Here is a 144,179-nt window from a genome sequence, read left to right on the forward strand (position 1 = left end):
TCTTTCATTTTACATTTATTTAAAATAGAATCTTACATTTGAAGACTCCATTAAGGGGTAAAATTGAAATACCTATTGGCATGATTTAACATTCATTAATCTCATAGATCAAAATAGTTTGAAGAACTTTGGCAGACCTCACTGGGGAGAATGTAAAATGGGATAGTTGCCCAGCTCACCTCTGGAGAAAAGGTTTAGCCTAAACATGATGTGAGAGGATGAGCGAGTCCCACAAAGATCACAGCAGGCCTGGCTGCAGTCTTATTACATGGCCAGCCGACTTGTCTGGGACCTAGGGAACTACCCATTAAATCAGATCAGGTCAGCAGTTATGAAGAGGAAAAGCTTACAGAGGAAAATACCTCAAGTATTGAGCATAGGGCAGTAGATGCTGGGAATCAAAATAATGTCAGGGGATTTATTAACAACAGCTGATGCTTATCATGGGGCTTCCCTTAGAGCTCAGGCAGTAAAGAACCTGCCTGCAATGTGGGAGACACGGGTTCAAGCCTTGGGTTGAGGAGATCCCTTGGAGAAGGAAATGGTAACCCACTTCAGTATTCTTGCCTGGAGAATCCCATGGACAGAGGAGCCTTGTGAGCTACAGTCCATGGGGTTACAAAGAGTCTAACAGGACTGAGAGACGAACACTTTCATTTCTTTTCAAAGCTTATCACACACTTTCATGATTTCAGGTACTGTTAGGATTTAAATATGCTAACTCACCTATTCCTTTCCACAACCCTATGAAGTAAGTATTAATTTTATCCTCATGTAATGGATGAGAACCTCATCAGTGTTAACAGTATAGCAATGACCCTTCTTGTGCGTGTCTCACGGTGATTCATGTGAGAGCCTCTCTAGGGTCCCTAGCTAGGACTGGAGCTGCCAGATCAGAGGGAATGCTTACCTTCTCCTCACTGGATAAGACCAAATTGCTCTCCAAAGATACGGCACCACTTTACCCTCCTAGTTACACGTGAAATCTTCCAGCTTCTTCATATGGTCAAGCTTTCAAACTTCTGACATTTTGAGGACTGTGAGATTGTATCTTATTTAGCTTTAAATTTCTCTGATTGTTCATGCTTTATCATATTTTCAAATGTTTATTGGCTATTCTGGTTTCCTTTCCCAGGAATTTGCTCTTTCTATTATTTTCTCATTTTTTTCACTATACTTTTATATTGATTACATATGAGTATACGCTCTGGCTACTGATTTTCTGCTGACTATATGTAGTACAAATATCCTTTCCAAGACTTTCTCTCTCACTTCCTTCATTTCTCCTTCCCTCTTACTCTTTTTCTCATAGTGTTTTTGATGTATTATATATTAGTTTTACATTTTAATATAGTCAGTTTATCAATCTTTTCTTAATGGCTTATTCATCCCATCCTGAAGGCCTAACAATATTTTCCTCATCTTCAGCATGTCCTAAATTCCCAGATATTCTCTGCTTTTCGGTCTTCTTTCTGATCTATTTTTCTTAAATCCTTGAGTCAATATCACACTGTCTCAGTTACTTTATAGTAAGCCAAGAGATCAGTAGGGTGATTCTCCATACCTTATTATTCTTTCTTCAGTATTGTATTTCTTTATCTTGAATCTTACTATTTTTCTTCAATATTATATTTAGTATTCTCAGGTCTTTGCTCACTCTTACACATTTGATAGAAAGTTTTGTAACTTCAATAAACTGACCTTTTGTGAGTTTGGATGTAACTAAATAATTTAATAGATTAATTTGGGGGTGTAGACTTCCATTTATTTAGATCTTCTTCAATGTTTTCGAACAGTACTTTATCATTTATTCATGACATCTTTTGCTAGATCTATCTGTGATCTCTTATTGCTGTTATAAATAAAAACTAAAAAATTTCATTTTCTAGCTGTTAATGGTGTATGGGACTATGATTGATTGTCTGTTACATTGACCATGCATCTAGCAACACTACTAAAGTCTCTGATTGATTGTAGTTATTTGGCTGTTAGTTCTTTTGTAGAAATAGCACTTTTGCTTTACCTTTCATACATGTGTGAAAGTCGCTCAGCTGTGTCTGACTCTTTGCGACCCCATGGCCTGCATAGTCTATGGAATTCTCTAGGCCCAGAATACTGGAGTGGGTAGCCTTTCTCTTCTCAAGGGGATCTTCCCAACCCAGGGATCGAACCCAGGTCTCCCGCACCACAGGCAGATTCTTTACCAGCTGAGTCACCAGGGAAACCCCTCATATGTGTGTATATAATAACAAAAACTACATATTTATAACATATATAGATATCATGATATAAACATCTACATTATCTATGTATTTATATATATATATATGCATATGTACCTATCATCTATTATACATCTTCTTATTCTTGTCTTATGGACCTAGCTAGATCTTCCAATAAAATATTATATAGCATTGTTGATAGGGAGCATACTTCCAATGTTTTGCTCTTTAGGGTCCTCTTTCTTTTAGGTAAATAGGAAATTTCCTCCTATTTTTGGATAGGCTAGGTTAGGCTGTAATAACAAATAACTTTAACATCTCAGTGGCTTTCAAAGAAAAGCTCACATCTGCCTCACAGTTTTTCTCCGTTGTAGGTCAGCTGTGGCTCCGCTCTCATCTCTTTGTGCCAGGTTCAATGATATGGAGCTGTTTCTGTTTGTAACGTTACCAGTTACATGGTGAACAGTGTTTTGGCTCCTGAAGTTTCTGCCTGGAAGGGGCAGGACACATCTCTTATGCTTATATTTCTTTGACCAAAGTATGTCTAATGGTCATGCCTGATTTAAACAGGCTGGGAATATACAATCCTCCTTTAGGGGGTGGGTATAAAGAGAGAGGCTGAAAGTATTTTAAACACTAGTGTAATTGCCCACAGTGGGTAGAGTCGACCACTTAATACCTATGCCTATTTAAGTTCTATAAAGACTTCTACCCACAATTTAAAATTCATGGAGTTATTTTATTCTCCCCTTTCTCTTTTTCTAAACACAAGAAAAAATTTATGAATAAACAAGTAAACTTTCCCAAGTCTAAAAAATCTTGTTTAAATAATCAACATCTTTCCTCACTTAGTTAAAAGCTTTTGGGGTGAGAATCTTTATCCTTTGAAGATAACTTGTTGGCATTCTTCTTTGTCTTGGGTCTGGTGATAGATACAGGAGAGCTAAAAAAAAAATACATAGTTTTTTTTCTGGATATAAAACCCATAACCCTGAAAATACTGTCTTTCATGATTGACATTGTCATAGGGAAGGGCATTTGGAATCCATAATGGTTTGAGATTGATTGTATTTTAGGAAATAATATATATATTTAAACTTTTAATTTTGTATTGGTGTATAGCTAATTAACAAACAGTGTTGTGATAGTTTCAGGTGAACAGCAAAGTGACTCAGCCATACATATACATGTATGCATTTTCTCCTAAACTGCCCTCCCATCCAGGCTGCCATATAACATTGAACAGAGTTCTATGTGCTATATAGTAGGTCCTTATTGGCTATCCATTTTAAATATAGCAGTGTGTACACGCCCATCAGAAATTCCTTAGCTATCCCTTCCCACCATCCTCCCCCTGCAACCATAATCTCATTCTTGAAGTCTGTGAGTCTGTTTCTGTTTCATAAGTAAGATCATTTGTATCATTTCTTTTTAGATTCCACATATAAGGCATGTCATATGATATTTCTCCTTCTCTGTCTGACTTACTTTACTCAATACCACACTCTCTAGGTCCATCCATGTTGCTGCAAATGGCATTGTTTCATTCTTTTTTATGCCTGAGTAATATTCCATTGAATATATATATACCACATCTTCTTCATCCATTTCTCTGTTGATGGACATTGGGTTGCTTCCCTGGCTTGGCTATTGTAAACAGTCTGCAATGAACATTAGGGTGCACATTTCTTTTCAGATTGTGGTTTTCTCTGGATATGTGCCCAGGAGTGGGATTGCAGGGTCATAGGGTAGCTCTGTTTCTAGCTTCTTAAGGAACCTCCATCCTGTTCTCCATAGTGGCTGTACCAATTTACATTCCCACCAACAGTGCAGGAGGTTTCCCTTCTCTCCACACCCTCTCCAGCACTTGTTATTTGTAGATTTTTTGATGATGGCCATTCTCACCGGTGTGAGGTGATATCTCATTGTAGTTTTGATTTGATTTCTCTAATAACTAGCAATGTTGAACATTCAAATTGAAGAAGTTAAATTGTCACTGTTTGCAGGTGACATGATACTATGCATAGAAGATCCTAAAGATGCTATCAGAAAGCTACTAGAACTCATCAGTGAATTTGGTAAAGTTGCAGGTTACAAAATTAATACATAGAAACAAACAACTCACTCAAAAATGGGCAGAAAACCTAAATAAGAGATAACATATTTTTTAAAAGATAGGAAAATCAAAAGGGAAATATTAGACTCATTTGTCAAATATCATAGGTCATCACTATTAAATATGAATTATTGTAGTGATGGGAGTGTGTGTGTGTGTGTGTGTGTGTGTGTGTGTGTGTGTAAAGAAGAAAGTTGAGAAGAAATTGTAATAGCTGCCAGGCAATCTTATATAAAAATCTGGATGCAAGTTTTCTTCTAGGTCAGACTTAAGAAGAGTTCAGTCTGCTTCCATGGTATTCCTGGGCATGATGTTCTTAAATTCCCTAAGATTTTGTAAAGAAGGTATATGTCTGTTGTCTTTGTGCAACCTAGGACTCTAAGGTACTCTGACTGAGAGAGAACCTCAGAACGCTTGCATCTCAAAGACTGAGATCAGTTTTTCACTCTCCTCTTTCTCATCTGTTTTACTTTTTCCTTCTTTTAAGTGAGTAATCCAGGACCAAATCATTTAGTTGTATGTATCAGATTTCTAAAACTGTACACTTGTTTTGAGCACTTACCTTAAAAGTTTTACTATTTTTATAAATACTTAAAATATTTTACGTATAAATATAAAAACTTTAATTGTCAAACATCATTATGTGAAAACTACAAAAGTAACTTAAGACATAGTCAGAATGCTTGACCCAGACTCTGGATAAGCATCATTCTAGTTACAGGACTTAGGTAAATAGTGTAACCTCTCTGTATAAAACTTTTAAGGTAAGTGCTCAAAACAAGTGTACAGTTTTAGAAATCCAATACATACAACTAAATGATTTGGTCCTGGATTACTTACTTAAAAGAAGGAAAAAGCAAAACAGATGAGAAAGAAGGGAGTGAAAAACTGATCTCAGTCTTTGAGATGCAAGCATTCTGAGGTTCCCTGAGTAGTTTTTCACTGGGGTTTTCTTGTTGTCTGTATTCTCTTCAAGGCAGGTCAACCTCTTTCAACACAAGAATGAGGAAGTAGGTGGCAAAGAGTAAAAGGTCTATTTTTGGAACAGCTAGCAAAAGTTTGTAATTTCTTAGCTAAGCATAGAAGTTCTTCCATTGCTGCCTGTCTCTTCGATGTTACCATCTTTTCTCATGCCAAGCTAGTGTACCTATCACTTTCACAAATAAACCTCACTGTTTCATGCTCTCAAGACTTATTACACACTGTTTTCTCTGCTTTGAATGCTCCTCTTTATCCTGTCTTATGAGTCCTTAATCTTCAGTTTAACAGCTCAAACCTCCTTTATGAGCCATGTTTGCTAGTTTCTTTTGTACTGTAAGTGTTGCCTAGTATATTCATCTATTGTGTCATGGACTCATCTGTTTGTCTGTTTGTTGAAAAGAATAGGTAAAATCCTAGCATAACATTTGGCATATAAATTGTATCCAATAAATGTTGGTCATTATTATAGGGATTATTGTTCATCTATCTTCTGAGCTTCTTGAAGATAGCAACTATACATGGTTTATTTTTCCATTACTAATAATATCTAAAGAGTCTGCTACATGGTAGGTGCTCAAAAATATTTGTTAAATTAATTAACTAGAAAATGTTTAGGAATAAAAACTTCTGCTTTACTTCACTGACCCATTTATTTATTTGAATTCTCACTTTTATACTTAAAATTTCAAATTGAAAAAGAAATTTTGAAGATTCATATTTTGCTTCTAGATTCATACACTAATGATTTTCACAGTCTGAAGCAGAGAAAATATATCTCCTTTTTGGTTAAAATGAACAGCATTTCCGTAGCAAGATGATTTCTGATGCCATAAAGTCTTTACAAAGGCTTTTTTTTTTTTCAAAATGATAGTAGTTTTCTATTGCTGTTCAACAGTTTACCACAAACTTAGTGGCTTAAAACAACAGTCATATATTATTTTATTACACAACTTATTGTTATATAAGTCAAAAAACCAGGGGGGCTCAGCTGATTTCTCTAGTCTTACAAGGTTGAAATTAAAGGGGCAACTACCATAGGTTTTTATATGGTGGTTTTGTTGGGGAGATGATCTGTTTCCAGGCTTATTCAGATGTTAACAGTGAGGGCTGCTGACTGGAGGTGGTTCTCAGCTTCTAGAGGTTATCTGCCTGCCTTGGATCATGCCCATTTCATCTTCAAAATGAACAAAGGCATGTTGAATCATTCTCCTGACTTTCTCCTTGGTGTGAGTGCTAAGTCGTTTCAGTCTTGTCTGACTCTTTGCTACCTTATGGATTGTAGCCCATCAGGCTCCTCTGTCCCTGGGATTCTCCAGGCAAGGATACTGGAGTGGGTTGTCATGCTCTCCTCCAGGGGATCTTCCCAACCCAGGAATCAAACCTGTGTCTCTTATGTCTCCTGTGTTGGCAGGCAAGTTTTTTACCACTAGCGCCACCTGGGAAGCCCTCTACTTGGCCACCAGCTAGACAGTCTTTCTTTTATGATTAGATTAGATTACATTACTTTAGGGCTTTGTGTAATCTATTTTTTAAAAGTGCATTTAAACTTATTATTTTTTCTCTTTATTACTTTCAGCCTTTGAGTCATAGTTAGGCTTTCTTAACTGCAGATTATAAAGGAATTTCTTTTTGATAATGCTCTGGTTTTATTTTTTACTGATACATTTAGATCTTGGGTCCATTTAGCATTTATTCTCATCTCCCTATTTTAAGGTCAACCATGCTATACAACATGATGTAATCATGGGAGTGTTATAATATCATATTCATTGGTCCTGGTGATTAGGACAGTACATCTTGAATGACCATAGTTTTATCTACTCCAGTCTACTGGTCCCCACAAAGATTCACGTCCATTTTGCATGTAAGATACATTCATTTCATTTCAAGATTCCCGAAAGTCTCATTCCAGCACGACATCATCTCAAAATTCAAAATCTCATTATTTAAAGCATCTGAATCAGTGCAGATGAGGCTCCTGGGTGCAGTTCTTATCATCTGTTTATCTGTGATACTAAATAAACATCTCCTTCTCCAGGGGATTTTCACAACCCAGGGATTGAACACGGGTTTCCCACATTGCAGGCAGATTCTTTACATTTGAACCACCAAGGAAGCCCAAATAAACATCTAATCTGCTTGAAACATAAAATGGTGGGGCATCAAGAAGACGATAGCTACAGATGTTATGGCTCAAAATTGGAGGTAGGGAAGGAAAATAAAAGGGAGTTTTTAGTCCAAAGAAGTTTTGAAATCCATACGGGCAGACTCCTTTACGTTTCAAATCCTAGGAAGAAATCTCTGTGGCTCTCAGCTCTCCCCACTGAGCTCTCAGGTCTCTCTCTGGGCTCTTGGCTCATTCCTGTCAATGGAATTTCAGGGGGTCCAATAACCTCCTTTCATTTTGTAATTTTTTTTTTTGGTCTGTGCTAGCAGTATTTCTGTTGACATAGATTTCTCAAGAATCTTGTGGGTCTTTCTTGGCACAGGGATTTATCCTGTGGACAAATCTCAAGTTCACAACACATTTTGAGGTAATCTCTTCTCCATCTTTGGCTTCTGTTGAAATGGTTGATGGATAGTACCCTTAAGCTTTCTGAAAACCCCCCATTTTAAGAAAATCTATGAAGCAAATCCTTACTCTGTTGTGACTTAATATTCTGACCTTTTTGATATTTCCAAGATTTGAGCAAAGGGGTGCCCAGCCACACAAGATTTTTTCTATGTTACACTTTCAGAAGCAATTTATTAATTTTAGCAGTTTTTTTGTCACAGGATAGGTTGAGGATTTCTCAGATCAAGTCCTAGTTCCTTTTTGTTTACTGTTCTTTCTTCAATTTGTCTCTCTCTTCTCACTTTTTTCTATAAACAGAAAGTAAAAATCCAGGCAGCATCTCCAACACTTTGCTTGGAAACCTAGGCATATAAATAACTAAGTTTATTATTTAGAGATTTTGCTTTCCAGGGACTTTCCTGGTGGTCCAGTGGCTAGGACTGTGTGCTCCCAATTCAGGAGACCCAGGTTCATCCCCTAGTCAAGGAGCTAGACCCCACATGCTGCAACTAAGACCCAGTGCAGCCAAATAAATTAAAAAAAAAAAAAAAAAAAAGAAAGTTTGCCTTCCACATAAATTCAGGGCAAAATTCTGTTTATATTTCTGGCACAGTATGATAATGATCCTCTTTCTGTAGTTCTTAATAATCTGTTTCATGCTTCATTCTGAACCCTCCCCAGTCATGTATTGACATTTAGGGTTCAACTAACAGTTTGTTCATGGCAACCCAGGCTTCCTCTGTAGTGCTCCTTAAGATTCACTTCAAACTCCTCTTGGCCTCCACTCATTGCCTAATCCCAGAGCCACTGTCATTTTCTGTGTATTTGTTCTGGGAGCACCCCATACCAAAGTCTATATTAGCTTTCTATTACTTTGTAACAAATTACCACATATAAAACAGTTTAGAGCAACACAAATTTATTAGCTTATGCTGCTAAGTCGCTTCAGTCGTGTCCGACTCTGTGCGACCCCATAGATGACAGCCCAACAGGCTCCGCTGTCCCTGGGATTCTCCAGGCAAGAACACTGGAGTGGCTTGCCATTTCCTTCTCCAATGCATGAAAGTGAAAAGTGAAAGTGAAGCCGCTCAGTCGTCTCCGACTCCTAGCGACCCCATGGACTGTAGCCTACCAGGCTCCTCCATCCATGGGATTTTCCAGCCAAGGGTACTGGAGTGGGGTGCCATTGCCTTCTCCCAAGTCTATAAGAAAGCCAACATGCTGAATTTTCTTCATAGGGTCTCCAAAGGCTGAAGTCAAGATGTTGTCTTGATGGGCTGTATTTGGGGGATCTGCAGAAAAATCTGCTTCCAACTTATTCCTGTTGTCGGCAGAATCAGTTCCTTGAAGCTGTAGGACTGAGGTTTATGTTTCCTTGCTGGTTGCTAGCTGTGGGTAGCTCTCTGCTCCTAAACTCTGCTTGCATTCCTTCTCATATGTCCCTATCCATCTTCAAACTAGCAATGGTGTATTAAATATTTCTTAGGCTTTGAGTCTATCTGACTACTTTTTCTGCCTTTCTCTTCTGCTTATAAAAGGCTCATGCAATTACATCATCTTTCTCAACCAAACAGTTTTTGAATATTCAGATCAACTGACTTGAGACTTTAATTACATATTCAAAATTCCTCCAGAACAGTACCTAGTTTGGTATTTTATTGAATACAGAGGAGCTGAGAACTTTGGGTTGGCATTTTTAGACCTCTTCCAGATATAACCATTACTAGAGAATTGATTTAAATAAATCAATTTAAAATCAAGATACGTGACTCTTTTTTGTGTGTTATCTGTATTCAACACTATTTTATACTTCTACAACTCTTTTAATAATGATAAGCATGTCCATACTAGTCTTTGGACATGTATTAACACTTTTAATTAAAGAAAAGTTGCTACCTTATTAATAGGTTTCCCTAAATTTGACTCATAATGTCTTCAGTGATTTCAAAGTTTTGGCCTAATTGTAGATTTCTGTGGTCCTCTAGTGTCTATGTGTTTAAGACAACACAGACAATCAGATTTTTAAATCAGACCAACAAATTAAGTATATTACCTGATATTAAGCTTTACTAATAATTTCAGATACCCTTAATCTGTGTGCCAGAGTCTATCATTTGAGGCTTTCAAGATTAGTTTGGATAATCTTTCTTTCACAGGCAAAGAAAGAGAATGGATTGATCATTTACTTCTTACATTACATAAAAATTTAAGGGGTAAAATACCATTGGGGTACTTTCTTGTAAAGAAAAAGATTTCTCCCAGATTTATTTTTCATTGTATTATGAACTTGGTGTTACTGTGGACCAGAAAGTAATTCATTCACATGCACTCATAGCTGTACTATACACACTCCACATGCTATACTCTCCTCACTCTCACACATCCACACACCCACCACACACACATATTTCTCAAACATATTGATGTTAGTAGAGAATCATGAAGCCAAGGAGAAGGCTCAGTAGAAGCAGTATGTAAGGAAGACTCATTTTAGGGAAAGAGTGAAAAATATAGACATGATATGTCCTACCCAAGAGTCATTTTCTTTTTCATACTCAGAGAATTCAGATAGTTTGGGCAGGGCAGCAGTATATTCAATTCAAAACACAATCCTCATAGCCTTTGAAGATAACAATAGTCACACAACTCAATTGTAGCCACTGATTTGAAAGTGGAAGTGAGACTTCTGGGAAAGTTCTTTACAAAGGAACCAGATTTACTGGGTATATGTCTTTTTTGCCCTTCTTCTTCCTAAATGTACTGTGGATGAGTTCTAAATGTGGAGCATGTATCTTATGACCACAAAGCTATCACGAGGGAAGGATGCAGAGGAATGCAAAGACTTGAGAGCTGACATCCTTGAACTGTTGAACTATCACCATCAACTTATCTCTGAACATCTCAGGACGTGAGTGAAACACAACACATGATTTGCTTACACCAGCTTTTCGGGTGGGGTTCGTATTACTGTTGTTTAGACACTAAATCATGTCTGGCTCCTTTTGACCCCATGGACTGTAGGCTGCCAGGCTCCTCTGTCTATGGGATTTCCCAGGCAAGAATACTGGAGTGGGTTGCCATTTCTTTCTCCAGGGGATCTTTCGGACCCAAAGACTAAACCCACATCTTCTGGATTGGCAGGAGGATTATTTACCACTGAACCACCTGGGAAGCCTGGGGTTTGTATTCCTTGGGAGCAATTTTTAACTGACATAGTAGCTCAGAGTAGTGACTAGAGAAGTTGTTCATAGCAGTGGAGGAGGAAGGTACAAGTATCCTTTGATTTGTCAAGGTATTTGATTTATCTCTTTCATGATATTTGCATGCAGCTGTTGTATAATTGAAAAATCTAATCTCCTGTCCTGGCCTAAAAACTCATAAAGGGATATTTACTCTTTGTCTCTACCACATGTTAATTTAGTTAAGTTCATCCAAAAATATTTATTGAATGACATCAATAAGGGTAATCATGCCTCCAATTTAGACTCTTGCAACTTGATATGTAAAGAATATTTTTATTATTGGAAGAGAATAGGGGATAAAAATAATCTCTGATATAGAAAAAATAGGAAAATCTTATAACAAATCCTAATGTGAATTTGCAGAGAGTATTCCAGAAAACTAACAGCCATCATTCTCATCATCATCACCAAAGAGTGTAGTCAGGTAAGAGAAGCCATAACCAAGGAAAACGTAAAAGATTGGAATGGACTTGTATGAAATATGTCAAAAATCTTGAATGAAATATTCATGACACTCAAACTAAGGAGTCCTTTTAAGTTATATTCTGGGTTATACCCACTTGATCTGTGTTGTGTGATTTTCACAGATGACTATAAGAAGAGAAAATTCTTATTTTTATTTTGTGCTGAGAAGCACAATTTTCAAACTGAAAAAACACAGCAAGAATTTTCCTTTTTGGTTGCTTTTTTTCTACTTCTAACATTTATCAGAGAGACCTATAATTAAAAATGGTTAGATTTATAAAAGAGTTCCTATAAATTGTTGTCTCCAGATTGAGAGAAATTTTATTATAACTTTAGTGACTAAAATACACATTTGGATATCACTCATTGTTAGTTGATTATTTTATTCTTACAACAAATGTATTGAGAGCCTACCTGAGAATATAGCAATAAACAGCAAGATCTGTTTTTCCATTCCCTGAAATTAACATCTTCTGGGGAAGACAGTTACCAAAGGGATAATTGTTATGTGGTGTGAGTCTCAGGATGGAGAAGTATGGACGTGACAGAAATTTTGAGCAGGGAAGAACTTATCTGAGCCTTGATATTATAAAATGGTTGGAAAGACAGAAAAAGCACCAGGGAATGTTTCATTTAAATCTGGTGGAATACCCGTGCCTTCAAAAAGTGTCTGTTGGTTTTAAACACTGTTATCAAGATTCTAAAATTTCCCTACTTGGCAAATTTTTATATTCCATGTTGTAAGCTAAAACACTAAAAATTTAAAAAGATTTAAGATACTTTCATCCAGTATTCATGGACTCATGAAATTATCAGGATTAAATACCATGTTTTAAGCCAGATGAATGGTAATTATAGGGAATATATTTTTGTGTTTCTTTAATTTCTCTTTCTTTCCTAAGCTATCCCTTTTATAAAAATAAAGAAAAAACAAACAAAAAAAGCCAGACAAAGCCAATCCAATTTCATGTAAAATAATTTATTGTGATGTTTTACTTGCTGTTCAGTTCAGTTCAGTTCAGTCACTCAGTCTTGTCTGACTCTTTGCGACCCCATGGACTACAGCATGCCAGGCTTCCCTGTCCATCACCAACTCCAGAGCTTGCTCAAACTCATGTCCATTGAGTCAGTGATGCCATACAACCATCACATTCTCTGTCATCCTCTTCTCCTCCTGCCTTTAACCTTTCCCAGGATCAGGGTCTTTTTCCCTTGCTGTGGAACACTGTAAATATAACTACTTTCAAATTTCAGAAGGGCTTATTACTTCATTTTGTAGAAATCTCAAATGACCATATTGCTGTTAATTTAATAAAGTCAGAATGTTGTATATGAGTTTTTTCCATTTCAAAATTAAAAATCCTTTATATGCAAAATGTACTTCATCAATAATGTTTTCCTCACATGTCACTCCTGTGGTTAGCATTAACTTATGCTTCATAGTGCACTCAATATCTTGAGCCACAGTCAGGTTAGTTGTGAAATGGTTAATTTCCAGAGAAAGGTGGACTTTTAAAACAAATTCCAGGCATATATATTATTAATCTGAAGAGAAGCATTTGCTTAGGATGCTTCAAACAACTCTGGAAGGGGTGGGAGAGGATGGAGGAGGAAGGAAGAAGGGAAAGGAAGGAAAAGACAGGTGAAAGAACAATTTTTATTGATCAGTACTGATTATGGAGTTTTATTGAATGGCCCAAATGATGTGAAAATAGTCTAGGCCAACGTTTCTCAAAATTTGGTGTTTGTACAGTTCATTTGGGACCTTTTAAAGATGTAGATACTGATTTAGTAGTACAGAGGTGATACCTGAGATGGTGTATTTAAAACATAATTTTAGACCAGACCACATGTCTAATCTGTGGATTAGCCAGGGTCTAGATCTGTGGTTCTGAGCATGGCCTCACATGAGAAACATCTGGCAAAATAGAGAAATTCTAGTGCTCAGGTCACACTCCTGAACCATCAAGTTAGAATCTTTAGTAATGAGACCCAGGTTTCAGTGTTTTTATAAAATCTCCTGATGGATACACCAATGTACAGCCAGGCTTGACAAACCACTGGTCAGAAGATTATTGTCCCTCATCATTGGCAAGAGCTAGTGGATTCACTCCAGAGGTACTTTAGAATCACTCATAAACTGAAAGTCAAATTACTCCAGTACAACAGACTGCAGCTGAGAAAATAAAATGTGCACCGCACTATTTAAATAAAAACCCAGCACACATAGGATATGTTTGGCCACATAGACCCTCAGAAATGTTATTGTTTCTGTCCTTGCACAATTTTTGCTGTTGAGTTTCTGCATATAAGCACGTCTTGGGAATAGTGGTTGAAATAAGAAAAATAAGCCATTTAGTTTCTCCCTGCATGAAACTGGAGTGTTTGAAAGGCTGATTTCTTCACATCAACTTATCTGATCTCAGGAATGGCAGGATTTCAGGGAATGGATCTTTGAGTGTTGGTTGTAACTTATCCTAGTCCATTTCCTACCATATGCATTTCTTCCCAATGTAGTCCTTCTGATAACTAGAATTACCCCTATTTCCCACATATGCAGAAAAATATCAATCCTAATTTTTAATGTATCAGTGATTCTTAGAATTGCATCAGCTAATGCTCTTAACTGAAAACAACTGAAAAGGAGTCTGGGTGAATTAAACAGAAAAGGAGTTCATTTAAAAGGACAATGAGAAGCTCACAGGGCTATTGGAGATTTGAAGAATAAGACTCAAGGCTAAATGGCCAGGAACAATGCCCAAACCACACTGTGGAATTGTCTGAAGGGAAACTGCTGCTGCTGCTGCTGCTGCTGCTGCTGCTGCTAGATGTTACAATTTTTCCTGCTGCCATTTTGCACCAGGAACATACTACACTCACTTTGTGGCTGAGAGCTGGACACACTGCCACTTCCACTCTCACTATAAAGTCTTGCTTTGTTTTTCCTCGCATTGCTCACTAAAGTTTCCTACTGGAATGTCGGATTGAGTTTTGGGACTGCTTCCAACTGCATGGGTATTTTCTATCAATACCTTGGTACGGCAGGAGTTAAAAAGTGGAAACTTCCTCACACAGAGGAAGGATGTTCAAAACGTGCTGGGGCGTGCAGAAACACTGCTGTCTATCATCCTTTCTGGTGTCCTTTTGTTATTCAAGTCAGTCGAGTCAGCATCAATTCTATTGCGCTTCAATAAGTATTTATTCAGTTCTATTGCATACTCAATATGTAAACAAGACAGAAATAAATTGGTGTAGAAGTGCTTACAGTTTGTTAGGAAAAGTTTTATTTGGATTATTTTAATATAATGTAAGCTGTAATAGATTGATGTATATTCAGAAGAGGAGAACTTAGTGCCACAAAGTGAGTGCAAAGTGAGAGAAAATAAAATACCATTTCAAAGCTCATTTGCCTTAACAGGTATAGTGAAATAGCTAACATAGTATTGTATTATATTTGTGATTTTCTGTAACATTCTTCTGAAATGTTACATCAGCTCTTCAAGGGCAAATATCTTTTAAATATACTCTTTACAGTTTCTACCACATAACTAGATGCATAGTAAGTATCCAGTTATTTTTTATTGATTTGAATTATTATGGGAAATGCATAGTCTGAGAACTCCAAAACATATACAACCATATGATGTAAATAATATTATGGAAGAAAGTACTATTTTTAAAATCAATTTTCTGCTGGACCATCAGAATTACAAGTAATAGCTGATGGATTGGTAACTTAAATTTTTAAGCCTGTTAGAGTTTTTAGGAGATCAGCCCTTTCTAGCTCAAGCTATAGCTGAGACAAAATTCATGTGAAAATAGATTTTTAAAAAACTGGCATTAATAGTTGATATGAATCATGATATGATATTGCCCTGCACTAGTTATTGTTGTTGTTATTGTTGTTATTATTCCATACTTAAAGGAAACTTCTCCAGTACTAGGTTTGAGTGTGTGACCTATTCATGATTTGGAGGATGGAAATGTGTCAGAAGTTTCTTGTACACTCTTGAGATGCCCATACATTAGAAAGATGCTTCCATAACTGAGTAGGCAAAATCACAATGCTCAGGAGAAAAACCAAAATATACCATTGTCAGATTATACTAAAATATATTCAACTATTCCTCTATTCCAGGTGGCTTCTAATGTTTTTAAAATTAAAAATAATGTTGCAACCTCCATGCACACATGATAATATATTATGGCTTTTTTTTTTTTTTAACAGAAGTGGTATTACTGGATATGGCAGATTCTATTATTGTTAACATTTATTAAACATCCCCCTTCCCATCACCAGAAGGGAATCACACAGCATTAAGACTGCTGTGTGACTTAGTACCTCCCTATGGTGTTATCAAAATTATAGATATAGTTGTTCATAATATTTACTTATCATTTTAATGTCTTTAGGATCTGTGGTAATGTCATTGATTTCACTTATATTAGTTATTTGCATTTTGACCTCTGATTCTGTTAATTGTTTTATCTCTTGACAATGTACTTTTTTTTCAATGTGGTTTTTTTTTCCTTGCTTCTACTAAAAAGCAAATTGTGATGCTTAGTAATATCCTGGTACTCAGATATATGGTCAAACACTATTCTGGATGTTTCCGTTAGAGTGTTTTGGGATGAGATTGACATTTAAATCAGTGGCCTTTGGATGGAGCAGATTGCCCTTCATAATGTGGATGCACCTCATTCAATCAGTTGTAAGTCTCAATGGAACTGACCTCCGTTGAGTAAGAGGGACTCCTGCTAGTTGACCACCTTTAGACTTACACTGTAGTGTCAGCTTATTTCTGAGTCTTCAGCCTGACAGTCTTCAGACTTAAACTTCACCATCAGCTCTTCCTTGTCTCTAGCCTGCTGGCTCACCCTTCAGATTTTGGACATGCCTGTCTCCATAATCACATAAGCCAATTACTTAAAACAAATCTCTGTCTACAAACATACGCACAACATCCTACTGGTTCTATTTCTCTGGAGTAACTGACATGTCTTTTAATTCTGAATCAAACCCCAGCCACTGTATGGAGAAGAACTATAGAGGCTGACAGAAATAATATTTATGCTTCAGGCTGCTGTATAGCACAGGGAACTCAGCTTGATGATCTGTGACGACCTAGAGGGGTCGGATAGAGGTAGATGGGAGGGAGGCTCAAGAAGGAGGGGAAATATGTATACATGTAGCTGCTTCACACTGTTGTACAGCAGAAGCTACCACAACATTGTAAAGCAGTTATACCCCAGTGAAAAAGAAATTAATCAGAAAAGGAAACAATATTCATGCTTTGGAATGGCAAGGCTTTTTTTCTGTCAGTTCATTGCTGTGGAAGTTTAGTCAAATATAATTAGTACCCAAGACACATATTAATCACATTAACAAAGATCAAACACAAAGAACAAATATTAAAAGCAGCAAGCGAAAAAAAACAAATAACACACAAGGGGATCCCCATAAGGATAACAGCTGATCTTTCAATAGAAACTCTTCAGGCTAGAAGGGAATGGCAGGACATACTTAAAGTAATGAAAGAGAATAATCTACAACCCAGATTACTGTACCCAGCAAGGATCTCATTCAGATATGAAGGAGAATTCAAAAGCTTTACAGACAAGCAAGAGCTGAGGGAAATCAGCACCACCAAACCAGCTCTCCAACAAATGCTAAAGGATCTTCTCTAAACAGGAAACAAATATAATTAGTAGTTGAGCTGCACTTAGTGTTTTTTGTTGTTATTGTTCTCATGACACATTGGGCTACAAATTTCTCCAGTGGTGGCCTAACAAGGCAACCAACTGAACTGAATTTCAAAGTATGGTAAGTCCCTCTGAACAGAAATTGAACTCTGTGTGCTTACTACAGAGGCTGGGGTAGCAGATGGTTTATCTCTATGTTCTTTCCTTAATCCTGATATTTAAACAGTACTTGATATTCTTGTCCAGGCTCAGTCTTAGGTAGAGCTATATGCCTGGACCTTAGGAGTAAAGCCTTCTCAGCATTCCTGGTCTCCCTTCCCGTGACAGAAAAAACTATGTATTATGTCTTTGGAGAGGCTTGGGCAGGATAGAATTTTCTTCCTCTTTCCCAAAAGAACCGTGGAGAAGGAAATGGCAACTCACTCCAAAAGTATTCTTGCCTGGAGAATTCTATGGACAGAGGAGCCTGGAGGGCCACAGTCCATGGGGTTGCAAAGAGTTGGACACAACTGAGCAACTAACACTTTTCCATCAGAAGCAGACCTCTGCTTTCTATCAGCTTAGGACTGTGGGCTAGAAGATTTCCGTGCTTTTTCACAGAGACAGATAGCTTTTGCTTTTTCGCTTCTTCAGGGAAGCTATCAATTTTTCTTTGATTTTTTGAGATGGAAGATAAGAATTCCTTCTATTGCTCAGAAGCAGTTATCTAGGCCGAGGCTGTGGTGGCAACAATATATGATGCCTCTGGCCCGTATATTTTGCTTCAGGCAGAGAAAAGCAGCAGCATTGCTTTGTGCCTGTGCCTCCTTGGGGGCTGATCACCATCCACATGATGTCCCCTTTGAGGGGAATGGTTCTCCCTGGTATCCTGTCCTACACAGAATCTTTCTTAAGCGTACCTAGCAGAGATCCATGGAAAAGAGTGTGTGAGCGAGTGTGAACAACCTTTCTTTTTGATTATTTAGGTTATTCTCAACTATTACAAGCCCACACTTGGCCCTTAGGAATTTCTTAGTGTTCTTGCCTATTTTATTTTTGGGGCAGCCACTTCTTTCTCCTGTGCTCTGCCATAGAGTTCGTGGATTCAGTCTCTTTTCAGAGGAACTCGTAACATTTTGAAATTCAGTTCAGTTGGTTGCCATGTTGTTAGATGTCTTAAAGGGTTCAAGTTTTATTTTTTATTAATTTTATTTATTTATTTTTTGAAAAGTTTTATTTTATTTATTCCTTTTTTTTAGATTATCTGTATTGTTCTTATTGTCAGAGTGGGAATGATGTTCAATTGCAGGCTTCTACACTCTAAGAATTTTTTCTTTAAACAGTATATTGTCTTTAAAGAAATTAAAAAAAAGAAAAATTTGTCTTCTGTGTTTACTTGCATATTTACCATTTTCAGTTCTTGTGCTTTCTTTCTGTTGGAATTTCTCAGTTCAGTTCAGTTCAGGTGCTCAGTAGTGTCTGATTCTTTGCGACCCCATGGACTGCAGCTTGCCAGGCCTCCCTGTCCATCACCAACTCCCAGAGTTTACTCAAGCTCATTTCCATTGAGTCGGTGATACCATCCAAACATCTCATCCTCTGTGCTCCCTTCTCCTCCCACCCACCTTCAATCTTTCCCAGCATCAGGGTCTTTTCCAATGAATCAGTTCTTCACACTGAGTGGCCAAAGTATTGGGAGTTTCAGCTTCAGCATCAGTCCTTCCAATGAATATTCAGGACTGATTTCCTATAGGATGGACTGGTTGGATTTCCTTGCAGTCCAAGGGACTCTCAAGAGTCTTCTCCAACACCACAGTTCAAAATCATCAACCCTTTGGCGCTCAGCTTTCTTTATAGTTCAACTCTCACATTCATACATGACTACTGGAAAAATCATAGCTTTGACTAGATGAACCTTTGTTGGCAAAGTAATGTCTCTGCTTTTTAATATGCTGTCTAGGTTGGTCATAGATTTTCTTCCAAGGAGTAAGCGTCTTTTAATTTCATTCCTACAGTCACCACCTGCAGTGATGTTGGGGCCCCCCAAAATAAAGTCTCTTACTGTTTCCACTGTTTCCCATCTATTTGCCATGAAGTTATGGGACCAGATGCCATGATCTTAGTTTTCTGAATATTTAGCTTTAAGCCAGGTTTTTCACTCTCCTCTCTCACTTTCATCAAGAGGTTCTTTAGCTCTTCTTCGCTTTCTGCCGTAAGAGTGGTATCATCTGCATATCTGAGGTTATTGATAATTATCCTGGCAATCTTGATTCCAGCTTGTGTTTCATCCAATCCAGCATTTCTCATGATGTACTCTGCATATAAGTTAAATACGCAGGGTGACAATATACAGCCTTGACATACTCCTTTCCCGATTTGGAACCAGTCTGTTGTTCCATGTCCAGTTATAACTGTTGCTTCTTGACCTGCATACAAATTTCTTAGGAGGCAGGTCAGGTAGTCTGGTATTCTCATCTCTTTAAAAATTTTCCAGCTTGTTTTGATTCACACTGTCAAAGGTTTTGGCATAGTCAGTAAAGCAGGAGTAGATGTTTTTCTGGAACTCTTTAGCTTTTTTGATGATCCAGCGGATGTTGGTAATTTGATCTCTGGTTTCTCTGATTTTCTAAATCCTGCTTGAACATCTGGAATTTCATGGTTCACGTACTGTTGAAACCTGGCTTGGAGAATTTTGAGCATTACTTTACTAGCATGTGAGATGAATGCAATTGTGTGGTAGCTTGAGGATTCTTTGGCATTGCCTTTCTTTGGGATTGGAATGAAAACAGACCTTTACCAGTCCTGTGGCCACTGCCGAGTTTTCCAGATTTGCTGGCATATTGAGTGCAGCACTTTCAAAGGATCATCTTTTAGGATTTGAAATAGCTCAACTGGAATTCCATCACCTCCACTAGCTTTGTTTGTAGTGATGCTTCCTAAGGCCCACTTGACTTCTCATTCAAGGATGTCTAGCTCTAGGTGAGTGATCACACCATCATGATTGTCTGGGTCATGGAGATCTTTTTTCTATAGTTCTTCTGTGTATTCTTGCCATCCCTTCTTAATATCTTCTGCTTCTGTTAGGTCCATACCATTTCTGTCCTTTATTGAGCCCATCTTTGCATGAAATGTTCCCTTGGTATGTCTAATTTTCTTGAAGAGATCTCTACTCTTTCCCCTTCCATTGTTTCCTGTATTTGTTTGCATTGATCACTGAGGAAGGCTTTCTTATCTCTCCTTGCTATTCTTTGGAACTCTGCATTCAAATGGGTATATTGTTCTTTTTCTCCTTTGCCTTTTGCCTTTCTATTTTCATAGCTATTTGTAAGGCCTCTTCAGACAACCATTTTGCCTTTTTGCATTTCTTTTTCTTGGAGATAGTCTTGATCACTGCCTCCTGTACAATGTCACAAACCTCCGTCCATAGTTCTTCAGGCACTCTGTCTATCAGATCTAATCCCTTGAATCTATTTGTCACTTCCACTGTATAATCATAAGGAATTTGATTTAGGTCATACCTGAAAGGTCTAGTGGTTTTCCCTACTTTCTTCAATTTAAGTCTGAATTTGGCAATAAGGCGTTCATGATCTGAGCCACGGTCAGCTCCTGGTCTTGTTTCTGCTGACTATATAGAGCTTCTCCATCTTTGGCTGCAAAGAATATAATCAATCTGATTTTGGTATTGACCATATGGTGATGTCCATGTGTAGAGTCTTCTCTTGTGTTGTTGGAAGAGGGTGTTTGCTATTACAAATGTGTTTTCTTGGGAAAACTCTATTAGCCTTTTCCCTGCTTCCTTCTGTACTCCAAGGCCAAACTTGCCTGTTACTCTAGGTATTTCTTGACTTCCTACTTTTGCATTCCAGTCCCCTATAATGAAAAGGACATTTTTGGGGGGTGTTAGTTATAGAAGGTCTTGTAGGTGTTCATAGGACTGTTCAACTTCAGTTTCTTCAGCATTACTGGTCGGGGCATAGACTTGGATTATTGTGATATTGAATGGTTTGCCTTGGAAATGAACAGAAATCATTCTGTCTTTTTTGAGATTGCACTGAAGTACCGCATTTTGGACTCTTTTGTTGACTATGAGGGCCACTCCATTTCTTCTAAGGGATTCTTGCTCACAGTAGTACATATAATGATCATCTGAGTTAAATTCACCCATTTCAGTCCATTTTAGTTCGCTGATTCCTAAAACGTCAATGTTAATTCTTGCCATCTCCTGTTTGACCACTTCCAATTTGCCTTGATTCATAGACCTAACATTCCAGGTTCCTATGCAATATTGCTCTTTACATCATTGGACTTTACTTCCATCACCAGTCACATCCACAACTGGGTATTGTTTTTGCTTTGGCTCCTTCTCTTCATGCTTTCTGGAGTTCTCCACTGATCTCCAGTAGCATACTGGGGATCTATTGATCTGGGGAGTTCATCTTTCTGTGTCCTTTTCCAATTTTCATAGTGTTTTGGGGTTCTCAAGGCAAGAATATGGAAGTAGTTTGCCATTCCTTTCTCCAGTGGACCACATTTTGTCAGAATTCTCCACCACGACCCATCCATCTTTGGTGGCCCTACAGGGCATGGCTCATAGTCATTGAGTTAGACAAGACTGTGGCCCATGTGATCAGATTGGTTAGCTTTCTGTGATTGTGGTTTTCGGTCTGTCTGCCCTCTGATGGAGAAGGATAAGAGGCTTATGGAAGCTTCCTGATGGGAGAGACTGACTGAGGGGGAAACTGGATCTTATTCTGATGGATGGGGCCATGCTCAGTAAATCTTTAATCCCATTTTCTGTTGAAGGGCAGGGCTGTGTTCCCTCCCTGTCATTTGACCTGAGGTCAAAGTATGGTGGAGGTAATGAAGATAATGGGGACCCCCTTCAAAAGGTCCCATGCACACACTGCTACACTCAGTGCCCCCAACTCTGTAGCAGGCCACTGCTGACCCATGCATTTTTCTACCTATCATCATTTCTGTTCAGTCTGAGGATCTTCTTTGAGCATTTCTTAGATCTTCCAGCAGCAAATTTTATAGAGATTTCATGTATATGAAGATGACTTTATTTTGTAAAAGATAATTTTACCAGATACAGAATTCTATATTGACAACTCTTTCTTTGTTTTTGTTTTTTTTTCATTTCAGACCATTAAAGCTATTGCTCCTTTGTCTTCTGGCTTCAATTCTTTTTACTTTCAACTTGTAGTCATCTGTTATTCTCATTGATGTTTCTCAGTATAAAATGTTTTTTCCCTTTGGTTTCTTTTAAAGTTCTTTTTGTCTTCACCTGCAGCAGTTTGAATTATCATGTAAGGATATGTTCCTTTTCTCCTCTTACCATGTAGAGTGGTTTTCTTTTTATTTATTTTGCTTATTGAGTCTGTGGCTTCCTTTATTCTTAACTTGAAAAATTGCCCATTGCTTCTTCAACTATTATTTTTCCTTTTTCTTCCTCCCTCTCATCTCCCTCTGGGACTCCAGTGGTGCTTATACAGATTCATATTATCTTGTAGATGATAAAAGATGATGCTGTGAAAGTGCTGCACTCTATATGCCAACAAATTTGGAAAAGTCAGCAGTGGTCACAGAGCTGGAAAAGGTAAGTTTTCATTCAAATCCCAAAGAAAGGAAATGCCAAAGAATTTTCAAACTACTGCACAATTGTGTTCTTCTCACACACCAGCAAAGTAATGCTCAAAATTCTCCAAGCCAGGCTTCAATAGTACATGAACCGTGAACTTCCAGATGTTCAAGCTGGATTTAGAAAAGGCAGAGGAACTAGAGATCAGATTGCCAACATCTGTTGAATCATCAAAAAAGCAAGAGAGTTCCAAAAAAACAACTACTTCTGCTTTATTGACTAGGCCAAAGCCTTTGACTGTGTGGATCACAACAACCTGTGGAAAATTCTTAAAGAGATGGGAATATCGGGCCACCTTATCTACCTCCTGAGAAAGCTGCATGCTGGTCAGGAAGCAGCAGTTAGAACTGGACAGGGAACAACAGACTTTTTCCAAATCGGGAAAGGAGTACATCAAGGGTGTATATTGTCACCCTGCTTGTTTAACTTATATGCAGAGTACATCATGTGAAATGTCAGGCTGGATGTAGCACAAGCTGGAATCAAGTTTGCCGGGAGAAATATCAATAATCTCAGATATTCAGATGACACCACCCTTATGGTAGAAAGTGAAGAAGAACTAAAGAGCCTCTTGATGAAAGTGGAAAAGCAGAGTGGAAAAGTTGGCTTAAAGCTCAACATTCAGAAAACTAAGATCATGGCATCTGGTCCCATCACTTCATGGCAAATAGATGGGGAAACAATGGAAACAGTGGCAGACTTTATTTTTTGGGGCTCCAAAATCATTGCAGATGGTGACTGCAGCCATGAAATTAAAAGATGCTTGCTCTTTGAATGAAAAGTTATGACCAAACTAGACAGCAAATTAAAAAGCAGAGACATTACTTGCCAAGAAAGGTCCATCTAGTCAAAGCTATGGTTTTTCCAATAGTCATGTACACATGTGAGAATTGGACTGTAAGGAAAGCTGAGTGCCGAAGAATTGATGCTTTTGAACTGTGGTGTTGAAGAAGAGTCTTGAGAGTCCCTTGGACTGCAAGGAGATCCAACCAGTCCATCCTAAAGAAATCAGTCCTGAATATTCATTGGAAGCTCCAATAGTTTGGCCACCTAATGGGAAGAACTGATTCATTGGAAAAGACCCTGATGCTGGGAAAGATTGAAGGCAGGAGGAGAAGGAAACGACAGAGGATGAGATGGTTGGATGGCATCACCGACTTGATGGATATGAATTTAAGTAAGTTCCAGGAGTTGGTGATGGACAGGGAAGCCTGGTGTGCTGCAGGCCATGGGATCTTAAAGAGTAGTACACGAGTGAGCAACTGAACTGAACTGAACTAATTATCTTATTGTTTATCAATTTAGCATTTATTTTTACCATTTTCCTCTGTATTATAATTCTGTCTTCACATTCACTGTTCATTTCTTTTTCAGAGTCCAATCTGCTATTAAACCTATAAATTTTATAATTTGTATATTATATTTTCCAGTTCTATAATTTCCATCTAGTTACTAGTTCCATCTAGTAGTTAGAATTTAAAAATCTCTCTTGATATTCCTCATCACTTGTCATTATATCCATCTTCTACAGTTTCCTTAGTATATTTATATTATATAGTTCTTATATACTATATCTACATCTTGGTTGTTTGTGGCTATACTTCTATTGATGCCTTCTTTGGGTTATGGGTCAATTTTTGTCTGCCTCTTTGCATGTCTAACATTAAACATTATTGATTATACACTGTGGACAATTGATTCTGTTCTCTTGCTCTTCAGTTCAGTTCAGTCACTCAGTCGTGTCCGACTCTTTGTGACCCCATGAATCGCAGCACTCCAGGCCTCCCTGTCCATCAACAACTCCCGGAGTTTATCCAAACCCATGTCCATCGAGATGGTGATGCCATCCAACCATCTCATCCTCTGTCACCCCTTTCTCCTCCTGCCCCCAATCCTTCCCAGCATTAGGGTCTTTTCCAATGAGTCAACTCTTCGCATGAGGTAGCCAAAGTATTGGAGTTTCAGCTTCAACATCAGTCCTTCCAATGAACACCCAGGACTGATCTCCTTTAGGATGGACTGGTTGGATCTCCTTGCAGTTCAAGGGACTCTCAAGAGTCTTCTCCAACACCACGGTTCAAAAGCATCAATTCTTCGGCGCTCAGCTTTCTTCACCATCCAACTCTCACATCCATACGTGACCACTGGAAAAACCATAGCCTTCACTAGATGGACCTTTGTTGGTAAAGTAATGTCTCTGCTTTTAAATATTAGGAGTGTCAAATTTCAAGCACTTAAATCATTGGCAGGTCACAGTAGTCCTGGAGAGGATTTGTTTAAGCTCCATTAGGATGGCTTGTTTTCATTTTACCTTTAATTCAAGAATGTAGTGCTTAGTCTTGCGATATAGTCATAATTTGTAAGGCTAACACTTGTTGATTCTTGATGGAAAGTGAATCCTATTTAATTTGGTTGAACTTGAACTCAAACCTTGTCTTTCCAGAAACAGTCAACTACTGATACCTTCACTAAGCAGTTTTTAGACTTTCAACAATATCCTTGAAATCTCAACTTACATTCTAAAATTTAGAACTCATTCAAAGATTTAGCAGATATTTATATACAGGTTAGGGCTAACCCCTCTGGAACTCCCTCATGTCTACAATTTCTCTTTTCAATTTTCATCTGCTTGATCAACCTTCCCCTTTGACCTATCACTCTCACTTTGCAGCAAAATAAGGCTGTCACTTTCTGCTTGAGCTTTATCATTTATGCACAGTACAAACTGGGAAGTGTCTTTCAGAGAAACTCCAGGGAGATATGGATTTCTCTTTTTTTTGCCTCTCTTCTAAAAAGAGTCTTCATCCTCTCTCCAATTTCTGCTTGCTTTGTAGGATTGACATATTTGAAGCAAGATTTTGAGCAAAGACAGCAGTTTTTATGTAACTGCAAAACACAATTTCTTTCCAAATATGTAAAATAAGGACACAGCATTGAACTAAGAGGTTTTCTTCTATATGTAGCATGCTATGAAACCAATTTAAAAAAAAAAATGAAACCAATTTTTTTTTAACTTTTTACATCAAAGCTTCTGTGAGCAAGGAATTTTACTAAGCCTGATTTTTCACGCTTAAAATCCTCTTTTACTTAATTTTTGACACTATGCATGTGCATGTGTGCTAAGTTGCTTCAATTGTGTCCAACCCTTTGCAACCCTGTGAACTGTAGCTTGCCAAGCCTCTTTGTTCATGGGATTCTCCAGGTAAGAATCTTGGAGTGGGTTGCCATACCTTCTTCCAGGGAATCTTCTGCATAGTGTACATTATAAGAATACTAATAGATAATCAGTTTTTGGGCATGTACTGCTTCAAGCACCTTGATGAGTACTTAAAAGTCTATAACTTCCTTTAAATTTCTTAACTACCTTGTGAATCAGGGATTATTATTTCTATTGTACATATGAGAAACTAAGGTTTAATGAGTGCAATACATTGTCCAGGGTCATAAAAATGTATTAGAACTAGAATGCAAATCCAGGTCCACATGATTCCAAAGGATTCTAAAGCCCTTACCAGTGACCATTCAGGATGTTTGATAAATTGAATGTTTTGGTTAGGATTTTATTACACAATTTCTTGTAGAATGAAGATATTTTTCAAACTTTAGAGAATTGTTTTTACCTTGGAATTTACAAAATTAAAGAAAAATAATGTTAACTATAATGAAATACTGTATTTTATTGGTTTAGTCAGAATATCTCACCTTACTTGTAGTTTCATTGTACAATTTTTATTACAATTTTTTTTTCAGTGTCAAGGTTTAAAAGGTAAAACTATTGATATTAAGTGCAGAGTAGTACAGGAAATGGAGTATCATTTGCTTGGTATCTGCCCAGATGATGACTGCTCAGCTGGAAGCAATTCATATTACAAGGTGTCTTTTTCTTTTAATAGCTATCTTTACTTCACTAAATGAGAGCAAGAGCCACATTTTACTTGCCTTACTAAATGATATGTTGCAACAAAATTATTTACAACGGGCAGCAAAATCCTCTATTTTCAGTAGAGAAAGTACTATAAAGTTTTCATGTAACTTCCAGAAGCAAAGGCTTCCCTGATATCTCAGTTGGTAAAGAATCTGCCTGCAATACAGGAGACCTGAGTTCCATCCTTGGGTTGGGAAGATCCCCTGGAGAAGGGAAAGGCTACCCACTCTGGTATTCTGGCCTAGAGAATTCCATGGACTGTATAGTCCATGGGGTCTCAAAGAGTTGGACACTACTGAGCGGCTTTCACTTTCACTTCACTTTCCAGAAGCAATATTTAATGAGAAGTCCAGAGGACCCTTGCAGGAGGAGATATCATTGAAGTAGTCATGCTTCTCATTGTTTTCTCAATGTTCCTGTGTTGGGAACCTAAATTACTGCTTCAACTAGCTACACTTTTTTTTTTCTTCAGTATTTATCAAGGAATAAAATAATTCTCCTTACTGATACAAATTTTACTGTTAATATTTACCAAGGACCCATTCTTTGTGCTGTTGTTTAGATGCTAAGGCGTGTTCAACTCTCTGCAACCCCATAGACTGCAGCATGCTGGGCTTCCCTGTTCTTCACCATCTCCTGGAGCTTGTTCAAACTCATATCCATTCAGTCGGTGATGCCATCCAACCATCTTATCCTCTGTCACCCCTTCTCCTCCTGCCCTCTACCTTTCCCAGCATCAGGGTCTCTTCCAATGGGTCAGCTCTTTACTTCAGGTGGCCAAAGTATAGGAGCTTCAGCTTCAGCATCAGTCCTTCTAATGAATATTCAGGGATGATCTCCTTTAGGATTGACTAATTTGATCTTCTTGCAGTCTAAGAGACACAAGTGTCTTCTCCAGCACCACAATTGGGAAGTATCAGTTTTTCAGTGCTCAGCCTTCTTTATGGTCCAACTGTTATAACTGTACATGACTGCTGGAAAAACCATAGCTTTGACTATATGGATCTTTGTTGGCAAAGTGATGTCTCAGCTTTTTAATATGCTGTCTAGGTTTCCCATAGTTTTCCTTCCAAGGAGCAAGTGTCTTTTAATTTCATGGCTGCAGTCACTGTCCATAGTGATTTTGGAACCTAAGAAAATAAAGTCTGTCACTGTTTCCACTTTTCCCCATCTATTTTCCGTAAAGTGATGGGATCAGATGCCATGGTCTTAGTTTTTTTAATGTTCAGTTTTAAGCCAGCTTCTCATTCTCCTCTTTCACCCTCATCAAGAGATTTTTTAGTTCCTCTTTACTTTCTGCCACTAGATTGGTATCATCTGTATATCTGAGATTATTGATATTGCTCTCGGCAAACTTGATTCCAGCTTGTAGTTCATTCAGCCCAGCATTTCGCATGATGTACTTTGTGTTAAATAAGCAGGGTGACGAGATATAGCTTTGACATATTCCTTTCCCAATTTTGAACCAGTCTATTGTTCCATGTTCATTTTAACTGTAGCTTCTTGACCTGCATACAGGTTTCTCAGGATACAGGTAAGGTGGTCTGTACTCCCATCTCTTTACCAAGGATCCATTCTTAATTCAGCACTAATTTTGTTGATGCCTCAAGTACTTATGATGTTTGCTCACTAGAATGCCTATTGCTTCATTCCACCAGCGCTGTGCTTAATCACTCAGTCGTGTCCAACTCTTTGTTGACCCTATGGACTGTAGCCTATCAGGTTCCTCTATCTGTGGGATTCCTCAGGCACGAATACTGAAGTGGATTGCCATGCCCTCCTCCAAGGGACCTTCCTGACCCAGGGATTGAACCTGGGTCTCCTGCATTTAGGCGGATTCTTTAACAACTGAGCCACCTGGGAGGCCCACCAGTAGGAATAATCAAAATGCTTTAAAATTGATAAAAATATAGCACGCCTGAGAATAAGATCAACAATTGTAGACAGTTAACAAAATGTTAAAATTTTTTGAGTTCCTAGTTCAGCCATGAATCAATTATGACATTTGGTAGGAGATATAAAGATAAAAGAAAATCACCATGAATTTAAATAGGATTAGGAAGTCAGCTTTTAAAACTTAATAATGGTGGCAATTTTCAAAAGGGCCTGCTTAGATTGTTCCATTGGAAGTTCTACTAAACAGAATAGACACAATCAGATCCTTGTGAACAGTTTTTATTTATTTTCACATACTCAATCTATAATTTAATTTTGGCTACTAAGTATTGGCTAACACTTTCTTACGTATTTTAATAGATTTCTCAAAATTGTCTTCCTATCTTGGGAGCTTTACAACCACATTGTCATTTGTAATTTAAGCAAATATGCACTGTTGGCTTATTAAAACTACATTAAAGGGACATTCAACAACAAGATCCATTCTTAATCCCTAGAAGTTAGCATGTTGTATTTTTGCTTTTTCTTCCTTGTTATAATTTACATGTATACACATATTTCAAAATAATTATATATGACTCTAACAGATATGAGTCTTTTTACAAACCTAGTTTGTTATTGTTAATTTTCTGTGAAACATCTGCACTTGCATTTTGAATTTTCATTCATTTCTGCTGTTGCAGTGGGTTGGGGCTGGTAAGTTAGGTAAATTTCCATCCCTTCTAGGGTTTCCTCCAGCTCTCTGGTTTATGCCAGAGTTTCGGGGTCTTCTCCTGGTGTGCACGTGTGTATGGCATCAGTAACTATTTTTATCATTGTTCTAGTAATGACATGTGTTCCCAGAAGTATGACTTTTTCAGTTCTGGAAGCTTTCTGCTGCTTCATTGCTACACTTGGAGCATGGGGATCATTTGAAGGACTATGCATCTACCTGGATGTACCACAAAGCTATTTGTTCCTTAGGTCTTATTTCTTCTTGGAACTGTTAGAAAGCAGGAAACATTCTCTCCTCTTAGCAACCCCTAACTTCTATTTCTTGCCTTTGCTTCCCTTTGTTGACTGGTGGGTAAGAATATAGGAGGGAAGCTGAGCAATGGGATGGAAGATTTAGTGATAGCAGTGGGCAACTGAGTGTCGAGTGGTAGTTAATGATTTCCATCTTTCTCCTTTTTTAAGTCACCTGCATTCTAAGTAGATCTACTATGACAGATACACCTTGAATCAGCCCTCTGGTTAAATAAGAAGTGGGCAAGTTGGAGGTGGGATGCTGTTCCTAGGCAACGAGTGATGAAAGAGAGAAAGATAAAGATATCGAAGAGGACAAGAAGCTTCCAATTAATAGAATAGCAAGGGAAGACAAGAATTTGTAGGACAGTTTTAGTGTTCAGTCAAATGCATGTGATTCAGTGATTTCCTGCATATCTAAATATGCACACATATGTACTCAATAGAAACCTATTAGAATGTAAATTCCAATGTGCTATAGACAGTCTTTGAAATATATCTGCGTAAGACCTGATAAATGGTGGCTGAGAGAGATCTCACCAAAAATCTATGTGTTCCCTTTGCAGTTAAATGGAGACCATGTATCTAATTCTGTCTAGCGGATGATGGGTAGAAGTGATACATGCAAATTAATAGTTCTGACTGTGACGTACTTTAGGACCTTTTAGCACTATTTTCTATCGCCATAGCAATCCTGCAGGTCATGAGTTAAGATGGAGAGAATCTGAATCGCTAAGTCACTACATGAAAGTGAGATGCTTTTAAGTGCTCCCTAGCCAATATAGTTAGATAAACTAACTTTGGTATGCTAACCCACTGATTCTTGAGGATTTATTTACAATTGTAACATAGACTACCCAAGTCTAACTAATACAGTTTGGAAGGTAAAATGTGTAGTTTTTTGAATTGCCATTCTGTTACATGAGACTATAACCATAAAAATATTTACTACAAAGCCTTTTTTTCTTAAAAGTAAAATCTATTGGTTCTTTTGTTTTAAAAATTATAACTCATTTACCATAGAACAAGTTCTTTACAAGGAAACTAAAAACCAAGTTGTCAGGCATTCTGGACAATTGAAGAATGACTTGGGACAAAGATAAAGCAAGTTAGAAATTATCATTTAGTGGGGAAATATTATCTCATTAGAAAAAATAAAAGGCTTATGAACAACATTTTGGTAGCATGTCTACTCCATAAGATGAGATTTTCTCAGGATTTGGAGGTCATTCAGAGAGAAGCAGGATTTTCCTGTCTTTAAAAATTAGTTTAAATGTTCTCTATTATCTCATTGAAGTTCAACATCTATTATAGAGAAGTCTTACACGAAAGCTGCATATTTGGTTATTATTATTATTGCCCCAACCTGAAAACTGTTAAATTTAGGAGATCTAAATGTTTGGGGATATAGAAAGACTTAGTAGTTTCTTTAGTCAGTGAATAAGTGACAGTAATTCAGTTTAGAAAGTTAATGTTTTTCTCTGTGTAAGAATTTAGATTCTCTGATTCTCTCCTTCCTTCCATCCTTTTCTCCCTCTTTCTTCCTTCCTTACTTTTTTATAGTCCTTTGATTTTAGAATAGTTTATTCTCTATTTTTATAATCACTTGAAAGTCCTATAAAATACTTTTCAAGTATTTGGAATTATCTTTGTAAATTAGTTTAATTATTGCCATCTCTTTCAAAATCCTTTCACAAAATTAAAACATTAGAAGTATATTTCAGATCTCTTCCAGCCTGTCACACTGTTGTTTCTATGATTTTTGTTCTATTCACAAAGGAATTTATTTACTTCTATAGAACTTTCTCAGTCAATTTTCTTGTGTTCTCTTATAGTAGTAAATTTATATCATCTTCCCACACTTTATATATAATAAAACTTTATTACAATATATAAAGATATTTAGAACAACTGGAAAACTTGCTCTTCAGGTTATTCCCTAATAGCCATTGCAGCTGTATTTTCACAAGTACCTAATTCAGATTTTGAGGATCCATGGTAAATGAGTGAGAATTTTTAAAAGAAATTTATTCCAATACAGCTGTGTAAAAAGAAATATGACAACAGCTGATGACAAAGTACAATTTAATATCAGAATTTAATACTTCTAAACTTCCTTTATAACTTAATCAGATGTCTTGCCTTCATGTACCTCTAGATTACACACCTAATGGCAGACATATTAATGGGAAGAGGTAGTGGTGGTGATGAGAGACGATATTAGCTCTAAAGTTAACCCTCAAGGTGAAATCATATATAGTCACAATCACCTTTTAAAAAATCCCTAAATAGCCAAAAAGTCATCAAGTTAATTTTTTGTTTGTTTTTCTTTGCATTTGACATGACTTCCCTTTCCTTGGGACCACGGAGGACAAGGAATTTTTGTCCCCTTTTCATTCAACTGTCTTCCTATTGTTTCTAAGACAGTGACCAAAATCATTAACATAGTGTATAGTTCAGTTCAGTTCAGTCGCTCAGTCGTGTCCGACTCTTTGAGACCCCATGAACTGCAGCATGCCAGGCCTCTCTGTCCATCACCAACTCCCGGAGTTTACCCAAACCCATGTCCATCGAGTCGGTGATGCCATCCAACCATCTCATCCTCTGTCGTCCCCTTCTCCTCCTGCCCCCAATCCTTTCCAGCATTAGGGTCTTTTCCAATGAGTCAACCCTTCGCATGAGGTGGCCAAAGTATTGGAGTTTCAGCTTCAACATCAGACCTTCCAATGAACACCCAGGATTGATCTCTTTCAGGATGGATTGATTGGATCTCCTTGCAGTCCAAGGGACTCTCAAGAGTCTTCTCCAACACCACAGTTCAAAAGCATCAATTCTTCGGCACTCAGCTTTCTTCACCGTCCAACTCTCACATCCATACATGACAACTGGAAAAACCATAGCCTTGACTAGACGGACTTTTGTTGGCAAAGTAATGTCTCTGCTTTTAAATATGCTATCTAGGTTGGCCATAACCTTCCTTCCAAGGAGTAAGCATAAAGACCTACCAATTCTGGCTCCAACTTCTACCCCAATCTCATCTTGCTCCAAACTCCACACTGTCTTCCTCCTGCATTGGAGGTGAATTCTTTACCAGCTGAGCCACAAGGGAAGCCCAAGAATACTGTAGTGGGTAGCCTATCCCTTCTCCAGTGGATCTTCCCGACTCAGGAATCGAACCCAGGTCTCCTGCATTACAGGCAGATTCTTTACCAACTGAGCTATCAGAGAAGCCCTAATCTTTTAGTACACAACTTAAACATTTCTTCCTCAGAGAAGGTCCACCTGATATCACAGACTATATCATTTCCTCCCGTTTCATTCTATTGTAACACTCTAATCTTTTCATCATAAAATCTACCATAGCTGTGATTTAACATTTATTCATGGTGCTCTGATTATAAATAAACTCCCCCCACCCCATCCCGCCCATGGATTGAGAGCTCCATGATGACAGGATCTGTTTTGACCTCCTGGTTCATAGATGGTCATCTTCTTATTGTGTCTTCACATGGTAAAAGGCTCAGTGGAGCTCACTGTGGTCTTTTTATAAGGACATTAATCCAATTTTAGAGGGCTCTGCCCTCATGACCTCATCACCTCCCAAAGATCTCACCTCTTAAGGATTAGATTTCATCATAAGAATTTCAGGGGACACAAACATGCAGCCTATGGTAAGAACTAAGATCTGAAAGGGCAACTCACTCCAGTATTCTTACCTGGGAAATCCCATGTACTGTGGAGCCTGGAGGGTCCATGGGGTCACAAAGAGTTAGACAGGACTGAGTGACTAACTCACTCACAAGATCTGATTGTAAATCTGAAATTATCTGTATTTAAATACCTATTTCAATGGGCCTCGACTTGAGTTGCATTAAATTTAGTACTGAACACTAAATTTGCGGCTTGCTTGGAACATATTACATGGTTGTGATGATACAGTTTTCGTGAAAGAATTTTTATATTCCTAAAGAGTGGCCCAAATGTCAATAGCATATTCACAGTTAGGTTTTGCTGTTCTTTCCTGAACTGACTGCTAGTCTAAAAATCAAATCTCAAATTAGTGGTATTTACTCATGGCCAACTATATATATTATACTTGACGAAAATGATATGCTTTAGAAAAAGGACTGAAATTTCTGGGTAGTCTTTAAACAAAACTACAACCTGTTTTTTTTTTTTGAGAACTCTCATTCAGAGGTCAAAAAACATGTAATCAGGAGACAGGCTTCAGTTTCCAGAAATAATCTTTAGTAGCTGTTTCATTAAAGAATGTCCATTTTAAGAAAATATAATAATTTGAAATTGTAACTTGCTTAATATTGGCTCCTTTGAACAAGAAGCCAATTACCAACTTAGGTTCCAAATCCTATACAGCTGTTCACTCACTTTGAGCTAGCTGACCTCATTGTTAACTTGAAAAGTTTGATGTGTTTGTGTCTGTGTGTGCACAGCTCAAATTTACACTTCCAATTAAAACAATGTCCAGAAACCCATAAAATTTAGGTAAAAGAAAAGGTAATTATGTAAAGTATGTTTCCCAGTAGGAAAAAAAATCACAACTGCTTGGCAATAATGTAATATAAAAGTACATGTGCTAGAGAGTCTTAGTACCTTAGCTACCTTCAAAATTACTAAATTGTTTACTATTCCTCCATGGTAGGCAGGATTTAGAGTAAGGAAAATCTGGGGTTGTAGAATTAAGCCAACCTTGGTTAAAAATCTCAACTCTCACTTGCTACTCATGTGACCTGGGGCAATTTAGTTAATATCACTGACTCACCTTTCTTACCTCATAGAAATACAGTAGAGCTTAGTGGGACAATGTATGCAAAAGCCTTAGTGCCTGGAACATAGTGTGTTTGCAATTAAAGTTATTATCATTATTTTCATTACGCTTCAGGAAAGAGATTTTCAATGTTTTCTTAGAGTAATGATTAGATTTATCAATGTGAAGCCTCAAGGTTCCTCTTTTTTGCTTTATATTCCCTTTTCCCCTTCTAGTTAAGTCATTTATAGAAATAGTGTAAGTATACAGAAAGTAGGTCAAGTGTCTTACACAAAATAGAAGCTGATTCTCTTGACATGCAATAATCCAGAGGTGAATGGGTGGTGGTTCAAAGCGGTGGTTAACCCTGTTCAATGATGTCACCCGGGAATCTGATTTCCTTTCCTTTTCTTATCCACCAGGTGAAGTCTTCTCTTGAATGGCTGGAGCTGCTTCACTAGCACCTTGCCCACGTTCTAGCCTTTAGGATAACGGAAAGAGAAAATAGAGACCAAACATCTTCCTGTTAGAATATTGGCCCAGAAGTAGCATATTTCGATTCTCTCCATATCCCACTGATCAGGATAGAGACATATGGAGACACCTATTTAAGAGGAAGAATGTAAAAAATGATCTGTTGCGTGACCCTGTGCCAGGAGGAAGTGCAGAAATTCTCTTACTAAAGCAAAGAGGATGGTTAGCAGTCTCTGCCAGAAATAGTGAATTATACTGTAAAAGTATTATACTGTATTATATTGTGGGACTGGAGGCCAACATAACTTTGAATATGACTTGGATCGGTTCAAATAGTCTTGTGACCTTTAGATCACTGAGCTTCTACCAGTCTCAGCTTTCTCTAGGTCTCACCACCTTTCTTCTTCGCTGTTAGGGTACTCCTTAACCCTTCATCATATGGCATAACAGCAACAAACTTCACTGAGTGCTTGCTATGTACTGGACACTAATCCACATATGTCACATGTATTTGTTGTTCTTCAGTCACTGAGTCGTGTCTGACTCTCTGTGACCCCATAGACTGCAGCACGCCAGGCTTCCCTGTCCTTTACTGTCTCCTGGAGTTTGCTCAAACTCATGTCCATTGAGTCAGTGATGCCATCCAACCATTCATTCTCTGTCATAATAATAACAAACTTTATTGAATGCTTGCTATGTACTCAACACTAACCCACATGTATAATTTCATTTAATATTCTCAACAATTCTGTGAGGTCGGCACTACCATTATCCTCACTTTATAGACAAGGAAACTGAAGCATGGAAAAGTTAAGTAACTTGAACTGTTTAGATTTGATTTCAGGTTTCTTAACTCCAGAGCCTAAGTGTTTATGAGAAGAGTGGCACCTAGTTTTTTTTTTACTAACTTCAAAAAAATTTTTTAATAGAAGTATAGTTGATTTACAATATTGTGTCAATTTCATGTGTTCAGCAAAGTCAACCTGTTATACAGAGACATATATCTACTCTTTTTTAGGTTCTTTTCCCATACAGGCTATCACAGAGTATTCGGTAATAAATTCACACAAAATATAATTATGCCATGCTTTAAACAATCTAAAGTTTGCTTATATCTGAGAAGCCTACTTCCATCCCTGAGCTGTTTAATTTGCTACTTTGAGTGAAATATTTTCATTTTTATAATTTTAATGCCTGAATTATATGTCAACTACACAGACCATATGAAGATGCATACTCCAGGAAGAAGTGGGAAAGCATCTGTTTACACTCTAAAAAGTAACTCAATACTTGTTAGGTAAGCATTGCTAGGAAAACAGTATATCATTTGTGAAAAATTTCCATTTTAAGATGAAGGTTGCTACTGAAAGATTGTAATTTGGTACTATGTGTTCATATTCATACTGTAATCGAGAGTATCATTTTAACTGTACTGAAAGTGTTAGGACTAACTCAGATATGCAGTTAGAATCTCAAAAGCTTTACATTTGAATGTACATCTGAATCCAGATATGACCCAGGCTCTGTAAATATTAAGTTGTGATTTAAAAATTCAGAATGTACTTGCAGAATGTAAAATGCTATGCTCTATAGACTATAATGACTTCTTCCTTTTTACTTTTCTTGTCTCATTTGTTTTCAGATTACAAATATGGAATTAGCCTTTAGCCTTTACTCCAATTTGGGTAACTTGCTAAAGAATCAGACTTATAGGAATCCCCCCAAATTTTAAACTACAAATTAACAAGCTAAAAATACTTCAACCAAATAAGCAGGTATGCTTTAATGATAGAATCCTCACTAGTGGTGTTGCTGATAGGTAAAAACAAATATGATTTTTTCCAATCCACTGTCAAAATGTACGAACAACTAGGAAAATGGTTTATTTTATAAATGTTTTCAACAGAGACATAATTGAAAAACAATGTATATGACATCATAAAATTAGCTACACAGTGATGAATATCATAAGTTTTTGACATGTGCATATTTGAAAGAATCTATGTTTAATTTCTTTTATATAATAAAATTGTAAAACTGAATGTATATATAACACTGGTTTTCAACTTTGGCCATATGTTAGAATCACTTGGGGTGCTTTGAAAAAAATGACCTATGAACAATCAGAATCTTGGAGTGAAGCTGGGCATCCACAGTCTTTAAGATTTCCCAAAGATATTGCAATGCTCAACCAGGTTTGAGAACCCCTGGAATAAATACTTTGGCTTTACCGACTATGTTGGCATATGGGGATGTAGATAACACCTCCATATATGTGTGTGTGTGTGTTTGCGTGTGTGTGTATGTGTGTGTGAATACATAAATTTACATACACACATAGAGATAATAAGATAACAAAATCCCATTCCTTACCTTTTTATGTGTGACTTTTATTCTGATAACAATAGCATTTACTATGATAAGGTTAACATTTAAAGAGCTAAATGTCAGTGACTGTTATTAGTTTGTCCTTAACAAATTTTTAAATTTAAATCTCACAATGCCTTATGGAACAGATATTTTTTCCACTTTCATAATTAAGACCCTGAGACACAGAGTTGCCAAGTTACTTGTCCAGTGTCATACCACTGATAAGCTGTAGAGCCAGAGTTTGAAGATGAGCCTTCTCAATTTAGATTTTCAGCAGTCAATCATTTTACCTCAAGGCATTTAATAGTAGTTTATATGTTACTAACTAAGAGGTTACACTCCAGTACTCTTGCCTGGAAAATCCCATGGATGGAGGAGCCTGGTAGGCTGCGGTCCATGGGGTCGCGAAGAGTCGGACACGACTGAGCGACTTCGCTTTCACTTTTCACTCTCATGCATTGGAGAAGGAAATGGCAACCCACTCCAGTGTTCTTGCCTGGAGAATCCCAGGGACGGGGAGCCTGGTGGGCTGCCGTCTATGGGGTCTCACAGAGTCAGACACGACTGAGGTGACTTAGCAGTTAGCAGTAAGAGGTTATAAGAGGGAAAAATTAATTAGATGAGGATGAAGACCACTGTGAAAATATAGATAAGGTCATAAGATAATTATTACTGTTTATGTATTACTTGGTACAAGAAAGCTAATTTACTAAAATTATTCTAGGTTTTAAAATATTTGTTTTTAAATATATTAATTAAATGTATCTGGGTATGAAAGATCAAGTCCAACTAATAGGAAGAAATCTCAGAGATCATTTGAAAGATTTTAATGAACAGGGTGCTTTCTTATGTATTCTTTTTTGGGAATGTAGGCTGATACATTGAATCTGTTTAAAATAGGGGCTTTTTGTCCTTAATTTCAGAAAAAATTTTAAATATTTAGGATAAAGTTTCATGAAGCCTGTAGATGGCAGCAATCCTCTGTTATTGACTGCTGTTTGCTGGAGAACTGGCTAAAATTAGACGTAGGACTACCATCTGTGGTGGCTATGTACTGAAGTACTCAAGTGAAGGTGTATTCTCTATTTAGCTTTCCAAAAGCAATTTTATGTTATTGGTTTTGAAAAGCTATCCCATACTCTTTATTTGAATAAAGATTTGAAACATATTTGTCTGGATCTGTAGGAAAAGCCAAACCAAAGGCTGGTCATTCTCAAATAAAGTAGTATCAGGGAGCATTCTGTTTTCATTTTTTGACATTGCATTTAGGCAGTATGTACTTTTTCTAAATACAGTGACCTGCATGATTTATGTGGAATTCCAAAAGCAATGATCCAGTAAATTTACTAACAGTTTCAGTAAATTTGCTTCATGGATCCTGCATCTGATGATTGCCTTCTGCTCTTGGCATTTTCTGCCTAATATGCCATGTAATATGGTTCAAACCGAGTCTTATTTTGTCAAATCATTCACAGGAGAGGCTAGTGAAGGCTTTAACTGTACATTAAACAAAATGAAGCAACTGATGGTTTGGGTTGCATTGCTTTTGAAGGCTTTATTAGAGTTGTCAGGGAAAAAAAAATCATCCATGCTCCCATTGCCCTTCAAGCAAATCTACTTAAATATCTTCTGCTCAGTCGCTCAGGTGTGTCTGACTCTTTGTGGCCCCATGGATTGTAGCCCTCCAGGCTCCTCTGTCCATGAGATTTTCCAGGCAAGAATACTGAGGTGGGATGCCATTTCCTTCTCCAACTTAAATGTCTTGGATGACCCTTATTTTTGTTTTAAATTATGTAGGAATATTAAGATTGCTTTAACTGAGGTAACTGCTTGTGATCAATACCTCTCTTTGTCTTGATTAACTGGTATTGATGAGGAAGGATAGTTCTGTTAATACATTTTAATAAAATAAGAACATAAAACTCTTCAGACCCCAAAATATTTGGACTTATTCCAGCATCATTTGAGCTTAAAGAAACAGAGAAATATTTTGTGGATCTGACCCTCCATGGGCTGCATTCTGACAGTCAGATAAGTTTTGGCATAGCTGTATTATCTAGGCTGGTTTCTTACATCTTTTCTTTTTTTGTCAGTGGGCCAGAATCCAAATTAATATTTTTGGAAGCAGGACACCTTGTTCAAAAGTTGACAAGTCCAAGTAAATATTCATGTTTACCAAGACAAAAAGAGAGAAGAGATAAGCCAAAAACACTTACTTATAGGCATTTATTGTCTTTATATAATTGATCCTAAAGGGAAGATGAAAGCTAATGAGCTCCAAGGACTTACCCCTTAATTAGTTTTACACTGTTGTGGATACAATGAACCTAAAGCGATGCAAAATTTATATAAACGAATGCCTTTGCAATTCTGACCTGTAAGGGCAAGAGAAACATCTGCTTTCTGTTGATTTAGTGAAGAAGTTTCTTTATATAACTGTCTCTTGGGATATGATTAGCACCACAGAATCATTTTATAGTGAGATGCTTAATGGAACAACTTTATTCTGTGACAGAACTGTCACCAAACCATTTTTTATATTGTTTAAAATCAAAGAGACTATCATGATAGTCAGTTTCTATCATTTATAGAAATGTTTAATGAACCAAAAAAGTATCTATTTCTCTATCCTTGTCAGCATTATGTTCAATAACACAGCTGAAATAGGATTATGGGTTTCAAATGAATTTTTTTAAAGCCATGAATCACATTTTCTAAAAGCCATTTCTTTTTCTTTTTTTTGAAAAATTTACTGATGTATAGTTGACTTACAGTATTATATTAATTTCAGGTGTATAACATACTAATTCAATACTTTTTAGGTTAATATGTAAAGTTATTATAAAATATTGACTATTTTCTCTGTGCTGTATACTATATCCTTCTGACTTATTTATTTTGTAATTGGCAGCTTTTACCTCTTAATCCCCTTCACCAATTTCACCCTTCCCTCAATTCCACTCTCTTGAGGTAATCACAAGTTTGTTCTCTATACCTGTTAGTCTGTTTCTGTTCTGTTCTATTTGTTTGTTTTGTTTTTTAGATTCCACACATAAGTGAAAACATACAGTATTTAGCTTTCTTTGTATGACATTTCACTATGCATAATAACCTCAAGGTCCATTCATGTTGTCACAACTGGCAAAATAACATTCTTTTTGATGGCCGAGTAGTATTCCACTGCATATATATAAACTAGTTCTTCATCCATTCATCAGTTGATGAGCAGTTAGGTTGCTTCCATATCTTGACTACTGTAAATAATGCTGCTGTGAACATAGGGATACATATATCTTTTCTAATTAGTGTTTTTGCTTTCTTTGAATAAATGCTCAGGAGTAGAATTGCTGATTCATATGATGGCTCTAGTGCTAATTTTTTAAGGAACCGCCATACAGTTTTCCCTAGTGGCTGTAGCAACTCACAATCCCACCAATAGTGCTTGAGTTCCTTTTTTTTTTCTTTTTTGATGTTCTTTTGGAAGGTTTCCACTCTTCTGCTCTCCGGGTTGCTTATGCATTCTTTGGTACCACCTAGTCTGCTGTTAATTTCTTCTAGTGCATATTTTATTTCAGTTGTTGTATTATTCAGCTCTGATTGGTTCTTTTTATATTTTCTAATTCTTCACTGAAGCTCTTACCAATGATCCTCTATTCTTTTCCCAAGTTCAGTGAGAATTTTTATGACAATTGGTTTGAATGCTTTTTTGGGTAACTTACTTATTTTCATTTCGTTAGGATTTTTTTCCTGGGTTTTATCTTGTTCTTTAGTTTGAAATATATTCCTCTGTCTTCTCATTTTGTTTTATGTTCTGTTTGTTAGTAGGAAATTAGGTGAAATAGTTACCTATCCAGTCTTGAAGATGTATTTCTGTGTGGGAGCAGTCCTATTCAGTCAGAATGTGAGCATTGACTTTGACTGGGGAGCTGGGGTCTTAAGTGAGCTGGGCCAGAGCTTCTCCTTGAGTGTACTGGTGGTCGTGGCTTTGGTAGGGGATGAGGCTGGAGCCACAGCCCAATACAAGCTGCAGCTTTTCCCATAGCACAATAGTAGTCACCGCTTTGGCTGAGCTTCAGCCCTGTGTGGTCTAGGCGGTGTGCTGGGGAAGACATAGCTGGTCAGCCAGAGCACCAGGCACTTTTCATTCAGTCTTCTGCCTCTGTGCTGGGACCAGGAATGAGCAACTCTACATTCATGCCTATAACAGCAGAGCTTTGGTTTCCTTTAGTCCTCTGCTAAGTCTCACTGGTTTTCAAAACCAGGCCAGTGCCCTCATGTTCCTGAGTCCAGACCCTAGGCCAAAGTGCCCAATGTGGGGCAATCACTTAAGGTGATTGCCATGTCTGTGATATGTCCCTCCTCCTCTGGGTTACCTGTGGGGTGGTGGTGATTCCTGTGGATCCCAACTGGATTGCTTCTCTTCTTGTTCTATCAGTCTCAGTTGCACTCTTAGATGTAGAGAAGCCTTTCTGTCAGTCCTCAGGCTGTTCTCAGAGAGAGTTGTTCTATGTGTAGTTGTAGTTTTGGTGTGTTTGTGGGAGGAGGTGAGCTCAGGGTCTTCCTACACTGCCATCTTGATCTTGCCTTCCCTAAAGGCCATTTCTTGGAGCCGTAAGAGATTATTTCTAGTTTTAATTAAATACCAGAAACTTGAAATTCATGAACTAATTCTTTTATTCAACAAATATTTGAGTGCCTACTTTATGCCACAATGTATTAGAATAAGAGAAATGTAGGACTCATCCCTATGAAATCGGGGTTTTTCCAAGTAAGAGGGGGATTAAATAACTAATTTCACAAAGTACTTTAAAATGATAACTGTGCTTTTTATGTTGAAGGAAAAGTACAATTTATCATTAAAATATATAAAAGAAATATATAACATAACCCGGGATTTCCAAAAAAGAGTCCCTAAAGAGTTTTTTAATTCTTTATCTAAAATAAAATAAGATGTGAACACCTACATAGTTCACATGTTTCCACTGGTGAATGAAATCTTTGCATTTACATAAAATGCTTATATGGCAACTCAAAGAGAAAAATATATAAGAAAGTAGGAAAAAGAAGTTGGCATATTCTGTTAGCAAAAACATAGATATGTTGGTGCTATGATCTTTAATAAAAAATCTCATTCAGGTGAGATGGATATATATTTATTTAAACAGGAGAAGATACATTTGTTTTTTAGAAATGAATTTAACTTTCATTAAATCAAATTAAATCAAATTTGATTTTTTGTAAGATGATTCTTATAAGCGGATTAAGCTTTTCTGAAAATGAACAGGTTGAAAATTTAGTGAATATTTGCTTAAAAAAACATGCTGAATTTGAGTGACTATACATTTGTAGAGAAACAAAAACGAATCTGGAAAAAATGTGATGCTCATCCCTGTGTATAAGTTTGTCCAACTCTTGTGAAAATGAGATCAGACTCATAAAGCATGAACACGTTATCGCCCAAGGGATATACAAAGCTATTCACACTTTTTAGATTGAATTCTAGTAACTTCTCAAATATAAGGGATTGGTTACCAGTAATAGAAAGGAAGGTTATGACCAACCTAGATAGCATATTTAAAAGAACAGACATTACTTTGCCAACAAAGGTCCGTCTAGTCAAGGCTATGGTTTTTCCAGTGGTCATGTATGGATGTGAGAGTTGGACTGTGAAGAAAGCTGAGCACCGAAGAATTGATGCTTTTGAACTGTGGTGTTGGAGAAGACTCTTGAGAGTCCCTTGGACTGCAAGGAGATCCAACCAGTCCATCCTAAAGGAGATCAGTCCTGGGTGTTCATTGGAAGGACTGATGTTGAAACTGAAACTCTGATACTTTGGCCACCTCATGTGAAGAGTTGACTCATTGGAAAAGACCCTAATGCTGGAAAGGATTGGGGGCAGGAGGAGAAGGGGACGACAGAGGATGAGATGGCTGGATGGCATCACCAACTCGATGGACATGGGTTTGGGTAAACTCCGGGAGTTGGTGATGGACAGAGAGGCCTGGCGTGCTGCGATTCATGGGGTTGCAAAGAGTTGGACACGACTGAGAGATTGAACTGAACTGAACTGAATAGAATTTGATTTTAATAATGGAATAGTTTTTTAAAACTCAAAAGTTCCTGGAAATGTTTGAAAGTGAGAGAGAGGGAAAGAAAGAGGCTATCAACAACAAATTTAGTGGAGAAAAATAAAAACATTAAAAGGAGAAACACAAAATGACAAAGCAAAACAACAAAATCAATTCCTGAAGATATAGATGAATGAATTGTCCTTTTGATGCCAGAAATTGTTTTTTCACTCTTTAAATATATGTAAAAATGTCCTGTCTATGTTTTAGATATTCTACTTTTAGTACACATTTCTATTTTCATCTACTCAATCCTTGACGTGTTCTCAAGTCTTGTCAGCCAAGTAACCAGATTTCTGCGTTTCCCATTAGTCTTATCAAAAAATCACTTTCTATTATTACCTATCTAGGCCACTCTTGCAAGTAAAAAGATAGTTTTAAAAGGTTAGTATATGTTTCTTAGAGTCTGATTTTTAAAGTCAAACCCTTAATAAGAATCTAGATTAATGATATGTTTTCATACATAGTGGCATCTGGATAAGAAAAACTTTTCAGCAATTAGCCTATTAAATCATTCAAAATTTATCCATTTCTCCTGGGATTGATATTTTAAAAGTTATCTACTTTATCTACCAGAAACAAGACAATTTACTTATTCAATAATATATATCAAACATTTACTATATAAGAGTTAGGCATCAACTCACAGTGATCAACATCAGACAGAGGTCCCTTCTCTCATGAAGCTTATATTCTAGGGAGGCTGCAATAATAAAACATATTTGTTGTTTAGTGGCTAAGATGTATCCGACTCTTTTGTGATCCCATGGACTATAGCCCGCTGGGTTCCTCTGTCCATGGGATTTCCCATGCAAGAATATTGGAGTGGGTTGCCATTTCCTTCTTTCTCCAGGGAATCTTCCCAACCCAGACATCAAACCCATGTCTCCTGCATTGGCAGGTGGATTCTTTATCACTGAGCCACCTAAGAAAGTCCAATAAAATATACACACACAAGTAAACATTTGTGTGTAAAATGGAAAGATTTAAAAACAGGAAAGCAAATTGTGCATGTACAAAGTGATGGGCGGAGAAGGAAATGGCAACCCACTCCAGAGTTCTTGCCTGGAGAATCCCAGGGACGGTGGAGCCTGGTGGGCTGCCATCTATGGGGTCGCTTATGACTGAAGCGACTTACCAGCAGCAGCAGCACAGTGATGGGATTGTAAACTTTTCTTCCCTAAGCAATAAGTTTGGATCATACATTATAAGAGTGAAGAGATATTGATTGTTCATAGGTATTTAGATTATTTTTTTCCAAGCAGAACATGTGGTCTTCCCTGGTGGCTCAGATGGTAGAGAATCTGCTTGCAATATAGGGGACCCAGGTTCAATTGCTGGGTCAGGAATATCCTCTGGAGAAGGGAATGGCTACATACTCCAGTATTCTTGCCTGAAGAATTCCATTTAGATAATTTTTTCCAGGCAGAACATATAGCTGACTTCAAAATTCTCTTTTAATTCTGCATTCCACTTATGCTCAAAATGGCACATGGAGTTCTGCAAATTCAGTAGAAATTAGAGTCTCTTTTTGGAACAGTGACAAATATGTGGGCACCTCTCCTAGGATTTGGCAAGTTTTTCTTGGGAACGTTTGCTATTAGAGTAGAAATTAGAGTCCTACACTTTCATTAATTTAGTCCAGAGTAAAAAGTGGATGGAATTGGCCATTATTGGAAGAATATGAATCAGTTATTAGGATATTGCAGAAATACAGGTGAGAAACCCTGTTAAGTTGGTTGATGATGGTGGAAGTAGTGGAAATAGAGGGATAAGAAATAGAGGAATAAGAAAAGCAGGAGCTTGGTGATGGTTAATATTTGTTATGCTCAAAACGTCTCATTTTGGCCAGGGTCTAGGCAATAAGAATCAAAAGCATTCCTGGGTATTAAATAAGGAAGATGTTTCTTAGCAAACATGTGTCTGAACACTTTAGGGCAAGTAGGCAAAGAATTTAATGGCTATTGTCACAAATTCTGTATATGTTTTGAGTGGCTCCATATGAGCTCAAACAATTTTATAGGCATAATCAAATGAACACCAGAGAAGCATTTTGAGTGAAGTAAACTGCCAATACTATTATTTGCTGCCTGTAGAAAGACTATATATCTTCTTTTCTTTTCCCTGACTTTTGAGAAGAAATGCTAACCTTAGCCCCTCTGATATCAATTAAGTAAGTTTTATAGCCTTACTTGGGATCACAATAAACTGTGGAAAATTCTGAAAGAGATGGGAATACCAGACCACCTGACCTGCCTCTTGAGAAAGCTGCATGCAGATCAGGAAGCAACAGTTAGAACTGGACAAGGAAAAACAGACTGGTTCCAAATAGGAAAGGGAGTATGTCAAGGCTATATATTGTAACCCTGCTTACTTAACTTATATGCAGAGTACATCATGAGAAACACTGGGCTGGAAGAAGCACAAGCTTGAATCAAGATTGCAGGAGAAATATCAATAACCTCAGATATGCAGATGACACCACGCTTATGGCAGAAAGTGAAGAAGAACTAAAAAGCCTCTTGATGAAAGTGAGAGAGGAGAGTGAAAAAGTTGGCTTAAAGCTCAACATTCAGAAAATTAAGATCATGGCATCTGGTCCCATCACTTCATGGGAAATATACGGGGAAACAATGGAAACAGTGTCAGACTTTATTTTTCTGGGCTCCAAAATCACTGCAGATGGTGACTGCAGCCATGAAATTAAAAGACACTTACTCCTTGGAAGGAAAGTTATGGCCAACCTAGATAGCATATTAAAAAGCAGAGACATTACTTTGCCAACAAAGATCCGCCTAGTCAAAGCTATGGTTTTTCCAGTGGTCATGTATGGATGTGAGAATTGGACGGTGAAGAAAGCTGAGCACCAAAGAATTGATACTTTTGAACTGCAGTGTTGGAGAAGACTCTTGAGAGTCCCTTGAACTGCAAGAAGATCCAACCAGTCCATCCTAAAGGAGATCAGTCCTGGGTTTTCATTGGAAGGACTGATGTTGAAGCTGAAACTTCAATACTTTGGCCACCTCATGGGAAGAGTTGACTCATTGGAAAAGACCCTGATGCTGGGAAGGATTGGGGGCAGGAGGAGAAGGGGACGACAGAGGATGATATGGCTGGATGGCATCACCGACTCGATGGACATTAGTTTGGGTAGACTCCGGGAGTTGGTGATGGACAGAGAGGCCTGGCGTGTTGCGATTCATGGGGTTGCAAAGAGTCGGACACGACTGAGCAACTGAACTGAACTGAACTGATAGTCTTGCTGAGTGAGACCTTAGTTGCATCCTCAGCCCCAGTTCACTAGGATGTGTGAGCATGCATGCAGTTGGTTGTGGGTTTTTGGAAGATGGCTTGACTTAGAAAAAGTTAAGAACAAATTGAAGAGTTTCTTGGCAGTATCATGTCTCTTATAATGTGTGAAATAAATATTTCTGATGCTCTTTTGCAGCCTTTTGCCAAAAATTTGATTTGGACATCAGCTTTTCAATTTATGACACCTGTCTACTTTACTGAAGACATTTGACAGCTTCTTTTCTGGGCAGGGCTGTGTCAATCTTGGCAGGGACAATTTGCAGACAAGTGAATATGGGAATAGCATTCTCATGAAAATAAACTCTAGCACAAATGGGAAGAGATACAAAGTTCATTAAAAAGATATGGAAGCAACCTAAATGTCCATCAAAGGAGGAATGATTAAGAAGATGTGGTACATATAAGCAATGACATATTACTCAGCCAAAAAAAAGAGTGAAATAATGCCATTGCAGTGACATGGGTGGACCTAGAGATTGTCATACTGAGTGAAGTAAGTCAGACAGAGAAAGGTAAGTATCATATGATATCAGTTTATGTGCAATCTAAAAACAATAGTACAAATGAACCTATTTACAAAGCAGAAATAGAGTCACAGAAGTAAAAAACAAAAAGAAGTAAAAAACTTATGGTTACCACAGCAAGGGATAAACTGGGAGATTGAGATTAACATATACACACTACTATCTATAAAGTACATAGCTAATAAGGATCTACTGTATAGCACAGGAAACCCAACTCAATTCTCTGTAATGGCCTATATGGGAAAAGAATCTAAAAAAAAAAAAAGTGGATATAAGTATATGTATATAACCAATTCACTTTGCTGTACAGCAGAATCTAACACAACATTGTAAATCAACTATATTCCAATAAATTCATTTACAAATAATTTTAAAAGGCCATTATAAATCAGGTTATAGACCAAAAATGACTTGAGCATGTCAGTAAAATAAATGGAATATTTTTTGCATTTCTTCCTTTTGCCTGGGTATCTATAGTCTTAAAGCTGTAAGGTATGATCTCGGCTTAGTGATTTGAGAAGCAGAGATAAAAGTGAAGAGATTGCCTCTGAAAGGTAAAAATGTAGTTGTGATAAGAGGACAGGACATTAAAAATATTATGGTCTGAATGAATTTTTTAAAGCAGATGAAATACAAAAATAATTTACAAGATTTTTCTATAACATACAATTTGAGATTTTACTGATCATTCATTCCAGATGCTTGCTCTTTTAGACTTTCTTTACTTAGCCCTGGTTACTTCTTCACAAAGTCAGCAAACCTGTAAAGCACTGTAGAGTTGTTTATCTTTGGCAGGTACGTGGCTCAGTGAAGTGAGGGCAGAGAGGAGAGCTCTTTGTTTAGGTCAATGCAAACATATTGCCATTCTTATACTTTTGGAGGAGATACACTGAAGGTTTTTTGTCCCTATTATCTTGTACATATGGTTAATGGTGGACTGACAGTGGCTAGATCCAGCTTGCATAGCAGTGGACAGAGAAGCTTATGCAATAGTTTTGACAAATGTCAGAATGTCTTGACCCAAAATACTGCCCTTCTGTAGACTCTCAGGCCTCCAACTCCACTGGCATATGTTTAGTTTGTAACATTTATCCTGCCCCAAATTACCATATTGTAATAACTAAGATGGACTGGAATAGGTGAATTTAACTCAGATGACCATTACATCTACTACTGTGGGCAAGAATACCTTAGAAGAAATGGAGTAGCCATCATGGTCAACAAAAGAGTCCAAAAGGCAGTACTTGAATGCAATCTCAAAAATGATAGAACGATCTCTGTTCGTTTCCAAGGCAAACCATTCAATATCACAGTAATCCAAGTCTATGCCCCGACCAGTAACACCAAAGAAGCTGAAGTTGAACGGTTCTATGAAGACCTACAAGACCTTCTAGAACTAACATCCAAAAAAGATGTCCTTTTCATTATAGGGGACTGGAATGCAAAAGTAGGAAGTCAAGAAATACCTGGCATAACAGGCAAATTTGGCCTTGGAGTACAGAATGAAGCAGGGCAAAGGCTAATAGAGTTTTGCCAAGAGAACGCACTGGTCATAGCAAACACCCTCTTCCAACAACACAAGAGAAGACTCTACACGTGGACATCACCAGATGGTCAACACCGAAATCAGATTGATTATATTCTTTGCAGCCAAAGATGGAGAAGCTCTGTACAGTCAGCAAAAACAAGACCGGGAGCAGACTGTGGCACAGATCATGAACTGCTTATTGCCAAATTCAGACTTAAATTGAAGAAAGTAGGGAAAACCACTAGTCCATTCAGGTATGACCTAGATCAAATCCGTTATGAGTATACAGTAGAAGTGACAAACAGATTTAAGGGACTAGATCTGATAGACAGAGTGCCTGATGAACTATGGACAGAGGTTCGTGACATTGTACAGGAGACAGGGATCAAGAAAATCCCCATGGAAAAGAAATGCAAAAAAGCAAAATGGCTGCCTGAGGAGGCCTTACAGATAGCTGGGAAGAGAAGAGAAGGGAAAAGGAAAGATATTCCCATCTGAATACAGAGTTCCAAAGAATAGCAAGGAGAGATAAGAAAGCCTTCCTCAGCGATCAATGCAAAGAAATAGAGGAAAACAACAGATTGGGAAAGACTAGAGAATCCCAGGGACGGCGGAGCCTGGTGGGCTGCCGTCTATGGGGTCGCACAGAGTCGGACACGACTGAAGCGACTTAGCAGCAGCAGCAGCAGCAGCAGAGATCTCTTCAAGAAAATTAGAGATACCAAAGGAACATTTCATGCAAAGATAGGCTTGATAAAGGACAGAAATGGTATGGACCTAACAGAAGCAGAAGATATTAAGAAGAGGTGGCAAGAATACACAGAAGAACTGTACAAAAAAGATCTTCATGACCCAGATAATCACGATGGTGTGATCACTCACCTAGAGCCAGATATCCTGGAATGTGAAGTCAAGTGGGCCTTAGAAAGCATCACTACGAACAAAGCTAGTGGAGGTGATGGAATTCCAGTTGAGCTATTTCAAATCCTCAAAGGTGATGCTGTGAAAGTGCTGCACTCAATATGCCAGCAAATTTGGAAAACTCAGCAGGGGCCACAGGACTGGAAAAGATCAGTTTTCATTCCAGTCCCAAAGAAAGGCAATGCCAAAAAATGCTCAAGCTACCACACAATTGCACTCATCTCACGTGCTAGTAAAGTAATGCTCAAAATTCTCCAAGCCAGGCTTCAGCAATACGTGAACCATGAACTTCCAGATGTTCAAGCTGGTTTTAGAAAAGGCAGAGGAACCAGAGATCAAATTGCCAATATCCGCTGGATCATCGAAAAAGCAAGAGAGTTCCAGAAAAACATCTATTTCTGCTTTATTGACTATGCCAAAGCCGTTGACTGTGTGGATCACAATAAACTGTGGAAAATTCTGAAAAAGACGGGAATACCAGACCATCTGACCTGTCTCTTGAGAAACCTGTATGCAGGTCAGGAAGCAACAGTTAGAAGTGGACATGGAACAACAGACTGGTTCCAAATAGGAAAAGGAGTCAGTCAAGGCTGTATATTGTCACCCTGCTTATTTAACTTATATGCAGAGTACATCATGAGAAATGCTGGGCTGGAAGAAGCACAAGCTGGAATCAAGATTGCCGGGAGAAATATCAATAACCTCAGATATGCAGATGACACCACCCTTATGGCAGAAAGTGAAGAAGAACTAAAGAGCCTCTTGATGAAAGTGAAAGAGGAGAGTGAAATCGTTGGCTTAAAGCTCAACATTCAGAAAACTAAGCTCACGGCATCTGGTCCCATCACTTCATGGGAAATAGATGGGGAAACAATGTCAGACTTTATTTTTTTGGGCTCCAGAATCACTGCAGATGGTGATTGCAGCCCTGAAATTAAAAGACGCTTACTCCTTGGAAGGAAGGTTATGGCCAACCTAGATAGCATATTTAAAAGCAGAGACATTACTTTGCCAACAAAAGTCCATCTAGTCAAGGCTATGGTTTTTCCAGTAGTCATGTATGGATGTGAGAGTTGGACGGTGAAGAAAGCTGAGTGCCGAAGAATTGATGCTTTTGAACTGTGGTGTTGGAGAAGACTCTTGAGAGTCCCTTGGACTGCAAGGAGATCCAATCAATCCATTCTAAAGGAGATCAGTCCTGGGTGTTCATTGGAAGGACTGATGTTGAAGCTGAAACTCCAATGCTTTGGTTACCTCATGCGAAGAGTTGACTCATTGGAAAAGACCCTAATGCTGGGTAGGATTGGGGGCAGGAGGAGAAGGGGACGTTAGAGGATGAGATGGTTGAATGGCATAACTGACTCGATGGACATGGGTTTGGGTAAACTCTAGGAGTTTGTGATGGACAGAGAGGCCTGGCGTGCTGCAGCTCATGGGGATGCAAAGAGTCGGACACGACTGAGCGACTGAACTGTACTGAACTGAGAATACTACTTTCCCTGAGAAGACATTGCACATTCAATATGAACTCATTGATAATGATTAATTTATCCGATTACCTATTATCACCTGTTGTTACAGATCTCAGGTTAGGTCATAAGAAAAAAAAAGTTTATTTTGGCTTGGCAGAGAAGAATAGATACATTTGAAACTAGAGTTGGCATGATCTCATGATGAGGGTAATAGAGGGTGCCGAATTGGGCCATGAGGGGGCAGCTTGCCAGCATTTGTACTATGTAGTTCTAACAAACTATGAGTTGGGCAGAAATGACAGACTAAGGCAGGGTGTTATTGAAGCACAGCTAGCTAAAGCTAGTCTTTGGAATCCAATAAATCTGTGATAGCATCCCAGTTCTGTCACTTAGTAAATGTGTGGCCTTAGGAAAGTCACTTAACCTCTCAGTGTTTTGATCTATAATTATTTTATGCATTTTGTACAGAAATCCCTAAATATGCTTTAAGACTGGATAATTTAAGTGACAGTTCATAAAAATATTTAGCCATACATAGTATTCAGAGAGTGATCCTCCTCCCTTTTTGGACCATTACTTTGTCTCCCAGAGACAGAATCATGGCTTTTTAGAAGTAAAGACCTTATTGTTATCTATAATTCTTCAGAACTACTGAAATACATCACATTTAGAGTGACCACTTAGTGTCTCTCAAATCAGGACATCTTTGAAAGTGAGAGGAGGCACTTAAAACAACTAATACATAATAACTGAACTAGAACAGGTATAAATTGGAACTCCCTTAGTTAAATCATTTCAATCTAGTGATATCAAATGTTTGCATGTAAGACAGAAAGGTTTAGAGAAAAATTGCCTAGGGACCTAATAAAGGCAATAGATTCTGAAAAGAATGAATGATTTCCCTTCTCTTTTTCCTGAACTGTTAATAAAAACTGTATCAGCATAATGCATTTTTGATTTATCCTACTCTATGTAAAATATTGTTTTAGTGATTCATATATCTATACAAATGTTTTAGCAGATATATTTTTCTCTTAATTTGAGTTCATTTGTAATAAGAAACTGAACCAATCAAAACAAATTGTTATGGTTACATTTAAATATATCTACACTTTTAAAATAATAAAGCTGATTGACTTTAATTTTCATTCTGTTGGTGAATAACTGACATGTTAGTCTGAACTGGAAGGCAATAACAGTGCATTGATGTCAGGTTTCTAATTTTTGAACCATTAGACTTATTTACTTTCTTATGTCTGCATTTCCTTTTGAGTTAATCAGGATTTATACAATTGACAGCTAAGGACCCTGTAAACATTCTTTGATTATGATTAATGATCTCATAGAGGTAAGATGCTAGTACAAGTATCATTCATATTCTATTCTAATACCTGTATTATTTTAAGTGTCTTAAGCAGGTAACTAAATACAAATATTAGCATAATTACAAGTTAACTAAGAATTTGGGTTGTTTCAGAAATGGGTTTAAGAAATAGTACAGGGATATCTATATTTTAAAAAGATTATTGACTGAAAATAAACAAAAGAAAAATAAGATTAGAGAGAAAACATGACCTCTGGAATGATGTTAGAACATAAAAACATAGGTCATGAATATATAACTGCTTGCTAGAAGGGGTACAAAGATATGTCCCTAAGCTTTAGCAGTCAAAAAAAAAAAAAAAAAGAGCAAAACATTGTGAGGTCCAACAGTGAGAAAGACAATAAGCAAAAAATAAAACCACTGGTCCCCCAGAGTACGTACTCATACTGAATGGACAGAACTGTTTCTCCCATGAGAAATGTATATACTATGACTTCCGTCCCATTTCCACAAGATTAGTTATATTATCATCTAATAATACCAGGGTATCCGGTCCCATCATTTCATGGCAGATAGATGGGGAAACAATGGAAACAGTGACAGATTTTATTTTCTTGGGCTCCAAAATCACTGCAGATGGTGACTGCAGCCATGAAATTAAAAGATGCTTGCTCCTTGGAAGAAAAGCTATGACCAACCTAGACAGCATATTAATAAGCAGAGACATTACTTTGCTGACAAACGTCCACATAGTCAAAGCTATGGTTTTTCCAGTAGTCATGTATGGATGTGAGAGTTGGACCATAAGGAAAGCTGAGCACCGAAGAATTGAAGCTTTTGAACTGTGGTATTGGAGAAGACTCTTGAGAGTCCCTTGGACTGCAAGGAAATTCAACCAGCCCATCCTATAGGAAATCAACCCTGACTATTCATTGGAAGGACTGATGCTGAAGCTGAAACTCCAAAGTTTTGGCCTCTTGGTGCGAATAGCTAGCTGACTTATTAGAAAAGAGCCTGATGCTGGAAAAGATTGAAGGCAGGAGGAGAAGGGGACAACAGAGCATGAGATGGCTGGATGGCATCACCGACTTGATGGACATGAGTTTGGGTAAGCTCCGGGAGTTGGTGATGGACAGCGAGGCCTGGCGTGCTGCCGTCCATGGGGTCGCAAGGAATCGAACACAACTGACTGACTGAACTGAACTGAACTAAATAATACCAGACATTATTTTCTCTTCCTTAAATTAGTGATTCTAAAACTGAAAAACAAAAATCTCCTTTACATTTTAACCCGCTGATTCAGGCAACTTGCTTGTGCACTGTGCATGTAATGTTTTGATGCTTTAATTGTACTCTTCCTATATCTTATATGAAAATACGTATGCAAATTACAAAGTACAGTAAATATTTATGAGCTTCCATCAGATTATTTAACATAAATGCTCATACGAAGGCATAATGTTTTAAAATGAAGGCTTCAATTCCTCTCATATAAGTATCTTTTGTAATTTATAGCCCACTCTAGCCTGCTTCCATATAGAAGACACTATTTTTTTCTTTTTTTGGTAGCCTTAAGATTGAAAAAGCTGGTTTACAGAGCTGTGTTCCACGGTATATGATATTCTAAGGGGATTAGAGGGAGAGAATCTTGGCCTGTGAATCTTGCATCTGTGAGTATGAAGTAGATTTGTCCTATTTGAGCATCAAGGTTACCTCTGCTAAAGAAAACTCACCTCTGTGAATGTGAGTATGACACAAAGTGTACTCTTAATATGCATCTAAAATCAAGACTAAGTAGTTTTTTAAAATCATGCATAACACAAACTGAATTGGAGAATGGACAATCATCTGGCAAAGTAAGCTGAAAATAAATGTTGGCGTTTAAGAACTTCAATAAATGTCATCCCTGTCCTCCTCTGGGTTTGCATATAGTGGAAATGTAGACTTAGACTCCAGTAGATGAAGATTTTGGAGAACTAAAAATTTGAGACGGCACTCTGACCTGTGGCCAGAGTTAAGGCTCCAAAAATGCAAATAAACTATGATGTCTCCCTGGGTCTGTTAAGTTTGCTGAAGAGATAAGTAGCTATGGGTCCTGAGAAAATGATGCTCCAAATAGGAGGATCCAAAATAAATGCTGTTAGATTTGGCTTCATATAGCAGAAAACTCAAAATAAGAGAAGCTCAAACAAATAAAGGTTTATTTTGCCCTTATGAACAAGAAGTATGGAGAGAGGCTATATTAGGGTGTGTGTGGTGGGACTGTGTTCGTTAGGGAGCTGAGGTTCTTTGTTTATTAGCTGTGTTACCCTTGAAAACTACTCCTTGTCACAAGTCTTAGTTTTATCATATATAATGTAGGTGTAGTGATGCATGCATCATAGAATTGCTGTCAAAATTGTTGTTAAGATTAAACAAGATATAAAGTGACCATCAGAATAGGCACAGTGTATGTTATTTAACTTTTAGGACTAACCGATGAAAGTAAGAAAGTAAGAAGGCTCAGGAATAAAAAGTATGTAATGAAGCAAAGGTGAAACTACAATGACAGAAAATAGAGCAGTAGCTAGGGAAAAGCGGTGGTGGGAGTTGACTCTAAAGGCAGGTGGGAATTTTTGGGCATGATGGAATTATTATTGGTCTTGATTTTGGTGGTGATTATGTAATTGTAAATGTTCATCAAAGCTCACAGAACTGTACATTTAAAAGGGTGAATTTACTGAATGCAAATGGTGGTGTATTTTTAAAAATAGAAAAAACCCATAAAGTAGAGCCATAAAATTAAAAGTTGGAAGAGTCCTTTGATGTGTAAGCTAATGCTGATACATGTATATATAAATTATGCACTTTTTATAATTATACTCTTTATTGCTTAATCTGGAGATGGACAGAATTAAATTATAAGAGAGTCATAGATTTTTGGATCTGGAAGAAAATTCATAAATTGTGTAGACTAACCACATTAAAAACTAAGAAATTTTAGGTCTGTTAAGAAGATGTGATTGGCAAAGAAAGGGCACCAAGCTATTTCTTTGATGGTAGAGCTGTATTTAGACTCATGTTTCCTATTAGAGTCTGATGCATTATACTATGTCATTATTTCCTTCTTCAAAAATTTTCTTAAAACAGTCATAATTTTTTAAGTTAAAAAGTTACTTTTTCTTTAATATTTAGAAAAATATTAATACTAACCTTAATAGTTGGATACAGAAATCTAAACATTTATCACTATCTAACTACAAGCCAGATGAAAAATATAGCCAGATGAAATTTGAAGTTGGTATTGAAACTCTTATAAGTCACATGAATACTAGAGTAACTATGCCACTTCAACTGTGTGTGACTGAGTGCCCACACTTTATTAAATCATCTCTGTAGCTTTGGTATAAAAATTCTGGACAAGATGTCAGAAGACTAGGATCCCATCTTAGCTTCATCACTAGTCAGCTCTCATTTCATGAGTAAATCTTAATTTCTTGAGTTCCTAGTTCTCTCATTTGGTTTGGACTAGATCAGCACTTTCCAAATATTAGGAAACATTTTAAAAATGACATTGAGACATGTGTATTGTCATATGTGAAACAGAGCACCATTCCATGTTCGATGCATGTGACAAGGGCTCAGGGCCGGGGCAATGGGATGATCCAGAAGGATGGGATGGGGAGGGAGGTGGGTGGGGGGTACGGGAAGGGGAACACATGTAAACCCATGGCTGATTCATGTCAATGTATGGCAAAAACTATTACAATATTGTAAAGTAATTAGCCCCCAACTAAAATAAATAAATTTATTAAAAAAAAAAAAATGAAATCTCAATCATAACCCTAATGTCTTAATGATTAAAGGAAAGAAAACTGCTTCGTTTGAGCAGAGTGAGGAGTCTCTGGTCCCTACCACTTAGCCTTCTCCACCAACCCCTCTTCAGGCTACTTTGAGATATCTTTCTGTTGTCCTAGGGTGCCAGGAACACAGTTCCAAAACTCCCAGAGAAGTCTTTACGGTTCTTTTCTCTTTTAAAATACTCTAATTTGTGACACTGAGAAATGAAAGGAAAAGAATAAGGCATTTTTTTTTTCAAGCTTTAAGAAAGATGAGAAATCACAGGTATTGTGAAAGGCTTTTTCAATGCAGTTGTGGATTGTTTCATTGAGACTTTAACCTTTGGCTTAAAAAAAGGATTAAAGAACAACAGAATAACTATCTTTTTGTTTGTAGTAAATTTGGGTTGTAGAATGTTATCAACAAAGCTTGCATCAGAAATATGTGTATACTGGGGCCACAGTAACTTGGGCTGACACCTGCTGCTGTCGAACTTGTATATCCAGCATTAGTCCAGTAGAAAAGCTTGGGAGTATCTATTGGGAAATTTGCTGAATATCAGTGAAAACAATACTGTTGCCTGATTGTCCTTGGTCAGACACATGTTGATAATGGGTAATAAACAGACACACAAATAAATGTTCTATGATGATAATCAAAAGTTAGAAGTGAGATTCAGTACAAGAACACAGTGAAGAAAAATTTCAAATAAGTTGATGGTGTGGTAAAATGATTAAAAAAAATCACGGAACTAAAGGGTAGCAGCCTAGATGCCCCAAGATTGTATAAACCCAGTGGCTCAGATACATATCATAAAATTAGCTTGTTTGTCCAGAGAAACAACACTGACCCCGTAATAGTCTTTTGTTACGTACTTGGGTGAAACTGTCACTAGCATCAATGTTTTAACACAGATGAAAGTAGTAGAAATGAGATGAAAGAAGTTCTAATTTGAATAATTGTATTTGGAGATACAGACAAGAGGTTGTGACAAGGAAATCCTAAAACACAGTGGCTCAAAGTAGATGTTTAATGTAACTAACAAGGGAGGCTGTTGAGTCATTTAGGAACCCAGGTTCTGTTTATATTGTTGTTCTGCTGTTCCCTAAAGTTGTCCTCAGCCACTTGGTGAAACTGGACAATGTTTGTTTTATAGACTATGAGATGTGGAAAGAGAATTAGAAAGCAAGTGATTTCCTCTTTTAAAGACAGAAGATTGAAATGGCTCATGTTACTCTTGCTTAATTACTATGGTGACGGTTTAGTTACTAAGTCATGTCTGACTCTTGCGACCCCATGGACTGTAGCTTGCCAGGCTCCTCTGTCCATGGGATTCTTCAGGCAAGAATACTGGAGTGGGTTGCCATTTCCTTCTCCAGGGGAACTTCCCGACCCAGGAATTGAACCCAGGTCTCCTGCACTGCAAGCATATTCTTTACCGACTGAGCTACAAAGGACGTCCTTAATTGCTATTAGCAAGAGACAAATCACGTGGTCACATGTAGCTGCAAGGAATGCTGGAAAACTAGTCGAGTGATCATATCTTGAAGCAAAGAGTGTTCCTAAAAGGAAGGATAAGAGAAAGGAAATTAGAGGATAGTCTCTGCCACTGAATGTAAACCCGGTGTGTAATGAAGTTTCATTTTGCAATAGAGGAAATGCTTCTGTGATAGATTAATGGAATAAATGAGGCCCTTTGGCTGAAGGAAAATGAGACATTTGTAAGAGGGAGATAGGACTTTTTACTTACTTTGTAGCATGATTGTTACAAATGGAGAGCAGCGGAGTTCTGATGTTTATGTCATCTTGGTGTAGAATCCCTGTGAGTCAAGTGTGGGACTCAAGATCCACTTCAATTTGTATTTTCTGGTAGGTTAGGGTACAACTGGTTGAGTTCTTGCAGAATCTGACAAGGCCAAAAGGAAATAAATTTGGTTTTATCTTCATCAGACTTCTCTGAGGGAATGATAATTACTCAAACATATGTTAAATTGACTATTCAAATTCTTAAGTATTCAACTTCAATTCCTTTTGGAAAGAAGACACAGAATAAATCCAATCCATTGGGGGAAATCTTTGTGTTATTAATATTTGACTACAGGGATACCCTCAATATTACTTATTTAGGGTTAGCAGACTAAAAGTGGTATATAGGGTTGGCACTCATATAGGGTGCCCCTTGAACAATTTGTTCCAGGCTTCTGACAATTTCTTTTGTAGTACAGCTTGTACTATATATTTAGTATAGGATAAATTTTGGTAAATTAAACAAACTTTGTGTATTAGAAGTGCTATAAAGAGTTAAGTAGAGTCTTTTATATGTGAATTTTAATCACTTTTTAAGGTCAGGTTTGCAAAGAGCATAAATTCTACAGACTTACTCTCTCACAGAGTTTCTTTCTCAAATTCCTGCACAGACTCCTACAGAGTTATTCTGTTTGTGTTTGAAAAATCATATCCTGACTTCTCCTATGAAGACTTTGCTCAGAGTTTAGAAAATTTTTGCAGCTGGGGTGAACCTATAGTTTGCTGGGGACAATCAACATGAAGCAATTGATCACTCATCCAAAAATAAGAGTTCTAAGAGAAAGGGGTGGTAACTACTGAAAAAGTATACTGCCATCAAATGATAAATGTGTAGGGGAAATAATTCTGCTGATACACAATAATTTTTAAAAGAAATTCTTTGTGTTTAAGGATCATTTTTTTGGCTTTTTATTAAAAGGAAAATTGCTTTCCAAAATGAAAACAAATCTCTATTTCTAAGGGTTAATATCCTGCTGTTTGTTACTTACATGAAGTTATGATGAGATACCACGTTGTGTATGGAATTTCTTCACTTAAAATCAAAGTTCTGTGAGTGAAAGAAAGATTAATAATAATTAAATATATAAACATATAGTATATTTGTAGAAAAATTTCTAGTAATTGAATAAAAGAATAATCCTTGCGATCCCAAGGACTGTAGCTTGCCAGACTCCTCTGTCCAAAGAATTCTATGGGCAAGAATGCTGGAGGGAGTTGCCATTTCTTTCTCCAAGGGATCTGCCCAACCCAGGGATTGAACTGGAGTCTCCCACAATGCAGGCATATTCTTCACTGTCTGAGCACCAGGGAAGCCACAAAAGAATAATCACAAAACCCCAAATGACCAATAATTTTCCTGCAATTGAATGGCTTTCAAGTGACCTCCAAAATTTGATCCTGATATGTAGACTAAATCTACAAATCATGCCCTTATTTGTAATAGATATTTTCCCTGTAATGCTGATAATGAGAGTCTTTAATTCATCTGATTATGGTAAAGACCACCAGAAATGCTCAGAGGGCACAAACAAAACCTTGTGAGCACCAGGACCCAGGGAAAGGAAGAGTGACCCTTACAAGAGACTGAGCCAGACCTGCCTTTGAGTGTTTGAGTGTCTCCTGTGGAGACACAGGTCAGCAGGGACCTACAGCAAGGACAGGGGCCCTGGCTGCAGCAGACCTGAGAGGTACGGCATGTGCATAGGTCCTCTTGGAGGAGATCACCATTAGCCACACTATAGAGCCGCTGAGCAGACAACCCACAAACTAACGAACAATTATACAAAAGAAGTTCTCACACTGTTACAAAAGTTCTAGAGCCCACAACAGATTTCCCAACCTGGGGATCTGCAAAAGGACTGAGAACCTCCAGGGAAACAGACTCTTAGAGGGCACAACAAAACTTTGTGTGCACTAGGACCCAGGAGAAAGAGCAGTGATCCCACAAGAGACTGAGCCAGACTTGCCTGTGAGTGTCCAGGAGTTTCTGGTGAAGGTGTGGGTTGACAGTGGCCTGCTGAGAGATCAGGGGCACAGAAAACAACAGTTCTGGGAGACACAGCGTGCTGGCATGTCTTTTTGAAGGAGGTCACCATTACCACCATTACCCCTATCACAGTTTGGCCTCATGCCAAAATACAGGGAGGGAACATAGCTCAACCTATCAGCAGAAAATTGGATTAAAGATTTACTGAGCATGACCCTGCCCACCAGAGCACAGCAAGACCCAGTTTTACCCACAGCCAATCCCTCCCACCAGGAAGCTTCACAAGCCTCTTATCCTCATCCATCAGAGGCAGACAGAGTGAAAACCACAATCACAGAAAACTAACAAAACTGATCACATGGATCACAACCCTGTCTAGCTCAGTGAAACTATGAGTCATTCTGTGTGGGGCCACCCAAGAGGAATGGGTCATGGTGGAGCGTTCTAACAAAACATGGTCCATTGGAGAAGGAAATGGCAAACCACTTCAGCATTCTTGCCTTGAGAACCTCATAAATGGTATGGAAAAGCAAAAAGATATGACACTGAAAGATGAACTCCCCAGGTTGGTAGGTGCCCAATATGGTACTAGAGAAGACTGGAGAAATAGCTCCAGAAGGAATGAAGAGGATGAGCCAAAGTGTGTGTGGGGGGGAACCACCAGTTGTGGATGTGTCTGGTGGTGAAAGTAAAGTCTAGTGCTGTAAAGAACAATACTGCATAGGAACCTGGAATGTTAGGTCCATGAATCAAGGTAAATTGGAAGTGGTCAAACAAGATGGCAAGAGTGAACATCAACATTTTAGGAATCAGTGAACTAAAATGGACTGAAATGGGCAAATTTAATTCAGATTACCATTATACCTACTACTGTGGGCAAGAATCTTTTAGAAGAAATGGAGTAGCTCTCCTAGTCAACAGAAGAGTCTGAAATGCAGTACTTGAGTGCAATCTCAGAAATGACAGAAGGATGTCTGTTCATTTCCTAGACAAACCATTCAGAATCACAGTAATCCAAGTATATGCACCAACCACTAATGCAGAAGCTGCAGTTGCACAGTTCTATGAAGACCTATAACCTTCCAGAACCAACACCAAAATAAATGTCCTTTTCATCATAGGGGACTAAATGAAAAGTAGGAAATCAAGAGGTACCTGGAGTAACAGGCAACTTTGGCCTTGGAGTACAAAATGAAGCAGGGCAAAAAGTTAACAGAGTTTTGCCAAGAGAATGCACTGATCATAGCAAACACCCTCTTCCAATGACACAAGAGACAACTCTATACATGGACATAACCAGATGGTCAGTATGGAACAGACTGATTTTATTCTTTGCAGTTGAAGATGGAGAAACTCTATACAGTCAGCAAAAATACAAGACTGGCAGCTGGCTGTGGCTCACATCATGAGCTCCTTATTGCTAAATTCAGACTTAAATTGAAAAAAGCAGGGAAAACCACTAGGCCACTCAAATCCCATACAATTATACAGTGGAAGTGACAAACAGATTCAAGGGATTAGATCTGATAGAGTAATGGAAGAACTATGGATGGAGGTTTGTGACATTGTATAGGAGATGGTGATCAGAATCAGCCCCAAGAAAAAGAAATGCAAGAAGGCAAAATGACTATCTAAGGAGGCCTTACAAACAGCTGAGAAAAGAAGAGAAGTGAAAGGCAAAGGAGAAAAGGAAAGATATACCCATCTGAATGCCGAGTTCCAAAGAACAGAAATGAGAGATAAGAAAGCCTTTCTCAGCGATCAATGCAAAGAAATAAAGGAAAACAACAGAATGGGAAAGACTAGAAATCTTTTCAAGAAAATTAGAGATACCAAAGGAACATTTCATGCAAAGATGGGGACAATAAAGGACAGAAATATTATGGACCTAACAGAAGCAGAAGCTATTAAGAAGAGGTAGCAAGAATACACAGAACTATACAGAAAAGATCTTAATGACCCAGATAACCAAGATGGTGTGATCACTCACCTATAGCCAGACTTCTTGGGGTGTGAAGTCAAGTGGGTCTTAGGAAGCATCACTACAAACAAAGCTAGAGGAGGTGATGGAATTCCAGTTGAGCTATTTCAAATCCTAAAAGATGATGCTGTGAAAGTGCTGCACTCAATATGCCAACAAATCTGGAATACTCAGCAGTGGCCACTGGACTGGAAAAGGTCAGTTTTCATTCCAGTCCCAAAGAAAGGCAATGCCAAAGAATGTTCAAACTACAGCACAATTCGCACATTTCACATGCTAGCAAAGTAATGCTCAAAATTCTCCAAGCCAGGTTTCAACAGTACATGAACTGAGAACTTCCAGTTGTTCAAGTTGAATTTAGAAAAGGCAGAGGTAGCACAGATCAAATTGCCATCATCCGTTGGATCATCAAAAAAGAAAGAGCGTTCCAGAAAAAATCTACTTCTGCTTTATTGACTATGCCAAAGCCTTTGACTGTGTGGATTACAACAAACTATGGAAAATTCTTCAAGTGATGGAAATACCAGACCACCTTACCTGCCTCCCAAAAGCAACAGTTAGAACCAGACATGAGACAACAGAGTGGTTCCAAATTGGGAAAGGAGTATGTCAAGGGTGTATATTGTCACCCTGCTTTTTTAACTTATGTGCAGAGTACATCATGTGAAATGCCGGGCTGGGTGAAGCACAAGCTGGAATCAAGATGACCGGAGAAATATCAATAACCTCAGATATGCAGATAACACCCTTACGGCAAAAAACAAAGAGGAACTAAAGACTCTTGACATAGGTGAAAGAGGAGAATGAAGATGGCTTAAAATTCAACATTCAAAAAAGTAAGATCATGGCATCTGGTCCCATCACTTACTTCATGGCAAATAGATGAGGAAACAATGGAAACAGTGACAGACTCTATTTTCTTGGGCTCGAAAATCACTCCAGATGGTGACTGCAGCCATGAAATTGAGACACTTAATCCTTGGAAGAAAAGCTATGACCAACCTAGATGGCATATTAAAAAGCAGAGACATATTCTGCCAACAAAGGTCCATTTAGTCAAAGCTATGGTTTTTCCAGTAGTCATGTATGGATGTGTGAGTTGGACTATAAAGAAAGCTGAGCACCAAAGAATTGATGCTTTTGGACTGTAGAAGAGTCTTGAGAGTCCCTTGGACTGCAAGGAGATCCAACCAGTCCATCCTAAAGGAAGTCAATACTGACTATACATTGGAAGGACTGATGCTGAAGCTCCAATACTTTGGCCACCTGATGCGAAGGGCCAACTCACTAGAAAAGACCCTGATGCTGGGAAATATTGAAGGCAAGAGGAGAAGTGGACAACAGAGGATGAGATCGTTGGATGGCATCACTGACTCAATGGACATGAGTTTGAGCAAACTCCGGGAGTTGGTGATGGACAGGGAAGCCTGGCATGCTGCAGTCCATGGGATCACAAAGAGTCTGACACGACTGAATGACTGAACTGAACTGCATTGAGGCAAATTAGGAGAAACTACTGCATCATTATTATTGGTCATTTAGCACTGTATGAACATATTTCTTCATTTCGTGATGGTTTATTTATACAAAGTACTGGAAACATTTATTTGATTATCATCCTTTTAATAATTGCAGACAGATTTAAATTATCATGATTGTCATCTTGACAATGTGTAACTTCATGTAATTTGACCCGGATCTTCCTGTCAGGAGTTTCAAAAACTTTTGAACCTGTGTAATACTCCAGAATAGTCTTTCTTTAAAGCTCCTGGATTTTGAGCTTCCTGCCACGTGTGTGTCCCTGAGGCACAGTGTTTTACTTTAATTCTGTGTCTTCCTAGTGCTCATTGTATTAGGTCTCCAGAATTCCATTACCCAGAAAGATATCAGACGTAGTGGGTCACACGCAAACTTGAAAATGACACATTAATATTAGTCAGAACAGCTGCGGCTTTGAATCTCAGAAGAGTGAAAGGGTAGCAAACTGGAAAATCCTCACTCATCCATTTTCAGACCCTCCTGTCTCTTTCCTCAAAATCATTCTACAGAGTGAAGTAAGCCAGAAAGAAAAACAACAATACAGTATACTAATGTATATATATGGAATTTGAAAGATGGTAACGATAACCCTATATGCGAGACAGAATAAGAGACACAGATGCATAGAACAATTTTATGGACTCTGAGGGAGAAGGTGAGGGTGGGACGTTCTGGGAGAATAGCATTGAAACATGTATATTATCATATGTGAAACAGAACACCATTCTATGTTCGATGCATGAGACAAATGCTCAGGGCTGGGGCAATGGGATGACCCAGAGGGATGGGATGGGGAGGGAGGTGGGTGGGGGGTCCAGGAGGGGGAACACATGTAAACCCATGGCTGATTCATGTCAATGTATGGCAAAAACTATTACAATATTGTAAAGTAATTAGCCCCCAACTAAAATAAATAAATTTATATAAAAAAAATCATTCTACAATTTCTCTGCAGTTACAAGTATGGCAGTTCATGTATGAATTTTGCAAAATGAAGTAGTAGGCTCTGGTAGCTTGTGAAATGCATTTTTTTTTTCAAATTTATAAGCCAATCTTGAACAGCAGTTGCTATTAGTACTTTAAATGTCCCAAGATCTTTATTGAAACATGAAACTTAAATGCTTTCATAGTTTTTCTGCTCATAGTTTAATTTTTTACTTTTATTTCCGAAGTTGAATCTCAAATATGGAGTGATGTTTGTACTTTCTCTTAGATATAAAGTTGAAAGGCAAGGGGAAATGGGGGCTTGTTTCATTAATATTTAAAAATTTTGCCTGTATAAAGAAAAATTATAATGCATAGAACAGGATAACAGTGGACTGTCTGGACAGAATCAACATTTCAGCAAAAAGTAGTGCTTTAAGTTAATGATTTCAAAGCTCTAAGAAGACCCACTGAGAAAATTCAGGCTTGAAAGTATGACACAAAAGTGCCAAACCAGTGGAATAACATAAAGCCTGAATGTTGGAGTAGGCATTATCACTGATGGTAAAATAGCCATAACTGAAATGATTAGAAGGGATTATGGGCAGTCCAGAGAAATAAAATTAAAATGAAAGGACTATAAACGTTAGACTTTAATCTTGTGGTTCCAAGTTTAAGCCAAACTAGTAGCCAGGCCAAACTGTGGAACTATTGTGGGGAAAAATAACTTTTCTAAAATGCTTTTTCCTCAGTACATGCTCCAGAATAAAAATATTTTTCTTTCAATGGAGAATTGTCAACTTGAAAATTCAAACATAGTGTGCAACACATGAGCATTATAGGTAGTACATAATTAAGGAGTCATAGTTAACGTTAGACAACACTTGAATTGTTGTATATCAGGTCATAGAAAAGCTTTTTATAATTGTACTTCAAAAGAAGAGAAGCATGCAAAGAAGCAGAATGCTGACCTATTCAATTTTAAGTTTAGTCAATTTTGAAAGGAGTCTGTTAAAAAACAAGATTTAAGATTCTTTACAACACATTTTACTTGGAGTTAGAAATATCTGTGATTTTAAGAGTATTACACTGTTTACTTTTGTTGAGTATTTTTATCTTAGCAAAATGCACAAACCTGTGACTTCATAGCTAGGAGTTTCCATTGGAGTTATCTTCCTCCATGTCTTCATGGTTCTTATGTGCTAGGATTTTAGTGACTTGCATTTGAATAAGATATCTTCCACCAACTATATACATGATCTTGACAAGTCTTTGGCCTTTTGCACCTCCATTTATTTATTTTAAAGTGCTGGATTAGATTTTTAAGGTCTCTTTTTGTTTGAAAGTTCTATTTAAATTTCTCATAATTTATGATTGCTGACACTCAATATAATTATGAAAGTCTGAGTATGGCATAAGAAAACAATTTTTAGTTATTTGGAAGACAATAAGAGAAAGCCTTTGAATATTTGGGTGTACCTTGCAAATATGACCAATTTCCCTGCCTTTAACTCTATGATTCTTATTTGGACTTAACTGAAGCAAAGAATTATTTATAAACAGATTTATCTTTGTTTCTTTCTTTGAGACATATAATAACATTAAACAATCTATAATTTATGGATAAAAAACCATCCCTTACTTTAAAAAATATCAGGATTATTTGGCTTTCTTCTATTTGTAATCTATCTATCTATCTAGAGAGAAAAGAGAGAGAGAGAGAGTAAGGAAGTCTAGGTAAACAGTGTTGAAAGAGTTTAGGGTTAGACATAAGAATTGAAAAACGTGTAAAAGTCTAATGAATCATAAAAAAACTTCTATGGCAAGACATGGGCACTGTGTCCTCTTTTGCTTTGGACAAAAACTTCTTTGTATTTTCTTCAGGTCAAATATTAGGTATAATAAGTTTGTAGGACTTAAATGACTACTACAGTATTATTCTGAGTTGGGTCAAGGAATTAGGTAAAGGAAATTAAAAGTCTGGGTTTGACTTCTATGGGAAAGAGTCCTGGTTCTGGGAGCCAAATTGGACTCAGTGAGAGAAATGAAAGTATACATTTTCCTCCTGATTTATAGATGACTGAAACCTAAGAGAATAGCCAGTTGCTAGAAAGAAAAGACTAAGCAAGAAAAAATTCCAAGTTTCATAAATTTTGAAACTGATATTCTAATTCATTCAAATTTCTTGGTATATAGAAGAGGTTATTTAGAGTGAATGAAAACCAAGTGAATACTTACAAAATGATAGGTAAATCATGGCCAAAAAATGAGTGCTATTGATAATTAAAAAGACAAAGCCCATTAAAAACATGACACCTCAAAAGAAGTTAAGCAGATAGGAAAAAAAAATGTTTCTAAGCCATAAGTAGGACACTTAAGAGGAAAGTCTCAGAAATCCAGTGGGAGTGATGAATAAAAACGTCTGGTGAATTTTTATGCACATTTTTTCAGTTAAATATAAAGACAACAACCTATGCGGCTGTTAGAATATTCTTATAAGTAATTCTACTAGTGATCTAAAACTGCTACCTTAACTTGCAGGCAATAACATTGCAGTTTAGAGAAAGATCCAGTTTTCAGTAGTGAGAGTTACCAAATACTTTGAAATTAAGCAGTCTTGGCTACTTTAATTTTGATTACATTTAGTATATCTTGTTAGTGTTTTTTCAGACATTTTGAAAAATAGTTGGACATTTTGAAAATTATCTTTTTCTGAGAATATGAATACAAATACTTTTTGGAACATGTCACATGTTTAACTCTTTACATACTATACTATTTCCCCAAGGGATATGAGCCAGTACAAAATGCAATAAAGTTGAGAGATTTGTGAGAAAAGTATATATACAAAATAATAAAAGATCTATCCACCCACTTTTATCACATTATTCTGTCAGAACACTTAATATTGTCTAAAATCTGCCACTGTTTCCATGTTTTCCCCATCTATTTGCCATGATCTCATGGAACTGGATCTCATGATCTTAGTTTTTGAATGTTGATTTTTAAGCCACCCTTTTCACTCTCCATCAAGTCGGTGATGCCATCCAACCATCTCATCCTCTGTCATCCCCTTCTCCTCCAGCTCTCAATCTTTCCCAGCATCAGGGTCTTTTCCAATGAGTCAGTTCTTTGCATCAGGTGGCCAAAGTATGGAGTTTCAGCTTCAACATCAGTCCTTCCAATGAATATTCAGGACTGATTTCCTTTAGGATGGACTGTTTGGAGCTCCTTGCAGTCCAAGGGACTCTCACGAGACTTCTCCAGCACCACAGTTCAAAAGCATCAATTTTTGGCGCTCAGCTTTCTCCACAGTCCAACTCTCAAATCCATACATGACTACTGGAAAAACCATAGCTTTGACTAGATGAACCTTTGTTGGCAAAGCAATGTCTCTGCTTTTTAATATGCTATCTAGGTAGGTCATAACTTTTCTTCCAAGGAGCAAGCATCTTTTAATTTCATGGCTGCAGTCACCATCTGCAGGGATATTGGAGCCCCCCAAAATAAAATCTCTCACTGTTTCCATTGTTTCACCATCTATTTGCCATGAAGTGATGAGACCGGATGTCATGATCTTAGTTTTTTGAATGTTGAGTTTTAAGCCAACGATTTCACTCTCCTCATTCGCTTTCATCAAGAGGCTCTTTAGTTCTTCTTCACTTTCTGCCATGAGGGTGGTGTCATCTGCGTATCTGAGGTTATTGATATTTCTCCCGGCAATCTTGATTCCAGCTTGTGCTTCATCCAGCCTAGCACTTCATATGATGTACTCTGCATTTAAGTTAAATAAGTAGGGTACAATATACTTCCTTGTAATACTCTGAAACATCTACTTTTGCTTCATTGACTATGCTAAAGCCTTTGACTGTTGGATCACAACAAACTGTGGGAAATTCTTAAAGAGGTGGGAATACTACACTACCTTACCTGCCTTCTGAGAAACCTGTATGCAGGTCAAGAAGCAACAGTCAGACACAGAACAACATAGTGGTTCAAAATTGGGAAAGGAGTAAATCAAGGCTGTATATTGTCACCCTGCTTATTTAACTTACAATTTATAGTAATTTAATAAATATGAAGTATTTGTTCTTTTAAGCTGGTAAAAATACAGCCATGAAAATGATTTGAATTGGCGAAAAGATTTTATAATAGGCCTGTATATTTCTAATATTGTTTATTATTTTCAGTTTGGCCAGATTTTCTCATTTTTCTTAAGTCAGTTTACTCTGTTCACCCTTTTACTTCTTTCTTTACTTTTTCAATAATTTCAACTACATTTTTATTGATGCCATTATTTTTCTTGTTTTGGTTTATTGGTTTTTTTTGCTTTTCCTTAACGTCTGCATGCGTGCTTAGTCATGTCTGACTCTTTGCAACTCCATGGATTGTAGCCTGCCAGGCTCATGTGTCCACGGGATTTCCTAGGTGAGAATACTGGAATGGGTAGCCATGCCCTCTTCCAGGGGATCTTCCTGACACAGGGATTGAACCCGCATCTCTTGTGTCTCCTGCATTGGCAGGTGGATTCTTTACAAACTGGGCAAACTAGGGGTCAGAGTGAATATTTATTTTACATTAAGTTGTTTTTGTTTGGTAATAAATGCTTTTCAACTATCATCTAAGCCCTATTTTAGTTGTGCCATATGAATTAGTATAATGTTTTTAATTACTTCTAAAATAATTTATAATTTGTTTTTCTCTTGGATTCATGAAAGCTTTTTAATTTATAAAATGTTTATCCTTTATTATAAACTTTCATTGAATTATATTTACGGAATGAGACCTATACAATGTATCTTTTTAAAAACTTTTAGATTTTTAAAATGTGACATAAAATTGGTGTATAATTTTCAATGAACATAAGAATGTATTTTCTCTGTTTTGAATGTACTGTTACATATATATTCTATCAATTAATTTAATTAATTAAATAATTAATATTCTCAATATTTTAACTGCTTACTCTGTAAAATTATGAACAAGATATATTTTCTATATATTTTAATCAAGTTAATCTTTTCATCTCAGGAGTTCTTAATTTTTAAAAATTTTCATGTTGCTTGTTGCTTAAAAATGTATCTCTGTTTTATCATCTTGATGAATTACATCATTTGCCAATATGTTACAACATCTTCCTTTTCTATTTCAATGTCATTAGAGAAACGCTGGGCAGGAGGAAGCACAAGCTGGAATCAAGATTGCCGGGAGAAATATCAATAACCTCAGATATGCAGATGACACCACCCTTATGGCAGAAAGTGAAGAACTAAAGAGCCTCTTGATGAAAGTGAGAGAGGAGAGTGAAAAAGTTGGCTTAAAGCTCAACATTCAGAGAATTAAGATCATGGCATCTGGTCCCATCACTTCACAGAAAATAAATGGGGAAACAGTGGTTGACTTTATTTTTTTGGGCTCCGATATCACTGCAGACAGTGACCGCAGCCATGAAATTAAAAGACGCTTACTCCTTGGAAGGAAAGTTATGACCAACCTAGACAGCATATTAAAAAGAAGAGACATTACTTTGCCAACACAGGTCCATCTAGTCAAGGCTATGGTTTTTCCAGTAGTCATGTATGGACGTGAGAGTTGGACTGTGAAGAAAGCTGAGCACCGAAGAATTGATGCTTTTGAACTGTGGTGTTGGAGAAGACTCTTTAGAGTCCCTTGGACTGCAAGGAGATCCAACCAGTCCATCCTAAAGGAGATCAGTCCTGGGTTTTCATTGGAAGGACTGATGTTGAAGCTGAAACTCCAATACTTTGGCCACCTCATGCGAAGAGCTGACTCATTGGAAAAGACCCTGATGCTGGGAGGGATTGGGGGCAGGAGGAGAAGGGGACAACAGAGGATGAGATGGCTGGAGGGCATCACCAACTTGATGGACATGAGTTTGGGTAAACTCCTGGAGTTGGTGATGGACAGGGAGGCCTGTCGTGCCACGATTCATGGGGTGGCAAAGAGTCGGACACGACTGAGCAACTGAACTGAACTTAATGTTAATTAATTATGACTGTGTATGTGTGTGTGTGCTCAGTTAGTCATGTCCAACTCTTTGCAACCCCAAGGCCTGTAGTCCACAAGGCTCCTCTGACTATGGAATATCCCACGCAGGCAAGAATACTGGAATGGGTTGCCATTTCCTTCTCTAGGGGATCTTCCTGATCCAGGGATCAAACCAGGCTCTCTTGTGTCTCCTGCACTTGCAGGCGGACTCTTTACCACTGTGCCACCTTGGAATCAAATATTAAACATCTAATCTTTTCATTCTGTTTGCATTCACCCATTTTTTTATTTTTTTATTTTTGATGTCTCATTGTCACTGATTTGGTTGTGGTTTTCAAAAACAACAAGGATATATTTTAAAAATAAAACATAGTTTGATTATCTGCCTTTCTTTAGGAGAAAACAACCTCCTAATAATATTTATCAAAATGGTTGAAGTGTGTGCTAAGTCATTTCAGTCATGTCCGACTCTTTGGAACACTATGGACCATAGCCTGCCAGGCTCCTCTGTCTGTGGGTTTCTCTAGGCGATAATACTGAAGTGGGTTGCCATGTCCTTCTCTGGGGGATCTTCCTGGCCCAGGGTTTGAAACTTGGTCTTGTTTCCTGATTTGAGAGATGGGTTCTTTACCATTAATACTGCCTGGGAAGCTTATATTTCTTCTATCTCATTTTACTTTTGCTTAAAAAGTTTCTGGTTTGGTCAAGTTTTAGTTTATTTCTTTCATTTCTTACACATTTGAAATTTAATGGCTGTCAAATTTGTTGGTGTAACACATTCACTGATTGCCAAATTAAAGGTCAGTTATATTCTCACCATTGAGGACACGCGGTGAACAAGAGCATTAAGGTGTTTGCTGTCATGAATGTTATATTCTGGTGAAGGCAGATAGATTATCAACCAACCAAAAAATAGGTAAAATTTAATAAACACGAAACTATTAGATGAATACTGTAGAGAACTCAAATAGAAAAATATAATAGCCGGCGACTGGGAGGCTTAGAAGTACCTTCTGAGTTCTGCTACCTTCCGTGCTCTGTCAAGAACACCTGGATAAAAAAGGCAGTCACATGGTCACCACCTTCTCAGAATTCCCAATGCTTTTTATTAAAAAGCGTGCTTTTATTCATTTAATTAATTGTTTAGGCCACACTGGTTGGCACATGGTATCTTCTCTGTCACCAGGGTTTGAAACTGTGATCCCTGCAGTAGAAGCTTAGAGTCTTAATCACTGAATCATGAAAGTCCCCCAAAGCTTTTCCTTTACTTTGCTAGACTGGCAAATGCATAGACTTTCCCTCTTTTTTTTTCTCTCATTTTAACATAATGTACATATGGAACTTGCATTGGGTAAAAGAGAACATGTGTCTTTCAGTAAGACTAAAATTTTTTTTTTCCTTCAGCAGAACTGAATATTTTTCCATTCTGACATGTCATTAATTTCACTTCAAGGAAAAGAAATGAGTTGATTAAAAGTGGAAAAAATGACAGTAGTAGCATACTGTGGTAATATATTTATTTCAGGTCAAATTAAATCAATAAAAGATGTTAAGATTATCCTGTAATACTTTCACCATTTGTTGAGATCTTGAAGATTTTCTTTTAAGAAAGATGGCCAACAAGCTGATTTACACCATAGTTGCAAAATGCTGATTGATACCACAGCTTCTGTTGTGACAAAATATTGTTATAATTTTGAGAGAATGAAATACATTAAGATCAGAACAGTATAGTTAATGGAGGTTTAAAATTTATCTACTTAGCACTATAAGACATAAAAATCTTGAATAGTTGAAGCTTTCATTTCACCATTAGTAAACCTTAATTTTTTATAGTGTTTGCAATAGTGTTAAACAATATTTGCAAAGTTTTAACTATTAATTTTCCAGACAGGTGTCATTAATGATTCAGTTTCATGAAACATTGGTTTTCTTAACCCTTTAAAAAATCACTGGGATAATTTTTGGAGTAAAATAATATAAGAGCAATTAAAATTATCTTAAATTTTTACTTGGCTAGCACTACTTCAGACAAATATTTGTATGCCTGTGCAGCTCTTAGAGAAAATCCGGATTTGGCTTTACTCATTGTATTACATGATAGTAGGTTTGATGTTATTGAAAAATGTTTGAGATACTAAGTGCTTAGAGGGGTTTTGATTATTAACTGGCAAACTTCAAAAAGCTTGGATATTTGGTTTGGATAAAGCTTGATTAGTTTGAGATGGCTCTTCAGATCTCCCCCCGAATCTCTTAGGGCTTCTTTCCAGGTCTTCCCTATTCATTCTTCACCTGTCTCCCAAGAAAGTTGAGTTTCATGGTTTTAGAACTGCAGTTCCTAGATAAATATTCTTGAAGACTGTCTTTATAAAGATTGACAAGTCATTTGATCCACTATTTTTTAGAACCTTTATATTCATCGTCTTCATACGCAGATAATTTTCTTTTCCTGTTATCAGGATCATGGACTTTTAGAACTCTATGGGAAGCTTTGAGATCATCTAGTCAATTCATCTATGTGCGTGTGTTAAGTCACTTCAGGACTTCCTTGATGGCTCAGATGGTAAAGCATCTGCCTACAATGCGGGAGACCCTGGTTCGATCCCTGGGTCAGGAAGATCCCCTGGAGAAGGAAACAGCAACCCACTCCAGTACCCTTGCCTGGGAAATCCCATGGACAGAGGATCCTGGTAGGCTACAGTCCAGGATCGCAAAGAGTCCAACACGACTGAGCGACATCACTTCACTTCACTTTAAGTCACTTCAGTCAAGTCCGATTCTTTGCGACCCCATGGACTTGTAGCCTTCCAAGTTCCTCTCTGTCAGTGGGATTCTCCAGGAGAGAATACTGGAGAGGGTTGTCATGCCCTCCTCCAGGGGATCTTCCCAACCCAGGGATTGAATCTGTGTCTCTTAGGTCACATTGGCGGGTTCTTTACCACTAGCGCCACCTGGGAAGCCCAGCTAGTTAATTCAGTTATACATGTTGGGAAAATGAGTTCTCTAAGCTACTTGGTGGCTCAGATGGCAAAGAATCCGCCTGCAATGCGGAAGACCTGAGTTTGATCCCTGGGTCTGGAAGATCCCCTGGAGAAGGTAAAGGCTACCCATTCCAGTATTCTGGCCTGGAGAATTCCATGGACAGAGGAGCCTGGTTCACGGGGTCGCCAAGAGTCAGACATGACTGAGCGACTAAGCACATAGAAGCTACTTTAAGATCAGTTATTCAGTGGGGTACAAGTAGCTCAAATAAGACTGCTGTAAGGGACAAATCAGACAATACATTAAAAATATCTGGCCATATTAAGCTATGCACAGTACACACACAGGCACTTTTTACTTCCTTCTTTTCACACAGAATGAGTTAGTACATAAACGTGGACTGGCTTCTGCCTCATGAATCCTCTTTTGACCACAATTCCTAAAATCCTCTTCCTTAACTCTCTCTTGATCTAAAACCATTTTCTTCTTTTTTCTTCTTTCTTTCCTTAATAATTATTTTTCTCTTTGCCTGTTCAATCGTTGCCTTTCTAACCATATGGATTTTTATCATATGTTGTTCCAGGATTAATGGCCAGAATTTCAAGAATACAATCAATACTATATACTGTGCTCTTCTTAATAATCCATCTCAAAGAGATTAGCATAATGGATGTAAATTACATACTTTGTAGTTTTTATGTTCAAATATATCCCATATAGAAATTATGTATATTATAGAGATCATTGAAAGCAAATATTTTTCCTTTGACTAGATTGATTGATTGTAGAATATTTTCTATATATCAGCTATTATATTAAGCCCTTTCTTCAATCATTTTTAAAAATCCTCACAGATTTCTAATGAAACACATATTTCCTCTATTTGAAAGACTCTGCCCCTGATAGTTACACAGGTGGTTTCTCCTCTGGTTTCACCTCAAATATGTTCTCAAATATCTCATCTAAAATCTGTCCCAGGCTCTCTTTAACACATCCCTTACTTTTATTTCATACTACCTATCATATAAATATATAAAATTATCTTAGTTGCTTACTTGTTATTATTTCCCTCCCCAGACAACTGTAATTTAAGCTGCATGATACCATAGATCTTGTCTGTCTTGTTCATTGCTGAATTTCCAGCACCTAGCCATGAGCCAAGTACAAATGGATGTTCAATAATTATCAGTGATTTCATGTTACTTCAACTGAACCAAATCTAGTAAGGTTGATTAACTCACTCAGTTAAAGAGCTAGTGAGGGGGCAGAATAGCCTGTCAAACTCATGTCTCCATCATTTCAACATCCATGTTTCTCACAACTTTTTATTGCTCTCAGACTGTTTTTAGATTTTACCTAAAGAGAGAATGAAACAAAACCCATTCCATTCTTGTGTAAGCCAGTTCAGGATCACACACTTTCAAATATCCTAGACAAAATTGTTACTACTAAACTGCCATGTGTGTTTTCCAAATTCTTGTATTTATTGCAGATATACTGTGATTTAATTAGAAGACTTTTGAGAGTCCCTTGGATGGCAAGGATATCAAACCTGTCATTCTTAAAGCATATCAATCCTGATACTCATTGGAAGGACTGATGCTGAAGCTGAAGCTCCAATACTTTGGCCACCTGATGCAAAGAGTTAATTTACTGGAAAAGACCTTGTTGCTGGGAAAGATTGAGGGCAAGAGGAGAAGGAGCTGACAGAAAATAAGATGGTAGGATGGCATCACTGACTCAATGGACGTGAGTTTGAGCAAACTCAGGGAGATAATGAAGAACAGGGTATCCTGGCATACTGCAGTTCATGGGGTTGCAAAGAATCAGACATGACTTGGCAACTGCTGCTGCTGCTGCTAAGTTGCTTCAGTTGTGTCCGACTCTGTGCGACCCCAGAGACGGCAGCCTACCAGACTCCTCCGTCCCTGGGATTCTCCAGGCAAGAACACTGGAGTGGGTTGCCATTTCCTTCTCCAATACATTTAAGTGAAAAGTGAAAGTGAAGTCGCTCAGTCGTGTCTGACTCGTCGTGAGCCCATGGACTGAAGCCTACCAGGCTCTTCCGTCCATGGGATTTTCCAGGCAAGAGTACTGGAGTGGGATGCCATTGCCTTCTCTGGACTTGGCAACCGAACAACAACAATTAGTCATTAATGAGACATTCATTTCTTCCCTTAGTTATTCAGAAACTTCAAGGAGATATTTTGGATTCTTTTTTTCATTTTGTGACCAGTTTTTGAACTCCTCTTATGTTTAATCCTTTAGTACACTGTAGCTTACAAAATAAATTATAATAGTTAATTGGTCTAAGCATTTTTGCATTTAATGTTTATGACATACATTATCAGGTCTGACTACAGTATTTGAATAATTTGTGAGGTACCCAAGCTTAAAATAGTTTCTTTAATAGTACCCTTAAAATAGTTTCTGATTTATTGTTATAACAATCTGGGAGCTGGAATTTATTGGTATTATGTTTTCAACGTCTCTGGTACCACCATGTTATTACTCAACGAATTAAGATTTCAGTCCTTGAAGGAGAACGATGTTGACATTTCCTTCTCTATAACTCATCTGTGAATGAGAATCAACCATTTATGAGAAGAAGGAATAAATTAGAAAGTTTTATATATTACCATTAATTGAAAACAGAAAGATATATTATTTCTTTTTTAAAGGGATTTGCTTTATATTTTGCTAAGTTGCTTTTTCAAAACTGGAAATTATGTCATAGAAGCAATTTTAGTTTGAGAGTATTTTCATAGGTAAACTAGAGAAGTTTATTAACCCTTAGATACAGATGTATAGGAAAGTTAAGTATAACAAGTAAAGCAGTTTAAATCTATCTTATTCACAATATTGGGGTGAAAGAAACTCAGAAAACATGTAATTCCAGCTAGACAACTATATAAATATTTTCAATTGAATTGGTAGCAAAATTTTAAATATAATCTAAAAATGAAGATTATAAAGAAATTTACTTCTGATCTCCTTTTCTGAACACTGATTTTATATAAAAGTTTCGTGAAGAAAACATTTGGATATATGTTACTAGGTCACTGGTTTTACATAATTTGTGGTTACTATAGGTAGACTCTGTTAAGAAAGATGCACGCTTAAGGCTATCTATGGGAAATAAAAAGCCAAGAATTTGAAACAGGCTTGTACTTTATCAACAAGGTCATAACTGTCGAACTATAGAGTTTTCAGAAAGATTTAAAGGCTGCATTTTACTCTAACAAACATTGAGATTTTCCTCAAAATATTTTTAAATTTCAAAAATATTTTGAAACTCTATAATATACTTTAACTATTTTAAAGGAAACTAAAAGTAAGATGGACCAAAATGGGTGAATTTAAATCCGATGACCATTATATCTACTACTGTGGGCAGGAATCCCTTAGAAGAAATGGAATAGCCATCACAGTCAACAAAAGAGTCTGAAATGCAGTACTTGGATACAATCTCAGAAATGACAGAATGATCTCTGTTCATTTGCAAGGCAAACCATCCAATATCACGGTAATCCAAGTCTATGCCCTGACAAGAAATGCTGAAGAAGCTGAAGTTGAACGGTTCTATGAAGACCTACAAGACCTTCTAGAACTAACACCCAAAAAAGATGACCTTTTCATTATAGGGGACTGGAATGCAAAAGTAGGAAGTCAAGAAACAACTGGCATAACAGGCAAATTTGGCCTTGGAGTACAGAATGAAGCAGGGCAAAGGCTAATAGAGTTCTGCCAAGAGAATGCACTGGTCATAGCAAACACCCTCTTGCAACAACACAAGAGAAGACCACACACAGACATCACCAGATGGTCAACAACGAAATCAGATTGATTATATTCTTTGCAGCTAGAGATGGAGAAGCTCTATACAGTCAGTAAAAACAAGATCAGGAGCTGACTGTGACTCAGATCATGAACTCCTTATTGCCAAATTCAGATTTAAATTGAAGAAAGTGGGGAAAACCATTAGACCATTCAGGTATCCGTATGACTATACAGTGGAAGTGAGAAAAGATTTAAGGGACTAGATCTGATAGATGGAGTGCCTGATGAACTATGGAAGGAGGTTCGTGACACTGTACAGGAGACACGGATGAAGACCATCTCCAAGAATGGCCTTACAAAGAGCTGTGAAAAGAAGAGAAGCAAAAAGCAAAGGAGAAAAGGAAAGATATTCTCGTTTGAATGCAGAGTTCCAAAGAATAGCAAGGAGAGATAAGAAAGCCTTCCTCAGTGATCAATACAAAGAAATAGAGGAAAACAATAGAATAGGAAAGACTAGAAATCTCTTCAAGAAAATTAAAGATACCAAGGGAACATTTCATGCAAACATGGGCTCGATAAAGGACAGAAATGGTAGGGACCTAACAGAAGCAGAAGATATTAAGAAGAGGTGGCAAGAGTACACAGAAGATCTGTACAAAAAAGATCTTCACGACCCAGATAATCATGATGGTGTGATCACTCACACTCACCTAGAGCCAGACATCCTGGAATGTGAAGTCAAGTGGGCCTTAGGAAGCATCACTACAAACAAAGCTAGTGGAGGTGATGGAATTCCAGTTGAGTTATTTCAAATCCTGAAAGATAATGCTGTGAAAGTGCTGCACTCAATATGCCAGCAAATTTGGAAAACCCAGCAGTGGTCACAGGACTGGAAAAGGTCAGTTTTCACTCCAATCCCAAGGAAAGGCAATGCCAAAGAATGCTCAAACTACCGCACAATTGTACTCATCTCACATGCTAGTAAAGTAATGCTCAAAATCCTCCAAGCCAGGCTTCAGCAATACGTGAACTGTGAACTCCCAGGTGTTCAAGGTGGTTTTAGAAAAGGCAGAGGAATCAGAGATTAAATTGCCATCATCCACTGGATCATAGAAAAAGCAGGAGAGTTTCAGAAAAACATCTATTTCTGCTTTATTGACTATGCCGAAGACTCTGACTGTGTAGATCACAATAAACTGTGGGAAATTTTGAAAGAGATGGGAATACCTGACCACCTGACCTGCCTCTTGAGAAACCTGTGTGGAGGTCAGGAAGCAACAGTTAGAACTGGACATGGAACAACAGACTGGTTCCAAATAGAAAAAGGAGTACGTCAAGGCTGTCTATTGTCACCCTGCTTATTTAACTTATATGCAGAGTACATCATGAGAAATGCTGGGCTGGATGAAGCACAAGCTGGAATCAATATTTCTAGGAGAAATATCAATAACCTCAGATACACAGATGATAGCACCCTTATGGCAGAAAGCGAAGAACAACTAAAGAGCCTCTTGATGAAAGAGAAAGAGGAGAGTGAAGAGGCTGACTTAAATCTCAACATTCATAAAACTAAGATCATGGCTTCTGGTCCCATCACTTCATGGCAAATAGATGGGGAAACAGTAGAAACAGTGGCTGACTTTATTTTCTTGGGCTCCAGAATCACTGCAGACAGTGATTGCAGCCATGAAATTAAAAGACGCTTACTCCTTGGAAGGAAAGTTATGACCAACCTAGATAGCATATTAAAAAGCCGAGACATTACTTTGCCAACAAAGGTCCATCTAGTCAAGGCTATTGTTTTTCTAGTGGTCATATATGAGAGTTAGACTATAAAGAAAGCTGAGTGCTGAAGAATTTATGCTTTTGAACTGTGGTGTTTGAGAAGAGTCTTGAGAGTCCCTTGGACTGCAAGGAGATCCAACCAGTCCATCCTAAAGGAGATCAGTCCTGGGTGTTCATTGGAAGGACTGATGTTGAAGCTGAAACACCAATACTTTGGCCACCTGATGCGAAGAGCTGACTCATTTGAGAAGACCCTGATGCTGGGAAAGATTGAGGGCAGGAGGAGAAGGGGACGACAGAGGATGAGATGGTTGGTTGGCATCACAGACTCAATGGACACGGGTTTGGGTGGACTCCAGGAGTTGGTGATGGACAGGGAGGCCTGGCATGTTGTGGTTCATGGGGTCGCAAGGAGTAGAACATGACTGAGTGACTGAACTGAACTGAACTGAATAATGTTAAAGCTTATATACATGAAAAACTTGAAAAACTAAAATTTAAAGCATAACTTAATAATGGTGCATATTAGAGTGTTCTGGGCTTATTTGGTTTCCTAGAATTATTTGAAATTCATTAACCTGGTTTTACTATGAAGATTTATTTTTTTACTTGAACTTCTATTCTTTGATTTTTATAAAACATATTTAGAGGTTAATGTTACTATTTAGTGTTTGTAATTATATTTAAGCATTGTGAGTTCTGCCTCTTTCTGAGGTCAACAGTAATATTTTATAATTAATCCTGAAGAAAAGTTATTTGATTATATTTCAATTGTTTTGTAAAGTAGACCAAGCATCTGAACAACAACAAGCTTTTCCTAGTAGTAAGATGATTTTAATTTATGTAAGTGTAAGAAGATATATGTTTGCCAGCATAAAACAGAAGGCCAGTCATATAGGATTCATTTTAAAAGCCTTGTGCTCATAGAAGGTATAGAAGAATTAAGGCCAACCAAAGTATTTTCATTAGTTTTCTTGATTCATCTGTATTTACACAGTAGCCAAACCAACTTTGTTTGAAGAAGTATTTTAAAAAATTTCTGTGGCTCACTATGGGACCTGCTCTTTCAAAGTACCTCGATAATAATGTAAGAGATTACAGGTTATTTGGGATAAACTCATTTAAACTGCTTATCTTGACAAAGCTACTCTCTTTAAGCTGAAGAGCATATCTCTCTACCCATGAATGTCTGAAAATCTGCTCTTTGCACTTCTATCTATAATGCTCAATGTTGAACATATACATATTGAAGTATTGTCTCCTCACACCTGTCAAAATGAAGATCAACAAACAGAACACAAATAACAAATGCTGGTGAGGATGTGGAAAAAAGGCAACCCTTGTTCCCTTGTTCTACTACTGGTGGGAATGTAAATTGATACATCCACTGTGGAAAACAGTATGGAAGTTTCTCAAAAAACTAAAAATTGAATTACCATATGATTCAGCAATTCCACTCCTTTGTATATATCCAAAGAAACCAAAAAAACTAATTTGAAAAGATACATGCACCCAAAGTTCACAGCAGCATTATTTACAATTGTCAGGATTTGGAAGTGACCTAAGCATCCATCAACAGATGAAGAGATGAAGACGTGGTATATAAAAACACAATGGAATGCTACTAAGTCATGTTGGAGCAACATGGATGGACTTGGGTGGATTTATGCTAACTGAAATAAGTCAGACAGAGAAAGACAAATACAGTGTAATATCACTTATATGCGGAATCTAAAAAATACAGCAAACTAGTGAATACAGCAAAAAAGAAGCAGACTCGTAGAGAACAAACTAGTGGTTACCAGTGGGGAGAGGGGAAGGGGGAAGAGACAATATAGAGGTAAGGGATTAAGAGGTACAAACTATTATGTATAAAATAAGCTACAAGTGAAGAAGAACTAAAGAGCCTCTTGATGAAAGTGAAAGAGGAGAGTGAAAACGTTGGCATAAACCTCAACATTCATAAAACTAAGATCATGGCATCCGGTCCCATCACTTCATGGCAGATAGATGGGGAAACAGTGGAAACAGTGTCAGACTTTATTTTTCTGGGCTCCAAAATCACTGCAGATGGTGATTGCAGCCATGAAATTAAAAGACACTTACTCCTTGGAAGGAAAGTTATGACCAACCTAGACAGCATATTAAAAAGCAGAGACATTACTTTGCCAACAAAGGTCCATCTAGTCAAGGCTATGGTTTTTCCAATGGTCATGTATGGATGTGAGAGTTGGACTATAAAGAAAGCTGAGCGCCAAAGAATTTACGCTTTTGAACTGTGGTGTTGGAGAAGAGTCTTGAGAGTCCCTTGGACTGCAAGGAGATCCAACCAGTCCATGCTAAAGGAGATCAGTCCTGGGTGTTCATTGGAAGGACTGATGTTGAAGCTGAAACTCCAATACTTTGGCCACCTGATGCGAAGAGCTGACTCATTTGAGAAGACCCTGATACTGGGAAAGATTGAGGGCAGGAGGAGAACGGGACAATGGAGGATAAGATGGTTGGATGGCATCACTGACTCAATGGACATGGGTTTGGGTGGAGTCTGGGAGTTGGTGACGGACAGGGAGGCCTGGCGTGCTGCGGTTCATGGGGTCGCAAGGAGTCGGACACGACTGAGCGACTGAACTGAACTGAACTGAAGCTACAAGGATATATTGTACAATATTGGGCACATTGCCAATATTTTATAATAACTATAAAAGAGCATAACCTTTAAAAATTGTGAATTACTATATTGTACGTCTGTAGCATATAATATTGAATATCAACTATACTTTGAAAAGAAAATAGTTTTAAAGCTTATCTCAACTGACCACTTAGAGTGTTCTGGTTCCATTGCTTAAAATGATGTTATTCCATTCTAAAACTGTTTGGTGCTGAAATAAGTTCAACTTCAGTATAAACTTGTTGAATTTTTCTTATATTGGGACACTAGATGCAAAAGGTCAAAGATGGCTAAGTTGGTCAGCACATATCTTTAACTAGAGTTGAGCGTAGAGTATGAAAAACATCCACTGTCATTCTTGGAAACAGAACTAACTGTAGACTCAGATAAAATCGATAATGACAGCAAAATATTATTTCAAGTTTAGTTTTGTTTGCAACTACACTTTTAGACTTAATTCTTCTTTGATTTCTGTATTGTTTTTTGGTTTTTCCTTAGTTAATTTAATTATTATGCTTCTTTCTTTCTTGCTTCTTGCAAGGGACTTTTATGAATGATCTAGTTCTGATTTTCAGTGCACACTGTGTTCTTTTGAAAGATTGGATTAGTATGTGTTATATTTTCTCCCTTTACATTTCTTGAGGCTTACTATTTTAAAAGCTTTTGAAGCTAGAGAATCTAATGATTAATCACCTTGTTTATGAGTAAGGTTTAACAAATGTTGGCTGGTAGTAATAACCCATTAGTTATTAATGATAAAAAGTCAAGAATTTATATACCAATATCGTATCATGAATGCTCACTGGATTGAGAATGATACAGTCCTGAGATTCTTATAGCTATAGTTATTGTTGTGTCAAGTAATAAGGATCCAAGAATGAAAAATATGTTACTTAATTCCATAAGAAATATAAGATGAAGCAACCAATTTTGTATGGCCTAAAACATCTGTCATTAATAGAGGCTATAGTAGTATTTAACTAGCTATATTAGTTTTTTAGTTAAACAGAGTTTCTAGAGATTAATTAAAATGACAAAAAGAGACTTACATTGCCAGAAAAAGATATGTTAATTAGTATCTAATGAAAAGCTTTTGTTTTTAAATGCCAAAATATTTGAGCCAAGATTAAGAGATTTTCAGCCAAGATTAGATTATTTTCCAGTCATAAAATGTGTCAAACTGTAACTCATGTTTATTAGTATAGCTTTCATTTTTTCATAAACCTGAATAAAATCTATGTAGAATTGGCAAGTAATTTTAAAAGCTAAATATAACTCTATAAATTGTGATTTGGAATTTCATTTGGATCTTATTTCTTAAAGCCAAATAAACTCATACTTCATAGGTTTTAGAATTTATGAAATACTGGTTTAAAGTTGGACAGCTTTTTGATTCTCTTTGGAATAATCAAGATCTCAAAGTAATCTATGTGTGAGAAAAAATGGACTATTTGAAACAGTATGAAAGCTTTACGAGGTTTAATTTTCCAAGAGGAAGTAAGCAAATTTAACCTTGTATATCTAGTTGGCTGGGCGATATTTAAGATAAATTTCCAACCTCATAAAGATATATCACATTAAAAAGTCCAACTTTTTTGACAATTAGCTTTTTTAATAGAAATTCTGTCAATTCTATTTGTTTCAATGTTTTGAATGCTGATAAGCATAAAGAAAATCTATATTTGAGAGTAAAGTAAGTACCCTGAAACAAAACTCACATTCTATTACCATAGATACTCTAGAAATATATCATATATAATTTTATTGTTTCCTTTGGCTTATTTTGGCTCCTAGTTCGGTCTTCTATTTTAGCTTCTATAGGTGGAAGTTTAAATATTGGTTTGTGACCTTTGTTCTTTTTTAATTTAAACATTTAATGCTAGAAATTACCTTTTAGATATTGCTTTTGCTTCATTTCATGAATTTTGATATGTTGTATTTTCTTTTTTTACTCAGGGCAAAATATTTTATAACTTCCTTTATGCTTTCTCCATTGGCCCATAGCTTCTTAAAAGTGTTGCTTAAATTATGAATGTTTGGTGAGTTTCCAGGCAACTTTGTAATACTGATTTCTAGCTTAGTTCCATTGTGATTATAAAACAAACTTTGTATGACTTAGCTTTTAACACTGTTAATGTTTGTTTGTGTCCTGGTATTTTCAGATGCCCCATGGGCATGTGAAAAGACTATATATTCTTCTGTTTTTATATGAATTGTGTCAATGTGAATGAAGTCAAGTTGGTTTATAGTGCTGTTACTGAGGGAGGAGGTACATGCCCCCATGCTCAGTGCCCCAGGGTAAAGCAATTGGAAATTCATTCCCTATGGACTGAAACTCCAAGACAAGAATAGCAGGACAAATAAGGGAGGAGGCTGGGCCCTGCCCAGACCACATATTTCTCATTCTCAAAGTCAGGAGATCTCCTTAACCACAAGTGCACACAAAGGTTCCTTGGAGGTCAAAGGAGGAGTAATGTCAAGGAATGCTTTACCCATTAAATGCATCTTGGCTAAGAGATGTGTGCCTACACATGGAAAAATCCTGAGATATACCAAATATGGACTGTGAACCAGGCAAATCAAAATGATTGACCAAAGAAGAACTAGAAGAAATGCCCCGTATAAGTGATTTAAATTGCCATGAGAGTGCAACTCAGGGACTCTCCCTCTGAATCTGCTCATGTGTTTATCCACATGTACTATTCTCTTTTTCCTAATAAATAATTATAAATAAATAAATACTTAATAAATACTTCACTACTTTCCATCTTTGTAGAAATTCTTTTCAGCAAAGCTGAAGGGCTAGGGCCCTTGCCACTGACCAATGGTCTAAGTGGCCAGAATCTGGTGCTCTCACTGCCACTGCCTGGCTTCAATCTCTGCTGGGAACCCAAGCCCAGCTTTAAGTCATTGCAGACCAAGGTATCTCAAGGTCATTCTGATTTTCTTTATCTTTACTGATATTCTCTCTATTGGTACTAACAATGATTCAAAGAGAATTTGTTGAAATCTCCAATGATAATTTTATCTTTCTCTTTTTAATTTTATCAATTAAAAATTATTTGTTTTATTTAGTTTTGGCTGTGCTGGGTCATTGTTGCTATGTGAGGGTTTCTTTCAGTTGTGGTAAGCAGGGGCTGCTCTCTAGTTGTGGTGTGTGGGCTTTTCACTGTGGTGGCTTCTCTTGTGGAGCACGCATGGGCTCAAGCGTGTGTGGGCTTCAGTAGTTGCTGCACGTGGGCTTAGTAGTTGTGGCTGGCTGGCTCCAGAGTGCAAGCTCAGTAGTTATGGCTCATGTGCTTAGTTGCCCCACAGCATATGGGATCTTCCTGGACCAGGGATTGAACCCCTGTCTTCTGCATTGCAAGGCAAGGTGGATTCCTAACCACTGGACCACCAGGGAAGCCCTTTCCTTTTATTTCTACTTTGTTTGTGTTTTAGTCAAAGGGATTTCTTTTTAAAAATATTTAACAGCTTCATTGAGGTTTACTTAACTCATAAAAGGAAATGTACATATTTATTGTGTACTATTTAATGAGTTTAAAACTATACAAATGCCCATGATACCATCACACGATCAAGGTAATAGACATATCTAGCACCCCCCAGAGTTTCCTGCATGCTTTGTTTTTTCCTTGTTGTTTGTTTTTGGGTAAGAACACAATATAAGAGTTATCCTCATAACAAATTTTGAATTGCACAATGTATTGTAACTAAAGGCATGATATTATATAGCAGATATGTAGAAATTATTCATCTAGTATAACTGAAACTTTATGCCCATGAAAATCAACTCCCTATTTCCTTCAACACTTTACCTCTGGTAAGTAGAGGTATTCTATACAATGGTAAGCATTGTATTCTATGCTTCTATGAGCTTGACTATTTTAGATTCCCAAGTAAGTGGAACCGATGGGTATATATTCAATAGAATATTGAGGAGCTATTGCACTCCCATATTCACCACAACATTATTCACAATAGTAAAGACACAAAAATAGCCCAAGCATCCACTAACAGATAAATGGCAAAGAAAATGGAATACTATTTAGTGCCCCCCAAAAGAAGGAAACTCTGCCATTTGTGACAATATGGATGGAACTGGAGACTTTAATCAGAAAAATAAACCAGTCACAGCCATTGTTTAATACAGCAAGTTCCTCAGACCTTCTGATAAACATCAAATTGTGAGATACACTCTACTAAATTGACCTAAATAAGTCTAAAGCGTTTCTTGTAGGCAACACACTGTCAGCTATTTCTTTTTCATCTAACTTGACAATATCTGCCTTTTAATTGAAGTGTTTAGACTACTTGTATTTATGTAATTACTACTTTAGTGATAGAACTGGTGTATAATTACCATCTTGCTTTTTATTTTCTACTGTCCCATCAGTTTGTCTCTTTTGTTCTTCCTTCATTGCTCTTTTTTGGACTGATTTGATAATTTTTTTATGATTTTATTTTATCTACTTTATTGACTTATTTGCCCTACCTCTTTTTTTAAGTGGGCTTCCCTCATAGCTCAGTTGGCAAAGAATCCAGTGGTTGGTCTAGAGTTTGCCATTACTTCTTAATTAACTATAATTTACCTTCAAATATAGTTTATTCCATTTCCTTCATTTAATCTTTTATGCCATCATGGTCATACATTTTACTTCTCCATATTATAAAAATCCCAAAATATATTGTAACTACTTTTGCATTTGGACAGTCTTTTATATTTTTAAAGTGATTAAGAATGAGGAGAAAAGTCTTTGTATTTACTTTCATCTTTATTATTTCTAGCACTTTGCCTTTCTTTGTATGAATTTAAATTTCCATCTGGCTTCATACTCCTGATAAATTAAGACATTCCTTTAACAGTTCTTGTAGGGTAGGGCTGTTGGCAATGAATTCATCCTATTTTGTTGGTCAGAGAAATATTTTTAATTGTATCTAAATTTTTAAAAGATTTTGTTTCCTAGGAGCCATTTTCTCTATTGATAGTTTAAAAATATCATTCCATTATCTTTTGGTTTGTATAGTCTTTGGTGAGAAGTCTGCTATAAATTTTTATCTTTATTCCTCTTTGTAACGTTGGTTGTCTTCAAATATTACTTCTATTGTTGTTCACTTGCTAAGTCATGTCCAACTCTTTGCGACCCCATGGACTGCAATATACCATGCTTCCCTGTCCTTCACTATCTCCCAGAGATTACTCAGACTCAAACACACAGAGTGGATGATGCCATCCAATCATCTCATCTTCTGTTGCCCCTTTCTCCTCCTGCCCTCAGTCTTTCCCAGCATCAAGGTCTTTTTCCAATGAGTTGGCTCTTTGCATCAGGTGGCCAAAGTATTGGAGCTTCAGCTTCAGCATCAGTCCTTCCAATAAATATTCAGAGTTGATTTCCTTAGGACTGAGTGGTTTGATATCTTTGCTGTCCAAGGGACTCTCAAGAGTCTTCTCTAGCATCACAGTTCGAAAGCATCAATTCTTTGGCGCTGAGCCTTCTTTATGGTCCAACTCTCACATCTGTACATGACTACTGGCAAAACCACAGCTTTGACTAGGTGGACCTTTGTCAGCAAAGTAATGTGTCTGCTTTTTAATATACAGTCTAGGTCTGTCATAACTTTTCTTCCAAGGAGCAAGTGCCTTAATTTCATGGCTGCAATCACACTCCAAGGTGATTCTGGAGCCCAGGAAAGTAAAATCTGTCACTGTTTCCAATTTTTCTCCATCTATTTGCCATGAAGTGATGGGGCCCGATGCCATGATTTAAGTTTTTTGAATGTTGAGTTTTAAGCCAACGTTTTCACTCTCCTTTTTCACCTTCATCAAAAGGCTCTTTAGTTCTATACAGTTTTAAATTTCTTTGCGGATATAAATTTTATGTATATTAGTGCACTTAATATTGTCCTCCACCTCTTGGCTATTCTATCTGCTTTCTCTTTTCTTTCAATTTTAGCTTGGATAACTTCCATCAACCTATCTTCAAGTTCACTGATTTTTTACCCCACAGCTATGTCCTGTATGTTGATAAACATGTCAAACTAATTTTTCACCTCTGATATTGTGTTTTTAAAATTTATGATATTTCTGACTTTTGTTTTACACTTCAATAACACTGCTTAAAATTCTTATTTTTTTATTGTATATAGTTCATTTTTTCTAAGTGCTGGAATATGATGTATAGAAGAACAGTTGAGAAATGTGAAATTATTTCCTTTCAGAAATCAGCCCATCTCTTCTGGCAGGTTGTTAATATGGAGAGTTCTCCAAATCTTCTCAGGACTTGAGCTGGGTTTGGATTTAATTGTTGCTGTGCATGTGGTAAGTCACTTCAGTCATGTCCAACTCTGTGCAACCCTATGGGCTGTAGCCTGCCAGGCTCCTCTGTCCATGGGGTTCTCCAGGCAAGAATACTGGCGTGGGTTCCCATGCCCTCCTCCAGGGATCTTCCTGACCCAGGGATTGAAATCATGTCTCTTATGTCACCTGCATTGGCAGGCAGGTTCTTTACCACTAGCGCCACCTGGGAAGCCTTTAACCTTTATTGCATTACAGGCTTTATAGTTTTTAAAATATTTTATTTATTTTAAAAATTAACTTATTTACATTAATTGGAGGATAGTTATTAACAATATTGTGATGGTTTTTGCCATATGAATTGGCCACAGGTATACATGTGTCCCCCTCCCAATCTGAAACCCCTCCTACTTCCCTCTCCACCCTAACCCTTTGGGTTGTCCCAGAGCACCAGCTTTGTGTGCCCTGCTTCATGCATCGAACTTGTTCTGGTCATCTATTTTGTATATGGTAATGTATATGTTTCAATGTTATTCTCTCAAGTCATCCCACCTTCTCTTCTCCTACTGAGCCCAAAAGTCTGTTCTTTACATCTGTGTCTCCTTTTCTGCCCTGCATGTAGGATCATCAGGAGTGTCTTTCTAAATTTCAAATGCAGAAAGTGTGGAGAAAAGGGAACCTTCTTACACTTTTGGTGGGAAAACAAACTGGTACATTCACTATGGAGAACAGTGTAGAGATTCCTTAAAAAATTGGGAATAGAACTGCCATATGATTGAGCAATCCCACTGCTGGGCATACACCCTGAGGAAATCAGAACTGAAAGAAACACATGTACCCTGATGTCCACTGCAGCACTGTTTACAACAGCTAGGACATGGAAGCAACCTAGATGTCCATCGGCAGATGATGGATAAGAGAAATATGATACATACACACAATGGAATATTACTCAGCTATAAAAAGGAACACATTTGAGTTAGTTCTAATGGGGTGTATGAACCTGGAGCCTATTAAACAGAGTGAAGTAAGTCAGAAAGAGAAAGACAAATACTGTATATTAACACATTATAGGCTTTAAATTTCTATAGCAGTAGGTATGGACCTAACAGAAGCAGAAGATATTAAGAAGAGGTAGGAAGAATACACAGAAGACCTGTACAAAAAAGATCTTCATGACCTGGATAACCACAATGGTGTGATCACTCAACTAGAGCCAGACATCCTGGAATGCGAAGTCAAGTGGGCCTTAGGAAGCATCACTATGAGCAAAGCTAGTGGAGGTGATGGAATTCCAGTTGAGCTATTTCAAATTCTAAAAGATGCTGCTGTGAGTGCTGTACTCAATATGCCAACAAATATGGAAAGTCAGCAGTGGCCACAGGACTGGAAAAGGTCAGTTTTCATTTTAATCCCAAAGAAAAGCAATGCCAAAGAATGTTCAAACTACAGCACAATTCACACATTTCACATGCTAGCAAAGTAATGCTCAAAATTTTCCAAGCCAGCCTTCAACAATATGTGAACCATGAACTTCCCGATGTTCAAGCTGGATTTAGAAAAGGCAGAGGAACCAGAGATCAAACTGCCAATATCTGTTGGATCATAGAAAAAGCAAGAGAGTTCCAGAGAAAATCTACTTCTGCTTTATTGACTATACTAAAGCCTTGGATCGTGTGGATCACAACAAACTGTGGAAAATTCTGAAAGAAATGGGAATACCAGATCACCTTATCTGCCTACTGAGAAATCTGTATGCAGGTCAAGAAGCAACAGTTAGAACCAGACATGGAACAACAGACTGGTTCCAAATTGGGAAAGGAGTACATCAAGGCTGTATATTGTCACCATGCTTATTTAACTTATATGCAGAATACATCATGTGAAATGTCAGGCTGGATGAAGTACAAGCTGGAATCAAGATTTCCAGGAGAAATATCAATAACCTCAGATATGCAGATGACACCACCTTTATGGCAGAAAGTAAAGAGGAACTAAAGAGCCTCTTGATGAAAGTGAAAGAGGAGAGTGAAAAAGTTGGCTTAAAGCTCAACATTCAGAAAACTAAGATCATGGCATCTGGTCCCATCACTTCATGGCAAATAGATGGGGAAACAGTGGAAATAGTGGCTGACTTTATTTTTCTGGGCTCCAAAATCACTGCAGATGGTGACTGCGGCCATGAAATTAAAAGACACTAGCTCCTTGGAAGAAAAGCTATGAGCAAACTAGACAGCATATTAAAAAGCAGAGACATTATTTTGCTGACAAAGGTCTGTCTAGTCAAAGCTATGGTTTTTCCAGTAGTCTTGTATGGATGTGAGATTAGTACTATAAAGAAAACTGAGCACTGAAGTATTGATGTTTTTCAACTGTGGTGTTGGAGAAGACTCTTGAGAGTCCCTTGGACTACAAGGAGATCAAGCCAGTCAATCCTAAAGGAAATCAGTTCTGAATATTCGTTGGAAGGACTGATGCTGGAGTTGAAACTCCAATACTTTGGCCACCTGATATGAACAACTGATTCATTGGAAAAGATCCTGGTGCTGGGAAAGACTGAATGCAGGAGGAGAAGGGGATGACAGAGGATAAGGTGGTTGGATGGCATCACCAACTTGATGGGCATGAGTCTGAGCAAGCTCCGGGAGCTGGTGATGGGCAGGGAAGCCTGGCATGCTGCAGTGCATGGGGTTGCAAAGAGTCAGACACAATTGACCCACTGAACTGAACTGTGCTAACGGTGTTGCCTGCAGTGCTGAAGGGTTTTTCTCTGTATTCTTTTTCCACATTCACTTTTCAGCAGTCCTCCATGCCTACACTACAGAGGGATCTCTCCATGTTTTTATCCTTCCCCAGACTGTTATTGATTGCTGCTCATGTTAGGGGAAGAGGGTGTTCTATTATTTTGGTCTGCTTTCCTGGTGGCTTGGATGGTAATGAATCTGCCTGCAATACAGGAGACCTGGTTTTGATTCCTGGGTTGAGAAGATCCCTTGGAGAAGGGAATGGCTACCCATGCCAGTATTCTTGTCTGGAGAATTTCATGGATAGAGGAACCTGGCAGGCTACAGTCCATGGAGTCACAAAGAGTAGGACACGACTGAGCAACTAAGCATGCTTGTGAGTCTCATTTTTAGGTAGGACCTCTGCTTGTGGGCCTTGGAGGTGCAGTTTTCATAGACCAGGTTTTCTAACTCCTGCCAACCAAACCCTGCCTTATATATTTCAAACTGCTTGGATAGGAGAGTGTTTTTTGCTTATTCCCCACTGGTAGCAGGCCTCTACTTTGTATGAGTGTAGGATATTGAGTCCAAGAGGTTTACCTGCTCCTCTTGCACGAGCAGGAGGATTTTCCTCCTTCCATTTGCTCACTCCTCAGAAACAGTGGATGTGTCAATATTCTATAGATAGGAGGACTTCTTAACCACTCCCCAGAAGCAAATGGGTCATGCCTCTCCCCCCTCCCCCACAACCGGATTTTTGCCTGGATCGTAAGGGCAGTAGTGCTTGCTGCCTCTATTTCAGCAACTTAATGCTTTTACATTTTATAAGAGAAGGACCTGAGAAAATACAGTTTTGTATCTGTTCCTCAAGGGAAGCCCTTCCTACTGAGGTTACTGAGGGAAGCTCTCTCCAGTTTTCTGCCTTGATCTTCAATTGTCATGGAATTGGCTCATTGGAAAATGTGTGTGCATGAGTGTAAAATATCTTTGTTTCTAGGGATTTCAGTTTTTCCAAATTTATATGCTAGTCCATTCGCAGCCTTTAAGAGTTTGTTAAAGTTTAGTGTGACTTATTCCAACTCACTTCTAACGTGATATCTCATCCTCTCATGCTTTGCCAAAGGTGAAAATTTGTGTGTACTGTTTCTCCTCAGAGGGCTTGTCACTGGTTGGAATTCAGAGTTTTTGCCTGCCTTGCAAACTCAGCTCTCCTACAGAAATGATTTTGTAGATTATTTGATTTTTTTCTTGTTGTTAGGATAATAGCAGCATTCTTTTTTGGTTTTCTGAATCCTAAAGAGATTCAGAACCTCCCTGAATCTCTATAGTTGTTTTAAAGCAGCCAGTTAGTGGAAGAGATGCATTAACTTAACTAATCTTAACAGAAAAACAATGAAATACATTGATAGCACAGTAAATTTGAGACTTAAAGAATACTAAGCATATCTTTAAAATAACTGCAATATTGAAATATGGTCAATAAAATTATAGAGTTGTACATAAGAAAGCCAGATATTGGTACCTGAAATTGTTAATGCATATAATGAATTATGTGGCATTTCCTATATTTATATGGTTATATTCATAACAAAAATATTAGTTTTACTTTATGTTGATCAGGTAAGTTTCTTGGGGGAAATAGAAAGTAAATTTTAACTTGAAGTGTATGTGACTTGAATTAGCTAAGAAAGAGGGATGGGCAATCCAGGTGAGAAAAATAGTAAGTTCAAAGGCATGAGAATAGAAAATAAGAAGTGAGATTATGGTATATTAAAAAACTATAAAGATACTAGCCTTGTTTTGTTTATCTGTATCAAAAGTTGGCAAACAACCATGAGCCACATCCAACCTGCAGCCTGTTTTTGTATGACCAGTGAGGTAAGAATAATTTTTAAATTGTTAAAAGGTTGCCTCCCCCCAAAAAAATGTTGCAGGAAGAGAAGGATAGGAAGAGATAAAAGAGGCTGAAAAGGAGGAGGTGACTGAGACTATATGTGGCTTGCAAAGACAAAAATATTTGCTATCTAAACTTTCACAAAAGACGTTTTCTAACCCCCGATCTGTATAGTTTTCTTAGTTTTTGCTCTTCTATTACAGAGAAATAGAAATCCCCTTCAAATTTTCAAAATCTGTACTAAATATAATTGCCATATTATTTAATTCCTCTTTAATTTGCTTTCAATTGATTTATACAATTAAACTGCTTATGATTATAACTTGAACTCAAATTTTTGCACAATCCACATTTTTATGGTTCTAATTCTTTAAATGTGAATTTATAATTTAATAGATCATATATTTCCATGTAGTTTTTACATTGCCCTTTCCTTTGTTTATTGGTGAGCCAGATACAACCATAATTTCATCTTTCAAATTGCTGCAAATCCATGATGTACTAAAGGGGCTTGACAGGACCCGTAGGAAAAGACAGGACCATGAGATGACCGCAATGTACAACAAATTGGTGAAACAATAGATTGACACTGGATTTTCCCCATGAAGATAATTTTGACTTTCTGATTTCTTCCATGTCTTCCTTGTTTTTTCTATTCTTATTTGCCATGTTCTATCAGATGGCCAAGACAACCACATCAATTAGACAGGGCCAATTATCTAAGCCTTTTTTCTTCTCTCTCTCTCTCTTTCTGTTTGATGGTGGTAATGCCTCTTTACACACCCTTAGAAGATGTGTGGTTACAGGAGAAAAACTAAATCTGATATTCTGATTTTTGTTCAGGTGCTGATTTTTAAAAATTAGGTTAAAACAAACAGACAGTCATTTGGATGATAACCGTGGGATTTGATTAAAGCATTTCATACTTGTCTCTATCTTAATGAACACCCAATAACAGTAATTAAAAATAAATTATGCTTTCACAAATATTGCTTAAAATTTCACTTTTATGTAGTAGATCTTCAATAGAAATGTGTTCTTAACTGATAAAATATATCTTACAGTGTGCTTTTAACTGTTTCACCTGCATCTTCAAATACACCATAGAAATAACTTCTTCACGGGGAACTTCAGTTTGTTATATGAATTTGTTCAGTGCTTGGCATGCAGAGGGTGGAAAGACCGGGAACATTACTTTCTGACTTCTGTTGCTCTCAGCAAACAGATACCAAAGCACAACAGGAAAATATCTGTTCTTTGTTTCAGGTATTTTATAAAGCAGCTATCAGTCCTGAAAGTCAAATCTGATAATTTTCAATCCCTGATGTAAAGATCAAAGGATAATGTAAAATTCAAAGTAAGATTAAGGAAAAAAGGAACATGAATTCAGTTTTATTGGTCTTATTAGTGGATTTAACCAAAGAATTTCATAACATGCTTTTTGCCAGTTCATTGCTGACTTTGTGGCTTTGATGATTCCTGGCATCCCTCTTCTTGTTAAGATAAAATGTCAAGATAAACTTGATAGGTTTTTGTTATGACAGAGATTTTAACCTTGGATTAAAAACACAGGAGAGGAAAAATAATCACATATTTAGACATTCAAGTTTCAGATGTGAAGACCTCAAAATTATTTTAACATCAACCTGTTAACTAATGGCCATGGTCTCAAATATTTGGTCTCAAAATTTTCTAAATCCTTCAGGCTTAGAAAATTACTAACATTTTCTTCTTAGCCTTGGGCTCAGCAGTAAAACTGCACATTTTCAGCCTTCATCATTTTCAATTGAGAGATTTATTCATTTATTTTTTACTTGGATAAAGAAGTATCAGTAGAAAATAGTATCTATAAGATCATTCTAAAGATCATTTCTAAGAAACAATTGGCTGACATGCTATTGTCTAAATTGTATCTTTCTGAAATTTATACACTGAAGTCCTGACCCTTCATGTGACTTATCTAGAGATAGAGTCTTTTGCAGATAATTAAAGTTAAATGAGTTAATAAAAAGGATGGGGCCCTAGTTTGATCAGACAGTGGCCTTATAAGAAGAGGAAGATCTCTGTGTGTGTGTCTCCTGCATATGAGAACACAATAAGGCAACCATCTGAAAACTAGGAAGAGACCTCTTACCAGAAACTGAATCCTGCCGGACTTTGATCTTGGACTTTCCAGGCTCATGAGCTGTGAGAAAGCAAATTTCAGTTGTTTAAGCCACTCAGTGTATGGTATTTTGTTATGGCAGCCTAAGCTAACTAAGATAATTAATTCGCATTCAGTGGCTCTCTTTTTTCCAGGATATATGAAAATAAGTACTTGAAATACTTTAAAAGCCTGCCCCCAAAGCAAAAAATTCCAGCAAACAAAATAATAGCTTAGGGATGTTGATGAATTGATTCTGTAGCTAAATCACCTTTCAGAAACTATTCATAGCACAAAATGCAACTGCCTTGTATAGTTAAGAATGAGCATAGCATGGCTTTCCTGCTTTCCTCCTTTCAACAGACCAGAACTTCTTAGAAAGATATTTTACTATTCAAAGGTGAAGGTTCTCTTTCAATTTGTGCACTGCAGATACTTAGTTTAATAAAGACTCAATATTATGTCCAGTAAGTCAAAGATTTGTTTGTTGTTGTATTTTAGTTGCCAAGATGCTTCTGACTCTTTAACAACCCTATGGGCTATAGCTGAGCAGTCTCCTCTGTGTGTTAGGATACAAGCTCTTTACTATCTGAAATTTTCTTTCCTCTTTCTCACTGCCTTTCACTCATGCAATACTTTCTTTGCTTCAAACAAAGTTTCCAATAGTTTATCTGATCTTTGTTATATTTGTATGATTTGACTTTATGATAATAAGTTCAACTAATATTTTGCTTTCTTTTTTGACTCTGAAAAGCCTTACCAAATTACCTCTGAAATAATAGTTACTCTTCAGCCTCAAATTTGTTTATGTGCAGGGAAGAGAACGTTCGAAGAGATGGAGTTTAAGGGCATGAAAAGAAAACAGCATGCTGTTGCTTTAGGCATATCAAACCTTCCTCTAACTCGATCCAAGTTTGTAAGGATATCTGCAAATGGTCAAACAACTTTTAATTTCTAATTATGAATTATGAAATTAGTGAAGATGGTATATAGTTCATGTTTAAAATATATGATAGAAACTACCAAATAAAACTTCTTTGTGTAAATGAACATATGGAAGTTTCAGATTACAGTACAGTCAACTTGGGAGAAAAGAAATTTGATACTGTTTAATTACTTTATATCCTGGACAGTGACAGGAAGGATGTCTCCCATGCACATGTTTATCACTCATGATCATGTTCTATGTGCCAGAGTGGTGCTATGGTGGGAGTGGAGTGATCTCTCCTTTTGTTTGTTTGCTCAGTTTAATTTCATTGAACTTTGACTGAACTTAAATGCTTTGACTACCAGGAGGAGCCTGGTGGCGAAAATACCAAATACTCTTAAGAAAACTACAAATATAAATACCTTTGCCTTCAAATACCAACAGGATAGAGGAGTTGACTTTTGAGAATAGCACTGGCAGAACACAGTCTATCTCCTGTGTTCTGGAGTCCTGGACTCCTACCTCGCTGGAAGACATACTTAAATGCTTCTATATCTGTGATGGGTATGCTAGAGTTTCTCTGGTGGCTCAGATGGTAAAGAATCTGCCCGCAATGCAGGGGACCTGGGTTCAGTCCCTGGGTTGGGAAGATCCCCTGGAGAAGGGAATGACAACCCACTCCAGTATTCTTGCCTGGAGAATTCCATGGACAGAGGGGCCTGTTAGGCTGTAATCCATGGAGTCGCAAAGAAATGGATATGACTGAGTGACTAACACAGTGGGTGCACTAGAGTTTTTTATGCCTCTGTTTCATTACATTATTGGATTTTCCCCTCTGTGTTGAGTCCTGGGGTTGAATCATGAACCTGTAATCTAAGAAGGGATGCGAGAGGGAAATTCTGGGAAAAAAAGGTAGGGAAATAAGAGTCCACTGATTTAGTGGACTGAGGGGGAGGAGGGGTATAGGTTTAGCAAGACCAGGTGGCAGAGTTCTTTTGCCATGTTCCTCTCCCAATCCCAAACTTCTCACCCTCAAGATCCATTCTCAGGGTGGAGTAGGAGCTTGCACGAACATCAAGACAGATATACAAGGTCCTAAGAAGACCAGGCAGAGTGAATTTCTTTCTCTAAAAAGACTAGGGAAAGCAGCAGTTCCAAAAGAGAAGTCCCAAAACTAAATCACAGTCACCCATGCAGGGAGCAGACCAGAGGAGCCTCACCCTGGAGGAGACCAGGCAGGAGTCCCAGGTCTCTTTCTGCTGCACTGATGCCTACCCTAGACCTTTGTGAGGATGGTACACATACCCTCCCCAAGCCAGATGTCTTCTGGACAGAGAAGGATGAGGTGCCTAAACTCTCACAGACTTGATCATTTCCATAAAGCACTAAGCCATTGAAAGATCCATTTAAACGAGGCCAAATACAGAGCTAAACTTCAAATAGTCCAAGTACTTAAACTAAAGGAGACTGAGATTTTGTTAATCAACAGGGACAAGGTTCCTTGTTACTGAGAGGGGTCAGGAAGATTATGTTAGCTCTAGAAATTAAGGCAATCCATTTATTTGCCTATCTGAGTACAATGTGAATAAAATCACAACTCTGTTATATGACTGGAAATTAATAAAATTGTGAATATTGTATGGTGGGCATAGGCCCCTTTTCTGGGTCATATTTCACTTATCTTTGTTAAACACATACTTGACCTAGGTTTGGGCATATATCGGTCTTTGAAACTTTCTGAAGTAAACAAATGTTTGCATTGAGTCAATACTTTTTTTGTATTTTCTTAACCCCCAATTTTAATGTGCTTATACATTTGAGGTGATTTTGAAAAAATTATTTTGTCAGATGTTAAGGAATAATGTGGTAGAGAGAACACTGGACAATGAGACAATGAAGGTATATGTGTTTTACCCTTGACTTTGTCACTTACAGATGTGAGGATCAAGGCAAGTGCATTAAGCTCTCTGATTATCATTGCTTTGTCTACACTATAGAAGCAACTGTCTTGCATAGTCCATTTGTGAGATGATTGTAACAGTAAGTTGTATTACGTTTGTGAATGTATTTTGAAAATTGAAATTAACTTTATCAAGGAAATATGAAAGTATTATTTAATGAAAAACTTTTGACTCTAATTTAGCTATTCAGTATTTTAAAACTTTTTTTTTGAAATAATCTCAGATCTATATAAATGTTGCAAACATAGTACAAAGAACTCTTAGAAGCTTCCTATTCAAATCAGCCAATTTTTAACATTTTGCCATATCTGCTGTTATCTCTCATGTGTATATATATATATATATATATATATATATACATTATCCATGTATATAGTTTTCTGAAAAAATATTCTAAATAAGCTGAAATTACATTTTATTATACTACTTTGCCTTTTAAAACTTTAAAGTTCATTTCTTGAGACTAGGAATATTTTCTTATATGACCATAATATAGACAACAAAATCAGAAAATTTAACATTAACACATTAGTTTAATCTATAGTCCATATTCCAATTTCATAAATTATCCCCAAAACATCTTTGACAGCAGTATTTCCCAGTCTAGAATCCACCTTTTGTCTTTAGCTGTCATGTCTCTTTAGCTTTATTTAGCTAATAATAAACAGGTTCTCAGTCTTTTTTGGGGAGGTCTTTCATAAGAATATAGGCCAATTATGTCGTGGCATTTTTCTGTTTGGATTTGTCTTGTGTGTATTCATTATTAGATTTAGGCTACAGATTTTTGGCTGGAATGTCACAGAAGTGATGACATGTTCTGCTCAGGGTACTGTATCCTAAAGCACATGAATGAATGTTTGCTTCTTACAAGAGATGCTAGTTTGAACCACATGGCCAAAGTGTTTCCATTTTGTCCATTGTATAGTTACGATTTTTCATTTTGTAATTAAGTGATTTATGGAGAGATGTTTTGAGACTATGTAAATATCTTCTTCATAGAATTCATTTCTCTCCTCCATTGAGTTTGGCATTCATTGCTGATTTTTGCCTGAAGAAATATTTACTCTGATGGTTTCAAAATGGTGATTTTTAAATATAATTATTCCTTCTATATTTATTAGTTAACATTTTATGGAAGAAAAAGTTTTTACTTCTCCTTTGTCTGTTTATCTACCTATACATTTATTGTCAACATGGATTCATGATTTTTATTTTATTCAATGAGTTAAATTCATTACTGTCCTTATTTGTTGATGCTCAGATAGCTACCTATTTGATATTTTAATAATTTAAGAGATTAAGATTTTTTTTTTCATCAGCTGTACAGATTTACATTATTTTTTGTTCCTTCAGTCTGGAGGCCTCAAAAAGAATATTCCTATCTATACATTTGTGTGATATTAAGTATTTTCTCAAAATTAGTACATAAAAATTCTTTTCTCCATCCATGTTCTAAACTGAAACAGAAACATCACGTTTAGAGAGAATGAAACAATAGTTTTCTCCTTTAAAACTGTTGGGGAACTTAATAAACTTGTTAGTTCAGAGGGCTTTCTCAAATTTCATCCCTTATAACAGTTACCTAGTCATTGGTTAGTTAGGCAATGAGAGGGTTTCCTCATGAGGGCCTTTCTCTTTAAATTTATGATATGGAAGAGTAGATGAATGTTTGATTTTAGTTAGCAGGCAGATGCCAAAGAGGGAGACAAATTAAATGGGATTTGAGCATGTGCAGTTTCTTCTACCAAATTTACCATGAGATCAACTCCCTTCTTGCTATGGAGAGGAGCATGTAAGCCTGTAGTAAGAGGAGACAAGAGTGTTACTCTATAAGAGGTCTCCCTACAAGAAAGCATCTGGATTAGGGAAGAAGTGTTTTCCTGAATGTTTGGATAAATCACTGTACTTCTCTGAGCCTCAAAATTTTCATCTGTAAAAAAATTAATTCTGTTATCCTATTTATTATTTGAAATGTACTATTATAAAAGACAAAGTGAAAGTCACTCAGTCATGTCCAACTCTTTAAGATCCCATGAACTATAGCCTGCCAGGCTCCTCTGTCCATGGAATTCTCCAGGCCAGAATACTGGAGTGGGTAGCTGTTCCCTTCTCCAGGGGATCTTCCCAATCCAGAGATCAAACCCATGTCTCCCGTGTTGCAGGAGGATTCTCTACCACCTGAGCCACCAGGGAAGCCCAAGAATCCTGGAGTGGGTAACCTATCCCTTCTCCAGTGATCTTTCCCACCCAGGAATCGAACCGAGGTCTACCTGCATTGAAGGCAGATTTTTTACCAGCTGAACTACCAGGGAAGCCCATAAAAGACAATCCCCTTTGTGGACTTAAAGAAGAAGAGGGGGCTAAGACCTTGTCTTAACTCCAGCATTGAAAGCCTGGGCAAAAAAGAATGACTCGTTTATGGAGAGTCTTAAAGGCAGTGTAAAGGGAGGTGGGAGGAAAACCAGGAGCATGCAGTATTGCAAAAGTTAAAGGAAAAGTGTTTTCAAAGAGAATGGTGAACTGTTTTGGCCTTTACTGCTGAAGACTCAAATACAATGAAAATGGAAAAGTAGCTTTTGTGTTTAGCAATATGGCGTACATTGATTGCTGTAGTGAACTTCTGATATGAAGAAGTATTTGGGAATAGAACTCAGACTACCGAAAAGTAGGAAAGAAGTGAGGAAAGGGAAGCTGTGAACATAAACCCACATTCCTGGGAAATTTTGCTCTGCAGGTAAACAGGATAGTAGCCAAATGGGAACTGTGGGAAGGTTGTAAAGATGAGAGAGATTTGAGACTGTTTATAATACTGACGGAAAAATGGGGCAAGTGGAGAATGTAAAAAGTAAAGCATCGGAGAACGAACTCTAGCACACAGTTTAGGTATTGGTCTTGATAAAAGGATAGGCATCTTCCTTATTTTTATCAGTAGACCCAGATAGAAGCAGGTTTATAGATTCACTGAGGGGAGTTGAAGACCCTATCTCATGGTTTGTACTTCCTTTGCTATGTAGGAGGGATGATAACTTGCTGAAAATTAAATGGGAGACTTAGGATAGATTATGGGGGCATTTGGAGATTTCATTAGAACAGAAGAAATTAGAAATGGCTGTGAATAATTAGCTGACTAGAAAAATTACTTGGCAGACCAAGACAGAGGGCCAGTTAAGGCTGTTGATTCATGCTTCATGTACAATTCTGTCTTCCTTACTAGAATGTCAAAGTTTGGGAAGTTAAAAGGTATGGTTTTCTAGACTTGTCTTACTCAGCTACCAAATAAACATTTTATAATTAGCAATATTCTCCTTAGTTAATAAAGTATAACATTTTAGTTATCAAGATCTCTGGTAAGCTTTTCCAGTCTTAAATTTTAAACTATTGGAACTATGTCTTGTTTTACATATTGTAGTCAGTTCAGCTCAGTTCAGTTCAGTTGCTCAGTCTTGTCTGACTCTTTGCAACCCCTTGGACTGCAGCACACCAGGCTTCCCTGTCCATCACCAACTCCCGGACCTTGCTCAAACTCATGTCCATCGAGTCAGTGATGCCATCCAACCATCTCATCCTCTGTCATCCCCTTCTCCTCCTGCCTTCAATCTTTCCCAGCTCAGGGTCTTTTCTAATCAGCTCTTTGCATCAGGTGGCCAAAGTATTGGAGTTTCAGCTTCAGCATCAGTCCTTCCAATGAATAGTCAGGGTTGATTCCTTTTCGGATTGATTGGTTTGATCTCCTTGCAGTCCAAGGGACTCTCAAGTCTTTCCCATACCACATTTTGTAGTAAAAAGATTTAAATACCAATACTAGACTCTTTAATTTCAATTGATGGGATAGTTTCAAAGTTATCTATAGGAACTATAAAACTAAAAAAGAAACAAAACAGCCTGCCAAAATACATTTTAATATTTCTAAGCAAATGAAATGATGCAAATCGTTCACTGTTCTTTAGACTCTATCTTATTTTACACAAATGTTTCAGTTCCTTATATAATTTGCTTAAATTATTGAAGTTTGAACCTTGATTCTTGAACTTTTCTTTGTAAAATTAAAAAGCAGTATAATTTTCCATACCTAGATTGGGAGTTAGGTCAATTAGTGGGATAATTTTTGATATTTTGATGTTTATATATGTTGGTTAAACACTAATGATTTCAATTTTTCCTATAATAACAAAGAATACTTAAGGATAATTAAGATAGGAACTATTTTCAGGATTCTGTCTTTTTTCAGTTATTCAGATGGATCTTCAGGAAATAGAAGTGGGTTTTTCTTTTTTTTTAGCTTGTAACAGATTTTAAAACACAATTGTAAATGTCTTTTTAGTGGATTTTGGTTTGGCCTGCTAATCCCTTTCTGCTCTATTTCAGTTTTACATTAAAGAAATTCATGTCCTCTGGTTTATGTAACCAATTCATTATAAAATCATCAGCTTTCCATCCTTCCCCACCCCCTCGTCCCCACCTCTCTCTCTCATCAGTTTCTAGTATCCTTAAATCATACCCTTAGACTCCTGATACATCAGTGATGGGCAAGATTTTTATTCGTAGTAAGTTAGAATATCCTAATGATTACATTGTTCATATTCAGGTTTGATTTTACGTTTTAATATTTTTGCTACTTGGTAGCAAGATCAGCTCAACAGCTGAATCTTAATTTTATTCATCTTTTGAACTTTTCTTTTTGTCTCCTTTGACTTGATTTCTGATAACCATCTGAGAGAATCTGACAATGGTGGCTGTTTTAGAGATGTGCCTGGATTCTAGCTTGGCTGATTGTATTTGAAGTTTCCAAGTGGTTTTTAAAGAATTTGAGGTTCCCTCAAAGCCCAAATATGGCTTGCATGTATTTCTGTTTCTATAAAGACACGTACTGTGAGAGAAATTGGATCTCTCGGAATGTTTACCCTCAAATAATTTAATAAGAACATATTTTGGGTTTCTTTAATTATTTACATTTTCAAAATCTTTCATGTGCTTTAGCTCACAGAGTATACAGACTTGTCAAAGTATGCTGTTTGCAGTGGAACAGAAGATGAATGCTTTTGGGATCAGAGAGCTAATTCTCTTTCTCTTATTCAGTAGTTTTAAACTTTTTATAGTAGTTAGCTATTGAGGTTGTTCGTAATGAATCAGTTTCAATGATGCACAGAAAATAAGTGTGTGTGTGAAAGCACTCTCACAGACACCTGTTAGATTTCAAACAGTTTTCCTATCCAGGGTCATATTTTTCAACACCTGCCCAAATATTGGAGGTCCATCTTATTCTTATTCTGTGGTTTTACATTCCTTTGAAAACTGGAGAGTTTAATTCCTTCATCTCTCACTTGCAAATAAAAAAAAATTAAAATTCATTACTCTATAGATTTTCTACTTGAAATGAGCTTATTTTTATTCATGTTTGTTTAAATCCTGCATTCTTTCTAATATGGCTTGAGGATCCAAGAGTTTAGAAAATAGAATTCAGAAAGCTAGATGCAGAATATAATTTATTACACTAAATAGAGTCCTTACAGCAATAAAATATTTATTTGATTTTTTTTCTCTTTTTAATCTGATCTGGAAGGGAGCAATAAAAATTCAACAGGCCTGAAGTCATTCAGTGATATTTATATACTTGTGGAGAAATATAACACTAACTACAGAATCGAGGACAAACAAGGATTGAAAGACACTTCCCATCATCATATAGACTGAGGGTTCAGATATATTCATCTCTTAGGAGAAAAATATTTTTAATAAAATAGATTTACTTAAGTATGAATATGGCATCCCTACTTAAATCTTACTAACTGAACTTAATTTACTCTTTTGTTATGCTATATTTTATTATTCTCTGTTTCACAATTTTAGTCTCGTTAACTGAGGTCTCTGAAGGCAGGAACCCTTCTGTATGCATCCTTGTATTTCCTAAAGCATTTTGGAGAAACTAGATAAAAGTTAACATTCAAAACTTGACTTATTTAATGAGAAAATAAAATTGAGACTGAATGACTTTCTATAATTAACTTGTTTTTCTGGTGCTGTTCAGTTGCTAAGTCGTGTCTGACTCTTTTTGACCCCGTAGACTGTAGCACACCAGGCTTCCTTGTCCTTCACTATCTTCTGGAGTTTGTTTTTCTGTACTAAAGGCAAAATTTTGCCTGTGATGTTGTGTGTACTCAGCAGAGCTTAAAACCGTTTTGACCTGTATGAAAGACCAAGAGCTCATCTCTTCTCATGGTCACATCAAGTTTACAACTATTTACAGAACAATCATGGATGAAAAATAAAGATATAAATAAAGAACCACAGGGAGATAGGTAGGAGGGACAGAACAGTTAAGTTCCATAACCCCAGGTGGGTGACCCACAAATGGGAGATAATTACAATTACAGAGATTCTCCCAAGGGCATGAGGGCTCTGACTCTCACATTGGGTGCCTCAGCCCGGAGTTCCTGCACCAAGAGGATCAGCCCCTAGAACGTGACCATGAAGACCAGCAGCACTTACTTTCTGGAGTCCCAGAAGGCTGGGGGAAATAGAGTCCATTCTGAAAGGGTACACATAAAACCTTACCTGATGTGAGACCCAGGTCAGAAACAGTAATTTGAAAGGAGACTGCAGATCAGGAGGGTCTCTTACCTCTGAGCACAAAGACACAGCCTTATCCCAGTGCACAGCCTGGAGGCTCCAGGACTGGGACGCCTGTCAGGCATCTACTGGGTGGGGACACCGCCCCCATCAACTAGCAGGTAGGCTGCTTTAAGACTCCTGAGCCCATAGGCACCCTGATACGAATCTGTCTAGCAGAGAGCCCAGGACCCCTGGCCTCACATCCCAGTCAGTGCACAGGGCATGGGACCCAGGACCCCAAGGACTCTGCAGCCAGAGACCCCAGGACCCAGCCCTTGTGGGCTGCAGAGCTTTCATGGTCCTGGGGCTGTGGGCTACTTACTGGTGAGTGAGGTCAGGGCTGGGTGATCCTTGGGCTGATGACATACACTGGTGAGTAATGCGGGCGCCTGAAAAGAGTACCAGGTGGGCAGAGCCAGGCTCAGGGGTCACTGAACTGGTGCTGGCCCCTTGGTGGGCAGAGCAAGGTCCCAAGATCTCCCACAGCAGTTCTTGGGGTTTCTGGAATTGGGGTCGTCCTGTGGGTGGGCGGGGCCAGGTCCTGACAACTACCTGATGGCTCCTGGCGTCCTGAGTTTATTGCCGCTGCACTGGTGGGAAGAGCCGGGTCCCAGGCTCTCTCCTGTGTAGGCCGTGTTCCCAGGTGGCTGGTTGCTCACGGGTTCCTCATGCAGGTAGCCTGTCGGGTCAGCGATATCGCCAGAGGACCCCAGTTCTGATGCCAGAGGACCCCAGTTCCGATGCCGGCGGGCTGGTAGGTGGGGCCAGGTTCCCGGCCTTACACGCTTCAAGGGAGGGAGGCTCCAAAATGGCCGCTGGCCCTCACCTCGTGTTTGTGGTACCAGGCGATCTTCAAAACGGTTATTGCCTGCGCTGTGTCCCCAGGGTGAGCTCCAATTGCCTCCGGCATCTCCAGGATACTCTCTTAGACCAACAGGTGGGTCTGACCTAGACAGCTTTCATGTTACAGCTTCCGACCTGGGTCCAGAGCATGTGAGATTTTGCGTGCACCCTTCAAGAGTGGAGTCTATTTCCTATAACCTTCTGCCTCTCCCAAAAGTAGAAACCTTCAAAATCAAGCGTTCTGGGGGCTGGCCTTCCTGGTGCAGGCTGGGGGTGGGGAGCTCAATGTGGGGCGCTGACCCCTCACTTCTCTAGGAGAACCTCCTTAATTGTAATTGTCTTCCAGTTATGGGTCACCATCTCTTGGTATGGTTCTTGACTATAGCACATCTCTGCCTCTCCTACCTGCCTCCTTGTGGTTTCTTCTATTTTCACTTGTAGAAGATATTTTCCTGCTAGTGTTCAGGCTTATCAATAGTTGCTCTGTAAGTAGCTATAATTTTGCTATCCTTTTTCATGGTCATCTTTTTCTACCATCTTGGCTACCAACCTGTCTTGGACTAGCATTCTTTTACCTTGTCAGTTCTTTGATGCTTTTAAGTCGGTTCAGGTGAGTTCAATCCCTGGCTGGGGAAAATTCCCTGGAGGAGTGCACAGCAACCCACTCCAGGACTCTTGCCTGGAGAATCCCACGGGCAGAGGACCCTGGTGGGCTGGAGTCTGTGGGGTCGCACAGAGTCAGACATGTCTGAAGCAATTTAGCAGCACGCACAAATATTTTACCCAGAATTTTTGCTGGTTGATTTCTTTGGAAGAGTTTTTCCGAATAACCTTGCCTCTATTTACCAGAGATAGGAGGGTGACAGAGACCAGCAAGATGCTCATTGTGTTAGTTTGTTAGGGCTACAGTAACAACCACAAACTTGGTGATTCACAGGAATAGAAATGTATTGTCTCATAGTTTTGGAGTCAGAAAACCTGAAATCAAGTTTCAGCAGGGCTATTCTCCCTTTTAAGGTACTAGGGAATGATCTCTTCCAGACCTCTCCTGGCTTCTAGTTGCCTCTGGCATTTCTTGGCTTATGGCTAGCTGTTTTTTCCCTCTCTCTCTTCTGTGATGTTCTCCTGTGTCCATGTCTGTCTCTGTGTTCAAATTTTGCCCTATCTGTAAGGACACCAGTCAGATTGGATTAGGGTTCATGCTAATGACTTCATTTGGACTTGATTCCCTCTGTAAATACTTTATTTCCAAATACAACATTCTAAGGTACTAGAGATTATATATGTTAGGGCACTAACATAAGCTTTTTGTGGGACAGGTTTCAAATCTCCATTTCCTTTTCATGGGCACCCGAAGGCAAGATTTCCTGATCCCTATTGCAGTTAGGTCAGGCCACCTTTTTGGTTCTGGCCCTATGAATGAGGTGGGAGTGATGTGTACTGAGCCTAATTGTAGACTGTCTTGGATGTTTTTCTTCAGCTTTGCTCTTCGCTCACTGGCTGCCTCAATATAGAGGGCACTGAGGAGGCGCTGGAAGATCTCAGCAACACAAGATGGAGAAGCCTGATACCAAATCACCAGGGAAGGTCAGCTACAGTTGGCAAAACCTATTTAGACTGTGATATGAGTGAAAAACATGCTTGTTGAATGAAGCAATAATCAGTGGTAAGTCTTACTCTTGATTCATAGCTGCTTCTATTGTGCCTCTTACTTTTGAGTTGTTTCTCGTTGACCTCAAGGTCAAAATATCTCATTTGAAAAGCCTTTCTTTTTGACCAACATCTTGCTTTGTTGAGTTATAACACAGCAGGTTTTTATAGCAAATAAAGCACTTTAGTGAAAAAAGTTCACCTCTGTTTTCCCAGGAGTTGATATTGTCAAAATAGTTTCACAATAAACATAGTTCCATTACTTTATATAAATCATAAAAGCAATATTATAGTGTAATAATGCTCATGCTTATTCACCAATTAATGCTCCCAGATATAAATTAGATATTGTCTTATAGGATCAGTTTTTTAATATAATTAAATTTTTGAAGTATGTTGCTGTACAATATTATATAAGTTATAAGTGTACACTATAGTGAGTCACAATTTTTAAAGGTTATACTCCATTTATAGTTATTACAAAATATTGACTATATTCCCTGTGTTGTACAATATATCCTTGTAGCTTACTTTATACCTAATAGTTTGTGTAACTTAATCCCTTACCCCTATATTGCCCCTTTCCTCTTCCCTCTCCCCACTGGTAACCACTAGTTTGTTCTCTATATCTGTGAGTCTGCTTCTTTTTTTTTAGTTATATTCACTAGTTTGTTGTATTTGAATATATAAGTAAGCCTGCTTCTTTTTTGCGACATTCACTAATTTGTTGTATTTGTATCTATATGTAGATTCCACATATAAGTGATATCATACAGTATTACAGGATCGATTTAAAAGATAGTGTACCTTATCGAATTTATTACTAGCACCTTACCTTGGAAATATAACTATGATTTTCTAAGTTTTAGATAAAATAAGGGGTTTACACACACACACACATATATCTCTATGTATTACTGGATTTTGTCCTGATATAAAATATCTCAACTTTAAGATTTGCATGTATACAACGTACTGAGTCAATTCTAGAGCACAGAAGTGTGTTAGTTGAGTCTGGTGCCAAATAGTGAAAAATGAATGAAAAATAAGAACAAAGGAAAAAATAAAATAGAAAAGTATGAGAAAATGATAGTTAATAAAATAATTGAGAATCTGTTTTTTAAGAAATTTCTAAGTAGGTCACATTTCCTTCCAAGTCACACAGCACCAGAAACAGTTACTATTTTAAAACCTGTGACTTTACTTTTAAAGATTATTTTGCTTCATCTTTTCTATTGTAAAGGAGGAAATAGTTTCAACTGGGTGTGATAATGAATTACTATTGCTTTTTGAATAGCTGAAGTCACCTCATTACTCACATATGTAAAATATTACCAGGTTAAGTAGCTACCCCGTTGTGGAGGATATATATTTTTATTTCAAGATATAAAGTCCTATTATACTGTAATAGAAAAAAGTTCAACAAGTAAAATTCTTACTGTGAGAAAGAATTTACATGGGTGTTTTAAGGATTGAATATAGCATTAAAGATTGGAGGAGAATTAATCTTCCAAGAAGAGTAGTAGAAACATATTTCTTTGTAATATTTAAAAACCAGGCAAAGCAGAACATTACAAAATGGGTGTTAGAAGATAATCTGGTATACTCAGGGATATGGAACGTAAAGCCTAAGATACCTATTTCAGCCTTCACCAAGTTTTACTGCATATTATGCTTGTGGAGGAAAAGAGATGAGGAAAAACTACAGCTCTTAAAATATTTTTCAGTATAAAAGTTTGCCTCTTACAGTGCAGCTAGGGTATAGAACCACTGTCTCATTGTACAGGAGTTCATCTCTGATAATCATTAATGATATTTCCTTATATGACACACCATTTACTGGAACAGATATGTCATTTCAGACAGTAATTAAAAAAATATATTCAGTGGAAAATCCTGCTAGTGGTTTGTTCTACTTTAAACCCACAATGAATTGCTATGCTCCAGTACTTATGCTTTTTTGAGTCAAATTAAGATAGGTTGTTCTCCATAAACTGATCAGGAGGTCAATCAAGCAGTAATATCAAGATCTTCTATTGTTTCAGAGACCTTGAGTGGTTAGGACAGAATTTTTAATTGAGTAGGAAGGTTATGGCCAACCTAGATAGCATATTTAAAAGCAGAGACATTACTTTGCCAACAAAAGTCCGTCTAGCCAAGGCTATGGTTTTTCCAGTGGTCATGTATGGATGTGAGAGTTGGGCGGTGAATAAAGCTGAGCACCGCAGAATTGATTGGAGAAGACTCTTGAGAGTCCCTTGGACTGCAAGGAGATCCAATCAATCCATCCTAAAGGAGATCAATCCTGGGTGTTCATTGGAAGGACTGATGTTGAAGCTGAAACTCCAATACTTTGGCCACCTCATGGGAAAAGTTGACTCATTGGAAAAGACCCTGATGCTGGGAAGGATTGGGGGCAGGAGGAGAACGGGATGACAGAGGATGAGATGGTTGGATGGCATCACTGACTCGATGGACATGGGTTTGGGTGGACTCCAGGAGTTGGTGATGGACAGAGAGGCCTGGTGTGCTGCAATTCATGGGATCGCAAAGAGTTGGACATGACTGAGCGGCTGAAATGAACTGAACTGAACTGAACTGTTTAGGTCTTGGCAGTTGCAGTCAACAGGAATAAATTTTGCATGTTAATTTGCTGGTAAATTGAGATAGGTATTAGAACAGTAATCTCAAATAGGTTGCTTAGAGGCAACAACTTGGATTATGGGGTTAAAATGATTATTTGAAATGTGATATTTATAATTGTGAATTACTTTTTTATCAGAAGGCCCAACCTGTGTTGTCAGCCAAGTTCTAGCAGTAGAAAGTTATCGTTTGTGGTGCACACTGTTCAAGTCTTTTGATGATGGCTGACCCAGCCAAATAGGGTGATTATATTGCCCTCACTTTGGACTTAGCTACTGAGTGAAATAAAATAATCATGTAAAACTAAGAATATTTGACAGTTTCAAAAGCAGATGCAAATATGAGATACTCCATAAATAATTATTAAAAATTCAAACAACCCATTGTTGGACGTCTGACTTTTCTTACATTACAATTTAATGAAAATAGTCAATAACTGAAATGTGTGTACATTTCCTAGGCTTTTTCTATGCCAATAACTTGAATTATAAGATAGGTAGCCAGAAAACAATATTCAGTGGCACATGAAATGTTTCAGTCACAATATTCCACAATGGTAAAATGCTTGTTAGAACCATACATGTATGTGTTAAGATAATAAATAAGATGTTTGGCTCTAGAATAAAGCTGAGAAGATATTTGAGGCTATGTGCTTGTGTGTGTGTGTGTGTATTAGTTGTTTAGTTGTGTCCGACTCTGCGATCCCACGGACTGTAACCCTCCAGGCTCATCTGTCCATGGGTTTCTCCAGGCAAGAATACTGGAGTGGGTTGCCATTCCCTTCTCCAAATTGAGGCCACAGAGTCAAGTTAAAAAAAAAAATCTGAAAAAAACAGGCAGTTGGTTATTTGGCAAAATCCAACTTTTTCATAGACTAGCTTTGTGAACTTGAACCACTTGATGTGTCTGTGCTTCACTTTTCCTGTTCTTTAATAAGAGGAGTAGACTAGATCAAGGAGCCTCAGTGTTTTTGTGGGATACAGTTTTATTTAATTTTACTGGAGCTTGAGATGGTGATAGTCATACTAGAAGGCAAGAGAAATTTATGACAGGTAGAAATCTATGTATCTGGGAACATAGCAAATATTGGGTTTTGTTAAGTGCAATCTTTTTATATTGTACATGAAGGTGGGTAGTTGGGGAAATTTTGTGGATAAATAGAATGGCAGGAGAAATTTCATAAGATCAACAGCCTAGGACCATCAGACAACTTTAAAATAAAACGCATTGTAAGCTTGGAGCTAACCAAAATGAGTAACATCTAAATTTATTTTATTATTTTAAAATGCATTTGTTGAACAATTACATTTTAAAATTGAACATGGAACTATTTATGGAAAATATATCTAAAAAACTATTTTGTTTATAAAAATATATTTTGCAATTGAAAACTAGTAAGAAATATACTGTAATTTTCTTAACCATCTTTTAATGAGTATCAAATAGCACTATAAAATGAAAAATAAGTTTTGAGTAAATTTGAAATAATTAAAATAATTAACTTGGTGGTCAATTAAAGTAATTGCAATTTATCATATGTATTTGGACAATCTTATTTTATTACTTTATTGATGGTTACCATTGTTTGTTCAGTCACTAAGCCATGTCTGACTCTTCGTGACCCCATGAAGTGCAGCACACCAGGCTTCCCTGTTCTTCACTGTCTCCTGCAGTTTACTCAGACTCATGTCCATTAGTCGGTGATGCCATCCAACCAGCTCATCCTCTGTCATCCCCTTCTCCTCTTGCTCTCAATCTTTCTCAGCATCAAGGTCTTTTCCAGTGAGTCACTTCTTTGCATCTGGTGGCCAAAGTATTGGAGCTTCAGCTTCAGCTTCAGCATCAGTCCTTCCAATGAATATTCAGGGTTGATTTCCTTTAAGATCGACTAGTTTGATCTCCTTGCTGTCAAAGGGACTCTCAAGAATCTTCTCTAGCACCACAATTCGAAAGTATCAATTCTTCATTGCTCAACTTGGTACCGTCTGAGCTACTAGGGTGCTTCCCTGGTAGCTCAAACAGTAAGGAATCTGCCTACAATGCAGGAGATCCAGGTTGGAGCCCTGGGTTGGGAAGATCCCCTGGAGAAGGTAATGGTTACCTACTCTAGTATTCTTGCCTGGAGAACCCGTTGGACAGAGGATCCTTGTGGGATACGGTCCATGGAGTCACAGAGTCAGACATGACTGATTGATTAACACTTTCACCTTCACAGCCTTCTTTACGGTCCAACTCTCACATCTGTAAGTGACTATCAGAAAAACCATAGCTTTAATTAGACAGACTTTAGTCAGCAAAGTGATGTCTCTGTTTTTTAATATGCTAAGTTTGTCATAGCTTTTCTTCCAAGGAGCAAGCATCTTTTTAATTTCATGGCTGCCGTCACTATCTGTAGTGATTTTGGAGCCCAGGAAAATAAAATCTGTCACTACCGTTTCCACTTTTTTCCCATCTATTTGCCATAAAGTGATGAGACCAGATGCCATGGTCTTAGTTTTTTGAATATTGAGTCTTAATTGAGCTTTTTCATTCTCCTCTTTCACCTCATCAAGAGGCTCTTTAGTTCCTCTTTGCTTTCTGCCATTAGAGTGGTATCATCTGCATATCTAAGGTTGTTGATATTTCTCCTGGCAATCTTGATTCCAGCTTGGGATTCATCCAGCCTGGCATTTTGTATGATGTACTATGCATACAAATTAAATAAACAGGGTAACAATACACAACCTTGATGTACCCTTTTCCCAATTTTGAACCAGTCTGTTTTTCTATGTCTGGTTCTAACTGTTGGTTCTTGACCTGCATACAGGTTTCTCAGGAGACAGGTAAGAGATGGTATTACTTGCCTCAGGAGACAGGTAAGATGGTATTCCCATCTCTTAAATGACATTTTTTTTGTTTTATTTTGCTTAAATTTTGTTACTTCCTTTCAAGTTTATAGGAAAAATGTTTAGTGCTAAGTATCATTATATCTATTTTATAATGAATAATCTGGGGCTAAGAAAAATTACTTGTCCAAGGTAAATTACTTAAGTAAGAGGCAGAACAAGAATTCATATCCAGGTCCCTTGACACTGAAATCTGTGCTTTTAATCAGCATGGACTCTAGTCCTTACTTACGTATTTATTTCACAAATATTTATTGAGCCCCTATAATATTTTAAATAACTATCTGGGCACCAGCTCTGTGGGAATAAATAAAAGCATGAAGAAACCTTGCCTTCTTAGGACTTGCAAGTGAAGGGTAAAATCACCACCAGCAAATCATTTTCATAGCTTATATGGCAAATGAACTTTCTTCTGTTTAATTTTTCAGCAGTGCTTTATTATAAGACATAGATTACAGAAAATAATAAGCTATTTGTGAGCTGAACAGAATGAGAATCATAGAGTAGATTTACCGCAATCTCTTCTGAGGATAGCAAGAAAAACAGACATTTCAACTTTGCCTTTAGATTCACAGTCAGGTTGATGGAAACAAATAGCCCCAGGTCATTCACCTTAAAACCTAAATAAACAAACAGCTGGCCAACCAGAGGTATAGAATTGGTATAGAATTTAAAAGCTCCAGAGACAATTTTCTATGACAGGTTTACATGGGTTATCCTTTAATGCACATTAATGAAGTCTTCTTTATGTACAGTCAGGAAGGTCCCCTGGAGGAGGAAATGGCCACCCACTCTAGTATTCTTGCCTAGAGAATACCATGGACAGAGGAGCCTGGCGGGCTACAGTCCATGGGGTCGCAAAACGTTGGACACAACTGAGCGACTAACACTTTTCTTTCTTTTTATCTGAGAATAAATAAAAGACAGAAAAAATCCTTGCCTTCTTGGAACTTGCAAGTGAAGAGTGGGAGACAGAAGTAAGCTAATTAAATAGATCAGTTATGCAGTATGTTAAATTATAATGATGCCAAAGAGCAATAAACCAAGGGAAGGGAAAAGAGGGTGTTCAGGGGGACAATTGCAATTTTAAATAGGATGTTCAGAGAAGGACACTATGAGAAGATAATATATGAGTCAAAACTGGGAGGAGCTAAAGGAAACTTCTCATAGGGTTACATAACAAATGAGGATTCCAGGAAAGCAAATAGCAATTGTGAAGGCCCTGAAGTTGGGGGATGCCTAACAAACTCAAGGCACATGAAAGAGGCCATTGTGACTAGAGCACGGTAAATGCACGAGGTTGTAGAAGATAAGATCCCAGAGGCACAGGGAGCCAAGCTGCAGAGGACCTTGTAGCTGTTGCAATTGCTCTGATTTTCACTAAGTGAGATAAAGGGCTTCTGGAGAATTTTGAGAATTGTGCATAATCTGAAGTATATTTTATCAGTGTTGAGAAGAGTGTAAAGGGGAGAAAGAGTAGAAGCAGAGAAACCCCTGAAGAGGCTATTGGCAATAATTCAGTGGACATAGAATAGTGACTAATGTGGGAAATAGTGGGAGGCAGTTGATTCCAGGTATATCTGGAAGGTAGAGCTAATGATATTTGCTGTGGATGTGATGTGAGTTGTGAGATAAAACTCTGTAAAATGTTTTCTGAGAACAGCGATTAATACAAGTGTGGAGTTGCCCTTAATAAGCATGGGAAGAGCACGTGTGGATAGAGGTTAGAGATGAAGAGTTCAGTTTTGGATGTGGAAAGCTGAAATATCTCTTAGACATCCATGTGGAAATAGGATGTGTAATTGGGCCTGGGGTCTAGGGAGAGTTCAGGCTATGTTGGGAAATATGAGTTATAGCAGAGACTGGATGAAAGGGAATTAGTTAGTAAGGACACAAAAGATATGCAAGAACTGAGCCTTTGGGTATTTCAACATTCAGAGGTTGTTGGAGAGCTGAAAACGAAACTTCAAAAGAGAATAAAAAGTATGGCCAAAAAGAGGATAACAGGGATTGTAGTGACCTGGGAGCAAAGAAATGTTTACAGGCAGAGGAGTGACTAGTTGTACAGACAGCCGCTGAGGGATAAAGTAATAGAAGAACTGAAAAGTGGCCCTTGATGACCTCAAGAACAACAGTTTAAGTAATGTGATAGGAGAGAATCTTGAATATTTTGAGGAGTTTTACTTTACAGAGAAGGAAGTGTAAAGAGTGTTTATAGGAGGAGGGAAATAAATAATGATGGTGAGAGATCCTTTTTTTTTCCAACTTTTATACACTGATGGAACAATTCAGAAGGGGGAGAAAAGCTGATGATGTAGGAGAGAAAAGTGAGAATTGCCAAAACAGTGTTCTTGGGTTGGAGAGAGTAAATGAGATTAGAAAGCAAGTGAAGAGGCTGGCATTTACTAAGAGCAAAGGATGAACTAAGAGTTCATCTATTTTAACCAGAGGGAAGAAAGAGTAGATAGGAGCAGATTCAAGTATCTGAGAGATGAGGTGGTGATGCTTTATGGATGTTTTCCTCTGAAGTTTTCAATCACTGAGATGTTGGCATATAATATTACACTGACATGTAATATTCAGATTAGGTAGATAAACCTCAGGTATCTTGAATTGGAGACTTACTCAACTTAAAATTTACAATTAAACACTAGAATGTGGCATAAACTGAGAATGAAACCTTTTGAATATTGTAGCAGATTCACATCGTAGCCATTAGTTACTTTTTTATAACTATAATAAAAATTTATACTTAATCATGGAAAGAGTTATTCTCTTCTAGGTCTTTTTTCTTCAGAAACAAGGAGATGGTAATCATCATTATCAGCCTTATTTTTGAAGATCATGGGCAGCAGTAAATATAATGTTCTTTATGTGAAGGTTATAAAAATCATCAAAGGGTGAGGAATAATTTCTATTTTATGATAGAATAAGTGACCTTTTCAGTGACATGAGTCTGTGGGAGAATGAATAAAATTCACATTTGTATATTAAAATTCTAGATTCCAACTATCTGATAACATTTCTTGTCAAACTATTCTAACAGCTCCTATTACTTTGGGGAATGTTTAAATAAAGCCTTTAACAAAAATAGAGAAAATAAGCTTTTCCCTTTCTCTATACTTTGTGCCAAAAGGACAAAGGTTTATATCGTACCTTTCTGTTAACAGGTGCCAAAAGAATTTATAATGTGGGATCTATCCAAGAGGAATATTCCCAAAGTTTGCTAAAGAAAAAGAAAAAGTAATTTAAAAATAGTCTACATTTAAACTACACTTAGAATGTTCTGCAAGCTTAAAAGGATGTTTGGAGTCAGGTTTTAAAAACAGTGGGATTTAGTGTAATAAGTTTGGCAACAAAATCAGTGCAGTTCATACAACTGATGAATTGATGCAGACCCAGCTGACTAACACATACCATGTGTTTGCTTTGGCAGAGAATTTGGAAAAATAATTTGGAGAAAAAATTATATTATTCAACAGATTTCACTTTTGTTGTTGTTTTGTGGGATTCTTAAAAAATTTCTAATCAGTCTTGTAAAGGTAGGTTTTTCAAAGATCTTCCCATTGATTGCAACCAGATTTGGATCTTTCATAAAACAAAAAAAAAGATGTACGAGGATAATTCTACTCATTTCATATGTTTCTTTTAATTACCCACTGCTCAGAAATAGATTTATGACTAGTCATTTCTCAATTGATACCATGTTTATGAATTTATTCTAAAAACAGTGCTATAAAATGCCCCTTATCAACATTTCTGATATAACTATGGCATATAAAATCTTCTATTTAAACTTTGATGGCCAAGAATAGCACTGTGTTTTGCAGTGATGATTAAATGTGCTATTCTAAGACTTTGTTTTTAATTATAGAATTTTGTTGTCATTGTAGTTCAGGTAAGGTTAAAGCTTGTTTGTTGTGTAAAGCAGGTTATTTAAATATTGCTACAAGTTTTCAAAAGAGTTTTTTGGTTTGTTAGAATATTGGAATTCTCAGTGTTCAGTAAAATCCAGAAATATTAATGATGTGATGAACTCAAGTCTGGAAAGAGCTCTGATTCCATTTTATGGGGTTAAAAGTTGCTTCATAGGCTCTTCTATTATAAGACAGATATGTTGATTACACTCCTAAATTGGCTTCAGGAGCTAGACACACTATTTTCCACTCTAGATTAGCCTGACTTTCCATGCCATGTTGATAAACCATGAAATGCAGGAGATACTGGGATATTTTCCTCAAGGATATATGAATTCCTAAAGCTAGAGGCAGCTCAGTATAGCATATGTTAATGTACAGTGTATTACGTGGGAAAGAGCTGCAGACTGGTAAAACAGGCAGCTGATATTCTGAAGTAAACACAAACATTGAAGATTATTCCATCTCTATTTTTCGGTGTCCTTGAACAAGTTGTTAATGACTGTGAAACTCAGGTAGCCTTGTATAAAAAATAGAGATACTGACACCTACTTAATTTCCAAGGTTGCTGTAAAGATAAAAGAAACTCTGCCCTTGGTACATGGAATTCTTCTTTTCCTCCCACTAGTTTGTAACCTTAACAGTAGGACTGTGAGGAACTTGATGTAGTCATCATCAACACATTCTCATAGGTGCTGAGAGAACATTCAGGGGAACTAACTGCAAGACAATATAAGAGGTGCCTTTTATCTAATCCATACAACTTTCTGAGATTGGATTTATTATCTCTATTTTATTAATAAGAAAACAGAGGTTAGAGAGTTAAACCCAAAGCCATATAGCTAGTAGTATCAGAAGCTGGAATTCACAACAGAATCATCTGCCTTTGAAAGGCATACCTTCCCGGAGATTTCTCAGAGAAGCAGAAAAGGAGGACTTTTTTTCAAAGTCATAAATATATGCCATATATTTTCCAGAGGCATGATCTCATTCAATTTTCAGGATAAGTCTATAAGAAAAGCATTATCTTTCCCATTTTTCATGAGAAGAAGCTCATACCCAGAGATTAAGTAACTTTCTTGAGGCCATACAATTATTAATTTATCAAGAAGTGATTCAAATAGATAAAAAATCAGTTCAAATCCAAAAAAAAAGTCCAAAACCAAAAGTCCAGTTCCAAACTTATACTTTTCCTAAAACAACATGCTGCCTGGAGGTATAGGATAAGCGAGAGTGAGAAGTCAACAGTTGGGATAAATATTTGGGAAATGTGATTGGACTGCATGTTGAGGAAGAGGATGGAAGCAGAGATGAGAATCCAAGATTGAGCTTTTGCTGTGGGGGGGCAGGGACCTCAATTTATCTTCCCCCTTCTTCCATACCTCCAGACTTCTACTACAGTGCAGAACTTTCTGTTCCCTGTACTTTCCAGGCTATTCCATGCTTCTGGAACTTTGAGCATGTATTTTTTAATTTATTTTTTTTCAAATAAATTTATTTATTTTAGTTGGGGTTAATTTATTTTTTAATTGAAGGATAATTGCTTTACAGAATTTTGTTTTTTTCTTCTCTGAGTAGAATGCCATTTACTCTTCTTTTTCTGGAAAATATCTCTTTAACTACAAAAATACAGTTCAGAATTTATTTTGCAAATCTTTTGCTGATCCAATTAATGTTCAATTGGATGCTTTTCTTTTTAGTTCAGCATTGTCTCAGATATTTACCTCAGAAGCATCATTTTTGTGACTCTGGAAGCATGAAATAGAGTTGTTGAGAACTAATTGTCCTGAAGATTTTCCAAACCCATATCTAAGTGTGGATTGATAATCCTTTCATATAATTCTAAATGTATAAACTCCTTAGATTTTAGGACAAGAGAGAAAGCTTTACAGACAAACACACACAGGTAAGATCTGAAATCTTGCATAGTGTTCCAGATACCACTGATACCACACCATTTCTACCCTCAACATACCTACTTGATATCTCTCACCATGCTTTGTACATGATAAGCAATATGGAACAATTGAAGTTCAGAGGAATTAGCACAATTATGTAAATTAAGGAGAAGTATGATCAAGATTAGAATGAACTAGACCCTTGCGGTATGTGAGCCTTTGCTGGGAAACAGTGATTCTGTCACTTTGATTTCCGAGTCCAGCATCCTGTTTCCAATGTATCTCTATCAACACCTTCACCATTATCTTTTTAAAAAGAATTACTATTGTATTACAAATGTTTTCTTTTGGTTATAAAATTTTGATTCAGCAGTAAAGTTAGATTTACTGACTGGAAGAGCAAGGAGTGTTCACTTTTTCCCTGCTTCATGCCAAGTCTATAGTGTGTCATTGAGTAGGACAATAGATATTCATTGTTTTTCAAATACCATTATTTTTTCCAGTCAAACATTCACTGAGAGTCATGAGCTTTACAAGTGAATTTATGACTACTACAAATATAGTGATAAATTCATTAACACTTACTTTATCTGCTCCATTCACTGAATGTCCCATATGTACAATCAGGGTCTATTAAATAGAGAAAAAAAAAAGAAGCAGAAAGACTTATTAGGGACAGTGGGGAAATGCAGAGCTAGCAACCAACTGGTAAATGTGGAATATTCAGGCAACACTAAATAGCTTATTTGGCTTTGTTCATGGCCCCTTACTTTACTTTGGGCTATAGTGATCAAGGATAAAAGTAAAGCAAAGATCTATGACTTGATTTAATCATGGAAAATAAAAATGTTTGTCTTTGAAATATAACTTAGGTCATGGTCTCATAGTTTTGTGAACTGGTGCTAATGCTGAAAATTCAAGACTATTGCTTTTGTGATTCTTGGTCAACAGTCAATGTGTGGCTTGGGCTCTAAAGTCCTAAAATGTAGGCTCATTATGCAATGAATATCTCCAAGCTGGATGAGCAGAAGAATTTCAAGATGGGTCTTTGGTCTGGCATTTCTGCATTATTTGTTAAGCCCACAAAATGTAGATTTTTATCTCTAACTTCTGTTCACTCACTTGTGGCTACTTTAGGAAGTAGTTTTTCTTTACTTTCTCAGTGAGAACAGCAAGATTTTTGTTGGTACAGTTTGGCTACTGCTTAACAGAAGCAGCTTGCTTATATTACTTCCTGTATTTTTTTTTAAGACCAACATTTATTATCCCTTAAGAATTCCTTAACAGCTTTCTTTCTTAGGGATTTTTTTTTCACCTGGAGGAACAAGTCAGGGACTTAATTAGGCTAATAATTTCTTACCCATGAGGACATAATGAATTTATTCTCCACTTAATAGCCTTTGAAGGAAATTACTGAGAATTTAGAAAGGGGGGAAATTAGGCTATAAGAAATCTTTTCTAAGAGGCTACATTTCTCAGTCTCTTGCCTTAAAATATCCATTTGGATACTTTTAAATTATACTCTATGTGATAAATTGAGGCTCTCTACTTAAATCTACCTACTCTTTTAGGAATGAGAGGTATTAAAAATTCTATTTTGGCTGAGTAAAGAATGTTAATGACCCGTCTGGCAGTTGAATTTAAACATGCTAGCTTGTTACTATATTGCCAAAACAAATGAAAATTCGTTGCCTGCTATTGGAACCAGTTTAGTTAGGTAACACTTCATTTTTTTGGGTATCATCAGGGGAGTGAGTTATTCCACTTAACTGAATTTTCCACATAAATGCTTCAGAGTTATCTCTTTAAAACAGAAATCAAGGCATATTGATTTCCTGTTGAAGTCCTTCACTGACTTCTGTTGTCTAAAGAATAATGAATTGCTTTATAACTTACCATTCCAATTTCATCTCCCTTCAATTTCCCTACCACCTATTTGTTGTTGTACAGTCGCTCAGTCATGACCGACTCTTTGTGACTCCATGGACTGCAGCATGCCAGGCTTGCCTGTCCTTCATCATTGATAATCCATTTATCACTAATCTGCTCACCATTCTCTAGACCTATCATATTCCTATTTCTTTGATTTCCAGATGCTGCTCCATGTGGTCATGACCTCATCAGTTTACTGTATCTCTTCTATTTCCAGAACCACAGTACATGTTTCCAATATAGAAGCCACCTGTATGATGACTTTAATTTCTGTTAGCTTTCCTCACTAAATGGGGAACGAATAGTGGGCAGGGAACGTGCCCCTCTCCACTTTTTTTTTTTTTTCAATTTTCATGCCTTTAGAGACTCATTTAGTGCCTGAAAGCCAGTGATACTATATTCATTTCCTGTGGGAGGTGTAACAAATTGCCAAAACCTGAGGGACTTAAAATGAAATTTATTCTCTCACAGTTTTAGTTTCCAGAAATGGGGAATTGAGGTGTCAGCAGGGCCATGCTTCCTCCCCCAGAGACTCCGGGGAGAATCTGTTCCATTCCTCTTCTATCTTCTGGTGCCTCTCAGCAATCCTTGGCATTCCTTAGTTTGTAATCACATCACTTAATCTTTGCCACCATCTTTACATCATCTTCTCCTGTGTGCATCTCACAGGAGTTTCAAAACTCCATCTACGTCTCTCTTTTTATTTATTTACTTTACTTTTTTTATTTTTAACTTTTCTCTTTTAAGGAAATATATGTGTTTGCATTTAGGGCTCACCTTGGTAACACAGGGGAAGTTCCTTCTCTCAAGATCCTTAACTGAATCACATCTTTTGCCATATAAGGTAATGTCCAGAAGTTTTATGCATTAGAACATGGAAAAATCTTTGGGAGCCATTATCAGTCTATCACAGATACCTAATGTATATTAAACTGAATTACTCATTCAAATGCTATAACTTTCAAAATATAAAAGCATATTTGAAAAAGTATTACTAAAGCATGCTGCTGCTGCTGCTAAGTTGCTTCAGTCATGTTCGACTCTCTGCGACCCCATAGACAGCAGCCCACCAGGCTCCACCGTCCCTGGGATTCTCCAGGCAAGAAAGCTGGAGTGGGTTGCCATTTCCTTCTCAAATGCATGAAAGAGAAAAGTAAAAGTGAAGTCACTCAGTCGTGTCTGACTCTTCATGACCCCATGGACTGCAGCTTACCAGGCTCCACCATCCATGGGATTTTCCAGGCAAGAGTACTGGAGTGGGTTGCTATCTCATGCTTAATTGCTTCCTAAATTAGAACATGGTATTCAGACCATATTTTCATATTTTTTTGATATGAGTGAGAGGACCATGTTATCTGAAAACAGTAAGAGTTTACTTCTTCTTTTCCAATCTGGATTCTTTTTGTTTCTTCTCTGATTTGCAGGCAGATTCTTTAGCTTTTGAGTCACAAGGGAAGCCCATATATTATGGGATGATTCCATCACCAACTCCTGGCGCTTACTCAAACTCATGTCCTTGAGTCTGTGATGCCACCCAACCATCTCATCCTCTGTCATCCCCTTCTCCTCCCGCCTTCAGTCTTTCCCAGCATCAGGGTCTTTTCCAGTGAGTCAATTCTTCGCATCAAGTAGCCAAAAATATTGGAGCTTCAGCTTCAGCATCAGTCCTTCCAATGAATATTCAGGACTGATTTTCTTTAGGATGGACTGGTTGGATCTCCTTGCAGTCCTAGGGACTCTCAAGAGTCTTCTCCAACACCACAGTTCAAAAGCATCAATTCTTCAGTGCTCAGCTTTCTTTATAGTGCAGCTCTCACATCCATACATGACTACTGGAAAAACCATAGCTTTGACTAGATGGACCTTTGTTGGCAAAGTAATGTCTCTGCTTTTTAACATGCTGTCTAGGTTGGTCATAGCTCTTCTTCCAAGGAGGAAAAATCTTTTAATTTCATGGCTGCAGTCTCCATCTGTAGTTATTTTGGAGCCCCCTCAAAAATAAAGTCTCTCATTGTTTCTATTGCTTCCCCATCTATTTGCCATGAAGTGATGGGACCAGATGCCATGATCTTAGCTTTTGAAAGTTGAGATTTAAGCCAACTTTTTCACTCTCCTCTTTAACTTTCATCAAGAGGCTCTTTAGTTCTTCTTCACTTTCTGCCATAAGGGTGGTGTCATCTGCATATCTGAGGTTATTGTTATTTCTCCCAGCAATCTTGATTCCAGCTTGTACTTCATCCAGTCGGCATTTCACATGATATACTCTGCATATAAGTTTAATAAGCAGAGTGATAATATGCAACCTTGACATACTCCTTTCCCTATTTGGAACCAGTCTGTTGTTCCATGTCCAGTTCTAACTGTTGCTTCTTGACCTGCATACAGATTTCTCAGGAGGCAAGTAAGGTGGTCTGGTATTCCGATCTCTTTAAGAATTTTCCAGAGTTTGTTGTGAATCACATGAAGGCTTTGCCGTAGTCTATAAAGCAGAAGTAGATGTTTTTTTGGAACTCTCTTGCTTTTTCGTTGATTCAACGGATGATGGCATTTTGATCTTTCTTGTGCCAATTTACATTCCCACCCAAATGTATGAGTTCCCCTTTTTCCACATTCTTGCCAACATTTATTCATGTATATATATATATGAATAGAGGCTCTCTTGACATTTAAGATGGTGGAGTAGTAGGACATGCATTCATCTTCTCCTGCGAGAACTCCACAATTACAACTTGCTGCTGAACAACCATCGACAGGAGAATGTTGGATCCCACCAAAAAAATATACCCCATGACTGAGGGCAAAGGAGCAGCCCCAGCAAGACAGTAGGAGGGGCAAAAATCACATTTAGAATCAAACCCCATACCCATCAGAGACACTCAGAGGGCTCAAACAAAACCTTGTGTGCACCAGGAGACTCCACAGAGACTGAGCCAGACCTCAGCTTGAGTGTTTGAGTGTCTCCTAGAGAGGTATGGGTCAGCAGTGGACTGCCGCAGGAGCAGGGGCTCTGGGTGCAGCAGACCTGGCTATGGCATAAGCCCTCTTGGAGTAGGTTGCCATTAACACCATCATAGATCCACTAGAAATTACACAGGACTGGGGAAACAGACTCTTGGAGGGCACAAACAAAGCCTTATGTGCACCTGGACCCAGGAGAAAGGAGCAGTGACCCCACAAGAGACTGACCCAGACTTGCCGTGAATGTCCAGGAGTCTCCAGAAGAGGTCTGGGTTGGCGATGGTGCAGGCTCGGGGGCACTAAATCCGACAGTGCATGTGTGGGACCTTTTGAAGGAGGTCCCATTATCTTCATTAACTCTACCAAAATTCGGTGTCAGGTCAAACAACAGGGAGGGAACACAGCCCTGCCCTTCAACAGAAAATTGGATTAAAGATTTACTAAGCATGGCCCCACCCATCAGAACAAGACCCAGTTTCCCCCTCAGGCAGGCTCTCCCATGAGGAAAAACCTCTTATCCTTATCCGACAGAGGGAAGACAGAATGAAAACCACAAACACGGAAAACTAATCCAACTGATCACAAGGACCATAGCCTTGTCTCATGCAAGGAAACCATGAGCCATGCTCTATAGGGCCACCCAAGATGGACGGGTCATGGTAGAGAGTTCTGGCAAAATGTGGTCCACTGGAGAAGGGCATGCAAACCACTTCTGTATTTTTGCCTCAAGAACCTCATGAACAGTATGAAAAGGTAAAAAGATAGGACACAGAAAGATGAACTCCCCAGGTCGGTAGGTGCTCCATATGCTACTGGAGAACAGTGGAGAAATAACTCCAGAAAGAATGAAGATGCTTATCCGAAGCAAAACAACACCCAGTGTGGATGTGACTGGTGACGGAAGTAAAGTCCAATGCTGTAAAGAATGATATTGCATAGGAACCTGGAATGTTAGGTCCATGAATCACGGCAAATTGGAAGTGGTCAAACAGGAGATGGCAAGAGCGAACATAGACATTTTAGGAATCAGCAAACTAAAATGGACTGGAATGGGTTAATTTAATTCAGATGACCATTATATCTACTACTGTGGGCAAGAATCCCTTAGAAGAAATGGAGTAGCCATCATAGTCAACAAAAGAGTTGGAAATGGAGTACTTGGATGTGATCTCAAAAGTGACAGAATGATCTCTGTTCATTTCCAGGGCAAACCATTCAATATCATGGTAATCCAAGTCTCTTCCCTGACCAGTAATGCTGAAGAAGCTGAAGTTGAATGGTTCTATGAAGACCTACAAGACCTTGTAGAAGTAACACCCAAAAAAGATGACCTTATCATTATAGGGGCCTGGAATGCAAAAGTAGGAAGTCAAGAAATACCTGGCATAACAGGTAAATTTGGCCTTGGAGTATAGAATGAAGCAGGGCAAAGACTAACAGAGTTTTGCCTAGAGAATGCACTGGTCATAGCAAACACCCACTTCCAACCACACAAGAGAAGAGTCTATACATGGATATCACCAGATAGTCAATACTGAAATCAGATTAATTATATTCTTTGCAGCTAAAGATGGAGAAGCTCTATACAGTCAGCAAAAGCAAGACTGGGAGCTGACTCTGGCCCAGATCATGAAATCCTTATTGGCAAAATCAGCCTTAAATTGAAGAATGTAGGGAAAACAACTAGACCATTCATGTATGACCTAAATCAAACCCCTTACGATTATACAGTGGAAGTGAGAAATAGATTCAAGGAATAGATTTGATAGACAGAGTGCCTGAAGAACTATGGGTGGAGTTTCATCACATTGTACAGGAGACAGTGATCAAGACAATCCCCAAGAAAAAGAAACGCAAAAAGGCAAAATAGTTGTCTGAGGAGGCCTTACAAATAGCTATGAAAGCAGAGAAGCCAAACGCAAAGGAGAAAAGGAAAATTATACCCATTTGAATGCAGAGTTCCAAAGAATAGCAAAGAGAGATAAGAAAGCCTTCCTCAGTGATCAGGGCAAAGAAATAGAGGAAAACAGTAGAATGGGAAAGACTAGAGATCTCTTCAAGAAAATTAGAGATACCAAGGGAACATTTCATGCAAAGATGGGCACAATAAAGGTCAGAAATGGCATGGACCTAACAGAAGCAGAAGATATTAAGAAGAGGTGGCAGGAATACTCAGAAGAAGTACACAAAAAGGATCTGCATGACCCAGATAACCATGATATGGTGTTATCACTCACCTAGAGCTAGACATCCTGGACCCAGATAACCATGATATGGTGTTATCACTCACCTAGAGCTAGACATCCTGGAATGCAAAGTCAAGTGGGCCTTAGGAAGCATCACTATGAACAAAGCTAGTGGAGGTGATGGAATTCTAGTTGAGCTATTTCAAATCCTCAAAGACGATGCTGTGAAAGTGTTGCACTCAATATGCCAGCAAATTTGGAAAAATCAGTAGTGTCCACGGGACTGGAAAAGGTCAATTTTCATTCCAACTGCAAAGAAAGGCAATGCCAGAGAACGTTCAAACTACTGCACATTTGCACTCATCTCACACGCTAGCAAAGTAATGCTCAAAATCCTCCAAGCAACACATCAGCAGTTTGTGAACCATGAACTTCCAGATGTTCAAGCTGGATTTAGAAAAGGCAGAGGGACCAGATATTAAATTGCCAACATCCATTGGGTCGTCAAAAAAGCAAGAGAGTTCCAGAAAGACATCTACTTCTGCTTTTTTGACTACGTCAAAGTCTTTGACTGGGTGGATCACAACAAACTGTGGAAAATTCTTAAAAAGATGAGAATACCAGACCACTTTACCTGCCTCCTGAGAAATCTGTATGCATATCAAGAAGCAACAATAGAACTGGACATAGAACAACAGACTCTTTCCAAATAGGGAAAGGAGTAAATCAAGGCTGTATATTGTCACTCTGCTTATTTAATATGTGCAGAGTACATCATGTAAAATGCCAGGCTTGGTGAAGCACAAACTGGAATCAAGATTTTTGGGAGAAATATCATATAACCTCAGATATGTAGATGACACCACACTTATGGTAGAAAGCGAAGAACTAAAGAGCCTCTTGATGAAAGTGAAAGAGGAGAGTAAAAAGTTGGCTTAAAACTCAACGTTAAAAAAGCTAAGATCATGGCATCTGGTCCCATCACTTCATGGCAAATAGATGATGAAACAATGGAAACAGTGAGATACTTTATTTTTTTGCGCTCCAAAATCACTACAAATGGTGACTGCAGCCATGAAATTAAAAGATACTTGCTCCTTGGAAGAAAAGCTATGACCAACCTAGACAGCATGTTGAAAAGCAGAGACAGTACTTTGACAACAAAGGTCCATCTAGTCAAAGCTATGGTTTTTCCAGTAGTCGTGTGTGGATGTGAGAGTCGGACTATAAAGAAAGCTGAGCACCAAAGAATTGATGCACTTGAACTATGGTGTTGAAGAGTCTTGAGAGTCCCTTGGACTGCAAGGAGATCCAACCAGTCCATCCTAAAGGAAATCAATCCTGAATATTCATTGGAAGAACTGATGTTGAAGGTGAAACTCCAATACTTTGGCCACCTGATGCGAAGAAATGACTCATTGGAAAAGACCCTGATGCTGGGAAAGATTGCAGGCGGGAGGGAAGAGAAAGACAGGGGATGAGCTGGTTGGATGGCATCTCTGACTCGATGGAGTTTGATTAAGCTCCAGGAGTTGGTGATGGACAGGGAAGCTTGGTGAGCTGCAATTCATTGGGTCACAAAGAGTCGGAGACGACTGAATGACTGCACTGAGAGACTCTTCTTCTCTCTATAGAGGCTTCCCTGGCGGCTCAGACGGTAAAGAATCTGCCTGTAATGTGGGAGACATTAGAGAATCAGGTTTGATCCCTCGGTTGGAAAGATCCCCTGGAGGAAGGCATGGTAACCACTCCAGTATTCTTGCTTGGAGAATTCCCATGGACAGAAGAGCCTGGTGGGCTACAATCCATGGGGTCGTAAAGAGTCAGACACAACTGAGCAACTAAACACACACACACATATACACACACACTGAAACAATCCTAAAGAAGTAATTAAACCTTGTCATTCCTTTGTACTTATAGATATAGTAGAAAAAAAACAGGAAAGCTTGACAATAGTCTTTGAATATCTTACAGAAATAATTTTCCATATATGATAAGTTTTAAAATAAAATGTTTAATTTGTGATATTTTATGCAGCTAGTATATGAAATCTCTTTAATTCAACTAAAAGTCTAGAAACGAAATATATTTAATTTTTAAATTCTTTTCCAAGCCTTATTAGTGTATTTAATTAAAGTAATTTCAATTTATTTTAGGCAACAAATCATAGCTGAGGAAATGGACCACATTTCTCTTAATTTTTATACTCTTATAAATGTTTTTTCTATGCAAGCATGATTATTAAACATGAAAATGTTAGTTACTTGCATGAAAAATTATCTTTTCTCACTTGTTATGTCAACTTTATGAAGTTAAAATGAGAATTATTCTTTATTCCATACAATGTTTGAAGATAAGCCATTATGGCTTTTGCTCCCTCAGACCTGGAAAAGTTTATTATGATCAAACCTGTAAATTAAAGTGAGAGAATACAATGACTCATAAGTAGATAAAAATGATGTTCCTTAGCTTATTCTTAAAGTTATTCTTAGAAATTTATTGGAATTATATATATATACACATATATATTATATAAATATATATATAATGTATATAATAACATATATACACATATATGTATAATTCATACACACATTTATTTTAATTAGCGATGTTATCATCATTAGCTATAAGTTTTATTATGGCAATGACTGATATAGTATGGCAGATGATATTACCTTTTTATAAGAAATGACTGCAGGATTTGAATATAACAGACTCTGAGATGACTTGCCAGAGTGAAAATGCATAAAAATGATATTCTCCCAAATAAAACAGTTTCTTTAACCAGCATTCCTGAGACTTTGCAAGTATTTAGCTATCTTGTGACTAGGGATTTTACAAGAAAAGGGTAATATCTTGGATTTCAAACTGGTTTGGATCTGATTAAACTGCGTTGTTTAATAACATTTTCTTTTAAATAACTGGGAGGGGACATTTTCTTTGCAAATTCTAATTCTTTGGCTCTGTTATCATGTAGGATCTGGTATTAAACTGGCTTGACATTTCACTTCTAATTCCTGGGCAAAGATTGCAGCAATTTAGCTTGTGCAGAAGGATGCATGTTTTTTCACTGTTGACGTTTCACTTGGTCCTTTCCTTTGTCTTTGAAAGAGTGACCTCCCAACTTTGCTCTTTATCTCTTCTCTGTCAATTTCTTCCTCCCTCAGTCTCTATCCCCTGAAAATGCTTTCATCAACAAGCATAGCCCTGCCAGCTAGCGAGCTAATTCTAATCTGAGCAAGAAGTGCATTAAAGCTTATAAATCCACCAAACCTGGAATTATTCCTGCTATTATCTGGGGCTGCAAACTAAACTGCGCAATCTTTGCCCCAGAGGGAGACATTATCTTTATTATTCTGGTCAGGAAACAAATCTGCCCCTGCCCTGGAGACACTAACTTCCTGAGTGCTCAGTAAATTGAATGGAGCTTGTCCTTGCAGATGGACTTAATTCATACAACTGATTTTCTGCTTAGATTTTCCTGTCTAGGATGGATTTCTGCCCCAAGCATAGTCTCCTTCACTGGAACCCTTACATCTTACCTAATTTTTCTAATCTCTTTCACAAAGATGTTATTCTTTTCCTCACCCCCTATCATCTCTGCCTTATGTCTTGTCCTTTTGCGAATGGGCTGATGACATGGACCCCAGAGGCTGAAGACCTACATTTGAATCCGATTTAGATATGAATGTATGCAAACATGCACCAAACAGAGATTCATCACACCTCTTTGGGCTTTTGTCAGACTGTCCAGCAAACCTCAGGATCTATTTTATTTCGATTTTTCCCTCAGTTGGGGGTGGAGTGGTAATTCTGCATGGCGTTTCTATATGACTGTGACATCTTTTTTCCAGGGTATCTTTTAAAAGATGTTTATTATAAAACAGTCTTAGAAGATAGAGATAGAGTCTTTATATACCCTGTAAAGGTAGAGGGCAAATTTGTTTCCCGAACAGGATAGTAAAAATATCTTCCTCCTGGTGCCTGTGATGGTAAAGAATCTGCATGAGACCCGTATTCAATCCCTGGGTCAGGAAGATCCTCTGCAGAAGGAAATGGCAAAAAAAAAAAAAAAAAAAAAAGAAAGAAAGAAATGGTAACCCACTCCAGTATTCTTGCCTGGAGAATTCCATGGATAGAGGAGCCTGGCAGGCTACAGTCCACAGGTCTACACAGAGTTGGACACAACTAAGTGACTAATACTTGCTTTTCTTTCTTGGACAAAGAATGACATTGTTATCTGTCATCACTCTGTAAGACTGAAGCTTTTCCTGAACTCGAGGTTCATAAGCTGTGACCAAACCCAGCTGTGTGCCCAGCATTCACCTAGGCCTCTCTGCATTGACCTATGGTGTTTGGGGGTTGGGGGAGAACTGACTGAAACGTGAAGCGCATGCTGCTTGCTGGGCTATGAAGCCCTTTTGCCTCTGACCTAGGAGTCTTATGTCTTCTGCTAGCATGCGTGAAACTGAGAAAGGGTAAACTTTCAGACCCTTCACAGGTTCTGCAATTACTCCCCTTTTTTTCTGTGGAGTGGGGAAAATACAGGCTTTAAACTGTAACAAAACTCAAATTCAGTCACTTCTCTGCTTTGTGATCTCATGCAATTCATTAAGCCCTGTTTCAGTTTCCTAATTCATAACATGAGCTAACATTGTTGAGGATTAGGAAATGCACATATATAGAAACGTATATGTGTATACAGCTTTGTGTATTTCATGGATCATAGAGATAAGGATTGAAGCCAGGGCATCTGTTTCCTACAGCCATGTTCTTTACACTGTACCACATGGATCTGATAGGAAATACCATTTAATATATTGACTCTTCTTTCTCCTTTTTTGCTAATTTCAGACATAATTATTGAAAAGAAACTTCAATGTATATAGTTCATTTTTCACCAGATATTTTCAGAGAAAAGGAGGTATTTATATTAATTTTTAAGTATTGGTTGAATTGAGAATTTTGCTTCCTGGAAAATGACAGTTTGTGTACATTATACATTTGTATAATATATAATGCATAATTGCATAATGCTTTTCTACTTAAAATATAAAGAACTATACTCCTTTACGGAGAAGGCAATGGCACCCCACTCCAGTACTCTTGCCTGGAAAATCCCATGGACGGAGGAGGCTGGTATGCTGCAGTTCATGGGGTCGCTATGAGTCGGACACGACTGAGCGACTTCACTTTCACTTTTCACATTCATGCATTGGAGAAGGAAATGGCATCCCACTCCAGTGTTCTTGCCTGGAGAATCCCAGGGACGGGGGAGCCTGGTGGGCTGCCGTCTATGGGATCGCACAGAGTCGGACACGACTGAGGTGACTTAGCAGCAGCAGCAGCAGCATACTCCTTTAAAAACTTTGCCTCTTCTTCTGTTGTATTACAAACAGATTTTGCATTTAACTTTTACTGGTTGAAATTCTCAAATTTCAAAGCAACTAACACAACTAACACAACACAACAACAACGACAGGCTTTATCTACAGATGTAGTCATACCGGAAGGCTAGGGCTTCAACATGAATTTGGAGGGACACAAACGTTCAGTACCTAACAACTATGGTAATATTTCATAGGATAATTTCTTACAAAATCCTTAAGTACAGGCCAATGGCAGTATCGCAAGTACATTAGGGTAAATGCACTATTGATGTCCATTTCAATAATAGCTATATCTATATTTGGAAGCAATGTAAATATGTACTAGCAGGATATTAAGTCCAGAAATTTTGATGTTTTCATACAATAAATTTATGTAAATATTAAAACTCTATTTTCAGAGAATCCTTAATTAGTCAGATAATCATGAAATGAATGCTAGTGAAAGAATGAGGATGCAATATATTTCTGTCTTCTGTATCCCAATTGTAGTAATGTGTCTGTAGAGGAAATGCAAGAACAAAAGATTAACAATGATTAACTCTGGGCAGAGAAATTTGAAGTGATATTATTTTCTTGTCTATATTTTTAAAAAGTTTCCACTTACATTGATTACACAGAATGTTTACGTTATCAGTTGTGGAAAATAATAGATGTTTTAAAAAAATCATCTGATTTGTGACCATGAAAGAAATCCAACCACTGGCACAACATTTAAGGCTCCAAGACCTATTTCTAGTCCCCTCTGGCTTTCCTTTCTCTTCATAGATCCCATCCCTTGGCCAAACTGAACTTTTTGCTGTTAGATCAATAAGTATTCATGCTTTTTTTTTTTTAACCTCCTTGCTCATGTGGTTAGCTTTGCTTCCGCAATAACACTGCCCCTCACTGCTGTTAAATTCTACCCAGTGATGCACTCCTCACTCTACTCACTTAATGAAATTGTCTTTACTTCCCTAAATGCCCCTTGAACAAACTTCCAAGTTACTTTTGACTTCTTATGGCAGTAATCAACTTACAAGTAAACATTGTTCATTTAAATTATTTTTTAAATCCCTTTAAACTCAAAGTTCCTTGTTGTTGTTGTTACTGTTGTTTAGTTGCTAAGTCATGATTCTTTTGTGACCCCATGAACTGTAGCCATCCAGGCTTCTCTATCCATGGGATTTACCAGGCAAGAATACTGGAGTGGGTTGCCATTTCCTTCTCCAGGGGATCTTCCTGACCCAAAGATCGAACCCGTGTCTCCTCTGTTGGCAGGCAGGTTCTTTACCCACCAGGGAAGCCCCAAAGTTCCTTAAGACCAGTCTTTTTCAACTCATTTTGTGTCCTTCATGGTGCTCAGCATAGATATAGCAGATGTTTCAATAATTTACTGCTGCGTAACAAGCCATCTAAAACTTAGCGACTTACCAAAAACAACTGTTTTATTTCTTTGGGACTTACTTGGTCACATTATGTTAACTAAGACTGCAGAGAATTCATATGGCTTGGAACAGGCAAGATGGCTAACTAACAACCTGCTCATTAACCCTAGCTGCTAGCTGAAAACTTAGCTGAGCTGGTTTACCCTAGTAGCCTGGGCTCCTCACAGCATGTTGTCTGGGTTGCAGTATGAAGCCTGTCAAGAACAAGAGTGAATTCTCTGAGTCAGCAAGCAAAAGCTGCCAGTCCTCTTAAAGACCACACCTGGAATTGTCACAGCGCATTTCTGTTACATTGAGATAGTCGGAGATCCAGCCTAGATTTAAGGGCAGGACAAATAAGTGCTACCTGTCAGTGAAATGTGCTGTGCTTAGTCGCTCAGTCATGTCCGACTCTTTGAGACCCCCATGGACTGCAGCCCGCCAGGCTCCTCTGTCCATCAGGATTCTCCAGGCAAGAATACTGGAGTGGATTGCTGTGCCCTCCTTCAGGGGATCTTTCCAACCCAGGGGTCGAACTGAGGCCTCCTGCATTGCAGGCAGATTTTTTTTTTTACCATTCGAGCCACCAGGGAAGCCCTTCAATGCAATAAGTGACCAAGGCTTTGCAACCATTTTGTATAACCACAGCAGGTAAACATGTTCATTTACTCAATCAATATTATGGAGCATATATTATAATATGAACATTATTTTAGTTACTGGTATTTTAGCAATAAGAAAAAAAATGGGGAAAACCAAACAGACAAAACTCCCTGCTCACTGTGAATTTCTAGCAGAAAAGAAAGAAAATGAAAAGTAAATATAATACATTAGAAGATGATCAGTACTATGAGTGAGGTGAGTACGTCATAATGTTCCCATTTCCTGTTTGTCCCCACATAAATAGTAATAGCATCCTTGCCCACCTCAAAGTGTTTTGATTTGGATAAAAATTTATTTGGACATTCTAACTATGGTAAAAAAAAAAAAAATGAAGCCGAGAAAGGCATAGAGAATGTAAGTGTTGGGGTCTATATTTATAAATAAGATGATCAATAAAAATGTCATAAGAAAGTGACAGATGAGTAAAGATCTAAGAGGTAGGGAAGTGTGAATGTATTTATATGCTTCAGCCCAGTGAAAATTTGAAATTTGTATATAAAAATGAAGAAAAAAATTTTGTTGTACTTTCTAGGTTTACAGGCTTTTGCTTCTTCTAAGTTAGTGTGTGTGTGTGTTTACTCAGTCATGCCCAACTCTTTGTAACCGCATGGGTTGTGGCATGTCAGGCTCCTCTGTCCATGGGATTTTCCAGGCAAAAATACTGGACCAGGTTGCCATTTCCTTCTCCAGGGGCTCTTCCCAACCCAGGGGTCGAACCTACATCTCTTGTATCTCCTACATTGCAGGCACATGGTTTACCACTGTGCCACCTGGGAAGCCCCTACATTAGCATACTCTGCAGCTAATTTGATTAATCCAAGATACTCAAGTCCCCTTATTCTTATTTGTTTCTGGAAGTAGAATTTGCATGTTACATAAAACTCATGTTGGTATTGAAATAGCTTCTGAGATAAATTAAATTTAGTTTGGGCACATGCTTACTTACCAAAAAGGAAAAAAAAGCAGGACCAAAGCAGCTATTTCTAAGAGCCACTTGCAGATTTTGCAGCATATGCTATTTGGAGAAAATTATTAAATATTAAAGTTATTCACCAGGGGGTGCTATAGTTATCTGAAATGAAGTTCAGCAGCACAGCCCAATCTCAGGTATGCCCAAGAGTTTAGACTTAGGCTTTGGGAAACATACTTTTTAAAATGTTCTCCTTTTTTCATTCTTCTTTCCTTTTTTTCTATTATCTTTATGTTACCCCCAGCAAATCCACAAAATGTATCACCTGAATGATGCTTTATGTCAGCTAATATTAAAATCAGTTGAATTCGCTTGAAACATAACTACTGATACAAATCATGAATCATAAACACACAGATAATTCACAAAATGATGCAGGTATAGCTAAGCAAGCTTGATATGCTGAAATACATTTCCTGCCTAAAAGTTACATTACATTTTTACCATGGAAACCACTAACATGTGGTTATCGCATAATTTCTTCTCAATGAATCAATACATAATTATATAAATAATTAACAGATTTATGATGATGATAGTGAGCCTCTTTCCATGGGGCTCAAAGTTTATATTCAAATGGGAGAATAAGAATATCTTTGTACCATAACTTACGATACGTTATGAACCAATATGTTGCTTTTCCCCATAAGCCAGGATGAGCTGGTTTTACTGCCCATAAATGTAAATAATAATAGTACTTATCTCAAGAGGTTGTTTTGTGAATTATAAAGATAATCCACATGAGACCTCTAACATAATCCACATGAGACCTCTAACACAGTGCCCAGCACATAGTAAATCCTTATTACTGTTGTTTTTTGCAGATCTAGAGTTGGACTATCTGGGTTCAGATCCTGCTGTACTACTTAGTATCTGAGTAACATTGGCTAGGTTATTTAATCCTTATGTGCCTCTTTTTTTAAAAAAAATTAAATGGTGATAATTGTAGCATTTATCCCAGGTTCATTGAAATATTTAAATGAAGCAGTACATATCAAGCATTTGTCACAGGGACTTTCTCAGTAAACAATCCATGATTATTATTACCAAATGACTATACCATTTGATCAACTACAACATCTGTATTTCCCAGATTTTTCTGTTCCTTTAAAATACCCATCCATGTTCTATTGTTCTGTTTGATTTCTCTGATGCTGACTTTTCTTTCCTGGGTCTAAATTGTCTTTCTTTGCTTACTCACTTTTGAGTTCCCTTTCCAACCAGGTACACTGTCTGCCACTTGATCTGCTGACGCAAATGTTGCCCAAGCGTCCTTGGACAGCTTCAATTGTCCTTTCATGGAGGTATTGAAATGTATTTTAATTCTTTACTGTTACTTTTCCTAGTAATCAAAATAATCATTTCCATTAAAATATAATTTTGAAAGCTCACAGATGCACAGTTAAGAAGAAAAAAAGGCAACCGTTATATTAAGAGCTTGTGTGCATTTGTCTCTGTCACTTGATCACTATAGGATTTTGGACCACATTCTCTTTTGAAAGACTAGAACCCTTCCTGAGTGTCAAGGTCACTTCAGGCTCCAGTTTACCACCTTTAGCAAATTCTCTTTGAATTTCTTCTTTATATCTATATTTATAAATATAGATATATTTTTACCTGCTATGTAGCTATAGTTATGGTTATATAGTCATATGTAACTATTCAAGCATTGACCCATAGGGGAAATCAGTATCTGTCTTTGAGTTTCTCCCAAATATCCTTCTCTTACAAGAGCTCTGCTTATGTGAGAGTCTAAGTGAAGGTTTTAGAAGACCAAACAGAGGTTACTTTGACAAAGCAATTCTAAAATTGAATATTAGGAATTCTTATTCTTTAGAATTCCTGGGTGATTTGCTCATATAATTTGGCTCTTTCTTCTACTACATTTCTTCTCTTTTCAATCTTATTTCTCTCAGCAGAGAAGGCAAACAAGTGTACCCACTTTCTTTGGCAGAGTAACTTGGATCTCATCAAATACATTGATTTTTCTGTTTCACATTACTTTTCCTGTTTATCTCATGAATATTTTCCCATATAAATAGAAACTTTGTGGACAACATGTTATTGTATTAGAATACATCATTTTCTTAAATCAACAGTGGTTTGGATATTAAAACACTCGATTTTTTTACTATTATAAAATTAGCCTGAAGTTAATACTTCTTTGTGAGTTCGTTTTTGCTCACATCTCATATTATTTCAAGAATACTTAGTTTAACACTTCCTAAATAAAAGCTTGATAAAAATAAACTTTTTCCTGAAGAAATAGTCTTTAGTCATATAAAATGCAATTATTGAAAACTTTGAAATTTTCAGGGCATTTTATTGTTTTTGTTTTTCCTTCCCTTTCATTTCAAAATCAGTTCCCACCCACCTGTGTTGATATTTTCTGAAAAAATTGGTTCATTTTATATCTTACCTGTGAAAGTTTATACTACCTGTAGTGGTCATAAAATAGCAGGTACTATTAGCATATACAGAACACTGTATTTGTATTATTTTCCTATCCTCCTATCTTCTACATATTATTATCCTACCTCTTTTGGAATAAAACATGTTTCAACCACAACTCATGGAGTACCCCACTCGAGCATTCCCCATCCTCCAACTCTGTCTCTGGGCACAAGAAAGCCTTTCTCAGTGTCCTCGTCAAGGGCTGCAATAGCAGTGGACTTACTGAACAGGATGCCTCCCTTTCCTCTTCCACAGCAGCATAAGGAAGGCCATCTACATTCAGTAGTAGTATTGGTGCATCATTGCGTGGCTGGAGCAGGCTGTGAGTGGAGGGCGTGGGGGGCCTCTTACTGCCAACACTGCATTCCTGTTAGCGTTCAGAAGGACTGGGGATAGTGGCAGAATTCTACTTTAAGTGCCTGGGACTGGAAAGTTACGTGTGCTAGTTTGCAAGAGTTAGTAGAGTTGAACAATCTTGCATTGTTTTGGGAGAATAATTTCCCCTGATTGACTACAGCTGATGTCTAGAAGATGATTCTTTCCTACTGTTACAGAGTAGAGTAAAAATGGCAGTGAAATGGCAAAAGGTAAATTATATATATACTAATAATTAAGGTGTGACACAAGTGAAGTTATTTCCGTTGGCAAATCACTTGCTTCACTTCTATTGCCCTTTATTTCCATTCTATGTACTATATTCAAAGAAATAAGAAGACAACAGAAAAGAATTCTAATTTCCGATCCAAATGTAGTACCTGCTTGCTTCTGGTTCAAGATGGCAGAGTAGAAGGACGTGCACTCATCTCCTGTGAGAGCACCAAAATCACAACTAACTGTTGAACAACCATTGACAGGAGGATGCTGGAACACACCAAAAAAAGATACCCCATGCCCAAGGACAAAGAAGAAGGCACAACAAGACAGTATGAAGGGCACAATCATGATAAAATCAAATCCCATACCCACCAGGTGAGTGACCCACAGACTGGAGAACAATAATACCAAAGAAGTTCTGCCATTGTTGTGAAGGTTCTGAACCCCACGTCAGGCTTCCCAGCCTGGGGATGCAGCAAAGGGACTGGGAATCCTCAGGGAATCTGACCTTGAAGGCCCGCTGGATTTGATTATAAGACCTCCACAGGACTAGGGGAAACAGAGACTCCAGTCTTGGAGGGCACAAATAAAACCTTGCGTGCACCAAGACTCGGAGGAAAGGAGCAGTGACTCCAGAGGAAACTGAACCCAAACCACCTGCTAGTGTTGGAGGGTCTTCTGTGGAGGTGTGGGTCAGCAGGGGCTCACCACAGGAATGGGGGGACCGGAAGCATCTGTCTGCGAAGGTCCCCTTTGGAGTAAGCCCTCTTGGAAGTTGCCCGTAACCAGAATATAGACCCCAAGGCTGGGTCACCTCAGAATCAGCAGATAATTGGATTAAAGCTTTACTGAGCAAGGCCCTGCCCATCAGAGCAAGACCTAGTTTTTCCCACCACCAGTCCTTCCCATCAGGCAGCTTACACAGACCTCTTAGCTTCCTCCATCAGAGGGCAGACAGAAGTGAGGAGAACCACAATCCCACAGCGAGTAAAACGAAACCATGTTACAGAAAGTTAATCAACGTGATTAAGCAAAAAGTTATGTCCCAGATGAAAGAACAAGATAAAACCCCAGAAAAATAACTAAATGAAGTGGAGATAGGCAACCCTCCAGAAAAATAATTTGGAATAATGATAGTGAATATGATTCAGGATCTTGGAAAAAGAATGGAGGCAAAGGTTGAGAAGATGCAAGAAATGTTTACCAAAGACCTACAAGAACTAAAGAGCAAACATACCGAGATGAATGATACACTAGAAGGAATCAATAGCAGAATAACTGAGGCAGAAGCGTGGATAAATGACCTGGAGGACAGAATGGTGGAAATTACTGCTGCAGAGCAGAATATAGAAAGAAGAATGGAAAGAAATGAAGACGGCCTAAAAAACCCTCTGGGACAACATCAATGCACCAACATTCGCATTATAGGGGTCCCAGAAGGAGAAGATAGAGAGAAAGGACCTGAGAAAATATTTGAAGAGATAATAGCTGAAAACTTCCCTAACATGGGAAAGGAAATAATGAACCAAGTCCAGGAAGCACAGAGAGTCCTGGGCTGGATAAACCCAAGGAGGAACACACGGAGACACATAGTAATCAAAGTGACAAAAATTAGAGACAAAGGTAAAATATTAAAAGCAAGAAGGAAAAATGAAAATAAAATACAAGGGAACTCCCTTCAGGCTATCAGCTGATTTCTCAACAGAAACTCCACAAACCAGAAGGGAATGGCATGATGTATTTAAAGTGATGAAAGGGAAGAAACTACAGCCAAGATCACTCTACCCAGCACGACTCTCCTTCAGATTTGATAGAGAAATCAAAAGCTTTCCAGATAAGCAAAAGTTAAGAGAATTCATCACCACCAAACCAGCTTTACAACAAATGCTAGAGGAACTTTTCTAGGAAAAAAACAAGATAAGGAAAAGCCCTACCTAAAGAAATAAATCCCAAACAATTGAGAAAATGGTAATAGGTAATCGGATCATACATAGCGATAATTACCTTAAATGTAAATGAATTAAATGCACCACAAAAAGACACAGACTGGCTGAGCAGATGAAAACATGTGCATATATGCACTTCCAGTTACAATATCACACTGCTTGATCCCCCAAATTGTTTGTAATTATTTTATATTGTTGGGTTAATCATATTCCCATTATGGCTGTGAATTGTAATTATCTTTTATTTTTTGTCTGACTATTGATTGTGAAAACTGATAAACATATTTTACTATTGTGATTATATAATGACTACTCACTTAATACCATTGTATCATGATTGGTCAACAGAAAAATTATAGAATTCTATTTCACCAAAACTACCATTTAATAGAAAAACCTGTAATCACTTTTTAAAATCCATATGCATATCAGAATTATCTTGAAATTTTTTGAAAAATACAAATGCCCAGGTATTGCTTTTTTCCCCCGGAGCTCCAGATATGTTTCTAATGAGCAGCCATGTTTCAAAACAACTGTAATATATGAGCATCTTTTACTTTTATCTAGTTTGTTTCACTTTTTCTATTTCATATTCAGTGCTCTCATTTCATTTAGTTAATATTTTCCAATTTCTCCATCTTTTCTTTTTTTTATGTTCTCTCTCAAGCCTTTATCAAGTGTAGTAGAAAAGTTTTTGTATACACATATATATAAAATAGATATTTTAGAAGACTTATAAATTCTTGCCTAATTAAAAAATTTATGACATTTTGATTCTACTTGTTTGACTTAGTATGAATAGAATACTAGATTTCTAATTTAAAAAAATAGATATGCAACTGGGATCGAAGTTTACTACATAGCACAGGGAGCTATAGTTAATATCTTTAATAACCTAAATGGAAAATAGTTTCAAGAATAACACATGTGTGTATGTATAACTGAATCATGCATGCAAAACAGAATTTTTGAAGTTTACGATCAGGAAGCAACAGTTAGAACTGGACATGGAACAATAGACTGGTTCCAAATAGGAAAAGGAGTACGTCAAGGCTGTATATTGTTACCCTGCTTATTTAACTTATATGCAGAGTACATCATGAGAAATGCTGGGCTGGAAGAAACACAAGCTGGAATGAAGATTGCCGGGAGAAATATCAATAACCTCAGATATGCATGCAGATGACGCCACCCTTATGGCAGAAAGCGAAGAAGAACTAAAGAGCCTCTTGATGAAAGTGAAAGAGGAGAGTGAAAAAGTTGGCTTAAAGCTCAACATTCAGAAAACTAAATCATGGCATCTGGTCCCATCACTTCATGGCAAATAGATGGGGAAACAGTGGAAACAGTGTCAGACTTTATTTTTTTGGGCTCCAAAATCACTGCAGATGGTGACTGCAGCCATGAAATTAAAAGACGCTTACTCCTTGGAAGGAAAGTTATGACCAACCTAGATAGCATATTTAAAAACAGAGACATTACTTTGCCAACAAAAGTCTGTGTAGTCAAGGCTATGTTTTTTCCAGTGGTCATGTATGGATGTGAGAGTTGGATGGTGAAGAAAGCTGAGCACCGAAGAATTGATGTTTTTGAACTGTGATGTTGGAAAAGACTCGTGGTAGTCCCTTGGACTGCAAGGAGATCCAACCAGTCCATCCTAAAGGAGATCAGTCCTGGGTGTTCATTGGAAGGACTGATGTTGAAGCTGAAGCTCCAATACTTTGGCCACCTGATGTGAAGAGTTGACTCATTGGAAAAGACCCTAATGCTGGGAAGGATTGGGGGCAGGAAGAGAAGGGACGACAGAGGATGAGATGGCTGGATGGCATCACTGACTCGATGGACATGGGTTTGGGTGGGCTCTGGGAGTTGGTGATGGACAGGGAGGCCTGGCGTGCTGCAATTCATAGGGTTGCAAAGAGTCGGACATGACTGAGCGATTGAACTGAACTGAACTGAATTGAATGTTTATCTTTTTGCCAGTTTTTTCTAAATGTCTTATGGACATCTAATAACAATGTATGAGACACAAAATGTAAATCTATTTGTGTAGGAAATGATTAATATAAAGTAATTAAATATAAATCTATTATATTTAAATTGTTAATGATATCATTCAAGATACTCCTATTCTTATTTTTTTCTGCCCTTCATAAAATATTCTCAGAGAAATGTTAATATGTCTCACTATGACTGTATATTTTTTCTTTTTCCTTATATTTCTTCTGATTTTTGCTTTACGTATCTTTGTTTCTTTGTTATTAAGGTATCTAATGGTTTATGATGTCTATCTTCTTTGTGAAATTGTACCTTTTTTTCATTAAAAATATTCATCTTTTTTTTCATTTAAAATTTAAAAAAGAACAAATGTAGTACAATGCAAAGAAAGGTTGCTTTGAATACATGCTTTTTGCATTCTCCTTATACACACACAAGTCATTCTTCCTTGTGCTCCATTTTGTCTAGATGGTATGTAGAATGTTAAAAAAAAAACAACCAGGGATTCAGATCCCTGAAGACTTCTACATTAAATTAAATGTGTACACTGAAATGGGCAAGTGGGAAGAATAGCATGAATTTTCAGACCTTTCACAGTATATGTGTCGATGAATGAATGGTGTTTGATTTAATAGGCAATACTGTTAACTTCTCAACAACTCCCCCAAGCATCTCTTCTGTGTTGGCCTTTCCCATCTATCAGAATCAGTGAGTTGCCAGACAAAGAACCCTGGTTCATTTAAGGTATGTGGGTCACTTGTTATACAGGCAATGAAGACTCTGGTTAGAAAGTTTATTAGGTTTAGAGATTGATGATTGAGGGCTGGAGTCTGAGTTTTATGAATGCTTTGTAGCTTTCAGCTTTAATGACTAACAAGGGAAGTATTCCTTAGGCTCCTGCTGTTAGATGACACAGGCATCAAAAAGAGACTCCTAATTAAAATGAACCAAAACCATTTTGCTCTGCATTCTGGGGATTGGTTCAAACAGTTTGGGAATGAACAGACTTTTTGCTTGAATCGAATCCAATAATTTTGTTTAGATTTGGAAGAGCTCTTGGAATTTCTCTTCCAATATTTAGTGGGCACGTTAGAAACATTAGTAACATTTGTCAGGGGGAGACTTTTCCACTAGCAGAAGTTTGGGCTAGTGTTGGGAGCCAAGATTTAGCAACCACAGGGACTTTCTGGTGAAGATCAGTGGTTGCTTGTACCCCTAGCAGTGTCTGGTATTGCTGTCTGCTAAACCAGAATTATGTCTCCAATATAATTCACTTGTCTGAAGGCTTCCTAAGGACTATCCCATTTTAAGACCAAGAGTAATGAAGACTCTAAAACAATGAACACCTATTCTGTATCAGGAAATGCTCAGTTCTTTAAATATATAATCTTACTTTAAACATGCCACAAGGTAACTAATAATATTTCTTTTTTTTTTTTTTTTACTAGAGAAACAGAGATTTAGAGAGGTTTAAAAATATATCCTGTTACTTAATAAGAGACAAAGTGAGGATTCCATTTAAGTCTTTGATCTAAAGCCTGTGCTTTTAGCTCCTGTGTTATATTAAGTTTACCTAAATTGGTTGTATGATGAACTATAGTAATTGAAAGACTGAAGTGCTTAATACTTTGTATTAGTTATTGATTTAAGTGTTTGCCTCCATGTGAATTTTCAAAACCTCCAGAACATTTACCTGAATGTGCCAGCCTGTCTTGTTTCCACATGTCGCAGTGTTCCAAATATGAGCAGAGGGAAATAGCTGAAGGTCAGTGTAATGCTCAAACTAGATAAAACTTCTGTGTTGGCCTCTGGCTGAAGGCTTGAGAGAATAACAGCAGTGACAATTTTTGTTTTATGATGAGTATAATTATATTTTTAATAACCCTCAAATGACTAAAATATCTTTCCTAGAGATGATATTATTGTTTAAAAATAGTCTTTTTTTGTCAAATAATATTTGTTGCTTTCATATAATATCTTTTATATCTTTTCCTTTTTATCCTTAGTGCTTTTATGGTCTCAGAGGTGCATTACCACAGTGTCTTTTGAGGAGAGATTGGATAAGAAGTGTTAGGTTTTGTCAGTGATGCCAATTTACCCAGTTTGAATATCCAACCTATAAATTTGAAAATATAAACTGAAAAATATGTGTAATATGAAAATGTAGTGTGAAAGGTATATCTAGCTTTTTTAGATTTGTCTTTGATGTACCTAATTAACAAAGTAAGAGAGGCTTATTCCTAGGAGGCTTCTGAGGGTGTCATTGAATTCCACTTTGGTGCATTTAGCAAAAATACAGGGAACAGATCACCTAAAAGAAATGATTGATTCCTGTTAGGTTGCATTATGGCATTACTTATCTTTTGCTCTCAGTGCCATTTTAAAGTTTAAGATCCTTCCATTGCTTGGTTTACTAAGGTTAGCTAACAAGCTATTAAAAATGTAGACTTAAGAGTCAGTTCATAGGATATGAAAAAGAGAACTCTTTATTACTTTACCCGCTTCTTTTTCCATCTAGATTTTTGTTTTATTTAAAAGTTAAATGTATATAATTTTACAAGAAATGGCCGTGCCAAACATTGTCCTTATATCAGTTAAAGTCAACAAATTCATCTGGGGCATTGACTTTGTGCCAGACATTGAATGAGGTACAATGTCCTCATTGGCTCCTGTCTCCTCTATCACTGGGATTAATAATCCTTTTCCATAGCTTCAGTCTCCCCTCAAATTCCTGTTTTAAGAAAGAAGGAAATGAGTTTTATTTTCTTTGTTATCTCTGAACCTAATAATACCTTGGTACCTGTGTACCTGTCCTACCCTCATGTTTTCAAGTGCTGGGCTTTCTTCCTATGAATTCCTATTCTACATGGGTACCCTTTGCTGGAGCCTCTACCCATTAGTAGCCTCATACCTTGCACAGGTCATCCAAATTTGTGTGGGTTCTGGGGAGAGGATCTCATGTTCCTCCTATTCTGAGCTTACCTCTTGGTTTTTGCATGTACTTTTTTGACTTGCACTCTATAAAAATATTCATATTTGGTACCAAGATTTTAGGCAGCAGGACAGAATACACGTACTCCCAAATTTAGTTGTCCAAAATCTAAATTATAAGTCTCCTAAGCCTTTGCTATTTTACTATGCACTTGAAAAGATTTCTAGTTTTTTAAAAAATCTGAACAAAACAGTGTAATTTTCCCTTTAGTTAGATTGAAATATGCTTCAGTAGGTTTCATTTCGTTAGTTAATTTTTTTGCCACTTTTGATCAAAGTTAAATGGAACACTGTCTCTAAGTTGTATGTTTATGTGTAATCATGACATAATCTTTAGGTTTTGGATATAATTATTTTGTAGCACTCTTCTTCAGCATGAAGTCAAATGAGGACTCTATTCCTAATTAGGACTTTAGGAAAAGTTTGTGCAAGAACCTAGGAATTATTTTGAATCTTAGCCCTTCTGCTTTCT

General features: G+C 37.5%; 1 protein-coding gene across 1 annotated transcript; it reads right to left on the bottom strand.

Moving 5' to 3' along the window:
- Positions 1-34,646: 34,646 nt before the first annotated feature.
- On the bottom strand, positions 34,647-105,290 carry LOC145521897 (uncharacterized). Its single transcript, XM_081530873.1, has 6 exons — positions 105,207-105,290; positions 104,933-105,165; positions 59,162-59,220; positions 58,117-58,272; positions 44,114-44,169; positions 34,647-34,975 (listed from the first exon to the last, which is right to left on the bottom strand). The coding sequence occupies exons 1-4, from the start codon at positions 105,288-105,290 to the stop codon at positions 58,241-58,243; spliced, it is 408 nt and encodes a 135-aa protein (XP_081386999.1). The 3' UTR covers positions 34,647-34,975; positions 44,114-44,169; positions 58,117-58,240.
- Positions 105,291-144,179: the final 38,889 nt, after the last annotated feature.

Source organism: Giraffa tippelskirchi, chromosome 9 (assembly GCF_054371585.1).
Source record: "Giraffa tippelskirchi isolate mGirTip1 chromosome 9, T2T-mGirTip1v1.2.pri, whole genome shotgun sequence".
NCBI classification, from domain to species: Eukaryota; Metazoa; Chordata; class Mammalia; order Artiodactyla; family Giraffidae; genus Giraffa; species Giraffa tippelskirchi.

Excerpts from the sequence above, each read along its gene's own strand:
- LOC145521897 (XM_081530873.1), bottom strand. The coding sequence starts at position 105,290 with ATGCCGGAGGCAATTGGAGCTCACCCTGGGGACACAGCGCAGGCAATA. Across the intron at positions 105,166-105,206 it reads CCTGGTACCACAAACACGAG|CGTGTAAGGCCGGGAACCTG; the intron begins GTGAGGGCCAGC and ends CCTCCCTTGAAG. Across the intron at positions 59,221-104,932 it reads AGGACGCCAGGAGCCATCAG|AACTTTGATTTTAAGTGAAG; the intron begins GTAGTTGTCAGG and ends TTTCACTCACAG.